General features: G+C 39.9%; 7 protein-coding genes across 12 annotated transcripts; 1 reads left to right on the top strand and 6 right to left on the bottom strand.

Annotated features, from left to right (window-relative positions):
• Positions 1-3,943: 3,943 nt before the first annotated feature.
• LOC133483545 (dual specificity calcium/calmodulin-dependent 3',5'-cyclic nucleotide phosphodiesterase 1B-like) lies at positions 3,944-21,590 on the top strand. The gene is made up of 14 exons (XM_061784922.1): positions 3,944-4,212; positions 9,727-9,840; positions 9,980-10,162; positions 10,705-10,771; positions 10,888-11,004; positions 11,953-12,093; positions 12,688-12,788; positions 14,428-14,553; positions 16,572-16,673; positions 16,744-16,864; positions 18,062-18,143; positions 18,244-18,361; positions 19,396-19,532; positions 21,278-21,590. Exons 1-14 carry the CDS (start codon positions 4,160-4,162, stop codon positions 21,373-21,375), a joined length of 1,560 nt encoding a protein of 519 aa, XP_061640906.1. The 5' UTR covers positions 3,944-4,159; the 3' UTR covers positions 21,376-21,590.
• Positions 21,591-22,696: 1,106 nt separating this feature from the next.
• LOC133483546 (protein phosphatase 1 regulatory subunit 1A-like) lies at positions 22,697-43,480 on the bottom strand. Of its 2 annotated transcripts, none has more exons than XM_061784923.1 (7): positions 43,094-43,480; positions 33,685-33,745; positions 29,805-29,842; positions 29,627-29,690; positions 28,595-28,777; positions 26,612-26,743; positions 22,697-25,568 (listed from the first exon to the last, which is right to left on the bottom strand). In XM_061784923.1, the coding sequence occupies exons 1-7, from the start codon at positions 43,172-43,174 to the stop codon at positions 25,489-25,491; spliced, it is 639 nt and encodes a 212-aa protein (XP_061640907.1). In that variant the 5' UTR covers positions 43,175-43,480; the 3' UTR covers positions 22,697-25,488. The 2 variants fall into 2 exon arrangements, with proteins under 2 accessions (XP_061640907.1, XP_061640908.1); XM_061784924.1 differs by having other exon boundaries at positions 26,612-26,740.
• Positions 43,481-45,149: 1,669 nt separating this feature from the next.
• Positions 45,150-52,684, bottom strand: npffl (neuropeptide FF-amide peptide precursor like). Its single transcript, XM_061784925.1, has 3 exons — positions 49,578-52,684; positions 47,642-47,757; positions 45,150-45,550 (listed from the first exon to the last, which is right to left on the bottom strand). The coding sequence occupies exons 1-3, from the start codon at positions 49,728-49,730 to the stop codon at positions 45,430-45,432; spliced, it is 390 nt and encodes a 129-aa protein (XP_061640909.1). The 5' UTR covers positions 49,731-52,684; the 3' UTR covers positions 45,150-45,429.
• Positions 52,685-53,302: 618 nt separating this feature from the next.
• hyal1 (hyaluronidase 1) lies at positions 53,303-59,733 on the bottom strand. Of its 2 annotated transcripts, none has more exons than XM_061785996.1 (4): positions 59,574-59,733; positions 55,983-56,872; positions 55,745-55,834; positions 53,303-54,315 (listed from the first exon to the last, which is right to left on the bottom strand). In XM_061785996.1, exons 2-4 carry the CDS (start codon positions 56,868-56,870, stop codon positions 53,989-53,991), a joined length of 1,305 nt encoding a protein of 434 aa, XP_061641980.1. In that variant the 5' UTR covers positions 56,871-56,872; positions 59,574-59,733; the 3' UTR covers positions 53,303-53,988. The 2 variants fall into 2 exon arrangements, with proteins under 2 accessions (XP_061641980.1, XP_061641981.1); XM_061785997.1 differs by having other exon boundaries at positions 59,578-59,733.
• Positions 59,734-61,350: 1,617 nt separating this feature from the next.
• On the bottom strand, positions 61,351-75,749 carry LOC133483776 (hyaluronidase-2-like). 2 transcript variants are annotated; one of them, XM_061785479.1, is made up of 6 exons: positions 75,557-75,749; positions 70,071-70,246; positions 69,704-69,919; positions 67,290-68,262; positions 64,513-64,602; positions 61,351-62,802 (listed from the first exon to the last, which is right to left on the bottom strand). In XM_061785479.1, the coding sequence occupies exons 1-6, from the start codon at positions 75,566-75,568 to the stop codon at positions 62,398-62,400; spliced, it is 1,872 nt and encodes a 623-aa protein (XP_061641463.1). In that variant the 5' UTR covers positions 75,569-75,749; the 3' UTR covers positions 61,351-62,397. The 2 variants fall into 2 exon arrangements, with proteins under 2 accessions (XP_061641463.1, XP_061641462.1); XM_061785478.1 differs by lacking the exon at positions 75,557-75,749 and adding an exon at positions 74,126-74,188.
• A 4,673-nt stretch (positions 75,750-80,422) lies between these two features.
• LOC133483346 (tumor suppressor candidate 2-like) lies at positions 80,423-86,444 on the bottom strand. Of its 2 annotated transcripts, none has more exons than XM_061784444.1 (4): positions 86,293-86,444; positions 84,388-84,626; positions 83,789-83,909; positions 80,423-82,331 (listed from the first exon to the last, which is right to left on the bottom strand). In XM_061784444.1, exons 2-4 carry the CDS (start codon positions 84,534-84,536, stop codon positions 82,266-82,268), a joined length of 336 nt encoding a protein of 111 aa, XP_061640428.1. In that variant the 5' UTR covers positions 84,537-84,626; positions 86,293-86,444; the 3' UTR covers positions 80,423-82,265. The 2 variants fall into 2 exon arrangements, with proteins under 2 accessions (XP_061640428.1, XP_061640429.1); XM_061784445.1 differs by lacking the exon at positions 86,293-86,444 and adding an exon at positions 86,169-86,261.
• A 1,774-nt stretch (positions 86,445-88,218) lies between these two features.
• LOC133483345 (ras association domain-containing protein 1-like) lies at positions 88,219-111,020 on the bottom strand. 2 transcript variants are annotated; one of them, XM_061784441.1, is made up of 7 exons: positions 110,872-111,020; positions 108,517-108,872; positions 103,972-104,096; positions 92,624-92,728; positions 92,054-92,351; positions 91,856-91,971; positions 88,219-89,234 (listed from the first exon to the last, which is right to left on the bottom strand). In XM_061784441.1, the coding sequence occupies exons 1-7, from the start codon at positions 110,910-110,912 to the stop codon at positions 89,088-89,090; spliced, it is 1,188 nt and encodes a 395-aa protein (XP_061640425.1). In that variant the 5' UTR covers positions 110,913-111,020; the 3' UTR covers positions 88,219-89,087. The 2 variants fall into 2 exon arrangements, with proteins under 2 accessions (XP_061640425.1, XP_061640427.1); XM_061784443.1 differs by lacking the exons at positions 103,972-104,096; positions 108,517-108,872; positions 110,872-111,020 and adding an exon at positions 98,670-99,139.
• Between the last annotated feature and the right edge of the window lie 1,887 nt (positions 111,021-112,907).

The raw sequence follows: 112,907 nt of genomic DNA, 5'->3' as shown, positions 1-112,907 counted from the left end.
CGCGCTCTTCAGGTGTGCTGTGGGAAATTATAAAATTTTACGTAATTGCTCCAAAAATTATTTCTTTACAAGAAATAGTGTATCTTTGATCGTGTATTTATGCCAGTGAGGCATAGTGACAGACAGAACAAATAAATGCTCTTCTGTTAGATGGCAGGAAGTACATACAGTAATTAATGTATCCACTTTTTATGATATTTTTGTTTGTTGGTGTGCCGTGAGATTTTTCAATTGTAAAATATGTGCCTTGGCTACATAAAGGTTGGAAATCGCTGGAATAGAGGGTTGGAATGGGGGGTTAAAGGGGTTAAAATAGGGTGGAGGAGTGTTAGGGGTAGGGTTAGAAGATTATGGGTCGGGTAGGGTTATAGGCATGTTAAAGGTTATGGATAGTGGAGTGTTAGAAGGTTGGCAATAGGGTTAAGGTTAGGTTAAGGGGCTTTCACACCACACTTGTTTTACGTGGCGTTCACCGCCGGATAGGGCACAGGGAGGAAGGCGGCCTGACTCAAGTTTGCCATTTTTCTCTCCTGTTGCTAAGCAACCAAACAGAGAGTAGCCCTCTTGTTTGGATGTGAAGTAGGCTGCAGCTCGACAATATGGATTTGTAACCGTTAAAAAAAAAAAAGCTTGACTTTTACTGAGGAGGAGGAGCAGATGACGAGCAGCAGCAAGAAAAAGGAAATGGGTTCATCTATTGATAAAGACATAGCAGTATCCCACGGAGTTCAGGCTCGTCCATGAGCTAGAGCTATTTGGGGACTACATTCAGGTGTATTTGAGCTTCTCCATGCTTATTCCACTGTAGCCTGCAACACTGGCAAACTATCTTGCACTTTTCACTCTGAAATCACTCTGTCACCATCTCTCCTATTGGATGCGCCATCTGACGTCACGGCGGTGCTGCACACGAATTGAAATTGGGCTGTGTTTGTACATTACATATGCATCCACAATGAACGGGTTCGTCGATGGGCTATGCTTTGCTATGTGCCGTGTGTAAAGGCCTTTGGGAGGTTAGTCGTAATGTAAAAAAAACTAGCGGTTGGGTCGGCCGGTTAGGGGTTGGGGTTAGGATTTAGATTGTGGTTAGCATAGGGGTGGGAAAAAGTTATGAGAGATTCAGATACAGTTCCAATTCTGATAGAACTGCTGTAATTCCCACATAATCCCTTTAGTGGACACCATAGCTCACACATTTACTTGTCACTTTACCTCACCCCGGTGACCACCTTTGTCTCCTTAAAGCTGATATCTCTGTTCTGCCACAACTGTACCAGCTTGAAATTTCACCAAGATGGACATTGGATATTGTGAAATGAAACTCTCACCAATTCAGCAACCTCACAGACTTTGTGTGGTTGCTGAATTGGTGAGAGTCTTTGTCTTTTTTCTCTCGCTTTGACATCACAGGTTGCTTTTTGTGAAAACAAAATCAGCTTCCAGTCATGTCGATGTGACTTTTCTTCATTTTCAGCAATATGTTGTGTCATGTCAAAGAGCATGGGAGCATGAGAGTGAGTCTGACCCAGCAGCCAAACCAGTACCAGCAATGAGGGTGTGTGGGGGGGTGATAGATTGAAGCAGGGGTTTTCCCGAGTCACATTGCTGCACAGTGTTGCTCTAACGCCATAAAAAGATTACACATGGGTATCAAACATAGGGGGAAAAAGTTAAGAACATGTTTAACAAACTTTACTGAGCTTATTTATTTGTGGTATAATCCTTTTAAAGCTTTCGCAAACTGGAACTTTCCTACTCTTCTAAAAATGAGCATCTGGCAAAAACTTTATCTTCAACTTGATCCATAGTTGCACTACAATTTAATGGCTTTGACCTATGCTCCAAGTCAATAAAATCCATTTGACTTATCGTGCTCTCAAACAATCAAACAGTGATGAAGGCCCAGGTGCATTTCCTGTGGTTATTTAGGGGCTCGGTTGCACTTTGTAGGGGCTCAAGTTCGTGGGGGATTTTTAGGGCGTCCAGTGCACCTCGTGGGGACTCATTTCATGAGAAGTTCTTGCCTCGTGAGGGCTTCTTAGGGGCATGCTTGCGCTACAGGGGACTTGGGTGCTCTTCGTGTGGGCTTCATGGGACCTTTCAAAGGGCTCGTGGGCACTTCATAGGGGCTGAGGATCTCCAGTATGCTTTAAGGGGGCTCGATTGTGCTTTGAGGGTGGTTGGGTTCTCTTTGTGGGGCTTATGGCACTGGTCCCCAACCACCGATCCAGGCCGCAGTCAATATGGTACTGGGCCACACCGGTAGACTGAAAAGGAAAAAAAATGTCGGCAAGTAGCTACAGATTAGGAAAGTGCTGGAGCTCTATTGTGATACGTGGGGGTTGTAATGTGCTTAATAGAAGCTTTTATGGGCTCAGGGCCATCCATCCATCCATCCATTTTTGGAGCCGCTTCTCCTCACTAGGGTCGCGGGCGTGCTGGAACCTATCCCAGCTATCATCGGGCAGGAGGCGGGGTACACCCTGAACTGGTTGCCACCCAATCGCAGGGCACATACAAACAAACAACCATGCGCACTCGCATTCACACCTACGGACAATTTAGAGTCTTCAATTAATGCATGTTTTTGGGATGTGGGAGGAAACCGGAGTGCCCGGAGAAAACCCACGCAGGCACGGGGAGAACATGCAAACTCCACACAGGCGGGGGCGGGGATTGAACCTGGGTCCTCAGAACTGTGAGGCTGACGCTCTAACCAGTCGTCCACCGTGCCGCCCGGCTCAGGGCCACTCCATGTTTATTTTTTATTTTTTTTGTGGCTCTAGTGTGGTTCATAAGGGCTTTTTAGGGTAAATGGTAAATGGAGTGCAGTTAGCGCTTTAGCTGTACCGACACAGTGCCACCAATGAATGGATGCTGCATCTAGGGCGCTGTCAGGCCTACTGGGACCAATTTAGGGTTCAGTGTCTTGCCCAAGGACACTTCAACAGCAGACAGTCGGACCCGGAATTTGTACCATTGACCCTTAGTACCACTGACCCTTCGGTCACTGGACGACCCACTCCACCAACTGAGCCACAGCTGCCCCTGGGCATTTAGGGGATCTCTTGCACTTTATGGGAACTGAGGTGACCCGCATGGGGAGGCTTTTTTGGGACTTGGCTGTGCTTCGTGAAGGTTGAGCTGTGGTTCAGCTGAGCTTTGTATGGGCTCTGATGCGCCTCTGGGTGTTTCAGAATACTTCAATCCCTGATATTGAGTCCCCTTTATATGTGATTACTGTAAATCATATCGATTCAATATCAATACAACAAGTGTACCATTATCTGACTCCTGGTAATACATCTCGAAAGACCTATGGCACTGTTGTGAGGCCAATGACGTTTTATTACTATGGCGTGGTGAAGCGCCATTGACTTTCAGAAACAGAATCAGAATCCCAATCATTAGAATCAGAATTATTTTTATTGTCCATCCATCCATCCAACCATTTTCTGAGCCGCTTATCCTCACAAGGGACGCGGGAGTGCTGGAGCCTATGCCAGCTATCATCGGGCAGGAGGTGGTGTACACCCTGAACTGATCGCCAGCCAATCGCAGTATTTTTATTGTTTATTATTTTTTATTTTTATATACTTTATTATAAACTGAAGCAGAAAAAAATGAATTCAAAACGTGAGCCCCCAGAGTGGCTGCTCTGTTGTGGGCGTCTCCAGAAGACAAGCTTTGTTTTATGAGTGTGAGTTGGGGCGACTCTGGTGAAAGACTGTCTCTGTGGCTCCCTGATTTGTGGCACCATTGGAAAAATTCTCATTTGGGATTTAAGTACACACGGCTTGAAAGGGTTGCAGTCAACACCTCATCAGTGAGGTCAGCGCACTCACACTTGTGCACACACGCGCACACATAAACTGACAAAGATGCTCATAGCACACTCGCACACACACACTGACACAGTCTGGGCTCGTCCAACCAATCAGAGTGAAATAGAGTAGGTCCCCCCAGAAGTGGGTGGGAGAGTTGTTGAAACACAAGTCTGTCTCAGGACACACAAGTTTTTGCGTTGGTGCTTTGGAGAACTTTTATTTTTTTTGTTGGGGGGGGGTCTCTAGAATAATCCTCTTTTTTCCTATACTTTTGCTTTGGTTTTTGGTAGAAAACTCTGGGTTCCATCAGGGCACAGCTTAAGCACGGAATGGCTGAACTGGTGCGAATCCGTAAGAAACGGCTGCAGATGCCCATCTCAAGGTAAGATCAGAGCACAGTTTGAGTCATTTGAATGGAAGATTTGAACGCCACCTAACCTAACTGAGGGGGCTCTACTGCTTGGTTGGGTGTGTCGTGCTGAAAAGAGTCACTAGAAGTCGCTGTGTCTTTGAAAGGAATGCCAAAATGATTGATTGGTGTTCAGGGGCATGCAACTGAAGTACACATCTTGTACATTTCTAGTCTGTAGACCAAAACTTGAACACTTGTACTAAACAGCTGATTGCATGGTTTGTATTCACCAACCTGACTATACTTAGCAGACACGACACTTGCCAGTTATTACAGGAACACTTGACTTTCTCGCGCCATGGCTTTGTGGGAGGGGAAATGAGCTGCACGGAAGATGGGTCATGTGGCTTTTGTTTTGGTTAGTGCGTTAATGACTTTGCATCCATTGATGACCACAACTCTGCACATTGCAATGTGAGTCTGAATGGTTGTTTTTCAACGTGTGCCTTGTGATTAACCGGCAACCAATCCAGAGTGTACCCTGCTGAGATAGGCTTCAGCTCACCTGCGATCCTAAAGAGGACAAACGGTATAAAAAATGGGAAGATGCATGGATAACCAGCTTAGCTAAGTTTAGCTGTAGTTAAGTCCCAAAGTTATTCCGGTGATTTTTTTAATTTTTTATTTGTTAAAAGGGTATTTTCTGGCTGGACATGAGATGAGATAAAGTCGTTGTAAAAACTGTATACATTGTGTTAAGTGATATGAATTAAAACAAATATTTGCTATTTTTGTCATTTGCTTTATTATTATTATTTTATTTCCTGAACACATGTTATAAATGTTTTAGTTTTTTTAATCAGAATGCTCGACATTAGCCAGTGGACTTGGGGGTAGGTGCAGCAGAGATATTTTTAGCCTGCTAAAATAACTTAAGCTACAGTTAGGCCCCAAATTATCCACACTCTGACCAAAGGTGTGGCAAAAAAAGGGTCAAAATATTTATTCAGTATTACATTTCATTAGCCTAATAGCATACAGTAGTTGCAAAAAAAGTCAGATTTGTCAATTTCTTTTTTTTTTGTTAGTTTAAGGAATTGTGCAGTACTTTTGCACTGTTCACTCGCTAGTAAAGTAGTAACAGCTTGTAGTCAAGTAGTAACAGTGACATGTCCACTGTGTACCACAAGACAAAAAAATATTTGTCCTTCATCTCTATAAACAAAAGTGCTCTTGACAAGTCATTTCCGGGAAAAAAACGCTTGTCAGACATCTCCCCGGCCGCTAAGACCCAAACGAAGGAGTTATCTGGAAAGATTATGAGCGCTGACATACGGGCGCTTGCTATTTTTATGGCTCAACAGCTTTCTGAAGATTGTGGCAGCGTGATAAACACTTAAAACGCTGCAAGTGTCGCCGGCAGCATCCCGAGCTGTTAGTTGGCCGCATGGCGTCGTCTGGCAGTGCTTCAGCATCGGTCACAGTGGGTCCAGGGTGTGGGTGGGGGGGAAGTCGTCCGTTATTTGAAAGTAACTCACGTCACGTCCAATATATCTGCGTGTGAGAATAAATCTGTTTCTGTAAACAGAGGATGAGATTTCTCATGGAGACCCGAGCAAACCTGTTGAAGCTTCGTTGAGTTATTAATTGCATGAATGCAGGCTACATGGCGCAATTTATTAACCCTTAAGAAGTCCTTTAAATCCAGGGCTCTCTAACTTTTTGTGTCCAGGGGAGGGGAGAAATTTTCCTAACAGCAATTAAACATTACTACCACATGGGCCCTTCAATACCAATGGAATTAAAAAGTTGCAAAGAAATTAAAAACGTAATATTATGACAACAAATGGATTTTTTATTTAGAGAGAAAAATGTGATTAGGGCTGAAACGATTATTTGAACAACTTGATTTAAAAAAAAAAGTACGAAATCACTGCCTCAACGCTTCACAGGGATCGTTTTTTCCAAAATAGGTTTGCGCGATAGCGACAAGCCAGAAACAAAAGGTCCATGGAAGACAGAGAATGTCCAAAGTGTGGCATCATTTTACACTTAAAAAAGAAGATAAAGTGTAATGTGTCTACTGGAAAGCAAAACCTGCGCACCACAACAGCATCACAATCGCCAACACACGGTAACGTATCGCTGTTTGTTAATAGCGTTTGTTAATACTATAGCCTACCACCGCTAGTTAGAATGTATTGTAAGGCCATGGGTCCACAACAACAAAAAGCTATAATAACATCCATCCATCCATTTTCGGAGCCGCTTCTCCTCACTAGGGTCGCGGGAGTGCTGGATCCTATCCCAGCTATCATCGGGCAGGAGGCGGGGTACACCCTGAACTGGTTGCCAGCCAATCGCAGGGCACATAGAAACAAACAATCATTCGCACTCACATTCACACCTACGGGCAATTTAGAGTCACCAATTAACCTACCATGCATGTTTTTGGGATGTGGGAGGAAACCGGAGTGCCCGGAGAAAACCCACGCAGGCACGGGGAGAACATGCAAACTCCACACAGGCGGGGCCGGGGATTGAACCCCGGTCCTCAGAACTGTGAGGCAGACGCTCTAACCAGTCATTCACCGTGCCGCTTATGATAACATTATATATCAATATAATTGTTTTCACTTTAAACGACTTAATCTACTTCAGTATGAAATACAGTATGCATAGCAAATATTAGTATTATATGTTTGGAATTTAAAGCCTTTATTACTGAATTACATAGTTCATAATACGGAGTGTGTGAAGAGAAAATACTTGTGAGGTTGGACATGAAAGACAGACATTTTCTTTTTACATACACACGATTAGCCAACATCAGTGACACATTTATCAGCTCAGTAGCAAGGCACCTTTACAGAAAATAGTAAAAGATGAGAAATGTTGCTGCATGCTTTGAATGGGGAAACGTAGCACCATATGCTGGACAAACATGATCATTTACAATTAAAAGTCATGTGTCCAAACTGAAATGTTAATATAAAATGATGGCAATAAATCATGCAAGATTTTTTTTTAAATGACATTTTAAATTTCTATAATTTTAACAAAGATGCCTTTTGCAAGCACGTCAGTTTTTGTTTGCCATTTTTGGTTAATTGAAGTAACAGAGATGAAAATTCTGAAATTGGGCCTATATTCAATCAATACATCCAGAACGGTTTGTAAATAAAAAACTGAATGGCAGAAAATGTATCTCTCTCTTTTTAATGACGTCCTCTTTTGTGCCCCAAACATAGATTGCGCGACAATATTCATTCTCAGAGGGCCAACTCTCAAGACATCACTTTCTCAAAGTGTGCCTTATGTAAGAGCCAAAGCATGTGAAGTTTTTCTCATGGAAAGATTGGCAGCCTCGATCTCCTTTTTGCCAAAGGCATTTTTTTTTTTCCTCCTTGGGACAATTTGGCATGAAATGACTTCCAAATGAACTCTCGCGAAGACCTCATTTCCCCCTGCGAACATCAACCTGCTAGCTCATGATTTAAACACGTGCTTTCAGGTTACTGTGCCAATGATCCTAGATTTATACTATAGGGGTTCAAGTCATACAATTCATATTGTTTTGCTCCCATTTGGCCTAATATGGACTGAGTTGTAGCAGAGAAAAAAATAACTGAAAAAAATGCATTGAAAACGCATTTCTTCTCGCGACTTCCCAATGTGGATACAAATCTATGCTGTCACTGACTCCATGTGTGCAAATATAGTCAATTTATATTTTGTCACAAATCAATACTATTTTTCTGTCCCCATGTGGTCTGTTATTTTTATGCATTATTAATTCATTGAAAGTGTTGAAAATAGCTTCAGAACAAATCTCGGATACTTGACCTGTCTGATATGTATTGTCATACTCCACCTCTTCCTCACTTCGCGGGAGCCGTGTTGCATTGTGTGGCCTCAAGATTAAAAGTCTGGATGTTGCTTAGACAATAACAAGTTAAAAAAAAAAAAAAAAAAGGATCGATATATTTGAGTAAACGTGTTTTGTTAAAATAGATAGCTGTAAAGCTTTGGTGCGGAAGGAACTGGTCAGCCGCAAAGGGAAGTTTGCGTGCAGATTCATTTCTGCCTATTAAACTGCTTTGTCAGATCATCATTTTATTTATTGCATCTCTAATGGCTCGTTTGGTGGAAACGTTACTAAAGTGGTATGGTTGCACGGAACACTTCCCTGCATAATTTACATCTGTACCAAAATGTACTTCTTGGCGGTAATTAGGCTAGGGCAGTGGTTCCCAAACTTTATTGAGCCAAGGCACATATTTTACATTCGAAAAATCTCACGGCACACCACCCAAAAAGAACATATATACAAGGAAATAATGATGATCTCATCTCAATTTACTCCTGAATGTACTTACTCACTATGAGATTTAAGCCTGTTTAGTTGAACACAAAGCTGTTGAATGGCAATAGGTCAAGATACCGGTCAATTGTACTTTCTTCCATCTAGTAAGAAAGCATTAAATTGTTCTGCCTGTCACTATACGTCACTGGCATAGATAGATGATTTGGAGTAAATAAATAATACTTTTTTTGTAAATGAAATGTGAATGAAGGGAAACTGGATAGTTTCCAGCAGCACGTTCGCACATCACTGATCTAGGAACTGGGGTCTGAGTCTCTGAGTCAGGACAGTCTATCGCAAAGAATATGAAACAAGAAAACCAAAAACACGCATGCATTTACGATACACCTTGTCCTCATTAGGGTCCCGGGTGAGCTGGAGCCTATCCCAGTTGACTTTGGACTGGTCGCCAGTCAATCGCTGCGCACATATTTACAAAGAGTCTCGAATGGAGCTAACATGCCTGTTTTGAACCCGGTGTATAAACAGGGGCAAATATGCAATATGCAAACACCACATATGAATGCTGCAGCCCAGACTGGAATCCAGTCTGATAAACACACGAACTACAACAAAGGCATAGCAGATCAGTGATTCCAAAAGCTGCACCGTGAGGGCCCTCCAGGCAGTGGCAATCCGCAAATCCGTTCAACCTAACAACAACAACCTAACTCAGGCCAAATCACGTCAAGTTAATGTATATACAGTAGCTCTTAACCACAAAAGGGCTTCACAGGTGCAGAGTTCACAAAAATCAAGGACCCCCTTCCAGGCAAGGGAAAAAAAACAGAGAAACCCCAATTAGAGGGCGTGGGGGGGGCGTAAGAAACCTTAAAAAGGATAACAGAGAAGGGGGTTGGGGATGGTTAGGGGAAGGAGCAGTAAAACAGGCCAAAATCCAGATGTGTAGGCATAAGGCAGGGCAAGAGACTAATTGCACAATAGGTTTGGTTTAACCAAATGCGAGAGTAAAGAAATAAGTCTTAAATCAAGACTTAAACATTTCTACCAAGGCAGCTATTCTAATTTCTGTGGGTAGGAAATTCCAGATTACTGGAGTCCAAACAGAGAATGCTCTTCAACCTGCTGACTTCTTCTCACCAACCAAGCTCACAAATGACATCTGCAATTTTTTTTGTCTTTGATCACAAATATGAACTCATTATGACTGCTTTTAGGCTCCGGAACATCTTGAAGCAGCTGGAGGACAAAGACATTGACTTTGAGGACATCAAAAAGAATCTGGATTTGACAGCATCGCTACTGGAGGCTGTTTATCTGGATGGAACCAGGTAGAAAAATACTAACAACGGTGGCATTGTAAGGTTATTGAAATATCTTTAGCATTGTGACATAGGAGCAAAAAGACCATTGAGAAACGTGAAATCAACAACGTGTGTGTTGGTGTGTGTGTGTGTGTGTGTGTGTCAGGCAGTGCTTGGAGTCCGAGGATGACCTCCAGCAGCTTCAGTCTGATGGTTTTCCTGCTGAGGTCACTGATTGGCTGGCGTCAACATTCACTCAGAGGGTACGACAGTCAGGGCGGCGGTCGGACGAAAAGCCCAAATTTCGTAGCATCGTGCACGCGGTACAGGCTGGGATATTTGTGGAGAGGTATGACTTTATTTTGTTTGTTTTGTTCACAATTTCATTGTCATATTGGGCAATGGATGAGTGGTTAGCACTAAAAACACTGATTCTAATTGGTCACCAGTCAATCACAAGGCAAATAGAGACAGACAACCATTCAGACTAACAGATTAACATCGGTCCCACGCTTGCTGCACAAAAGTCAGCTTTGCGAACCACTACTAAGGATTGATTGCAGGAGGAAGACCCTACCCCAGTTAATTTATTGCATTACAATATACATTTTGGACAGGTTGCCAATCAATCACCAAATGATTGTGAATGCATTTGAACACAACCATGGGGAAGTGGTAGTGTTTTTACTTGAATACAACCACTATGAGGCGATTCAGCACAGTAGGCCGCACAGGACAGTGAAACATTGGCCCCCTTTTCTCTGAAAACATCCTCATCCAAGTGTATGGGCACTTGGAGGATTTATATAAACACCCCCTGAGACGAGCTCGCTGCACAGTCTCAACACATGAACTTCAAGTGAACTCAATATCAACACTGAATTATTCCAGGATGTTCAAGAAAGCCTACACGGCCGCCATGCCAGACCAACCTGCTGCTGTTGTAAACTGTCTGAGGGTAAGCCACACAATGCAACCTGTTATATGATTTGTGCTTGTGCAACACGTTGGAACGTAGCACACGTATCAATAATCCCGTCACGCTAACCTCCCTCTCTCAATGTCTCTCCGGAGGACGTTGACCGCTGGAGTTTTGACGTGTTTGCCTTGAACGCAGCCAGCTCTGATCACGCACTGCAAACTCTCTTCTTCGAACTTGTTACCAGATATGAGCTCAACAGCCGCTTCAAGGTTCCATTTGCATTCAGTTTCATCATCCACAATATATGAAGCCACATTTCTACCAAGCGGTACAGTTTAGTTGGAACAATAAACCCTGATCTGGCAGTGTAGATGGGATATCGGTATCTGAATCAGCTACCTGTATGTAAGCATGTTATTTGCCAATGCATTATACAATGACGATTAAGGCGACAGTAAACTAAAACCACATAATCCAAAACTCATTCAAGACTTTGAGTTGTTAAGACCAATTAAAGACTCAAGACTTTTAGGGTTAAGATCAAGCCAAGACCAATGACTTTAAGGGCTTAAGACCAAGTCAAGACTTTGAGGAGTCAAAACTAAGGCTTTGAAGAATTAGATTCAGGTCATTACCAAGACGTTCAGGAGTGAAGATCAAGACTTTGAGGAGTTAAGACCAGGTAAAAGACAAGACTTACAAGCAAGTAAAGACGAGCACTATACGGATTCAAAACCAAGACCTTGACAACTTAAAACAAAGTGAAGGCTAAAACTTTTGAGGCGATAAGACCAAGACTTTGAGGATTTAACACAATGTTAAAACCACAAGTTTGAGGTATTAAGAACAAGTCAAGACCAAGGCATTGAGACCACATGACCGAATCACTGTGCCCATTTTCCAAAGTAACATGGCCAAATGTAGGACAGTAAACATGAATAATTTTGGTACCCTTCACACACTGACAAGGGAAACAGAAAAAATATATATAATTAAAATTAAACCGACCCTCACTGCCTGGTGGATAACAAAACATGACGCTTGGAAATCATTTGCAGGACAGTAATTCAATCAAACACATCGTGTTAGGTTTCTCTGTGATGTTTATTGAAACATTATTTTGCCACATTGCACAACTCAAGGGTTAATTTGATCGCAACAGATGTCATTTGCAAAGGGTTGAAAAGGGGGTCAAATGATTGATTGATTTGTTCCAGATCCCCATCTCAAGCCTGACACTGTTCCTGTCTGCTGTGGAGAGAGGATACTGCAAACACAACAACCCGTACCACAGCCATGTGCATGCCGCAGACGTCACACAGACCATGCACTGCCTGCTTCTGCGATCTGGCCTCGTGGTACAGTTTGATGAGTTAAAACCATGTCAATATTAAGACTTTGAGGCGTTAAGATCAAGGCAAAAGTTAAAAACTTGAAGAGATCAGAATAAGTCAAGACAAAGACTTTGAGGAGTTAACGACCAGTTCAAGAACAAGACGTTGAGGACTTCTGACCAAGTCAAGTAGGGCTGCAACTAATGATTATTTTAATAATTGATTAATCAGTTGATTATTTTTTTTCGATTCATCGAACTACACCGGAGACGAATTCCTTGTGTTTTAGACATACGAGGCAAATAAAGATGATTCTGATTCTGATCTGATCATTAAGAAGTCAAGACCAAGACTTAAGATCAAGACATAAGACTTTCAGTAGTTAAGACCAAGTGAACACTTAGACTTCAAGGAATTAAGACCAAGTCAAAACTTGAGATATTTAAGAGGTAGGACCAAATCAAGACTGAGCCTTTAAGGAGTCAAGACAAATAATTTGAGACAATAAGACCAAGTCAAGACCAAGACTTTGAGGGGTTAAGAGCAAGTCAAGGCTAAGACGATAAATGATGGCAATATGATTGTTTGATTGCTGTGTTCCCTGTGTGAACCAATCAGCACTGGCTAACAGAGTTGGAGGTGATGGCATCACTGTTCGCCGCAGCCATTCACGACTACGAACATACGGGGACCACCAACAACTTTCACATCCACACAAAGTGAGCTTTTTTTTCCTAGAACAACTCCACCCTCTGCCAAATTCTAACAAAAGCAGCTACTTGCGAGGATCCTGTTAAGATTTCGACATGTCAGGGAATATAAAATACATTATGTTGTTTTATAGAGGGCTAAATTCTAACACAAACACATCTTCACAGTGGGAGATCAGTATTTTTAGATGCCATAAAGCCATCCTCGCAGGAGAGAGAGACTCTTGGATTATTTGTGACTCATTGTTTATATGTCCAACTAAATACAGTGGAACCTACCAAGTGGAGCGCCTACAAAAGTGCTACAATTTGGAGATCACCCAAAATGATCTGGAACATTATCTCTCAAAAGTTCAAAACAAAACAAACCTTCTCAAAAAAAAAAAAAGTGTGATAACCATACAAAAGGAAATGGAAGTTGACGATGAAGACTGGGTTCTGGCTTTTCAGTTCAATAAGAGCAATACAATTGTTTGTCTAGCCAAAAGCCTCATGGCTAATGACAAACAGCACATACTGTATTAAATGTGCTGAAAACATGCATGTTATCTACTCTGTAAACATTAAATAACAATCAACAAAAAAAAACAAAAAAACTCAACAAAAAAACACCAATTTTACCATGCTTAAACTTTTATGACTGTTCATATTGTATTTAAAGAATTGCCTGGCCTGTGCAATTAATAAAGTTATTTTTGATTATGTCAGTTAATAGTTTGGAACTAATTCACTTTACATTACAGTGGTGCCTTGAGATACGAGTTTAATTTGTTCTGTTACTATGCTTGTAACTTAAAATACTCGTATCTGTAATCATCTTTCTCCAGTGAAATGAATGTAAATGCCATTAATGTATTTCAGCTTCCAAAAAAAGCCAGCAAAGATTTTTGTAGTTTTTTAAGAAGAAAAACAGCACTGTGTAGTGCTGTACTATATATATTTTTTTAAACATACAGAAATGACATCATTCAATAGAATGTAAAGAAATAGTTTTTGCCACATTATTGTACTGCTCCTTTTAGTGTGTGCACCTTGACCACTTAGGGGGCAATATAATACAGACATATGGAGATACTGTACATCGACCCCGTATTAGCTCCTCAGTAAGTTGCAGTAATATTGGTCATTTGTGAGTATTGTTATATTATCTGTCTACACGTGTTGCTCCACCATTTGTGTTCAAATGACTGTTGCTTCTCAAACCACAACTATCGATGTTAACCATTAGCTTGTTCAGGGCGTTTTACATTGTTTGTTAGCATTAAACTAAGCGAACTTTCGTAAGGCAAACTTACAGTATGTGGTTGTTTAAAAAAAAAAGTGCATTTTTCTTTGTTTTAGGATTAATTTGACAGTAAACTTCAACTGGCGCCCCTTTTTTTTTGAAGAATTGAGCACTATCTGCCAAATTGCTGCTTGATATAGTCTGAGTTGAGTTGTGTTCGGTGCCACTTATATCTAAACCTTTTTGCTCACAAGTCAAAGCAAAAAAGTCCGAACGACGGCTCGTATCTCCAAAACCTCTGAAGTCAGGTGACTCGTACTGCACTGTACAGTATTTTCAAAGGGAAAAATGGCCATCTCATTTAAACAGCGTAGATTATGCTAGTCAATGCAGCTACCTCCCATGTGTCTTTTGTCTGGTCAGGTCCGAGTTTGCACTGATCTACAACGACCGGTCGGTGCAGGAAAGTCATCATCTGAGCGCAGCGTTCCGCCTTCTGCAGGACGACCAAATGAATATCTTCATCCATTTGACTCGAGAAGAGTGGATGTAAGACATTTTCTACTTTCAAAAGGCCTTTGCTGCCCATGAAGAAGCATGTACAAGACTCACTAAATTTCCTTGGTTGACTAAAGGGAAAACTAATCATCAATTAACTTATTTTTTAAGTATATTTTTAAGGGGATGAATTTCAACTTCCCATAGCTTACGTCATGCTGTACTCGTTTACACAGCTAACTACCTGAGACTGAATCAACAACGCAGAAAAGTACATTACAACTTTTTTCCCGAAAAATTTCTGATCTAACATAAGATCACACACAAGATGTTTTTTTTCTTGACAACTTCATTGTCAAACAAATCCCCCCAACAAAAATGCTACCTTAGAAGGATTAACTTTACACAATTTTTGTCTGATAATATTACAGCTGTTCTTGTAACATTGTGACTTTATCCTTGTAAGATTGCGTTTTTTTCCCTGAAGAAAATAAAATGTTATTCTGATATTACGACTTTACTTTTTATTACATTATATTACTTTATAAGATTTTTTTTCTCGTAATATTATGACTTTTAGCTTGTGTCATTACGACTTTATGTACTGTACATAATCCAACTTTTTACTAGAAACATTGCATTTATTTCTTGTGAGATTTTTCTAAAACAATGTCTTTAGTCTTGTAAAAACTTCGTTTGATTTTATTTTGATTAACATTTTTCTCAGAGCATTGTGACTTTATTGTTGTAAGATTACAAAAAAAATCTCAAAATAAAATGTCACTTTTTTCTGATAACATTACTACTTTATTTTTGTAAATTCGGAGATTTTTTTTATCGTAATATTATGACTTGCCACATTATGACTTTAATTTGTAATGTTAGGACTTTGTAAGATTGCGGTTTTTTTTCCCTGAAAAAAATACAACTTCATTCTCATATTATGACTTTTTCTTTAAAATAACACTTCATTTTTATAAACTTTACAACTGAATTCTTGCAAAATTGCAATTTTTGTCCCCTAACTTTTTTTTTGTGGTCATATTATGACTTTATTTTTGTAAGATGTTTTTTTTCTTGTGATATTCTGACTAGTCTTGTAACATTACAACTTTATTTTTGTAATCCAACTTTTTACTCACATCATTGCAACTGCATTGTTGTGAGATCCTTTTTCGCACAGAAACAATAACATCTGAAATTGTGCTTTTGTACAATTTTTATGCAATATTGTTGATTCAAATCCTATTTCATGGTGATATCCACACACTTATCTTGAGAACGTTATAATGAAACCCAATAAAGGAACAGGAACAGAAAATACATCTTTTAAAAAGATGAACTGATACATCCACGAGAACAATGTTAGTAAATAAATACCTCTCTCACAGTGTCAATCAAAACTGGGCATCAAATCTCTTTGGAATAGCTTCTCCAATTGATCAAAATAATAATCAGATGGACTTCAACCCTGAAACTGCACATGTTAGTACTGAGTGTATGGTATAAATTCGGTGTACAGAATTTGAGACAGCAAAATGCTAAATGCTAAACGATTAGCAACCGCCATTAGCATTAGCGTGCTATCGATTAGCATTTTAGGTCAAAAAACGCTGCCATTCAGCTCACTCATATGTATCATGTTAGTGTAGTAGTGTAGTGAAGTGTGTTAGTGTGCCAGTGTCTTCAAGATCACTTACAGACGCTCCTTTTTGGCAAAGTTCATCATTGGCCCAACACTGCGTCCGTCTGCAATAAATGTCCGTGTGAAACAGAGGTTGCGGGGCGGAACATTTCTTTGAGGCAGAAGTTTTATGTCAACCTATTTTTGAAATCGACTTAACCGAGTTATTCGATCCCCCCGCCCCCAGGCATAATTCAGTAATATTAATACATTCTTTTTCTAATGTGAAATACAAACTACAATACTTGTTTTCAACTCTTGCATTGGCTCTAACTAGCGTTTGCCTATTGAAGCAACCCCTTTCATCACAGGAACAACAGCAGCTCCTGAAATCCCACTTTTGTACCGTTTTCACGCAGTTTTGTTATTTCAAATGCCCACACAGGGAGTTGCGTTCCCTCGTCATCGAGATGGTGCTATCCACAGACATGACCTCTCACCTCCTCCAAGTAAAAGCCATGAAATCCTGTCTGCAGCAACATGAACGGTAACACGGCGCACGTTCGGGACCTCATTAGGGGGCACCAAACCAACACTGTTTTATTTTTGTCCAATAGGATCGAGAAGTCCAAAGCTTTGTCACTGTTACTCCACACGGCCGACATCAGCCATCCGTCTAAACCCTGGTCTCTGCACTCCAGATGGACCAAAGCCCTGATGGAGGAGTTCTTCAGGCAGGTAGGAACATGTCAAAACCTGACAAAGTCTTCAATAGTAGTTTGTACAGGTCTTATTCCAAAGGTCAGTCATTCCATCCATCATCTACACTGCTGATCCTGTGCAAGGTCTCCTGAGACGGTCAGGGACTAAGAGCCAATCACGGCTGACATTGAGCAGGAGGCTGGGTATTAAAGTGATGTACATGTTTTGGGTCACACAGGAACAGGGGAAAATACATATTACATACTGTCTGCACGATGCCAGAAAATTCAGCCTTTTAAAGATACCAATGCTTTTATCGATTCATTCAATTTGATTTCTAATCATAATTTTACAATATTCATCACTTAATAATATTACAATTTTATCCTTGTAAGATCATTATTTGTGTATTTCAATTTTATTCTCCCACAATTACAACTATTTACTCCTAACATTATGAGTTTTGATCCTGTGAGATTTTTCCTGGCAAATTCTGACTATATTCTCAGAGCATTAAAATTATTTTGTAACATTGTGACGTTATTCCTGTGAAATAATTACCGTCAAACACTGTAATTATTTACGTTACAACTTTAATCTTAGATGTTTGTGAGACGCCTTTTTTTTTGAAAAATAATACTTTTTTTCTCATAACATTGCAATTCTCTTCTCATAATATTGTGATTTTTTTCTCATAAAAAAATTATTGTTGTGTAATTCAGACAGTTCCTCAAAAAATATGATTTCATTCTAGAATAAATATCACTTTTTTTCTCCTCAGACTGCGACATCATTCTTGTAAGATTATGACATTTCTTCACTTTCGCTTATTACTCCTTCTTGAAAAAATATTACTTAATTCCCCGAAAATGTTGACTTTTTGCTTGTAAAATTTGTATTTTATTAATTTAAGAATGTTTTTTTTTAAAGAAAATACCACTTTATTTTCATAGCTTTCGCCAACTGTCTTTCATCACATCTTTCGCTGTCAGCGTGCGCTTCTGTGCTGCTATTTTTTTTACCCCCAAAAAAAGAAGAGGAGGCCTACTGTTTCTCTTTAAGAATTATACAAGAAAAGCCTGTTCAGGGTTTTTTTCTGTTACTGTAAAAAAAAAAGAAAAAAAAGAAGAGGAAGAAGCACTTTAAATGTGTCACATCATCTTGGCGTAGTAATTTCGAGGCTTGAGATGCCTTTTAAGATATCTGCTCGTTCTCTCTTTCTACCTTGGGGAGGGTGATAGAGAGGCGGAGCTAGGTCTGCCCTTCTCGCCGCTGTGTGATCGAAAAAGCACCTTGGTGGCCGAGTCCCAGATCGGTATGTCGAACAAACATACACACCCAAAAAAAAAAAAAAAAAAAAAGCACTTTGACACTTTTCATTTACCTGGATAACAGGTTGAATTTCTTTTCTGTAGGTTTCATTGACTTTATCGTGTACCCGACGTTCTCCTTGTTGACGGACATGGCAGAGAAGATTGTGGTTCCTCTGGTGGAGGAGAACCCGGGACCACCGGACCCCTGCAACAGACACAGGTACAACATCAGCCTGCGTACGCTACTGGGAGGGGAGTCAGTTATTTTTTAAGAACATCCAAATAATGAGACCAGAATGTGGGCTTGTATTCAAATACAATCGAACCTTAAATCATTTTTTTTTTTTCTCTCATAAAATGTAATAGAAATACAGTCGTGCGTTGACTTTTAATTTGTTCCATGACCCCCGCAAATTAAATCAAAACTCAAATCATTTTTCCACATTGAAATGAATGGAAATGCCGTTCATCCGTTCCAATAGAAACACCACAATTTGTGTTACATTTTTAATAAAAGAAAAACAAATACCACTATATTGAACAATATATATTTTTTAAAAACCAAATAAAGGAGAATGTAAAGAACTAAACTAGTTTTATCAAGTGTAATTACGCCAAACATCACACACACGCAGGCTGTAATACAGGGATCCCCAACGTGGTGCCCGCGACATCTAAGTGTAGCTCACCAGTGAAGAGACATTGTGATTTTCTAGGAATCTTGTAGAAGTGATCATTTAAAAATGTAAACACTGGCAGAGATTACCTTGGGATGAATATTCTTCTTCTTCATCATCTGTTACCACCCCTCGCCAAGGTCACTCCTTCTTCTAGAGTCGGTGTTGCCAAAAACAAGCCAAAGAAAAATGAAAAATACGTTGTGGAAATAATCCTTTTAGGTTCGATTGGTTATACATCGTAAAGGATTTGTGCTCCTTAGAGGCCTTGTTTCATTCCTTTGAACATTCTTCCTTGTTCGTGAAAGTTGTAGTGTAAAAAGATTTTAACCAGTGTAAAATGACACAGAACATCCAATTGGCTCGGTGTCCAACAGTTGAAGAATTATTAGCTGTCTAGTGTGTTAGAATTAAGTCAAGTGGTAAATATAAAATATCCACTTATGAGAAATCTTCATATTTAAACTTTTGTGTGTTTTTTGTTTGAGTCACTTATTAGCGAGAGGAATATATAAAAAGTCACACTCGGACTAGATCAATTGGACTGCCTGGTGTATGGTCTTTGTTTGCATACTAGTAACGTGTGGAAGGAGAGCTCCAGAGGACTGCAGTGGAGTCTGGCTCACATCACGGCCGAGCTGGTGAGCTTCCGTTCGACGTGGACGCGTCACACCGACGACAACAGGCTCAAGTGGAAAGAAGGCGGATCCAACGGTATGTTCACCACCAATCACCATCCACAGGAAAGCGCGCTATACGCACACAGATAATTGGGCCTAACTTGAGCAATTTTCCCCTCTTCCGATCAAAAACCAGCAAAGGCCCGATAATCAAATATCTCTAGAAGATTGCCCGAAGGTTATCTTTTGGTTTGGGGTGTGTTAACAGTCATTTCTCCTCTTCCAATCTGCTCAGAAAACAGTCGGGGCAGACGATTGTAAATGTTTAAAGCGGGATACACACATTCCGACAATCAGGCCGAATTTGAGCCAGGTTCCCTTCTTTCGATGAAAGTCAGCAAAAGGCTTGATTATCGCATGTCTCTAAAAGATTGTACTGAGCTATTATCTTGTGGTGTTGGGTGTGCTAAAAGTGATCCGATGGGAAATCCAGTATTGTAAATGTTAGACCTGTTCAATATTTTCGCCGGCAAATCCTTGTGTGTGTGTAGTCCACACTGAGTTGGGACAAACCGCAAACTCTGTCATTGTGACGTGAAACAGAACGACGGCCAACCAGAAAGCTCGAGCTGTCGGTGGACGCAAACAGACGAGCAACTGCTTGTGTTGAGTGATAAGCTAGCAGTTAGCCTACTTCTACTTCTTCTTCTTCTAGTACTCTTCCTGTTTTTCGTATCGTCGGGCATTCTGGATGCCCTTTGGCAGCATGCTAAATAAGGAGTGTTTCTGAGAACTGCTTCACATTTATGTTGCATGGAGTCAAAACAAAACTGCACCGCTATTCCAGGCCAACCGAGACACGCAGAGGAATTGTGAAATGTCATCAACGTGATCATCCTGGGAGAAGTACTTGTTTATGGTTTGTGGACTCCATGCAACACAGATGTGAAGCACGTCTCAGAAACACTGCTAATGGAACGAGATATTAGCTCAGTAACAAATGATTAACAAATCAACACTGATTGTGTTAAAATAGTTTGAGCAAAATTAATTAATTAAAAAAACAAAATACACGACTTTAATTGTGCTAGTTTAGTGCTAACTCACCATGCAAAACGCCATAGACAGGCTAACGAAATTAGCGTTGAATCTTCGGTAGTTTAACCTTTATAGCTATGGATATTTTAACACAAACAGTGTAGAAATACATGTAGACAGACAATATAACAATACTCACAGGAATATAGTCTGTATCCTCTGCAAAAAACAACAAACGATATTCCTGCATCTTACTTAGTCACTTAGTTGTGAAACTCATCTTCGTGTTTTAGATGCCTTTATTATACTGCCTCCTGGTGGCCAAGGCGTGCACATCGGAAGGAGCCGCACAATATATTGAAGCATGAAATCATGATGCGCAAACTGTTTAATTCTTTACATTCTATTAAATTATGTTATTACTGTATGTTTCTATAAAGTACAAAACTGTAGCCTGCTTTAAAAAGAAAAACAAACATCTGGGCTGGAATGGATTAATGGCATTTCGATATATTGGGAGAAAGATGATTTGACATATGAGTGGTTTGAGTTACGAAACAAATTAAACTCGTAAGTCAAGGCACCACTTTATTAAACAGGTTTAACAGTTACGATTGTCAACTGCGATGGTTTTCCGAGCAGATCGGAGAGGACAAATCACTGTTTATACAATCCACATCATAGGATAATCACTCAGGATCATTTTTAAACAAAACAATCTATTTTACAGCGGCCCCATACAAAAAGATAAAGACATGGAGCTAATTTTATCCAGTGTTTTTTTTTTGTATAACCCTGCAGGAGTCTCAGAGGCCAAAGTGACAAAGGAGCAGCGAGGCGCACCAGAGGAGCAGTCGCACAAACCCCAGCAGGACGCCACCACACACACTAAACAATAGACTTTACTATTTTTTTTCTCTCTCTCTCTCTCTTTTATTTTATTGTTTTAACAATATATCTGTTTAGCTGAGAGTCACTGTTTGTAACAAAACCACAATGCTGATGTACTGTCTCATTTTCAATAACATAATTTAATTGTGTAAATTGTATGACATGCTGGACATGTTGTGCTATAACTAGACCATGTTATTAAATTAATTTACCAAACAGACAACTTGTCACAAGTATTTTTACCACCTTAATAGTATTATTATTATTATTATTATTATTAATAGTAGTGGTAGTAGTAGTAGTAGTAGTAGTAGTAGTAGTAGCAGTGCTATGTATGTACAGTATGTATTGTTTTAAGCAATAAAATGGACTACAAATTCCAATTTTCACAATAATTCACTTTAAATATCAAGTTTAAAAGGCAATTCTTAAACCATTAATTTTATTATGCCACTTAAAAAGTGTTGAAAATTATCTGGTTGCTTCCAATGAATCTTTTATTAATAACACTGTAACTATAAAAATGAAGACATTAGGAACTGAATAGAAATTATAATCATTAACTCGTTTATAATTTAAAATGCTTATATGTATTACCATAAAAATCCGATTTGATTAAAGCCATTTCCATTTTACATTAATAATAATCGATACATCAACAATAGATTGTTACTATTATCAATATTGAATACTGTTGCTGTTATTTACATTTTATTTAAACAATAAAAATGCACGAGAATACCAAATGAAATAATAATTCCATTTTTTTAATATTTCAAGAAAATTCTCATGTTGATTATACTATTATTGTTATTAGGAGTATTATTCAATGTTTTTGACCTGATTTGGTTCATATTATTTCCTTTTTACATTTATTATAACAATAATTACCAGTATCATTGTAAAACACAATAAATTCCATCAAACCTCTTAATGGACTAACCGTGTAGAACTTGGGTGGTGACTGATTGTTATTACAACTTCAATAGAGTTTAATACAGCTCTTGTCTCAGCTCTCGTTATATTGTGCAGGGGTACTTAATGTTGTGACTGGTGGGTTTGCGAAATGCCTCAACTGAGGTGGGCTTTTAAGGGTTAACCGGAAGTATCTGTATATAGATTTAAGTTGTTGCAATGATCCTCAATACAAGCAGCACATGTTTATGAAAAATGTATGCGTTTCGTGCTTCCGGCTCATAGTTCAATGAATTATTAATATGCGGGGGCCTATTTTTAGGGAGTCACCCTCAATGAACCGCATGTCCACTGTCACATGCTTGTGGAAACTTCAGTGTTCTCTTTGTTGTTGTAATAAACTACAACTCCTCATCAACTGAAACATTTTATTGTATCAAACACATTTTGATAACTCATGTAATCCCCAATTCAAGTAAGCTTGAATTAATTGAGATAAAGTACAATTTTAAAAAGGACGAATACGACAGAATCCATAAATACAAAAAAAAAAAAAAAAAAAAAGAGCGTTATGGATTTTTAAAATTTGTATTTTTCAGGTTCTGTCCCACACATGATGTACGATTTACATATAGCGTGAAGCGTATGGAAGGATTGTCACAATTTACATATTAATGCAACTTCTATCAGGAGGAATTTGAAAATGTCCTTGTTGTTTGGACAAAGGGAATATCAGCCTGGTATTCAAAATGTGTTGGTGCCTTGGAAAATGAAGCACAGTAGAGCTGGACTGAATCTATTGGCACCATGCAAGAAGGTGTTTTATGATATTAGAAAATAAAGATAGCACAGATGAGGAAAGAAAAAGTGTTACACAATCATAGTATATGAACTGGAACGTAGGTCTGGCTGCTTTTCAAAAGACGAGCAAAATAATAAATAAAATATCAATTCAAAACACAAATGTATTTCAATTTGAATACAGTAACCCCCCACATTTATTTAAGGGGCCAAACTTGACGGTGAATAGTGAAAAAGCGTGAGTTAAAATGTTTACAATTGCCTCTATCCCCCATAAGTTAAATTTCATTTCAAACTCATCTTGCATTACCCTCGAAAATAAACAGCTTACAGATGATTTTGATTTCAAAACAAGTGCACCTGAAGTGTGCGTGTACATGCACATTTGGCGAAGACGCTTCTAACTTCCACTAACAACTAAGCTTTACACGATCAGGATTTTTGGGGCCGATCACCTGATCGGCGAGTTTAAAAAAACGATAACCGATCACCGATCCGATCACAAGATGGAGGAATGTGTCTATTTAAATGACCTGTTCATTTACTGTATATACTTGTGTACTTAATTGCTCAAAAAATTATATTTACAATAAATAATGTATCTTTGTTCCTCTATTTATGCCAGTGAGGCATAGTGACAGACAGAACAAATGATAAATGGTCTTCTATTAGATGACAGAAGTACATACAGTAATGAATGTATCCACTTTTTGTGACATTGATGTTTGTTGGTGTGCCGTGAGATTTTTCAATTGTAAAATATGTTCCTTGGCTCCATAAAGGTTGGAAATCACTGCTCTAGTCAGATCGTGTATTCTAATCAGTCAGGTCAAAGCAACATTACATGACAGAAATAATGGGTGCTAACTTACTGTAATTACGTCCAACTGTTCGTGCTAGCACTAGCTTGCTAGGCTACATAACATTTTAAAAAGACACGCGACAAGGCTGAAAATAAACTAGCTTTTAGATTCAAATATACTGTGCACGCGGCGACACGGAGTAAATGTCTTTTGCGGAGCCGATCAATGACGTCATTGATCGGATCGGCGAATTATGACATTAAAGCCGATCAGCCGATCAGCGTAAAATGCTAAATATCGGCCGATACCGATCAGCCCGATAAAATCGGTGTAAAGTCTACTAACAACCCAGGCTAAACAAACTAAAGCTCCTCACCGACTTACACATCTTATTTGGTCAATGTCGGGATATCCAGCTTAAAGTCCATGCAGTAGTAGGGTCTTTATCCTTACTAATAAGACAATTCAGCGCACTAGTAAATCAACTATGGAGCACTAGTAGAATCGCTGTTTCTGACTAGTAACAGTTTACCACTTCTATGGTATGTCGTTTATGCACACTAGTATGATATCTTTGACATACTGATAGAACGAATACGTTACTAATGAAGCAAAGCTGTGCACAAGTTGACAACTGCAGGCTACTAGTACTACTAGTGAAGGGCCAGATATTAACTACTAGAACCTTTTGTCATTATGAGTACTAGTAGCAAGTAGTTGTCAACTAGTACACAGTTTTGCCGCACATGTAATTGTGCTATTAGTATTCCAAAGTCATCCTATTCGTAGGGACAAAGAACCTACTAGTACATAGCCCTTAAGCTTGATATCAAGGATATTGAATAGATGCTCAAACGGCTTTCCATAAAAGCTTCTCTCTCACTAGAGAGCATACTTCCTTGAGACCAATTGCTATTTAGACAGCGGTTTGGTGCCATCTTGTGGCATCTAAGAGAATTATAGAATGAGCAAAAAAAAACAAAAAAAAAAACATGATTTAACAAATAGCGATCCTCGAATAAATGGGGATTACTGCACACTTAATTCTACCAATACTGTAACTATAAAACAAAACTGTCATTGTGCAAACACCATGTATGTACCCTTTACAATTACATGTCTATCAGGTGTCTTCAAAGGGTGAGCTGTTTGACTTTATTTTACTGTTAAATTGATAACTGTACTATTGCTACTAGCGACTGCGTTTAAAGTCATACGTTTCCTGTAGTAAAAACGGTGTTATTGCTTTGATGGCACAATCGCAGACGTCATGGCACATATGATCGATCGTGTTGTGTGTGATTAAATTAAATGCTGACATGAGAGTAGACGTGTGATACAGTATGTGAGTGTTTTAAATGGGGTAATTGGGAATTATAGAAGCAAAACGTAAGGATCCCTTTGGACATGTATGGCTGTGTATAAATGTTGTTTTGCGGCTGGTAACTGAGGCCCTGAAGGACTGCCCTGATGTTGCTAGAAAGTGAGTCTGCACACACTTCTGTCATTGCGTGGGCGCTGGCTGAGGAGAAGGAGCAGCATTTGTGATGTAGGCCTACACACGAGCGCTTTAATTCTTTCTTTTCATCTTCTTTTCGACATTTATTTTTCTGTCTCTGGGCTGAGTTTCTTTGTCTTCTCGTCAGCTGGCTGACTGGTGCCGCACGTCGCCGCTTTTGTGTCTGTAACATAAAGCCAGGCATGACAGTCAATCGGTGGCCATTTTAAGGAATTCTTCTCCCTGTATATACGGTGTATAGTAGTTTATAGTATTCTATTATAGTATGGTTAGAACATTGCTAGTTACTAAAATTAGGGGTGGGAAGTACAAAGCTACTAACTATTGGCCAAAAAAAAAAAAAAAAAAGCCGATAGCATCACAATAAGTCAGAATATGATATCGTATTATTTTTCCACTAATAGAGATCGTATCACTGTATCGATTCAGTACTCACGTTACGATAACACGTTTCGCTAATCGCGATAGTATCGTGATACAGTACTCACAATACGATACCACAATATTTTGCCAACGCCAATCATGATACAGTACGATAATATCATTTTTATTATGGTTTTTACAGGTTGACCAGGTCATTCGTAGTGTGGGTATGATGTAAAATATTTATAAATACATTTTTTAAATTTTAAATGCTCATGTGAAATATGTGAACAAGTTTATTTTTATCATAAAATAATAGATACATTTTCATTAACAAATGTGATGACTAAATTAATGTAACAAATGTTACAGGACTCTTGATAATGTAAATGCTTGGTGGGCCAGATTAAAGAACAGAGTAGGGCGTATGCCTACCGCTAATTTAGTATATACTATATATTAATTGTTTATTCACTGATTTAATAATTCATCCATTGAAGCATTTTGGCAAATGGCTGGAAAGGGATTAGATATTTCTAAATTTCTTTGAAGAAAGAAAATGATTATGATGATAAATGATATGCACCTCAATGTAATATTTACAATAGAGGTCTTAAATGCAGGGTGAGCGTACCTTTACAGACTACCGCACTTGATACAACAACCTCGGCTTGAAAAATATTTGTGGTAAACAAAGCTTATAAAAAAGAAAGGCTGACTGTACAGTAGCTTCTACTGGGCAAAACAAACTAAACACACTTTGCATATTGATGCGATAAAAGAGCGCCCCCCTGGGAAAACCTTCTCAACTGCATAATATGGTGTTACTTCCCCGTTATTTACCTGCTTGTGCGTTGTTGAGCTGCGACGACGCATCTGACGAAGCAACCCTGGAGCAACTGTCTTCCTCCTTAGGGAGGGGGCGCTCCAATCCGCCGACGGCCGCCTCTGACAGACTCCCCCTGGAGAACTCTGCTGCAAACGCAAAATAATGGGAGTCAGGATAATTGACCGACGAGGCTACGCTCATTAGACGCGCATTATATGCCCGCTCAATGCCACCTGACATTTACGTGTTCCTGTACTTAATCATGCTGAGTCTATTCAAAAGGGCCCGGCTATCTCATCATGGAATCCCACAGTACCGCACTGTGCAAAAAAAATACACAGTATTTGTCGGCTTCGCAATCTCCATTCAAGTCAATAGTCTTGATCCAAAGTCAATATTATGCCAACGATACAGAGAGTATATCAATATAGTACTCAGAAATGATACAGTATTCACAATACAATATTGTGAGTATATTTCCCAATACCGATGGCACCATGATAGAGTACTCACAAAACGATATCACAATATTTTTACAGTATCTATAGAATCATGATAGAATCACAATATTTTTCGGATATTGACACTATCACAATACATTTTGCCAAACCTGATACTAACATGATACACTACTCACCATATAACATTTTCACGATAGTTCTCAGATAGCATTATGAAACTGTTCTCACAATTCAATATTATCACAATAGTTCTCCGACAATTATCGTATCTTGATACTGTACTTTATTCACAATAAAGTATTGTGTGCATATTTCCCGATGCCATGACACACTACTTACGGTATGATAGTCACAATATTTTTACAACACCGATAGAATCTTGATACAAGAGTCACAATACAACTTTATCAAGATATTTTTCCGATATTGATATTTCACAAAACAGTACTCGCTATAAGATATCGCAAACTTTTGCCAATACCGATGGTATCATGATACAGTACTCACAATAACATATGATCATGAGATTTTTTTTCAGATACTCTTAATATTATGATCCAGTACTCACGAAACAATATTAGGGTAATATACAGGATTCAGGTTAGTATTCCAAACAATATCCCAGTAAAATATTATACGTAGCGACCCCAAAAAAATATGTACAGTATATGTTGGCTCCAGATATTGCCCATGTGATGCATTATAGGCCAGTGCAATTAGTGGGGGTGTGTGCAGGCTATGTGCTGCACTCTGTGACCATCTGGTGACCTGCTATTAAATTGAATTAGTGGGCCTGAGATGGCGCTCCAATGTGCACTCGTTGTCACTAAAGCAAGGACACAGGGTCTGTTGAGGTAACAGGAGATACCAGCACACATACTCTATGAGTAAGCTCATCGTGCATTTACACAGTCCATTTCCCACACGAATTCATCAAACTGTCGCCGTCAAAAACATAAATAAATCCTTCACTTGACAAAAAAAAATAATGGACAACACTGATGAAATGAGACTGCCGGTGCGCATCACTGTTCCCTCAGAATAACACGCAATGTTGTCTAAAAAAAAAAAAAAAGTGAGTACACCACCAAGTGAAAATGTCCAATTAGGCCCCCATTAGCTATTTTTTTCCTGCCTGTCATGTGACTCGTGAATGTTAACCAGTCACAGGTGTGTTAAATTTGGGTATAGAAAATTACAAACACCCTGAAACGGAGCTGCAACATGGTGGCCAAGACCATTTAGCGGTTTAATTGGCAATGTTATTCCCTTTTTACTGTAATTTTCTTCTTCTTGTTTAGTCATTTGTTTGTGAATTTCTTGACATGACGCTTTATGGGGTGCATAGTTTCATATTACTGTGACAACTTGTCATAACTTTTACCCACCTCTGTTCTATCATTGTTACTCCAAGTGTGACTGTAGCATTAACACTTATCGCACGATGACACTGTTTTATTTGTACATTTGTGAATAATATCCAAAATCATGAAGCCGAATTTGCTAAAATGTTGTTTTCTATGACTCCGGACGTACCCTCCATTTGGCAGCGCAGCATCTCGAAGGCCTCGGCGGTGGCCTCGTCGTCCCGCGGCAGCTCCTCTCCCGGGGCCGCCGAGTCGGGGCTGGGCCTGTCCGACAGGCAACTCTCGGAGGAGCACTCGTCGGCGCCTCCTTGCTGCTGCCTGTACAGGTGATGCTCCACCAGAAACTGCAGCTCTGGGACCAGGCAAAGGATAACACAGTGGGAAAAGGATGCTGAGTGAATATTTAATATTTGTATTTTAATATTCGCCTAATGTTAAAGGAAGAGGCCTTTGGGGAGAAGAGTGGGGTGAGATGAAGGCAACCAGTGAGGAAGAAGAGAAGGGATTACCACAGGGAGATGGAGAGGTGGTAAGACACCCAGCACATCATAAATAATATTATAAGCTTTTTAAATCCATTTTAAAGAACATTAACACCCAGTCATGTGTCATGAGTGAGGGGGATGCTTGAAACTTGATACTATTACGCTTAATCACCTCGGAGGGGGAACTAAAGTAGGCTGACTCATTGCTCTAAAGGTTGCCTAAGTGAGGAAACTAAATAAAGAAAAACATCCAAGCATCGGCAATTATCTACTTAATTAGGCTCTGTGTAATCAGCGTATAACCAAAATCCTCAAATTAAGTCTAATACCTTTTAATATATTTTGAATACGTTCAAACCAAGGCAACTGGCTGCTACTTTGATAGTTGTAAAACTACACACTAATGACTAATACGACCAACTACAAACTTTAACGACACATTGAATCATACGTTTTAATACACTCACGCAGCGGCGAACTTAAACAGAAACCTTTTAACACCAGTAGAAAATTAAAACTCTCAAACGTAATACCCTGAAAAATTCAATTTAATGCCTTTGAGTTGCTCTGTGGAGATTTATGTCAGTAATTCTTATATGCGGAGGTACTGTGCAAAAAGTAATGAGATTTATCACCATGCATACCACACACACACACACACACACACACACGCGCGCACAAAAAAAACTTCACAATCAATTGCTGACATCACTCACCTTTCATCGTAGGTGTTCCCTTTTGTCCTTTTCGCCGTTGTCGAGGGGAATTCAACAACGCAGCCTTGAAAATTAAACAGATATATATATTTGTTTTAAATCAAACAGCGATCAATAAAACAAAAACAAATATTTTTTGGGTTGTTTGTTTCTTGATGGATAGCATGAATGAAAGTACCTTGTACAGCTGGTTAGGCAGACGGTCTTCATCTATTTCTATGAGAGGGAACCAAACAAGATCAATTAAGAAAGAGGAAACATTTCGATATGGGTACAAAAAGTCTACACACCCCAATTCAAATGCCAGGCTTTTGTGGTATTAAAAAATGTGTTGTTGTTTTTTTCCCCCCACCATTAAAGTGATCTATAACCTGTACAACTCACTTGGGAAAAAAAAAAATATTTTTTGGAGAAATAAATAAAGTAAAAATAAACAAATGAGATAATGTGGTTGCGCAAGTGTCCACACCCTCTTATAAATGGGGATGTGGCTGTGTTCAGTATTAACCAATCACATTCAAATTCATGTTAGCTGGGAGTCAGCACACAACTGCCATCATTTAAAGTACCTTTAATTAACTAATTAAGTCATGTTAAGCAGTTCTAGGGGGCTTTCCCTGACATTTTGTCGCTCCTAGCAAAAGCCTGAAAGTTTTGTTTTGCTATTTGGAACTGTTCATAATTTCTTCCACCTTGTCTAAGGCCCCAGGTCTAGCTGAAAAACAAAACAGATCCAAAACATAATGCTTCCACCACCATGCTTTACTATAGGTCCTCTTTAGGTGATAAGCAGTCTTGTGTAAGCGCCAAATATATCTTTTGGAATTATGGCCCAAGACTTCAACCTTGGTTTTATCAGACCATAACACGTTTTCACATATCCATGGGGGAAGGGATGGGTGTGTGTGTGTGTTTGTGATGCGGGGGGCTCGCCTCACCAAACACCCAAACCCCAAATTACTAGCTACAGTGGTGCATTGCGATACGAGCTGAATTCATTCTGTGACCACGCTCGTAATGTAAAACACTCATATTTCAAATCCTCTTTCAAGATTGAAATAATTGGAAATTCCTTTCATCCGTTTCAGTGTCTCAAAAGAAAACAACAGAAAATCTTGCAATATTTTTTTAATAAGAAAAATAGCACTCCATATTGTACTTTGTAAAAACATACAGTAAATAAGTTTCTGCCAGATTTATTGCTTCAATTCAATGTACAATGTGCTGCTCTTTCTGGTGTGTGCACCTTGGCCACCTGGCGACAGTAACATACAGTTATACAGATCAAGTTACTCTATCGCAGTCATATTAATCGTTATTTGTCACAAAATATGTAGCACCTGTACAAAAGAATTACATTTTTAAATATTTCTATTTTGGTGTATTTTAGGTTACTTTGGAAAGGTAGTGGTCAAATATCAAAATGGGTCAAATCTGACCCAAACAGGTTATGAAGCTTAAGTTCAGTTTTTGCAGGATGGTCATGTTTTGCCTTCTTTTAGACGCCAAAGTAGTTCAGACTGGATCAAAAGCACGTGATAGTTCAAATCTTTGAGGGCGTACAATTTGGTGACAATCCAAATTAAGATTTTTTTTATTTTTTTTATTTTGCATAACTATTTTTAAGTGTAAATTTTCAAAAAAGGAATTTCAGATTGAAAAATTAGATTGTGCTCACAATGATCATTCGCAATCTGAGCTCTCAAAGCATCACATCACCTACGGGAAGAGTGAGCGGCCGCGGCAGTAATACGAGATGTGCAGATTACTAGTTGGGTTAAGAAACATGAAATATGGCTTTTGTATTGATGTCTTTTTTAATTGCCTTCTCTATGTGTCTCCAAGCCTATCTGCGCCCCCAATAACTCGAGATAACAGCAGTAATGAAAAGCCTTTTCTGGCTGACTGGAGACTGCCATCTGACTGAATGGCGGACACAAAGTCAGATGAGAACACCAACAACGCTTCTGTGTGCTCTGCATTCAACATGGACGCTCTACTTAGCGGCCGAATGTTGCTCCAGCTCAAGTTGCTCATGGATGAGTAAAGGCAGTGCAAAGCAGAGCGCGAGTAGAGACGTGCTTTATATTACTAGTATTTGTAGTATGTACTATTAATTTGTCCCGTATTTTTCACTCGTTGTCTTTCATCCGTTGCATTCGGCCTTGAAATACACTATCTCACAAAGGTGAGTGCACCCTTCATATTTTTGTAAATATTCTATCACAACTTTCCATGGGACAACACTGTAGAAATGACACTTTACCACGATGTAATCTAGTCAGTGTGCAGCTTGGATAACAGCATAAATGTATTGTGCTCTTAAAATAACTCAACACACAGCCATTCATGTCTAAACCGCTGGAAACAAAAACGATTACCAGCACACCCCGAAGTGCAAATGTCCAAATTGTGTCCAAAGTGTCGAGATTTTGTGTGGCCAACAATATTTTCCGGCACTGCCTTGACAGCAGTTTCGGGGTGTTGTCTTGTTTCAGCCCAGGCCATCATTATTTGATCTCTTTATTGATTTATTTGATATGGATCACAAAAACATTGGATGAACCAGATGCATTGCTTTAAGTTTTAGCATGAGTGCTAATTCTCAATGTACCTGTACCTATACCTGAGACCTTGTAACTTTTGTGATTTGGGACTGTATAAATTAACTTGACTTGACTAATACTGAGGAGTCACATGAGACAGAGTAGGGAGGGATCATTTGAGTCCAGTTCGGATATTTTCACATAGGAATGTACTCACTTTTGTTGCCAGCGGTTGTGACATTAACGGTTGTGTGCTGGAATATTTTGAGGGGACATTCAATTTACACAAGCTGTACACTGGCTACTTTGCAAAAGTGTCATTTCTTGAGCGTTGTCTCGTAAAAAATATATATATATTTACAGAAATGAAAAGGGTGTACTCACGTTTGTGAGACAATGTACAGTATTACAGAAAACTATTTGTTTCCCTCCTGTGGAGTCCATTTTGAAAACCCATTTAAAATACTGAATACGGTTCATTGGCTAATAACAGATGAAAGCATCTCAGCAGGAAACTCAATCTTTTTTTTTTTTTTAAAGCTTCGGGTTTTATGTTGCCACATTTATTTTACTAACATCTCATTGTCATGAGGTTAAAAATCGAGTGCCATCTTGACACACTTTCGGCATTCTCATTTAGGCTAAATGTCGCTTGTGTGCACTCTGATGGGTGTTTTTTTGGGGGGCGGTTCACAGGGCGTGCATGAGGCAGCCTAATAAATAATGCAGGGCTTGTATATGATTTGGGGCACACATGAACAGCTCGTCTCCCCCTCATCATGGTATCAGTTCCTCCCCCATCCCCCCAGCAGCATCGTCCGCCTGCCTCACGCTGGATCAATGCATCTGTTCCAGCCTGTGAACAATATATCACGTTGTATTTCAATCTCCTGTCTGTGTCTTCGGGTTTAATTTGCAATACGTAGCTTCTGCACTATAGGTTCCGCTCCGAGTGTTAAAGTCATTGGTGAGACCTTAATTAACATTTATTACCTTTTATCTTTAACAAAAATTTTAGCTCACAGATCCCATTAAAGGGGAGGGTAGCAATTTAGCAAAATCACTTTTTCTCAGTATGGCCTGACAGTAGTACATGAATAACATTCGACTTGTGAAACATTCCTCTAATTTGAGTCGCGAGACACTACCACATCCGAGTAAAAACAACCAATCAGAGTCAGAGTCAATGTATGATGAAGTGTAATATGGCCTAATTCCATATGTATTCATTAATTCAAAACACAAGAGTGCCGCCCAGTTTCACCAAAACGAACATCCCCGCTATCACTCTAACCCTTGGTACACACACGCACACACACACACACACAAGGTGCTACAACAACAGAAGCGGCAACAAGCAGGTCAGGGCTGACTCGTGTACGACAAGAGAACTCTCCAGAGGAGCGCTGCTGTCTTTGATCGGTGTATTCCCTCGAGAGAACGCTTGGATGTTCTTGTTGCTTTGATGCGGCGCCAAAGAGATCCAAAATACAAAATAAGATGTTTTATTACCTGGCGATGACTGATCGCTTGATGCCACTAAAGTTGCAGGTGTTGGTCGACGTCTCCTAATCTGAAAGAGTAAAAGAGAGTCATTTAAACTTAGATGCAAAGTTAATGCAATTAACGAAAAACATTTTTTATTGAGCCTCCTCCAAAATGTTTCTGAGTGTCTATTATATTAGTTTAAACTGTAAATGTACCACAAAGTATGATCCTAAAACACTTTCATAACATTTCAAACTCATCCTACAACCTTATCCTAATAAAAAATGTCTTACACAAGCATGTGCACATGGGGCGAAGACTCGCCGTAATTTCCACTAACAACCCAGACTTAATTTAGCTCTTCCACAGCATACTACGCTTGTCTCTCAATCAAGATGTGTCACTTCAACATCAAGTGGTGTCTTGAGATACATGTTTCATTCGTTCTCTGACGACGCTTGTAACGAAAAAATACTGGTATCTCAAATCATCGTTCCCCACTGAAATGTTCCAGCATCACATATAAAGCGAACACAAATTTGTCAGCGTTTTTAATCGGAAAAAAAATAGCTCTTAAAATTGTACTTTAGAAACAAATGCAGTAATGATATAATTAAATGTATTGTAAAGAATGAAAACGTTTTTGACACATTTTTTGTTTCAATTCAATGAACATTGTGATGCTCCTTCTGGTGTGCGCATCACACATCATACAAGGAGAGTGTGTTCACAACTCAGTAAGCTTAGTAATTCTTTGCATAGGATAAAGAATATATGCCTGTCAGTATTGCTATATTTTCTGTCTACATGTGTTGCGCCACCGTTTGTGCCCAAATATTGATTGCTTTAAGGGTTAAAACACTGCGACACCAATGCTATTTGTTAGCCCGTTTATGGCATTTTGCATTGTTTGCTAGCATTAAGCTAAATGGATTTTTTTTCAATATGAAATATATGCCTTGGCTCCATAGGTTGGGAAATACTGTTATAGACTGCTGCCTGATTGATTAACTAATCGAGGTGTATTTCAACATTTCTGGTGGCAAGATCATTGCATTATCTTAGAGCCACCATGCACCTTGTGACCCACATTTCCCAAGTAGTTATCTCCCACTTTGAAGATGTCTGAATCTGAATCCTGACATCAGCCGAGCTCCCACCGTCACGCTTCCAGACGACCCCCGCGTTTAATTCCAAGTTGTTGACAGGCTGACACAATGGCGTTGACATACTTAATGATCGCTTCAAAAGGCCATAATAGTAAAGCTACATTAGCATGCTTTACATGGCGTAGACGTGAGTGACGGATGTTCAGCCAGTGGTAGAAATAATGTGCATAATGGCAGTGAAGAGAGTACTACGACAGCGGCACAGTGCAAATGGGAGTTGAAGAAGCTTCATTAGCATTGGAGCCGTATCAGTGGAGTACAGGAAGATTGTGTGAATAAGCGTGTGTGCTCTGTGCCTCTTCTGTACTCAGAGATGTGCGCCTGCTGCTGCTGCTGCTGCCAACTTCACATCCTGATTGCATATTGACCCATTCAGCACTTTGGTCTCACTGTTCTATTTTTAGTCATGATAACCAAAAAAATAAAAATAATCCACATACAGTAGTTGTTTTTTTGCATGACAGCAAGCAAACTCAGCTTCTTCCCTAAAAAGTGTGTTTTTAAATTCAACTTCTCGTCGAGAGCAGCGGTCCTCAAACTTCCTACACCAAGTGCCACCTAAAAAAAAACTTTACTCTCCAAGTACTACCATGCATTTGAGTAATTTCTGTACATGGTGACGATTGGTATTGGCCTCTCCCAAAGCAGTTTTCCGGGTGTGCTGTCCCAAGTTCTAAGCTCAATGTTACCCGGGATGAGCATTTAGGATGACTTAAATCAAACAAAGCACGGCTTTTATGCGGTTGCTGGCTTCCCCAAAATTATTGGAGCTATCGAATTGCCCTCTGTATCTCAATAATATGTTTGTACGCCTCTTCCATTAACACTTCCAATTCCATCACTTTAAACAGAATTTTGCTCTCGCAGTGCTCTCCCTAAGGTTCTACGGTGAAAACCATCAGAACTACCTAATTCGCCACTTTTATACTTGTTGCCAACAGCGCGCACAATTTGTTACAGTGAGTGAACAGGCACTTTAATAAATCAGTCCCCAGGAGTCTTGTCATGACTAAACAAAGCTGTGGTTGGTGGTAGAAACAACTACCTGTTAAGCGTGAACAACGGATGAATGGAGCAAGTGAATGAATGACTACAGTTTGATGGTCGATGGCGTAAATTATAGTGCAGGGTGAATGTGTCAAAGGCTTATTGTGTGATCAGTCAAAAGGTTTACCACTGTCATAAAACAGCTGAAAGGGCACGCATCATTTTGCTGACAGGTGCAGTCGCGATTGGAGCCTCAAAGTGAGCCTGACATTCAGGGGGAAAAATATTGCACCCTTTGGCATCTCGTCTTGCTGCAGTTTCACTGATGGACAACTCAAACTGAAGGGTCTGTGTCAGGCCTGCAGAGCCTTTCATTGTTTGACAGAAGGACGTTTTGGCCTGGAGCACACTATCGTGTCTTCTCTTTAAAGTAGCCCAGGCCTATCTATGATTAGATTGAAAATTATCATTTTAGTGGCATAAACAAATGCATGCCTTCACTCTGTAAGCTGTAAGTACAAGAGAAAGAGTGCCTAAAAGGATGGTATGCTACATGGATGGATGGATGGATGGATGGATGGATGGATGGATGGTAGTTGTACTACACATTGAAATTTGAGAGGAATTGCCTCCAAAGGTGCTGCTGTTTTAGTTAGCAACAGAGTTGAAGCAGTTAACTCTTTACTGTCCCCGTGTCACCATCTATTTGAGTGAAGGCATGTATTTGTATAAAATTTGATGAGGCATTGAATTCATTGCTTAAACTGTGCATAATGTTACAGTGGTTTAAACATTGATTTAAAGCAGTAAATTTGTTAAGTACAGTTCAGTTATATTTAACTTTTAAATTAGTTACATTTGCATTTAATCTTTTAGAACTTTGTTTTTTGAAACACTTTGTGCAATACATTTGAATTGATCATTATTCACAGTAAGTCCAGTTTTATTCTTATATTCATGTGCAGTTATTTTTTAAACTGCATAATGTTACAGTGGTTTAGACGAATATTTAATATACATTTTGACCTTTGCGGTTGATCAATATTGTGGTACTTGGTGAGATAAGTACTGTTTATTTTTTGAGGTGATACTTGATATAAAAAGTTTGAGAACCACCGAACATGGCAATGTATTAGTGTGACAACCACTATTTGCAGTAATGTAGTAAAAGTGAGACTCTTTATATTCATTGTGCAAATTGTGACTTGTGCATTCAACACTACACTATAGTAAGAATCCAAGCCCACACAGTGAGTGAATCACTCATCCACATAATACAGGAAATAGCCTAATACACAAAGCAGCATGCCTAGTCCCACAAAAGCAAAAGGAAATGGATCAATTGGGTCACCATAGCAGGAATTTAATGTATTCAAATGTTCTTGGAAAATAAGCTTCCCTGAGGGAATCTATCTGCATTATATTATTCAGCTCAAGGACAAAGATGGCAGAATGTGAAGGGAGCTCTCGCTCTGCCCGGGAGGTCTGCAATAAAACAACATTTGGAAGCACATCATTTTTGTCAGTGCTGGTTTTCCTAAATAAGTGACCCTCATCTAAATGATTATGATCTTCCAGATGTGATGAGCTACATCAATCTAGACTGTAAAAGAGTCCAACAAGACTTAAAAACTGTGAGGTAGACCAGTTTTATTTAGTGTGAGGATATACAGTATGATATGCTCCAATTACCAGGTTGAAAGGAGAAAATACCCATAAAGCAATGTGATTCTACTTGTATGCCGAAAATGAATCACACGAGTGATTCCCCACACGTTGGATGGCATTTTGCATCACATTTGCATAAACATAAGCTGCGCAGAGAACAATAATAGCAACAAATGTCGCGAGCATGGCGCAGGTTGAACATACTGGACAAGCGAGGGATCATTTAAGCGATTTCCTGGCATCTCAAAACGTATTTGCAGTGAGCTCTTGTTGATTGACAAATCACCATTTGCCAACTCACAATTGCAACATTCACAACAGCAGTTGAGCGTTTTTCTTCAAAAAAGAGGCTTCAAGCTGTTTACTGCCACTTCCATTTGACGTTTACAGTCAAATGAAACACAAAACAGAAAATTACACATTTTGTATTTAAAACAACCACATAACTTTGACCTATAGTCAGTCCTCTAGCTTAATGCTGAACCTCAGGGCTCTATTTTCATTCCTAGCTGCACTTGGTGTAACTCAGCAAGGAGGCGTGCTTGACCTGGTTTTAGTAATTTCATGGACCAGCGTACCCCCAGTGCATTTAAATGTGGGACGTCTGCACTGGTCTGAGCGGCACCCCACTCGACTTCAATCCTGTCCAATCCAAGCGGCTTCTCTCATTCCCTTTAAAAGCGGCGCGATAGTCTCGCATGTGGATGTCTCTATATGCGGAAGATGCCCGCTATCATCCACCGCGCATGTCCGAGGAGCGTGCGTGTTTTCGTCTGTATGTTCAAATTCCCGCAAATCACGTTAGATCACCTGCGCCAAAACTGAGATGGAGTCCCGGTAGGTGCAAGTTTAGACGAACCTTTGGACAAAGAAAATAATAATAAATCGCACTCCGTCAAGCGCATCTCGAAGGGGACAGACTTGCTGGACATGTGCTTGCAAAAACATCAAGATGCAGAAGTTTTTACAACGCAGCGCAGCTGTGCTGTCTACAAAAAATAGAGCCCTTAATGGGAAAGGCCAATACGCTCACTCACACGCATAAATTATTTAGGCTCTGCGAAAAACGACAAATATTACAGCAGCATACTGCGTCACTTAGACTAGTTGTGAAACTCTTCATTTGTGTCTGCATGACTGTATTATGTTGCCTCCCGGTGGCCAAGTTATACACAATCAGGATGCACAAACCTTTTTAATTCTTTACACTTTATTTACGTGTGTTATTATTATATAATTGTGAAAAGTAGAACGTAATGCAGTGCCATTGCTCTTAATAAAAACCAAACATTTTTTATATTTTTTTGGGGGGGGGTGGACCTGATTAACCCGCACGGATAGGGAAGAGTGCAGAACGTGTGTGTGTGCGTGTGTGCCCACAGTGCGTGTCCGTGTGTGTGGATAAGAGGGATGGTGTTGTTGTGCTGAGGGTTACACACCTTAGGGAGGCTTCTTTCATTGACATGTGCCTCACCACATAAGCTGATTCACCACCTGAGAGGTGTCAGCTTGCAGGAGGGCAGTGAACCGTGGCACGCACGCACACACACACACACACACACACACACACATTTCCATTGTGTCTTTTGTCAATTCATCTCTATCTATAACACTTACAAACAGCAGCATAGGGTACAATACAAGCTTAGCGACCACTCACATATGAATCCATTAAAAATATTCTATTAAGAAAATCCTTGAAAAATAGCACCCTACTGTTGTACTTCCTAAAAACATACTGTGATAACATAATTCAATAAAATGTAAAGAACTAAACAGCTTCTGCATCATGATTTGATGCGTTAATGCCCATTGCCATTGTGCTCCGTCTGGTGTGTGCACCTTGGCCACTAGGGGGTAGTATAATACAGATGTGCATATTACACAAAGAAGATTTTCACAACTAAATGACTCAGTAAGCTGCAGTAATATCAGTTGCTTTTTGCAGAGGATGAAAAATATATAAACGTGAGTATTGTCTAATTGTCTGTTTTTGTGTTGCTGCACAGTTTGTGTTAAATATCTATTGCTTAAAGGGTTATAACTACCGCAACATCGATACTAGTTTCGTAAGTACTTGTATGGCATTTTGCATTGTGTGTTAGCATAAAGCTAGGGGACTTTGTTAAGTTATGTGGATTGATTAAACACACAATGTGTAAAAACTCCTTGTTTTATGTTTAAACTTCAACTGTGTATGACAATAAACGTCCTGGCCTCTTTTTTTTGGAAGAATTGTTTACCACTTTCTGCTCGTTATGAAGTTCACTGCCACAATTCTAGTGACCTACTTTTTTGCTTGCAACTCCCCGCAAAAAAATGGCCAAGCGACAGCTCATATCTGGAAAATTTGTGTCACTTTTAAGTCGAGGTATAAACAAAATCAATTAATCAACGTTGTCAAAATAAATCTACAGAATGCTTGGTCACAAATAGGCACATGTGGCTGCAGTATATCTTGAGGCCAATTATTCTTATTAACCACCACACTACAACTACAAACAAAGCATTAAGAAATAATCCACAGTCACTCAGAGTCAATCATGAGCAGAATTCTTGGTCACGCGCAGGCACGAGTCCTATAATTATTGCAATTGCCCCTCTCGTCAGTTACTCATTATAACTGCCACCTTGCGCAATAGAAATAAACAATAAACGACTATAAATATATCTCCTACAGATAGTTTATTAAATCTACAGTATGTTATCTCACCCAAATTTAGGATGTGATCATGAAAATCCTTTTATTAACTTAGAAATAGATTATTTTCGGCTAAGTATAAGGCCAAACAATTCTTTATATATATATATATATATATATATGTTGTTGAGCCATAAAATTGTACAAAATGCAACTAAATCATTCAAAAGAACAGGCTCACTGAAGCGGATGCACCCAGTTGAAAAGGTATATACAAGATTAATGGGACGTGTACTAATCACAAATGCAATACAGGCAGAGTATTACCGATGTATCCTCTTTGTACAAGAATCTAAATAATGAGCAAAGCTCCAATGCTCGGCCTAAATTTTAATTAGCTTTATGCCCATTTGCTGACACACCCTCTGTCATTACGCATTCATTAGTCGTGGCTGTTGAATTATAATGATTGCCACTTACTGGGGTAAGAATAATAATAATAGCACTGACAAAACCTCCTCGACCAACAAAAAGAAACAAATATGCAGGTGATGTTCCATTGGAGGAAAACAAATAAGTAGACTTTTCTCTCATTTTGAACAACAAGTAAACAAAGACATACATTAGATTTTTTTTTACTAAAACATTTTGGGGGGAGAAATGAGAGAAGAAAATTAGTTTTACATATGGGAGCATTTTTTTCTCTAGAAAATATACGACTTGTCTCGAAGCTATAAAACTTCATACTTTTATATATGTTTTTAAAACTTTAAAAGATTTTGAGTTTTTTCCTCGGAAATTATAAAACTTTTTGTAGAAAATGTACCACTTTTTCCTGGAAAATACACAACTTTTCTAGAGAATATACAGCTTTTCTGAAAACCCCATTTTTCATGGATGTATGCAAAAAAATCTCTAAAATATATCACTTTTTACCAGAAAATATCCAACGTTTTTCAAGTTACAATAGGATTATCAGCATATTCTTAAAAGAATATGACTTTGTCTCAAAAATGTACTTTCTACAAAAACAAATTTTTCTCAAAATATGTGTTTTTCGAAAAAATGTCTTTTTTTTTTAAATATACCAAATAAAAAAAACCTCAACACAATAGGACTATTCCGATATGATTACTTTTGAAAAATTATCCCAAAAACTAATTTTCAAAAGCATCCAACAGTTCCTTAAAAATCATGACTTTTTCCTGAAATTATAAATATTTTTTTCTTGAAACTACTTTATCCTCCTAATATTAAGACTTTTTCTCCAAAATCTACTATTTTTTTCTTGAAATTGTATGACGTTTTTCTTGAAAGTATACAATCTTATTCCTCTAAATAAATCTTAAAAATATATATTTCTTTTCTCGACAATGTCCATCAATTTTCCTCATAAGATTTCAATTTACAATCTCAAGCTGTAATAATGGTTTTCTTTTCTGTGTGGCCCCTTACGCCTTCATAGTACACTGCACACTAATTCATAACCCCCCCAAAATGCCTCCTCTAACTTTATCTGTCCAAGTTTGAGTCATGCAGGAGGGAAAAGAGCGGACGTACGTCAGAAGCAGCGAATGAGACACACACTCATAAATCTCTGCTATTTATACACAAGGTTCATTCAATATGAATGGGCCGTCTTGTTCATGTTCTATTTATCAAATATCTGTTCGGTGTGGTCTCGAGCGGCTCTTAACATGCACCCATTATCAGCTTTCCACTCCCGCGTCCTCTACTTCCATAGGAACAATGTCTTGAAATACCGTACATTACAGACAAGCAACTTTTGGACATTCCTGGATGCTGAGGCGTCTCATTATTAGCTTGCGTGCTTGTGAGCAGAGGTGGAAGACACTTCATTCTGCTCACACTGGTGATATAATTGGCTGCGCGGGAGTCGTAAAAAAAAGCGGAAATATGTGCTTTTTTGGGCTCACATAAGGCACAGGAAGGAAATAAGATAATATATCAAATGTTTTAGCAAAAACGTGAGCTTAAATCTCCTGTTTGTTTCCACGGTACACCAAAAAGGTTCATGCTTGTCTAATGTGAACACATGAATACTGGAGGATTCCAGAAATAAAATTCAATTTAAAAAAAAAAAACTTCTTTGTTTCAATATTTTGGATTTGGACTATGTACGCTTCTTTTTCCAAATTTTTCTTGAGAAATATTTTTCTTCAAACTATGCAACTTTATTCGTGTAAGAGTTCTCAAAAATAAACAACTTTTTCAAGAAAATATTTTTTTCTAGAAAATGTACAGCTTTAATCTCGTATGGTTACATTTTTTTCAAAAATAATTCAATATATTTTTAATAACTTTTTTCCCATAAGATGACTTTTTCACAGTAAATGTCTGTCCTAAAATATATATATATATGACATTTTCTAGAAAATGCATTACCTTTTACAAAATATACTACTTTTTTTCTTAAAAGTAGACCACTTTTTGTTCTGTTTTGTTTTTTTACAAACAAATGTAAGACACATTTTGGAAACCACGCAACTTCATCGTTTTTCCCTCCAAATTTTTTTTTTTCCCTGAAAATATACATTTAGTTTTCCTTTGAAAAAAAAACTATATATATTTTTCAAAAAGAATAACAAAAGACTTTTTCTAGATAATATACAACTGTTTTTGTGAAACTTATTCAACTTTTTCCTTAAAAATATACGACTTAAATATACGACTATTTTCTCTAGGAAATTCTGGAAAACATCCCAAAAAAAATTTAAAGATACAACAACTAACTGTCCAATTGTTTTGTAGAAAATCACTACTACAATACAGCTTTGTTCTCCTAAGATTTGGATTTCTTTTTTCCAGAAAATGGGTTTAGAGATAAAGTTCTACTTTTTGTTACAAAACTTTTTTTCTCCCAACTATTTGACTTTATTCTACGATTAAGTTTTCCGGAAATATATACATTTTTCTTTTTCAAATATCCAACTTTTTGGGGCGTTACCTGTTCAGCTGCCTCCGGGTCAAGGTGGGTGTCCAGCAGAGGCACTGTGAACTGTATCTTCCTGGGGCTCCCGGTTTCCATGGCGGCTGTACTTCTGTAGATGTGTGCGTGCGCGCGTGAGTGTCAGCAGTCCTTGAAAAGCGCAAGGAGGAAAAAGGAGGACGAATGAGGAGGCTGGGAAAGAAAGTGAAGAGAAAGAAGAAATGGACAAAACTGTAAAAAAAAAAAAACAAGATTGGTGTCACTGTTTCACGATATGTCCTCAAAAACTGCACTTTTCCGTCATTCGCTTGCTTGTTGGCATTCTTTTAATCAATATTCCCAATGTGACCTATTTCCAAGCACCTGCCAGCCCTTCCTTGCGTCCTCTCTGGATCCCAATGCTGAGACGACAAGGGCACTCCGGGCTGGAAGCGCCTCTCCTTCGCCCCCATTGGCCGAGCTGGCAAGAAGACCCGCCCTATTTCAAAACCTCCTAGCGTCTGTATTGGCGCGCTCTGAGCTCTGCGGCAGGGAGAGTGAGCAAGACAAAAACATTCTCTTTCTCGCTCTCTCTCTCTCTCTCTCTCTCGAGTGTGTAGGAGGGAGAGAGAGGAGAATCATCCTCATCATCATCATCATCCCACCCTTACCAGCTGGCCTAAATGTACAGTAAATTCCCCTACATAATATTTTACATGCAAACTGGAGAAAAGAATGCTGTGGTGCATAAGATTTTACCACAGCATTGTGACGATTTGAAAAAAAATATAATCCTCCATTTTTTTTTTAAGGAAAAATCATGTAATATTCATCATCGCTCATGTACTATTTACGGCTAAAGTCAATTATTTTGGGGAGGCAGTCGGCGACAGAGGTGCCTTGAGTTTAATTCGTTCCACAACCACGCTCATAACATTTGTGTTTCAAATCATCTTTTCCCATTGAAATGAATGGAAATGCTATTAATCCGTTCTAGCCTTACCCCCGTAAAAATAACAATTTTGCCATGTGTATTTTCATGAGGAAAATTAACACTCCATAATATTGTGCTTCATAAAAACATACAGTACAGTAATGACATAATTAAATAGAATTAAAAATAATTAAATCGTTTTTTTCTCACACTCATCAATTGAATCTTGTTCCTTATGGTGTGCCCGCCTTTTTCCACCTGGGGGCAGTATAAGTATACTTTCATTGAGGGATTATTACAAATCCCAGTTGAGTAATAGGCAGTCCTTGCTTGGATGCAGCAGCCAATCATATGGCAGCGGGGCGTGTTCTGCCAAAAACCCGAGCGGGATTCAGAATAAGGTGTAACTCCTCTGCCAGATCATCAGTACGGTATTAATATTAGTCATTCTACACAGAGGATAAAGAATATACTGTGGGAGGAAAAAGTATGTGAATCCTTTGGAATGTGTTCTGATCTTCATCTAAAGAGAATAAAGAATAGAATAAACAGTCTGCTTTAACTAATACCACACAAACGATTGAGTTATCATATGTTTAATCAAAATAACGTTCATAGGACAGGGAGGAAAAAGTAAGTGAACCTCGAGGGGACGGTTTCTCCAAGCACTAATCAGTCAGGTGTGAGTCAACCTGGAGTCCATTCAATGAGACAAGATTGGAGGTGTGCCTTAAAGCTGCTCTGGTCACTTGAAAACACACAGCGGTTTAGAACAAAAAAGTGAACTGCAAAATGGCACAGGATGTCTGTACTTTATTGATTAATTCATGTATTGCATTACATTGATCCTTTTTACTGTATTTTTATTACTTTATTTTTACTACTTAGTTTACTTTGTTTTTTACTGCATTTTAAATATTTAATTGATGGAATTTTCATTATTTTTACTGTATTTTAACACAAATTTCTGGATCAATGTATATTTTAATAATTGTTTACTATATTTTAATAATTAATAAATGAATCACGGTTTTTGTCTGAACATCTCTACTGTTTATTTCGATATGATACGGATAGGAGGGGAAAAAACTTTAAATATATATATTGTACGTATTGTACGTACAATTTGGTGGTTTTGTAGTACATCAATGAAATGAGCACACGTATGAATGAAACTCCTCCGGGTTCAAAGCTCCTTTATTATTATTTGAAGAGAAAACAAATTAAATGTTTCATTCAATAAAAAGTTCAACTTTTTGGCCCTCAGTCAGAGAGCATTTAGTCCAATCAGTATCATTTATGTTGGTAAAAATAAAAAATAAAAAAAGGTTTGTTTTTTAGCTAAATACATTTATGATTTCAAGGACAAAACAACAGATTTTCCATTTCAGTTTCATTTCTCATAGACAGCGGTCGCCCTCGTCATCCGTGCAGCAGGCTATTATTTCTTGCCAAACCTCTGGGGCACCGCCATACTCCAGATCTGGCCAGGAGCCTCCTCCCACTCGGGCGAGTTGATGTGATCTTCCAACAGGAGCGGCCCTCGGGACGAGCGGCCGAATCTGCCGAGGTGGAGGTGGGAGGAGGATTAGAGACACACGGGAATTGGGCGGAGAGGTGGGTTGGGGGGGTTTAACATTTCAATGAAAAGATGCTTTCATCTCTTTATGGATGGTGACAAGTGTAGAAAAAATTGCTTTTGATGAGGGATGAGTAGATTCCATAGAGTCCTGCAGGTCCATATTGGCTGAATTTTCAAAATGTATGTTTACAGTGGAACATGTACACCAGGGGAAGACATACTTTTATACCTAGCAACCTATTGGGCTACATTTTTGTTCCGTGTCCTCGCTCGTAACGCAAAACAGTCGTATCGTAAATCTTTTTTTTCCCCCATTGAAATACCAATAATTAATTAATGTGCACGACTTGGCCATCTGGGGGCAGTACAATACAGTCTCAAAGGCACAAATGAAGAGGAGTTTCACGCCTACTGTAAGTGACTCAGTAAGTTGCAGCAATAAGAGTCCTTTTTTGTGGAGGATAAAGGATGTATGCCTGTAAGTCCAGTGCACTCCTGCATATTTGTGGCTTGGCGTTTGCAAATTTTTTGGGGAAGATCCCCCGCTGATTAGCTTTTTTTTTTTTTTTTTTTCCCCAATCCCCAGCTTATTCATGATTTTGTTTTCTTTTTTTAATTTCCATGGCAATTATAATGCATGACAATTATTCAAAGACTTTTGCTATTCGCGGTCATGCCCGGTCCCTATCCCCTGCGAATAGTTGGGGTCCACTTTATTGTTATGTTGGCTGCACTGTCTGTGTTCAAATAGCATTACAGTATAACAGCGCTAGATTCATTAGCCTGTCTATAGTTTGTCGTTATCTGTTGAACATAGTTGAGTAGTAACAAGCTACATTTATTCCATTACATTTACTCAAGTAACTTCTTGGACAAATAGTACTAGTTTGAATGCAACAAACGTTTGACTTTTGTTAAGAAGAAATGCTATTTTAACTATGTTACATTGAGCTACATTCCACTCGCTACTTGTATTTTTATCCACAGGTATTTATTATTTCTCGCGTGATCCATATTTGTTCGTCAGAAAGACTTGTGTCACATGACAATCCAAAGTGACTACCTTTGTACCTTTGATTTGACCAATCAAATGGAGCCAGCCAGTCACACAGCCACACACAGAAGCAAGCTTTTGAAGGTGACTTATTTACTCAGAAATCTATATTTACCTTCTAGATTGGCTCTAGCTCACCCGCGACCAGGGTGAGGGTAGGCATATAGAAAATGGATGGACAATGAAAAAGAACGGCTCTGCCACGCGCTGTCATCAGTGGCTGCCTAAAAATGCCCACATTACAGCCTACAAGACCTCCACTAGGAACGTGACAAACATACAAGAGGCCGTCTCGGTTGGCTTTGGCAAAATGTAATGCGCCGTGGAATAAAAGCAGCAGGTCAAACACAGCATGTGATGAAACACAATTTGTGCAAAGCGATGACGATAAAGATGTAAGTTGGCAGAACTCAAATTATTTTTTGCGTAATGAAACAGATAAATGTGGGTGTTGGAGTTGAATATAATCAAATCTTTGCCTGGTGAGCCTGTTGTTCTGTTGAATGTGTGTACACAAAAAGTAATTTTAAGACTATTTATTGTTGCTGAATTTTCCCTAAATTATGTTGTTTTATTTATTTTTTTAAATGATATTGTTAGGTGATATTTTTAATTTCATATTATATATTTTTGTCGATTAGACATTCATGCGTTTTTTTTTTTTTTTTTTTTAAATCAATAAATCAGAAGTTACTCACCAGTTATTCATTATTTGAGTACATTTTTCACTGAATACTCCGACTCTAGTACTTATTTGGAGGACTCATTTTTACTTGAGTCATTTTACAGTACTCTTTACTTGAGTACAATTTCTGGCTAATCTACCCACCTCTTGTCTCGACAATTATTTTGTGAACAATGCATTTTCCTTGGAGCAGGGATATCAAAAGCTTAGCTGAGTTTGTACATTGGAAGTGCATGGCATATAGTCAGTTAACCTTATTTTTTTTCGATGAAAATGTGCAAAATGTGAAAGACGCCTATGTAATTTGCACCGCCTATGTAATTTGCACCAACCTCTGTGGCTGATGGAGGACAGAGTTCCGGACTTCTCTGCGAGAGCCTAGCAACAGAGCTCTGAGCAGCGCAGTCAGCAGACGATTGTCTACGCTGCTGTCCACTTTGACGCTCTCCTGGTGCAGAAAAAAAAACACAAGAAATGGGAAACATGATATCAGGAATAGCAGATGTAAAGAAAACTGGAGAAGCCACATGACTATCCCTGTGTAAAGTATGCGTGGATATTATACCGCCTTGCACACCCTTAGTGTTGCATGTGGAGTCATTTAACTGCAGAGTAGCTCATGTATTTTTTTTAATCATGCCTTGCGGGACACGAGATGGTCCACTTTATTCATCAGACAAGAAACCTTTTTTTTTTTTCCACAAAAGTAAATGTTGAATTATTCATTAAAATATTTAATATGCATTATTTTATTTTATTCCTAATTTTCCAGGGTTGAAAATGAAATCAGAAAAACAAATAAATAATAAGTAGACCTTTATATGGCAATGAATCATATATTTTGCAACTTAACCTTTCAGGAAAGCAAATTAGGTGTTTTTTTTTTTTCTGTTTGTTAGGACTTTTTTCTTTTACTGTATTTACCAAATAATCAATTTATTGTATTTTAACTATTATGTTAATTAATGTAGTGGTTTCATTATTTTTGTTGGGTTTAAAATCATCAATTAAATACTATATAGCGGCACGGTGGACGACTGGTTAGAGGGTCAGCCTCACAGTTCTGAGGACCCGGGTTCAATCCCCAGCCCCGCCTGTGTGGAGTTTGCATGTTCTCCCCGTGCCTGCGTGGGTTTTCTCCGGGCACTCCGGTTTCCTCCCACATCCCAAAAACATGCATTAATTGGAGACTCTAAATTGCCCGTAGGCATGACTGTGAGCGCGAATGTTTGTTTGTTTCTATGTGCCCTGCGATTGGCTGGCAACCAGTTCAGGGTGTACCCCGCCTCCTGCCCGATGACAGCTGGGATAGGCTCCAGCACGCCCGCGACCCTAGTGAGGAGAAGCGGCTCAGAAAATGGATGGATGGATGGATGGATGGATAAATACTATATTTCAAATATTTGTATTGTACTTTAACAATTATTGATTAATTACTGTATTCTAGTAATTTCACTAATTTACTGTATTATTTTTTTTCCATTCAACAGTTTAATATATATTATCTGAATTATGTTTAGTGTTCTTGAACAATTATTTATAAGTTACAATATTTCTATTATTTTGTGATTGTATTTCCATAATTTACTGATTTACTAGAAATGTACTGTAGCTTGATACCTATATGTATTAGCCAATCGCAGGGCACATATAAACAAACAATCATTCGCACTCACAGTCACACCTACGGGCAATTTAGAGTCTCCAATTTATGCATGATTTTGGGACGTGGGAGGAAACCGGAGTGCCCGGAGAAAACCCACGCAGGCACGGGGAGAACATGCAAACTCCACACAGGCGGGGCCGGGGATTAAACCCGGGTCCTCAGAACTGTGAGGCTGACGCTCTAACCAGTCGTCCACTGTCCCGCCTTAATTAATTTACTGTATTAGAATTATTTTTACTGTAGTTTAATGATTAATTATTAATGAATGTAATTCATTCATTTTTTTATTATAACTGCACATTTTATATGTTCTTATTTTTTGTGCTATTTTTTGACCGTACGTGTCCTTAAAAATGTCTTTGAATGATTGGATAATGATTGAAAAGCACAATACGCTGGCGTATCAGTTTTAACTAAAATGTTCAGGATTAAAATAAAGTATTAATTTCAAGTAAATTATTCAAATGGAATCTTGTATTTTTTTAATGATTGAATGTATATAGAATATTGCTTTCCACAAAAAAAAACTTTTTGGATGAGTTGGATAACAGATAGAGGCAGTGTGTATACAGAAGATGGATGTTTTTGATTGGCTGTCTCACCATCTCCAGCAAATGGTTGTCCATGTTGTCCTCTGAGCTGCCCGGCGCCGTATCTTCACGGTCCTCCGAACCGCCTCCGACGTGAATCCCGTGGCTGACGCCCGCCAGCGTTATCAGCAATACTAGAATGGTCACTGCTGCACCCGTGTCCATGTTTGTCAGTCAGGGAAGGAAGAAGAAGACTTTCCAGAAGCTCTGAAGAACTAACAGGTGTCGTGCTTCCTCTTTAGTACACGATGAAAGGTAGTGACCTGGCCTAGTGTCTTTTATACACCATGTGCCGAAACGCTGTCGACCCTCGGGAGACCTGGAGCAAGATACCACGGTGCTAATGGGAGCGAGGGACGGGATGGAGGCTGGACGCGAGGCCATTTAGGCTCAGCATCGGGGTATTTAGTGACGACAGGAGACGGTCATTATGTGGCCCAGAGGACAGCGTGCAGCACAATAGTCAACACTTATTAAACAGATAAATCCCCACAAATGGGCCGTGATCCAGTAGCCCCCCCTGAGGCCGGACTACAAGACAGGAACTGCTTGAGGAAACGTTCATCTGCCTCTTAATCAGCACACAAGCAGAGATACCGTACAGGAGTATGGCCAACAAGACTGTCTGAACATTTCTGAACTTTTCATTTTAATGAGGCCTACTTGGAATGGATTATCCTTTTGGAGGCCTTGGGGGGGAATTTATAAAAAAAAATAATAATAATATAAAAATAAAAAATAATAATCAGCCCCTCACATGTGGGTGGACACGTCGTTCAAAACAGAACGCATGAAAAAATCTCAAGAACCCGTGCACGATTTAACTAGTAGTCGGCTCTTTTGTTTTGAAACAACTTCTACTAGGGAAGTGAGTGAGTGTGGTTAATTGATGGGTCGGTCGGTCGTTTAGTCAGAGTTTTGGTAGTGGGTTGGTGTGTCAGTGGGTCAGTTATTCGGTCTGTGGGTCAGTCTCTGAGTCAGCGGGCGTGTCGGTCGCTCGGTCAGTCAATGGGTCGGTCGATAGGGGTCAGTCGGGCAGATGGTCGTTCAGTCAATTGGTCAGTCGGTGAGTCAGTGGGTGGATGGGTGAGTCGGTGGATCAGAGGGTCAGTTGGTCAGCGGTTCAGTCGGTGGGTCGGTCGTTGGCTCAGTCAGTGGGTCGGTCTGTGGGGTCGGTTAGGGGTGTCGGTGGGTGGGTTTGTCGGTCAGTTGGGTTCAATTTTACAATTTCCTTATTTCTAAAGTTGGTAGAGTCCCATACACACTAAATTGAGTCACTTCACGTAACGTTGTGGAGCTTCTTGCAGGAAGAAGCAAATTATCAATTGTGATTAGATTTTGGTCAGGAGCTGTATAAAAAGCTGAGGATAGATTCATTTTTTGTTGCACCATTTCAAATTTTAGTATATGGTCATGTGCGTCACTCCCTAGAGTTGGTGGTATCCCCCTTACAAACTACTGAGCACACTGTAGAGTATGAACTCAAATGAGTTGGGTTTAGCGCTGTATGGTGGCAGGTAACTCAAGTGACTTCACAAGAAGCAGCGGTTTGGCAGACGACATTAGTAAATATTCTTCAAAAAAGCTTCAAGCTCTTTATTGCCACTCTCCGCTGAAGGTTATGTTGAACCATACATAAAACAAAGATAATTACACGTCGTGGATTTAAAGCAACCACATAGACTCTGCTACCTTAATGCTAGCATATAATGGGAAACTCCATAGGCACACAGACTAACAATTAGCATCTATGTGGTGCTGTTGCTACACTGGTCTGAACACAAGCAGAGCTGCAACACATATAGACGAACCATATACCAATACCAATGGGAATATATTCTTTATCCTCTGCAAAGAACGACTAATATTACGGCTGTACTGAGAAGGCGAGAGATGAGCGATTCTCAAGTGCAGTATATCTGCATGTCTGTCTGATACTGCCTCGAGGTGGCCAAGGTGCACACACCAGAATGAGCATTACTGTATGTTTTTATAAAGTATATTATTAAAGATTACATATACATTACAACATTTTGTTGGAGGCTGGAACGGATGGCATTAACAATTCATTTCAACGGGGAAAGATTTGAGATGAGTGTTTTCAGTTAAGAGCATGGCAAAGGAACAAATTACACAGTATAGTTTTTAGAATAGGATATATTGCATTGTTTACATTCTGGGCACATATTTCCAGTGCTTTACATACTGTATGCATTTGAATGTGTTACCTAACACAAAATATGGAAAGAAACTGTGTTTAATAAGCACTGTCATATTTGTGGGATTTATTGTGTTTATTGTGTGTGCAGTAATTAATAATCCCCACAGTGTACATGCTTGACGCCAACACATCTAATGGGTGACAATCGGCTTAAAGTGAACACACTCACACACACGGATTGTCAATGTTTAACTGCCATGGCAACCAGCGTGTCATCACGAGTTTGTGATTTCAAATACATCTCATAAACCGTTGCGTGAGATAGTGTTCTAATTTTCCCAGACACAATATTAAAAATGAGAGATCCATTTGTATTCTTTTCACTGGAAGTACAAATACTTCCAGTAGCCGCTAATAAGTCCTCATAATAACACATCAATGCTGACTCACCGGAGGAAACGATAAAACATAAGAGCGTTTGTACATTTTGGTGGACAAATGTGTAACACGGCACATTTGTTCACCTTGGATAAAGTTTTCTTTTTCCATAATTGCTGAAATCTCCCTTTTACTTAGGCATTTAAAGGGAATCCCTCTGAGTTGTTTGGACTTCCTCTACTGGTCACTGATTGCAATGAAATACTTCATTATTGTAACATGGCAAAGGAAGCTGCATTTGGTATGGGGGGGTTGTTTGTGCTGAAATTAAATAAACAGTAATCAATTCAACACACAGTTAAAAGATGAATTCATTATTTAAATTGTGGGGGAAAAAACAAATTCAATTATCCATTAATTTTTGACCACTTTTATATATGTGATGATTTAATATGATGATGTTTTAATATTTTTTTTAGTTTAATGGTATTTTTAATTAGTAATTACATTTTCAACTATATAGTATAACAATATTCAGTATTTAAATATGTATTATTTAATGGAATTTTATTAATCAATAGAATTTTTATCCTTTACTGAAATTTGTATGTATTTGATGACCTTTTAACTATTATTTAATGGCATTTTATTCATTCAATTTTATTTTTAATTATTAATATAATAGTTAAACATTTAACAGCATTTTTATTTAAGCATATTTTATTCATTTTGTTATTTATTAACTATTCAATGGAATTTTTATTTCATGACATTTGTATTATTCAATTGCATTTTTATTAATTTTAGAGTATTTTCATTTGATCATTACATTTTTCATTCTTTAATTGATTCTCAAAATTTAGTTCATGCCTTTTTGAATTACTGGCATATAACAGTATATTTATTTATTTATTGAATTAGTAATTACTTAATAGACTTTTTCGTTTACTATTGTGACTTTTGTGACATTTTTAAAAATTATTGAAGGACATTTATTTAAAGACCTTTGTATACGAGATGCCTTGCCTTTACCAAACAGTTTGCTCTATTTCTCAGATGAATTTGAGAAATACTTTTTGGGGGGTCTAATACAGTGAACCCCAGATTTTTTTGTTTGCCAGACCATACTGTTATTTTTTTTTATTTACAAAGTTACAACAGCGCAACCAAACAAAAATAAATAAGACTGAGAGAGGAATAATAAGACTGGGGTCTTTATTATGCCACGAGTACAAGCTTGCCCAGCGACCTACAAACATGCAAGTGTCATGCTTTGTGTTGCTGATGCTGACGCACGCCCAGCGTGATGTCCCAGCAACGCCTCTGGCAGCAACCAACTAAGCTCCACATGTGCCACTGCTTGGATGTTTAGGGACACGATAGATATTTGCACGCCGTCAATGTCCGGATGAGAAACACAACCAGCTTGATACAACACTGATGCCAATATTTTAACCACCGTGCCGCCTCTTTAGACTAGTGTGCCAGCTAATACCATTGGTGAGTCTCATGTGAAGGTGGTTTGTTTGTTCATGAATAATTAATTACTAACTATGGTCGTTTAAGTGACATGGCTTCATGTTGTGTACATGTTGGATGCATGGCGTTGGAGCTTTATGTTCCTTTCGGTTGTGTTTTGCCACCAACTTGTGGCATCTGTACATAATTACAAATTATTTGCAGATTTGCGTTTTTGCGGCAGGGCTCAGCCCCTATAATTAAAACAGGTCATAATTTTTGTTGATCCAAAAGCAATTAAGCTCTATGCATTATAAACTACTGACATATTAAAACCTCATATACATTAGAGAACACTGTAGTAAGAGACCACGCACATACTGTATGGTGGTGAACTTCTGTCAGCATCACTTATTGGATTGGCATTTATACGTGCCGGGGCGTGGAGCAGCTGTCGCCGCCCCACCCCGGGTAACACTTACACTCAAACCGGGACCTCATGAGCATCACCTCTTGCGTGCTGAGACGTCCCAGGACCGTGTAATGGCGCCTACGTGGCGCCCTCTCTTCGGGCACCACCTTCCACCGGGCGGGGTCGAGGTGGAGGTAGGTCCGCGACTCGGGGTCCCTCCTGGCGCACCTTCCCCTGGACGAGCACACGGCCTGGCTGCAGAGGACGGCCGCCGACGTCACGTTGACCAAATAAGGACCCAGGGTCTCGTCTATGTACCACTTGACGGCATCGCAAGAGGCCTGAGGGGAAAGAATAATCTTAACCATCTTAATGGGGGCTTTCTATGAAGGTGTACAATTTGGATGGTCATAGTAATCCATTAGTCAGTGAGTAAGAATCTTGTTCCTCGTGGGTGTGAGTGTTGATTAATTGTGTATTGAAATAATCAAGGCAAAAATTCACTCCTTCGCTATTTATTCAAGAAATAACACCTTTTCTTTTGTTAGTTACCATTTCGTATGTCATTATAATATTAATATTGAAATAAAGCTAATCTAAAATGAATCATTTCAAATATTTTCATATCATACAGTATATCCATCCATCCATCCATTTTCTGAGCCACGGGGAGAACATGCAAACCCCACACAGGCGGGACCGGGGATTGAACCCGGGTCCCCAGAACTGTGAGGCTGACGCTCTAACCAGTCGTCCACCGTGCCGCCATACAGTATATCGATGTGGATTAATTCTCGCGGTCTGTCCCAGTCCCTATCCCCTGCAAATAGCGGGGGTGCACTGTAAATCATAATTCCTAATAGAAATACTATATATATATATATATTCTAATATTTTATGTACAGGTATTTGTATTTTGTTTTATTTTCAAACTATATTGCATAATATTTATAAATATTTTTAAAAGATAGTTTTTAAAAAAATTAATAGGATACGAATTTTATTTATTAAATTATAATTCTAATTTTTATATCTATTGTATAAACATTGTGTAATATTTACTTCGTAAAATATGTATTATTTTATATTCATAATATATTTAAAATATCTTTTTCTAAAAAATATATGAAGAATTTTTTTTTTTTAATTTATTGTTCATTTCAGTCTAGTCGAGCAAGGACATTTAGTGGCCATCCCTTAACTTGGCAGCGTCTACTTGGGGCGGATGTATTTCGGTTTTGGGTGGTTGTTGTTGTTTTACTTATGTTTTAGGTTAATTTTGTGGTTTTGTGTTTGTTTTCTCAATGAATAACACAGTATTGACATCAATTCAGCCAAATGCAAAAAGCAGGATAATCTATGAAGGTTTACAATTTTCTGCTTACTTTGTCTGTTTATCCAGGAAACCCATCAAAGCCTCAACTACAATTAAAAAATAAATGAATTAATTTAAAATAAATAAATTTTAAAAATCACAACCACTCCTGCACAAACTCTCCAAAAATGTATATATTTATTGTGCATCATAATATACACATTACTGATAAAGGTACAAGTATGTCAATTATGTTAGGTTTGTGACACTTTTATTGACCACAGGACATTTACCCAGGAATTTTTTGAAAGAATTTTTTAAAGAAGCAGGTTCTAGTTTCAAAATACATGCGAGTGTAAAAGTTTGTTTGTCTACATGTGCCCTGCAATTGACTGGCGACCAGTATAGGTTATGTTATAGAAAATGGATGGATGGATAGATACAAGTACTAGTACCTTCGATTTGGAGAAAGCGTTGTCACCCCAGAGCACTAACCCTGCAGATCCCAAGGCAGCGCTCTCACCGACAGTGTAGACCAGATGCTCCTGCATGAGGCAAACAAAAGGATGATATGTGTTGGAAAAAAATATTTCTTTGCATTTATAAAATGTGTTCTATGTCAATTTCAACCTCATATACTTGGTGAAATAGTTAAAAAATCATTACAGTATTTGTGCATCCCACTTAACTCACCTGGGAGAGAAACTGGAGTGAGTAGGTGTAGACGATGGTGGCGTAGGGAATGACGGGCCGAGGGGTCGGCGCCACTCTGAAGGCCTCCAGGATGCGGTGGCGAGCGTAGACTGACACTTCCTTGCCGAGGCCACGCAGCTCGAGGCTGAGGTAGATGTCGGGAAGGAGAGCTGACGAGACGTTCCACAGCCACGTCAGCTCGTCGTTCCTCTTGGACTCCGCTGTGGCACACTGGCCCGTGTAGTTGGTGCTTGTGTAGTAGTTGTAGCAATTGGGGAACCCGTAGAACCCCCACAGTCCACCGGGCCGCTCCTTCTGGCCTAGTTTCAGCGTCTCCTCCATGAACTTCCTGCCCGCCGCCTCAAACTCGGCACGGGCTAAAGCGTCTACCTGCGCAGGTTTCCAGTCCGAATGCCTGGACCGGACCAGTGCTCGTGATGCTTCCCAGTACACCTGCTTAGCGTCCCAGTTCCTCTCCCACACGGGCCTCCAGCTCTCCCAGTCCACCACAGCTAGGCCCCGGAAGTCCCCATCTGGGATGTACTTGCGGATATCGTCTCTTGCCGCCCTCAGGTGCTCTCCGAGGCTGGCGTTTTGCGGCACGCCGCCGTTTACCGCCTTGCCTTGGCTGTAGTTCGGATACATACCCAGCTTTTGCGTGTAGAAGATGGTTATGTCGTTACCCATGAAAGTCTGGTTTTGGTTCTGGGCGATGCCGAACGTGCCCAGGTCAAGATCCACATTGTATTGGGAGAGGCAGGTGGCCGAGGGCGCATTCCACACACTCATGAAGGGCAGCTGGGAGAAGGATGGGTGCGACGTAGTGGCGCCCGGGAGGTGACTCAGTACGCTGAAGAAGAGCAGCGGGATAGGATGAAGGCAACTCATGGCTATGAGGAAGAGAAACGCAACATAATATTAATGGAATGAATATTTTTTAATATCACCACATAGTTGATATGCCTTGTGTAACAGGCTACACGTCATCACAATTGGAAAACGTAATGGGATTATCAAGTATTACTTGCTTTCGGCGAGTACTCTAATACTCTAATGTAGGAAATTGTACTCGTACTCTATCTGAAAAAAGTGGGTTTGTTGCATCACTAATAGTATGCTTACTTACCTCTGCCAATGATCTTCTTAATTAGTTTGTGGACACCTAGTCAAAAATCGATTTCACCCATAAGAGATCCTTTTTTTGTGCCCTTTATTTGTTTAATTTCAAGACAGAATAAAGGCCAGTGGTGGCTTTGGGCAGACGCCACTCATTTACAGTCTGGACATGGAGGTGTTAACAACTCCCACTCGTCTCCAATAACACTGCAAAAATGTTGCTAGATTTGTTGCTCGGCGCTTTTGGGGCAAAAACTGTCATAGTGGGTCTGAAAAGTCGAGATTGGCACCCCCGAAAAAAAATTGTAAAACAGTTTCTCAGTTGAAATGTGTCACCAAAAGTCCTTGGCACCAAGACAGGGCTTTTGCTGCCATCTTGTGGTATCTTTGAACCATTACGCAGGACTTTGGCACCAAATTCTGACAAAAAAATATTTTTTTTAACAAAAGAACAGAGGAAAGGTTCCTTAAGAACATCTACAAATAGGTGGGGGGACACTGTGAATTAATTTTTATATGTGTTTTTGTCACATTCTCGCCAGTTTCTTAATAATGTGCTCTGCAATGCACTCACTCGTGTAATATAAGTACAGGGTGTCCTTGGTTTACGACTCGCCCAACAAGATGGCACCCTCGGTTACCTACCGTTTTTAATTTGATCGTTTTCTTTTAAATCATCTTCTTTTCCTCTCGGCTTGTCCCTTTAGGGGTCGCCACAGCGCGTCATCCTATTCCAGGTAAGCCTATCTCCTGCATCCTCCTCTCGAACACCAACTGCACTCAAGTCTTCCCTCACGACATCCATCAACCTTCTCTTTGGTCTTCCTCTAGCTCTCTTGGCTGGCAGCTCCATCCTCATCATCCTTCTACCAATATACTCAATCTCTCTCCTCTGGATGTGTCCAAACCATCGAAGTCTGCTCTCTCTAACTTTGTCTCCAAAACATCAAACCTTGGCTGTCCCTCTGATGAGCTCATTTCTAATTTTATCCAACCTGGTCACTCAGAGAGCGAACCTCAACATCTTCATTTCCGCCACCTCCAGCTCTGCTTCCTGTTGTCTCTTCAGTGCCTCCACTACTCTTTCCCATAACTTCATTGTGTGGCTCATCAACTTTATTCCTCTGTAGTTCCCGAAGCTCTGCACATCCCCCTTGTTCTTAAAAATGGGCACCACCACACTTTTCCTCCATTCCTCACGCGCGCTATAATTCTATTGAACAAGCTGGTCAAAAACTCCATAGCCACCTCTCCTAGATGCTTCCCTACCTCCACAGGAATGTCATCAGGACCAACTGCCTTTTCATTTTTCATCCTCTGTAATGCCTTTCCAACTTCCCCCTTACTAATCATTGCCACTTCCTGGTCCACCACAATTGCCTCTTCTACTCTCCCTTCTCTCTCATTTTCCTCAATCATCAACTCCTCGAAGTATTCTTTCCATCTATCTGGCACACTACTGGCACCAGTCAACATATTTCCATCTCTATCCTTAATCACCCTAACCTGCTTCCCCTCTGTCTCGCCAACCTGTATAGATCCTTTTCTCTTTCTTTAGTGTCTAACCTGGCATACATGTCATCATATGCCTCTTGTTTGACCTTTTCCACCTCTACCTTTACCTTACGTCGCATCTCAATGTATTCCTTTCGCCTCTCCTCAGTCCTCTCAGTGTCCCATTTCTTCTTCGCTAACGTTTTTCCTTGTATGATTTCCTGTACTGTGAGGTTCCACCACCAAGTCTCCTTCTCTCCTTTCCTGCCAGAAGATACACCAAGTACTCTCCTGCCTGCCTCTCTGATCACCTTGGTGCAGTGGTCCAGTCTTCTGGAAGCTCCTCCTGTCCCACCGAGAGCCTGTCTCACCTCTTCCCGAAAACCTGCACAACACTCGTCCTGTCTCAGCTTCCACCACATGGTTTTAAGCCGGATGCCCTTGCTGACGCATTTATCCGAGCTTGGGACCGGCTTACAGTTTGCACTGGCTTGTGCCTCCCTATAGGGCTGCATTGATCGTTTTCTTATAAATAAGTACTGCAAATCTCGGGTTTACTACTGCGTTAGCACAAGTTAGTGAAACAGGGCGTTGCGAACTTCCGACTTACGTACGCATTCGGGTTAAGTCGCTGCCGTAGAAACAGAGCTCCGTCGTAAGTTTAAAAGTCACATCACGACAACAGCTGTGTCAAAGTTCATCACATGAGGTTGCCATTTGTTGTGGCGGTGGAACCACAAAGTCTTCCGCAAGAGGACTTTGCTACACTACGGCATGTTGGAACCTTGTTTCTAGTTCTAAACTCAATTTTAAGAGACAGAAACTAACAAAGCATCCATTCATAGTGTTTTACTTTTCGTTATTAATTAGAATCAGCTTTTGTAGTGGAGCTAAATGTTAAGCATACAGCTCATGTCAAACAAGCAACGATGACCGAGTGCAAAGCGATCTATTAGGCATTTTCTTAAATGTCACACTTACCTGCCTTAAATAGGACGTATTTGAGTGGATAAAATAATAGCTTAGGCACAGGACATGCTGGGGGGGAGCAAGTCTCGTGACTGGAATAATAAACGCGTGAAAGGGGAAGATGTATAAATACAGATGTGAATTTGTGGGATTTATCACAACCAATCAGAATCGTTCTCGGGGGTTTTTCCTGTGAATTCTTTTCCCTTCGCCACAGCCAACACGAACAGCCTATTGGATATCAAATAGCCAATCAGAAGGAGCACATAAACTTATTTTTTTAAAGTAACAGGCAACTAAAAAAAAAAAAAATCGAGTCACGTAATTTTATATAGTTAGGTAGGTAGTTACTTAGTTAAATAATAGTTTAATTTAACTTTGTTAATTTAATAATGTCTCTTGCAATACTTTTGCCCATTTGAAAAGTGGGTGGCTTCAAAAGGTGCTCTGTCCTGAGGTGTTTCACACATCTGAATGTAAATACCATGAATGCTGAACTTTTGTGTCATATTCATCTTTTGATCTGAAACAAAAACAAAAGAATTTACCTTGCCGTTCCAATACTTTTGGGGGTACTTTATTTAGATATATATATATATATATATATCGGGGGGCTCTGGTTTTATTTGCTATATAAATAAATGTAGGGTATTCCACATTTTTAAATATAAACTCTAGTACCCAAAGTATAAATACAAGAAACTGTTTAATTATAATAGTGTATATGCTATATATATATATGTGTGTGTGTGTGTGTGTGTGTGTGAGAAATGTTTTTTTTTTTTTTGTTTTTTTTATAAATTGGGAAGTGAACAGGATTCTTAATCAGGAATCAATAGTCCCCTGTGAAAAGAAACACGAGAAGTCTCCCTCGAATAAATGTTCCTCTTAACTGCAAGTACAAAAAAATAGCTTTTGGTTTAAAGGCAACCTGCAATTACTAGACGGGAGGGGGGATAAGGGGGACAGAGGTTGGAGCCAGTCAAAAATTAAACATGGCCCGGCCCATGTATCGTGTACAATCATCATCATCATCATCATATAATTGTTTTGTCAATTTTATTAATACAAATATATTTTAAAATAGAACTATAAAATAAGTTAAAAAGGAAGAGGGATATCAGTAAATACATTTAGATTTATATAAAAATAATACATCTAATCAATATATTTAATTGGATCTAATTTGAATTCGTCTAAATATGTTTTTAAAACAATCACCATTATGATAATACAAGGGAGCCAGTTGTAAATTAATAGATAATTAAATTTATATAATGAATCAAATAAGAAGAATGCAGTTGTCAGTGAATATTTATATAGTATTAATAATAGCAAATCCCAAAAATGTATAGGAAAAATAAAATGGCAGCAGTTTTGTAAGAGGATACATATTTAGATTCACAATACGAATTATGATAATTTAAAAATAATTCTAACTTATTTATGTTACTATACAGCAATTATATACAATTCCACTATAATTAAGATTCATATTAACAATAAATCACATTTTGATACAGAATTAATTAAAAAATATACAGTGTATAATGAAAATATTCAATGGTGGGAATCATGTCAGTGATTACATATTTAGATGTAATATAAGCGATCAGATATATATATATATATATATATATATAAATTTAAAAATAAAATAAAAGGGAGGGATTTTTCAGTGAATATATTTACAGTGTATATACAAATTTTGAAAGCTAATATCTAATTAATTCATGTAATTTGTTTTTAAAAATGTAAAAAAGTAAAGGATAAAAAAATTAAGAGGCAGTTCCATCAGTGAATGTATTTATTCAATTGTTCTTGAATTTAATCTCTCTTTTTTTTTTTACAATAAATGTGTTATTTCACTCTGAAGTAGTAAATTAGTAGTCGTCGTGGCATTTAAGGCACAGAATTTTCACGTGGTAATAGCTAAAGTACATTCAAATAAATATTGCAATGGCCTCCGTCAAACTCATAATAGCCTTGAGTCAGCTCAGCTACTGACGTCCGTGCACTGACCGGTCACATTTCCCTCAGCAAACATCCTCATCCACTGTGAGAAACGTGGAATCTGACACCTTTGGGAGACACGGCGAGGGCCAGGAAACTGGGACCAAAACGTAAACACCGTCGTTCCAGCAAGCCCTCACTTGGTGAAAAAGTTACAAAAAGATTTGTTTTCCCCCTCCTCTACTTGTAACAGTGTTTCTCAACAACAAAAATACACTTTGTGTCATCCGTGTTTTACAGCATTTGAAAGGCACCAGACAGGTGTGTGTGTGTGTCTACAGCAGTAGTTCTCAAACTGGGGTCCGCGAGCTATAGCTTGGGGGTCCACAAAATGACTTGCAATAAATTATGACAGCCTATCATTTACAATGTACATAACGACCTGTACATATGGAGCCCGGCTGCCAATAAAACAAACAATAAACAAATTCCTCCCCTTTACCTCAGCTTTAGGGCACTGATATGATTTTGACGCATCATCACATAAATCTGATATCCCTGCATGAATAGTATTTTGTCTTGTTTTAGGCGGGGTTTTTTTTTTTAGAACAATAGCCATATTATTACAGGAATAATGTCCCATTTTTTGTAGATGTTTTTGTTGTTGCATTTATGATTGAATATGATTTGCATGAAATTATCATAAACTCCCATGATTCACTTGGAAAGTTTCCAATTGAGAATATTTCCTAAATTCCCCATCTTAACTTCCCATAGACATTTACTGTAAACTTTCCAGAGACTTTCTCCCTTTAGCAATTTCCCTCCCTTTGCAACCCAGGTAAGAGTTTCCAGGGACCCAAAAAGTTTGAGACCCCCTGGTCTACAGTATGTGTTGGACGCCGACATAAAAAAGCAGTAAGATCACACGCTGCAGTGTCAATGCTGAGATTGTATACGCCGCTCCTTTCTGGTACAGAGGGTCCATCTTCTCGCAGCGCTCCCCTTCAAAGCCGCTGTAGCACTGGCACAGGAACCCGGCGCCGAAGCCCGCCCGGTCCGCCTGGCCCGGCTCGCCTACCACCTCCAGCTTGCCGCCGAGACCGGCCCGCACGCTGTGTGTGTCGGGGTTCAGGTGCAAGTAAACTTCGGCGTCAGGGTCCTGCCGGAGACAGCGGCCGTGGGAAGAGCACAGAGCCTGGCTGCATACCTCGGCTGCCGTGGAGACGTTGAGGAGGTATTTTCCCAATGGACCCCGGAGATAAGCATCCAGCTCCGAGCAGGTGGTCTGGAAAAGAGCAAGGACATGAGAGACAAGAGTTGTGGCTTGTGGACAGGGGGCCGGATTTATGCACTGGGAAATAAACGCTGGCACTGGAGAAAAATAAGATGAAGAGATTAATACATTTTATTTGGATATTTTACATGAGATTTTTCAACAAAAAAACAAAGAAATCTGGCAAGATGTTTTTCAGTGTTGTTGTTTTTCAGCGTCAAGTTGACTGGTTTTCACATTCAAGCTTCTTTTTCATGTTAAATTCACAAATATAAATAAATAAATAGGGGCCAGATTTATGCACGGGGAAATAAATCATAGCATTGGAGAAAAATAAGGACACTTAGAAATACATTTTATCTGTATGTTTTAAATGAGAATTTATTATTATAAATCATTAGACAAGATTTTTTTTTCCAGTGTTGCCAAATTACTGCTTTTAGTATTCAAAGTTTTTCACGTTAGATTTTTTTTCGGTGAAAACATGCCTGTGAAGTAACTGAGTACAGTGTTTGCCTGCTATTCACGGGTAACAGACGCCCCCCGCCCCAAAAAAAAGATTTATAATTGCCGGAAGATGCTACAAGATAGCAGCAAAACACTACCTTTGTCTAAATGAAACACTTCAACTCAATTTGACGTAGTTCTTTGGCACCAAGATGCCACAAGATGGCAGTAAAGCACTACTTTTGTCTAAATGAAACTGCTCAATTCACTTCAACATAGGTCCTTGGCAGCAAGATGCCACAAGATGGAGCCAAAGTAATACTTTATATCTTTCGGCCTGAGCACAAAAACAGCAAATAAAGGATGATACTGTATGTTTCCCCCCCAAAAAAATCTGTGAATATGTGAATTTGCAAATAATATGCAGGGTTTTACTGTACTAACATATGCTGCATGTAAACTTCATTTATGGAACTAGAACAGTGGTGTTGCTTTTCAATTTCAACATTTTGTTTTTCACATGCAAGTATCTTTTTTTCACATAATTTTTTTTGTGGGAAATTATGCCTCTAAAGTCACATGAGTAACTTGCTGCGTGCAAACAATTTCATGGAGCGAGAACAGCATCGCTCGATGTTTGTCTATATGTGCCCTGTGATTGACTGGGGACCAGTCCAGGGTGTGCCTCGCTTCTCTTGTCAAAAGTCAGCAGGAGAAACCAGTCCAATGCTGTCAATCAAATATCTAATCAAATCAAATCAAAAAGTCAGTGGGGGAAACTAGTCTATGGTGCGCCCCGCTTCTCTCACCAGAACTCATGTGGGGTAAACAGTCCAGGATGTACCCCACATCGCTCATCGAACATCAACCGGGATAACTAAAATGAGGTGTACCGTACTTATCTTGCCAAAACTCAGCTGGAGCAACCAGGGTGTACCCCACCTCTCTCACCAAAATTCAGCTGGGATTGGCTCATGCATGCCATTACACCGACAGATCAAAGCACAATTGGTGTAGCTGCGTCAGAAGTGAGATTCATTTTATTTGAGTCCTCCTACGTTTAAAGTGTCCTGCCAAGATTGAAATGAACATTGGTTTTACTCAAAGACATGTTCAGTGTTACCATGTGACTCGTGCCTTTGAAGTGGTGCCCCGAGGAAGAAGAAGAAAGCCCTCTGACAAGAGCAGCTGCTTGAAAGTGATTCACATCACATGCAAATGTTGCATTTACACAGTACACACGCGTCATGGTTAGCGTGGCAGAGGCCAACTCACTTTGTTGCTGGCATAGGCTGCGTCTCCCCACAGGATGATGCCCGCTGCTCCCAAAGCCACGCTCTCCCCGATGGTTGACACCAGGTCCGTCTGGAACACATGCAGATGCTCTCAGTAAATGGAACAAGCTCAATTCTGTTGTTGCTGTTATTGCTCTCTCTGTTGCCTCTCACACGACAGTACATACTAGCAGACGTTATTGCTATTGATTTTTTATTATTTTTTTGGTACGGGTTTGATCACATGGGGGCGGGAGGGGGTGACATTAATTTTCCCAAGATGGTTGCGTACGTCACATGACCAAACCCGGAAGCATGTTTCGGTTGGTGACATGATAGTTTGAACAACGTTTTAGCAAGTTCGGGTTCAAACTATCATGTCAGCAACCCATAGCATATACAGTCTGCCAACCTGTTTTCCAGGTTTGGTCACGTGACGTACGTAACCATCGCTGCGGTAGTTGGTGACGTTCATTTCGGTCGTCAGCAGAGGGTGCGCTTGCCTAAAATGGCAGCGCCGTGAATTCGCTGGAGATTGATTAATTATTCGGCTTAATTCTTATCCCACAAACGCAATATTCACCAGAATAGCATCTTTTGATTAGTGGAGGCACATACAACGTATTCCTGCAAAAAAAAAAATATTTTTTTTTTTAAATGTGGGTACCCTAACACACAATGCAAAATGCCATAGACATGCTTTTGTTGGCTCTTTTCTGTCTGCCCCTCCTCTTTAAAATTACATACTAGGTGTTATTATTATTGTTGTCTTTTCTTTGTCTCAAATTAAGTATCAGGCAGTGTTGTTTGTGCGATTGTTGTTGTTGTTTTTATTCCCATATGTTGTCTCTCTTCTCTTCATCAGTCCCCTCTCAAACTACATACTAGCAGTTTTTGTATTAGTTATTGCTGTCCATGCGCGTAACTCAAAACAGTGGTATCTCAAACCATCTTTCTTCATAGAAATAAATGGAAATGCCATTATTCTGTTCAAGTCTTCCCCCAAAAAATGTGTAGTGTTTTTAATGAAAAAAATAGCACTCTATCATATTATACTTTTTGAAAACATACAGGAATGACATAATTAAATAGAGTTAAATTTGAATTATTATAATTATAATATAATTATGATAATTATTGAAATAGAATTGGCCTGGGAACGCATCGGGATCCCCCCGCAGAGCCGGATGAAGTACTGTTCCGGACCCGACCTTGGATAAGCAGAAGAAAATGGATGAATGCATGGATGGATAAAAGTAATTAAACACTTTCTCCTTCAATGCACATTTTGCGACTCACTCTGGTGTGTGCACCTTGGCCATCTGGGGGCAGTATAAGACAGAATATTCTGTGCAAGGAGACTCAGCCTCTCTGTATAGTACTAATATTAGTCATTCTTTGCAGAGGATAAGGAATATATGCCTGTGAGTATTGTTATAGTGTCCCATCTCAACCATGTGCTGGACAAACTACAACGGGGGGAGTATACCAGAATTAAATCTTCTGATTTACACTGTCGGTTTTAGCTCTTTGGGTTCAGTTCGGTACGTATTTTTTGCCATTTCCATTATCCAGTATCTGACCTGTCACTCCTTAATTTTCAGCACGCTTTCATGGGGGCGCCATTCACAGTTGTACAGTACATTATGGTAGTGTAGGGTGAAGCTAAACCCGCTGTTGTCTATTGATTGGCCAACATTAGAACTGTTCCTTGTGTTACGAAAGAGAATGGAATTTACACAGATTGTGATTCGAAAAGCGTTGGACATTTGACTCGGTTTCATTGATGGATAATTATTTTTTAAAGGGTTGGAGGATCGCTCTCTGAATGTTAACTCCTGTCACCTAGAAAGTGTGTTATTAAGCAGAATAATGCTGCCTGGAGGTCCCAGTAAATGCAACTTCGCATAGATGATGACATCATGCTGTCGTCTTTAGACAGCCAACTCGTCGAGACTGAATTGACCTCACTCACTTAGTATGCCCATCCCTAAAGCGTGTCTTCTTTCTTCCGCTACCACATGTGACGTTCTCATATTTGTTCTATGATAAGGCAGCCGTCAACAGGGTGTTAGCGAGCTCTTAAAATGGACCAACACCCATCCGCACACAAATATGTTGTATCAGCACAGGAAAGGACTGCGCTCGCTGATAAGGTATGACTCTGTGAAGCTGCTGCGGATCAAAGTGCTGAGATTTAGATTGGTAGCAGAAAATCTGAGTAAGAGAAACCCCACTTTTGTTTGTCCAAAAGGTCAGAAAGAGCTAACCCGCATGACATCTCGGAATTAATGAGAAAGCCAAGAGGAAGGAGCAGCACGGTGGGCCGAGTGGTTAGCACGTCTGCCTCAGTTCTAAGGTTCGGGGTTCCAATCTCAGCTCAAGCCTTTCTGTGTGGCGTTTGTAGGTTCAACCACAGGTACTTGGGCTTCCTCTCACATTCCCAAAACATGCATGTTAGTTTCATTGAAGACTCTAAATTATCCATAAGTGTAAATCTCAGTGTTTATGTTTGTTTATCTACATATATGTGTCCAGCAATTGGCGGGCAACCAATTTGGGATGTATCCGTTTCTCTTGCCAAAATTCACCTGGGATGGGCTTCAGTTCACCCGTGACCCTAATGAGGACACGCGCTATATGTAATGGATGGATGGATGTGCCCTGCATTTGACTAGCACCAAAACTTAGCTGGGATATACTCCAGCTCACCCATGACTCTAATGAGGGTAAGTGCTATCGAAAACAAATGGATGGATGGTACATGGAAGGTCTCACCTCTGTCAACTGCTCCAGAGAGTTCATGTACGTGGGTCGAGTGTACACGAAGACGGGACGCGCCAGCCCGTCACCCGACGACGCCAAGCGCATGCCCTCCTTCACACGGTTCCTCACGAACTGGCGTCCGGAGGCGGAAGAGCGCAGCACCTTGCCCATGTAGATGGACGGGAAGAGCGCGGTGCTCTCAGTCCACAGCCAATTGAGCTGCTCGTTGCGCGCCACCTCAACGTCGGGACAGCGGCCCGTGTAGCTCTCCAGGGTGCGCCTGTAGTCGTGGTTGTAGCAGTCCGGGAACAGGTAGAAGCCCCAAAGCTGGTTGGGCCTCAGGTGCTTGGCCAGCTTCAACGTCTCCAGCATGAACTTCTTGGCGGACATCTCAAACTCCTGCAGGGCCACTTTGGACACCCGCTCGGGCGGCCAGGTGGGGTTTTTCTGTCGCACCAGCTCGCGAGAATGCCTGCGGTAAATGTCCTTAGCCTCCCAGTTGCGTATCCAAAGGGGGCGCCATTCTTCCCAGTCAATAACCGCCAGGCCTTTGGCGCTGGGCTCACGTATGTACTTCTTCACCCCCTCTGGCATCTTGTCCAGGTGATGCGCCAGACTGGCGACCTGCGGCAGACCACCGTTAACAGGCGTTCCGTCCGGCTCGAAGTGGGGGTACAGGCCCAGGCGGTCATTGTAAAAGATGGTAAGGTTCTGCTTCACAAAGCCCTCGTTGGGGGAGGCCACGATCTGGAACTGGTCAAGCTGAAGGGAGACGCGGTGCCGTGGGAAGCAGTCCTCCGTCGGGGCGTTCCACGCCAGCAGCAGGGGCTTCTGAGAATAAAGCGGCCATCCTGTGGCTTTCAGTCCAAAGGCTCCAGTTCCATCCCACAGTAGAACAATCAGCAGCAGCAGAGCTTTGCAATCAGCCACCGTCCAGTGCATGTCTCCAGATGGGAACGGACAGAATTGACTGTCACTCTCTGCTCTGTAATTAGCACAAGACAGCAACATGAGGCTTTTTTTAACTTTACTTTTCCATCTACATCACAATGATTTATATGAACTCTACTCTATAACCACACCATTAGGTACACCTGGACAACTTAATGAGATCCAGTGCCACCAAATGCTGTCAGAGAGGTTTATTATTGAGGTTTTTAGCGGTTTAGTGCTTTTTCTAACATAGTACAGGGGGCCTTGGTTTACAACAGGATTCCCTGCCTAGCAGTTTTTTACTAAAGTATGCTAAACTCATAATTACAGTACATATTTGCATGAAAACCACTTCTCGGCCATAAATATAAAATACAAGGTGTATAGAAAAAGGTCCAAGACCGGTGTCACAAAAGATATATTACCTTTTGTGACACCAGTCCTGGGACTTTTCTGTTCTAAAAATAGAAAACAAGCTAGAGAAGTTGAGCTAATGATTGTGCTAAGCATTAACTAAATTAACTTGAGCTCGTTTGGAGTGTATGCAACACATGAGTTGTCCTCGCTGGTCTAGCATTACATGTAAGTGTTGGATCACGCAGTAGTCTATCACTAAACTGCGCTAACACTCTAGTAGTCATAATTACCCTAAATATTTCCATGAAACAAAATCTAATAAAAACATGTAAGTACGGTTGGAACTGAGTGTGCCTTACTGTGCATTGAATGTGTCTTTTTCGGGTTTATTGCTCAGTATAATTGTTTTTCTGCAGTCGAGATGAAGTGGCGATGGCACGTTTGACGCTTTTTGTCATCACAAATATATGAGTATTAAAGCAGTCGAAATAGTAAACTATATCAAATGTTGATTCGTGTTCTTACCAATTGCAGAAAAAGAATTGGGATGAAGTACATTATAGAGTGCCGTTTTTCTCATTAAAAAACATTTCAAAAATCTTTTGTTGTTTTTTGAGGAGGCTGAGACAGATTAATGGCATTTCCATTCATTTCAATAGGGAAAGATTATGTCCGATGGTTTGAGTTACGAGCGTGGTCATATAACATCCCAACCTCGTATATCAAGACACCACTTTTAAACTCATTCCCTGCCATTGACGCCTGTTGAATTGAAATATTCATGTTAAAATAGGGGACTGGCAGCGATTGACCAAAAATCGGTGCATTTTCACCAGTTTGAAAGACTCATTACTTTATCAAATATTTATCAGAGCAAAATGGTACTTCTATAACTGGAATCGTCTTTAAAACATGTGTCTGGTCTCACATACAGAAATTAATATTAAATATTTTACACACATATCTACATTAGCTCTGTAAAGTCATCATTCTGATACTGCGCTTGAATTTTACCTTTTATATATATAAAAGACTTTCACTGAAGTTATTGTACTATTGCATTTGTATTGTCGGTTCATACACGAAAATCTTCTTTGACTCCATGAATCAATTCCAAATCGCCGGGGCTCACTTACCTTTCCCGACGGTGTGGACAAGCATGCCCCCCAAAAGTCCCCAACGACAAGTCAAGCCGCCGTTTCTTTTTCCTTCGTCGCCTCAAAGCGAAAAAGAACAAAAACCGAACATCGCTGCTGTTTCTTTTGTATGTTAAGAAGCTGTGGAAAGTCCAGATACAGAGGGGGATCAGATGGCCTCCCAGCGGGTTGAAGACACGAGCGGCAGCTGCCCCCCTGCGAAGACACAAGAACCACCGCTGGAAGATTCCATTCGGCTACAAAAAAAAGGGGGTGCGCCCTAGCTCACTGGACAGTTTAGAATCCTGTAAAAGCATCTCTTGTGTCGAAAATCAACATCATTTATCACTTGCTTCGCGCTACTCACATTCTTGGGGTATTAGAGTGATTCTGCTCCAGAATTCGATTGCATTGACTTAAAATAATTCTGCAGCAAAGCCCGTCGAGTAGCTGTGGAGTGAGCCGCTCCAAAAAGTTTGTCACAGTCCATGTGAAGCAGATACAGTTTGACTCACGCAAGGTCACAGCCACACTGTCTCTTCCCTAAAAATAAAAAAAGGAGCGACACAAATGAGCACTTACTTTTGTGGCTTTTAAGTATAATCATTTACAGTCAGATAAATACATGGCCATTTGGTTGAAACCTCCCTCAAAGACCTCTGGACAATTCATTCATGCTTTCCCCATTAGTTTGGGGATAAGAACAAGCATCCAAATATGATTTAAATGAATTCATAAAGTGATTTGATTTAAAATAAATACAAGCCAAACGGTTGCAATCTGTTCCAATTTCACAGCAGATTTTCTTAAGGGAAATTGAAATGATCCTTTACAGGAGGGATATCGAGCTGGAGGGCCTTAACATTTTTTGATTTATTAAAACAAGATAGGCCAGGTCATTCGTAGATGAGGTGAGGTAAAAAAAAAAATTAAATTAAAAAAAGAAAAAAAATGGATATCATCGCTGTTGGGTGAAATTCTCTCGCAAAGCACTACTTTTCAGGAAATCAAAAAATGCCTTCTTGCTTTGAGTTACCAAACATTGCAACATCAAAGTTGGTATTATAACGATGCCTTAAACTGCCATTATAGTAACGCTGCCAGGTCGAAACCCCATATAAATTATGGTCAATTTGATTGGTTTGTCCCCACGTCATCTGTTACAATATATTTACACATGATTAACCAAATGAAAGTGTTGAAAATACTTTGCGAACAAAAAAAAATCCCTCTCTTGGACCCTTAAACTCACAGAGGTTTTGTAAAACTCTGCGTCTTCATCACTTTGGTGGAGCTGTGCAGCATTATGTCACCTCAAAATTGAAAGGTTGGCTGTTTCTGAGATAACAAGTGAAAAGAGTTAGGTTAAATACTTTTAAAGTGGCACAAAGCAGGCCCAAAAAAATGGGATCTAAATTCGACACACCACAGGGAAGAGTAATGTTAACAAGCCTGCCAAATTTGAATGCATAAAACAAATCGCTACGTATATAAAATCAGGTTTCAAAACTTGATAATAAGGGCCACCTCTCAGCTTTCATACGCTGTGGGTGTGTTGAATGGATGCGGCAAAAGCATCCAAACCAAGGTTTGCAAAACTATCCATTGTAAAATGCGCACTGCAGAGTCAGGCGATGGTTATGAAAGCTAAGCACAGCTAACTCACAACTGAGCAGCCAAATGAAATGAGGTCACTTTGCACTTATATAGTGGGGAAGGGAACTCGCGCTATCAAATATACATCCCAGCCCCGTGATGGCACGTGCTTATGCTTAAGCTATATCTCAACAATTCAGCACTATATTGTTATGTCTTTGCATATGTTTTCAGCACTTATCTTCAAACATATTTAATGTGTTTAGAAACAATACACGGATATCTGCTTGGAGTCCCTTTAAGTAAGCCTGTTTTGTTAAAAATGGATAGCTGTAATGTGTCAGAGCAGAAGGAAGCGTGTCAGCCACAAAGGTAGTAAGTGTGTAAAGATTCATTTCCACCTATTGCACTGCTAAGTCAGATCATGGTTTTATTTATTTATTGCATGCTTTGAGGCGGACGGCTGGCACCAGTGATACATCCTACCATTTTAATCATACCGACCAAACGGTAAATGTACATGTAGCATGGTTTATTTTACATATATTTTAATTTTATTTACAATGTCACTCGAAAAGATTGTAGGAGAAATTATGGCAAGAAATATTTTTGCCATTATGGGAGTATGGGGTCGTGCAGTCCTCAGACGGGCTTCGACTTCAAAGTTTGTATTAAGCTTCGGTAGGGGTTTGAAGAGAGAGGTCAAAAAGGAGCAAACCTTCTTTGATTTGACCTACCATTTGCCAAAGATTCTGCTAGTAGTCTTGGTAGAAACTGCCTCACTAAGCATCCTACGTCACACATGTAAATATAGATGGAGCAAGAACTTCTACTGTACCTCTATTGCTGGTCGACAAGGAGAACTAAAATACAGAAGTTGTCGATTTAAGTAGAGGTGTGGTATTTGGGCCTTTTTGGGGTCAACCCTCTTGACTTTGTTCTGGAGTAATAAAAAGTGGGATACAAGTGGGGTGGTATCGCAAAGGCCAGGGAGAGGTTAACCATAGGGTCAATTAAGTAATGCAATGAATCGAGGCCTGGGCTGTAGTGGTAGAAGGTGACTTGATTTTGATAATTTGCCAGGTGTAATATTGGGAATTATGGGATTTAGGCAAACAGTTAGTTATGGCATATTAGCGAAAGCGATGAAGGACACCTGTAGATTTGTAAAGGTGCCTGAGGGAAATTATGCGCAGTGACGTGTGGTTAGTTGAGCAACATGTAAGCGAGCCGCTTCTTTTACACTTGGATAGTGATAAAAAGGAATCATTATGTGCCAGAGCTATTTTTAAATAATCAATCTAGCAGGGATATCGCTTTACCGAGGAGGAAGACTTAGTGTAGTGATTGTAAGATTTATTTCAAACCTATCAACTTTCAAATACAAGTTACGTGGTTGCAGGGGATGAGTCAACTGTTTGCCCAAACAGGAACAAGGGAAGTTGGATATTAATTGCGTTAAAGAAGCCTCAGGTGGCTGTACAAGTTTCATAACTCTCAAATTACAGATTGAGATCCGCTAATTGGGTAAGAACGCAAATGCTTCAAAATGGGTTGGTTGGGAGTTACGTTTCAACCAATAAGTATTCTGTGTTCAGTTTTGACTGTGTGGTGTGTAAGTGGGAATGGACATCGACTCCTGGGTCCACGTCAATGTTATTGTCTGAGAAGTCTCGCTTGTCATGTCGTGTTAAATGTTTATGTTTTATGTTAAATGTTTATGTTTACTGTTTGTGTCGTGTTAATTACAAGCAGAAATGGAGCACCAATGGAGTGATTGTGGGGATGTGATCACATGCAGGAGGAAGTCTCACCCATATCAAATATAGCATCCCAAGATGTTGGGAGCCTGAGTTCAAATTAAGTACTCTTGTGCCATGACCCTTTATTAGGAATTCAAACCTTTAGTTCATGCGTGATTTGAAGCACCACTGGGTCAAATTCACCCAAATGGAGAAGGCTTCTATGTACTTTGTGGGGTCACCTGAGATGACGTGGTCATCAGATGCGTTTATGACGACCAAGGACAGTGTGACTGACAAGAGAGTACGGTCTACACAGACTGTTGAATGACTGACCTTTGCGACTGTGTACATGATGAAGGAAGACTCTGATTTGTGGAAATAACATTATTTTTCAGGACGCCCAGGACGACAGTGCTGTGTTATTGCAGGTTGTTGGAGTGCTGACTTTACATTGACACTTTTGTGAAACATGTTAACAATGATTTATCATTGTTAACATATGATTTATTTATTTATGGAAATAATATCAATGTTTGGCGACAATTGCCGACTTGTCCCATGTCTGGATTATGTATACAGGAATTATGTAGTCCACCTCCTTGGCAGGAGCATCTTTTGCAGAGGTGTGATTAATTTATGAAAGGGCTTGTTTGCAGGACTTGTCAGCTGGGCCTCTGTGACGGTGATGACAACCTGTTTAAATGTGGATGGCGTTTTGTATTCCTGTTGTTGTGTATTTGCTGGGCTAGTAGCCTTTAGGAACTTTGCTGTACTTACTAGATTAGCTAAATTTAGCAAAGTTTCTTCCATTTCTTCTTTGTATTTTCGGGTCAGTCCGGTTGCCTGTGGCACCATGCTGCCTCTCACAGGTCAGTCTTGGTACTACAACAGACAACTTGTTTGTGCAAAGAGACTCAAAGTTGTCTTTGGAGATACATGTGTGGTGTTGGTCATCTGGAGTATGGTGATTTTTTTCCTCGTGTGGAGTCTCACATTTTAAACATTGGTTAAACTGTTCAAAATGCTTGCGTGTACTATATGCACTTTAAGCAATCCAAGCATCTTAATATCAAACACGTACATGCGGGATGCGAAAAGAGTCAAAATCTTGATTGCTGCTGCGCTGCATGCTTGGTCGAGCGTCTTATGGCCATCTACAATTAGTGGCGGAAGAAGCATTCGGAGGGCCTCACTTAAGCGCAGCGACGTGAGGTAAGAGAGTGGACTCTATTGACCAACAAGAGGCACAAAGGAAAAGTGGCGTTAAAAACACAACTGCTTCCCTCCAAAACCCCGACAGAAATACAGTCAATAAATGAGAAAACGGGCTTCAGAATGGCTCCTTTTTTTAGATTTCCTACCAGTGTTTTATTGCTCTATAATTAGGTTTCTTTTTCACTTTTCATGGACTTATTTTCCACACTTGCGACTTAAGTGTTTACCGTTTTGCCACCTCTGCTTTGTGACAGCAGGCATGTGTTATGCACATTCTCAATGCCTGGAGGCCGGTGATGACAGCAGATGAGCAAGTGTGTGTATACTGTGTCTGTGGGGAAGTTCAAATGAAGCGAACATAATGTAAACTTTTCTAATGCCTTGACAAAAAGCTGGTTTCCCAATTTATGTCGCTCGAGGGGCGAGAAAAACAATGAATCGTTAATTAGAATGGGAAATGAGTTTGAATTGAATGATCAATTAGTTAATGGATTTTTTTTAGACATTTTTATCATTATTTTGTTTTGTCGCAATTTATTTTTTATTAGGTGTTTATTTATTTATTCCTTATCGGTCTTGTAACTTTACCAATGTTTTTTGCACTCCTGGGCACTTTGTATGATACGATGCGCAATTGCGAATATTTACTGTATGTCTGTCATTAGGTTGTATGTTCTGTATTGTGGCTGCACCATGCATGGGCAAATGGCCCAGAAGAAATTTCTCTGTGGCACAGTAAAGTTAATATTGAATATTTTATTTAATAGATTTTCAAACATTTTTGTATTTGATTTTGTTATTTAATGGTTTTAATTATCTGACAAATTTTATTGGTTGATGTCAATTTGTCTATTGAATGGAATATTTCATTATTTAAAGATTTTTATTTTTATTTGATGGCATTTTCATTTAATTTCTTTAATGGAGTTTTCATTAATTTCGTGATTTTTCTTCATTATTTAATACAATTATCTTTAAGGGATTTTTTAAATATTTTGAGTCATTTTGTTTTATTTAATACATTTTCAAATTCATTTTGTATTTCATTTTATTTCCAATTATTTCATAGATTGTATTTATTACCTGACATTTCATTTTTAATGACATTTTTAATTTGAGTTTCTTCATTTAATGGAAGTTCTGTATTTATACGGGAAGCAGTTATTGTTCGACGATGTTCTCAGCCATCACTTAAGAAATCGCAAAGAAAAGCTGCATCAAGAGGACTTTGGGATTGCACATGAGAATGAAGTGAAATGTTTTCCGCCATTTGTTTCATAAACCTTTGCTGACTCACCATCATCATCATCAGGGTCACTCCCGCCGAGAGTGTGCGTTAGGAAAGTATCCGTATGAATGGAATAGGGCTGGGAAAAGGAACAAAGCAATGGTTGCTCGCTTCCCCTCGGGGGGCTCAGCCTCCTCTTTTGACCTCCGCTTCCCGAACTTTACATCAGCAAAAGGCAGGAAGTCAAAACAATAGCGGGGAAACGGGGCACACACCCCGCCACCTTCGCTTTGTAGCCCCACCACTCTGATTGCGATGGAATGCCTTTGTGTGAGGGAATCAGGCCCAAACTGTAAAAAAAAAATCTAGGAACAGTCTCTTCTCCATTCAGGCTTTTCCTCAGGAGTCGAGGGAAACTGCTCAAACTGTGCTGTGATGAACACATCACATGAGCAAGACCTGCTAACAGTGGGAGAGAACGAGGGTTTCTGTTATGTACTTTTTGACATAGGGCTCAGACAAAATGTTATAAAGGAGGAGACTGAAAACAGAGTCCCAAAGCGAAGTGGAGACTGCGGTGTAGAATACTGATCTGCTAAATCCGGTACACACATAACGATAATCAGGGGTAGACTTACCATTAGGCAAACACAGGCAATTTCCCGGGACCCCAAAATTTGCTGGGGCCCTAAAACGTCGCATAAAACCTGCTAAAGTTTTCTTCAATTTAAAGCAAGCATTTTTCCTGTGTCTTTATTCACATGCTTAAAAACACCAAAACGCATGTGATGACCATTTCGAGTGCCCCCTGCCCCCTTCTCATGCAATAGACTACTCCCTCTTTTTACTGCAAATGGCCAGACTTGATTTAGGAAGAGGGCAGCATTAGCACAACAAACTTGTTGGCGCATTGTGAGGAAAAGGAAGCAGAGTTACTCCATTGGAGTGAAGAAGAAAAGGCAAGAGGAAAACAAAACCAATTTATCAAAACTACCAAAGGTTAAACTTTTTCACTGTGACACCAAATGGCTGTAACTGACAACAGCAAGAGCCATATGCTCTTGCCAGTTGCTGTAGCACTGCTGTCAGTGTCAGCTACGGAGGATGCGGTAGAGCTAAAACACAGCGACACGAGTAATGCTTTTCAACACAATGTGAGTAGTAAAATGGGCGAAATGGTGAACTACATTAAATGTACAATAGTGTCTTCTTTAAAAATGTAATGTACTTGAAAAGAAAATATATATCTATATTGTGCATTCCTCTCATATTACCATAAAAGAGTCTGGGTTCTCTGGGGCGGGCTCTCCTATCTCTGGGGTTGAGGTCACCGAGGTGGTTAAAAAGCTCCTCGGTGGCAAGGCCCCGGTGGTGGATGAGATTCGCCCGGAGTTCCTCAAGGCTCTGGATGTTGTGGGGCTGTCCTGGTTGACACGCCTCTGCAACATCGCGTGGACATCGGGGACAGTGCCTCTGGATTGGCAGACTGGGGTGGTGGTCCCCCTTTTTAAGAAGGGGGAATGGAGGGTGTGTTCAAACTACAGGGGGATCACACTCCTCAGCCTCCCTGGTAAGGTCTATTCAGGGGTGCTGGAGAGGAGGGTCCTTCGGGAAGTTGAATCTCAGATTCAGGAGGAGCAGTGTGGTTTTCGTCCTGGCCGTGGAACAGTGGACCAGCTCTACACCCTTGGCAGGGTCCTCGAGGGTGCATGGGAGTCCGCCCAACCAGTCTACATGTGTTTTGTGGACTTGGAGAAGGCGTTCAACCGTGTCACGCACTTGTTTACAAAGAGGTGAACCTTACCCCATCTTTGCTTGTGAATGACCTTTTATACCCAATCATGGCACCCACCTGTTCCCAATTAGCCTGTTCACCTGTGGGATGTTCCAAACAGGTGTTTGATGAGCATTCCTCAACTTTCTCAGTCTTTTTTGCAACGTGTTGCAGCCATAAAATTCTAAGTTAATGATTATTTGCTAAAAAACAATCAAGTTTATCAGTTTGAACATTAAATATCTTGTCTTTGTATTCAATTAAATATAGGCTGAACATGATTTTCAAATCATTGTATTCTGTTTTTATTTATGTTTAATTGAATGTCCCAACTTCATTGGTATTGGGGTTGTATTTAGAAACAAATCACTGGAGTAATTTTACAGAATCTTTGATTAAAATATGCATTAATTCAATAGGGAAATAAAGCTCTATATAATTAAATAAGAATAATACATTCCAACACCTTTTTTAACAGAATATTTGTCCACTTAATTGAATATTTATCTATTTGATGCATTCATTTATATAATATGAATTTACCTTATTGCGCTATTAGTAATGGATTTCTGTATTTTTAAAATTATTTTAATGAATGGCCTTTAGTTAAAAATGTTTTAATTATTAGATTTTTCTTAATGATATTTGTATATATTCACTGGAATTTTTATTAAATTACATTAAATTAATAGCATTTTACCTAAAAACTGTAAATTATTTTTATTTGACAGTAAGTATATATTTTCTATTCATTTGTTACTAATTTAAATTATTTAATTGCCATCATTGTTCTTCAATGACTGATTTATTTAAAATTGGATTTATTGAATTAAAGTATTAATTTTAATGGGTTTTCTGTTTACTTGATGACATTATAATAGCCTTTTATCTAATTAAAAATATTTATTTAATAACTATTCATTGAATGGATTTTTTTAATAACATTTTTAATTAATCGCAATTTATACAACTTTCAAAATATTCATATTTATATTGAATAAACTACTCTTTTTGTTGAATTTTATTTGGTATAATTTTTCATTATATGATTGTTTTATGTAATCACATTTTAAATGACTTAACAGCATTTGTATTTAATTGAATACTTAATTATTTTTACATGAATACCCTGCTTAATTAGTTTAATTTTTTATTATTTCTTGGATTTTAAAAAAAATGTATTCAGTGACTTTTTGAAGTCGGCATTAAAGCACACCATTAATCCACAGCAAATTTCCCCATCGTGGCACGATCCGATCTTATTATTCTAGATGCTCTCTTCTCGTTTTTGGACAAAATAGCCTGAGGGGAAAAATGTTGCAGTTCGGTTACATTGCATGACAACACTGGTGACATAATTTACCTCCAACATTACAATCAACTTTTTTTCCTTTTTCAGTTTTTCTCAGTTGGCATGTGTCACCCCCACAAGCAGTTCCTCCAGTAATGCTGTCACACATGATTTACAAGAACCCTTATTCAAAGCGATAAAGCTGGGTGGCCCAAAAGAAGAGGGGTTTATCTTCCCCAAATCTCACTGGGCTCCCAGCATGACATGAAAAGAGAAACAGAGGAAGCGCATTAAAGTGAGGGACCTCTGGCACCGGAACACACCCAACCGCATTCCACACAATTACAGACAGCACGCGAGGACTGGAAAAGAACACCAGGCCATTTATTGTCCACAAAAGAGGCCTCCGAATATGTTTACATTGCTATTAAGCATTGGTGCGCTGCCAAAGCGGTGACGGGAAGGCCACAAATTGTCATGGTTGAAGTCTTAATGTGTGAGTTGGGCCCTATAATTATACAGGAGGCACAATAGCAGAGGATTGTTATTAAGAGAGGAAGCAACCACCTCAGTCTAGAGGTTTGTTGAAATGGGATTGCTGCTGCCATCTACAGTAGAGGTGGGGAAACATACCTCATTCATCGAAACTCGCTGGACACTTTATGAGAATGGCAAATTTAAGACTTTTTAGGATCTTTTTTTGAGGCCATGTTGATCCAATTAAAGACAATTTAAGAATGTGACCATAACCAAGTAATTATTCAGGGTAATGCTAAAAATAAAAACAAAAAAAGATTTACAAATTTGTTAAACATCCATTTCTATTCACCTACAAATAGGGCTGCCCATCACAGTTGGACTTTTGGCGAGAGAAGTGCAGTACACCCTGGACTTGTGGCTTCAGCTGATGTTAGTTGAGTGAAGTGGGGTACATCCTGGATTGGTCACCCTTGCTGACTTTCGCACAGAGATGCAGATCCTTACCCTGGACTAATTGTCCCAACTAACTTTTGGCAAGAGAAGTGAGATGCACCCTGGACTGGTTGCCTCAACTGATGTTTGGTGAAAGAAGTGGTGTACACCCTAGGCTGGTTGCCGCAGCTGACTTTGGGCGTGAGAAGTACACCCAGGACTTGTTGCTCCAGCCGACTTCTGGTGAGAGAAGTAGGCTACACCCTGGACTGGTTGCCTCGGCTGATGTTGGTAAGAGAAGCGAGGTGCACTCCGGACTGGTTGCCCCAGCTGGCTTTTGGCGAGAGAAGCAGTGTTGCCCTTGTTGATTTCAGTTGAGGGAAGTGGGGTACACCATGAACTGGTTGCCCAAGCTGACCTTTGGCCAGAGAAGCGAGGTACACCTTGGACCAGTTGCCCCAACTGAATTTTAGCTCAAAGCAAGGGTTTGGTGAGAGAATCTGGGTAGATCCTGTATTGGTTGCCTTAGCTAACTATGGGTGATGACTTCTGGTGAGAGACGCAGGGGAACACCCTTGGCCAAATGACAACTGGGGCAACCAGTCCAGGGTGCACTCCGCTTCTTTTGCCACAAGAGAAGCAGACCAGGATGTACCCCGTTTTTCTCGCCAAAATTCAGCTGGCATACCCACAACTCTAATGAGGACAATTGCTACAGAAAATGGACATTTCGCATCAATAAGAGTTAAAACGTGTATGAAACATATTACTTTGTTTTTTAATTCCAGAGCGCCAGGAGATGAAAGCACAATTAAAAAGTAGGTGCACTAGCTAGTGGCGAAGTTGGTAAATTACAGTTTCTTCAAAAACAAATTTTAAAAATAAATAAATCACAAAGCTTCCATTTATCTCACATTGAGATACGCTATAGACACAAAGTCTGTCCCGACTCAAGAAGTTCAGTTAAGTAAACTATTTATTCAAGTATTTCCAACTAATACATCGGAATTATTTACAGTGCATCGTGTTCACTAGTGCAGGTCTGAGCTCACGTGACTGAGAAAGGCTCACATACGGAACGTTTATTACGATAAAACATCGCTCGCTGTCCTGCTGATAAACTCCGTGTGCATACACATTCATTCATTCAAAGATAAACTGCGCGTGCGCACACACACGTACGCACACCAAGACACTTGCTACCTCTGTACGTCTCACTAAAGGCAGACACTAACTTCCTCTGCTGTTTCGTATAAGCGACTATGGAGCCACACTGAAAAGAAGAAAAAAAGTCGGAATATTCCAAGCAGAAAGATGTACTATGACAAGTCAAAATATTCAGAGAAAGGAATATTATAATCTTTTGAGAATTACATCATAAACGACAAGAAAAAAATTTCATAAAAATAACTTTTGTGAGGAGTCCTAATAGAACAGTTTTTAAAACAAAAATAATCTTGTGAAAATAAATGTGTACTATTACCACAAATTTTGGCATGAGAAAACAATTTAAAAATTCAATTTAAAAGGAAAACATTTTAATAATTTTCATTATAAACAACTAGACAAATGTAAATAACATGGTATGTTAATTACGATAAGTTCCAATATTACAAAATTAAAGATGCAATACAAGAATAAAATGGTATTTTTACTTTATTTAAAAGTTGCCATTTTATGAAATAAAGTCAAACTACAATGGTGCCTTGAGATACGAGTTTAATTTGTTCTATGACCTTGCCTGTAACTCAAAACACTCGTATCTCAGTTTATCTTTCCCCATTGATATAAATAGAAATGTAATTAATCCATTCCAGCCTTTACTTCACTGCTTTTTTCTCGTAATTTGACTTATTTCTTTCCTATTTTCAGTGTGGCCCGAACACTCCTTTGTATTTTTTTTCATAAATAACACCTCATGTGAGAAGTACGTCATAGTTTGAGGTGTTGTTTTCAAAGGAAAGATATGCCTTTTTCCGCAGTGGTCTTAATAAGATGTTTGTGACAAGCTTTTGTCAAAATACCCAAAGAATCAACAAATTACAGCATAACTTTCAGCCACTTTTTGATCCCCTGAAATTAGCTTGTTTTGATAGGGTGGTCCTGTCCCATGCAAATGAGCAAGTGCTTCTACTGAATGCAGAGTACGGCTTTCGTCATGATGAAGAAGAGTGAGGAGCTTGGGGGTTGCAAATAAAACAAATCGAGCACTCATAAAAATTCAGTATTTTCACTTTTGGGGGTAGCACTTCGCCATCAACAAGCCAAATTACACGCTGGTAACGCGGCAGCTCTGCTTAGCTTTTGGCTTTGACATGATAGTGCTTCTATCGGAACTGCTTGGACATCGCAGAGCTTCACATAATATAACTGCCTAATCATGGGCAGAGAAACTCAGCGTGGGGGTGGTATTAAGTAAATTAGCCAGCTTGTGACATCACAATCTGCCAAATTTCAGAACACTTATGCTTACAGAAACAGGCATCTCACAAATACATTGACTTGGTTGAGTAAATTTCACACTTCATCGGGGGCAGGTACTTCAGACTTGTAAACAAGCCATTAAAACGTCAATTTACCATAATATGTCCTCTTTAAAGTCTGTTTACATATCGGCTAGGCAGTGAACATCTGTATTACCTGTATGTGAATGACAAAACACTGATATGTCTCTTTGTATTGGCCTTTTTCTTTCTCCAGACCACAGTTCATGTTTTAACCGGCACACTCAGTCGGGTCTGACCTCTTTTCGGTCAAAAGGAGGAGTTAGCGTCAGTTCTTCATAGGAAAATAAAAACCCTTCACACCTCACAGAGGACGATGGGGAAGTCTACGTGAATACAGGGATGCTGCAGTTTCACGATCCCCTAAAAAAGAAGAGAAAACATCATTTGAAACAACTGCTATCGTGGTAGCATTTCACCAGTTCGCATTAGAAATAGTAAATGAATCCATGGCAATATTTTTAAAATCCTTATTAAATGGCCTTAGTACTTTCACTACTCAGGTCGCTATCTTGCTATATGTTATCATTTCATCATTTTTTATTAAACAAAGTAATTGAATACGGAGCAAAAGTAGGTTGGGTATGTAGATCGATAGAATGCCATGAAAAAGTACTGGCCCCCTTCTCTAACATTTTTGCATAGATTTAGTATTTTAGTACTTTACTTTAGTATTACAGCGAACCATAGGGAGAGCCATTAGCCTCACATGGAGAAAATATGGAACAGTGGTGAACCTTCCTAGTTGTGGCTGGCCTACTAAGATTACCCCAAGAGAACAGCAATGACTCATCCAGGAGGCCATAAAGGAACTCAGGACAACTTCTAAAGAAGTGCAGGCCTCCCTTCCCTCAGTTAAGGTCAGTGTTCATGACAACAATAAGGAAGAGACTGGGCAAAAATGACACCCATGGCAGAGTTCCAAGGCGAAAACCACTGCTGAGCAAAAAGAACATAAAGGCTTGTTTTACTTTTCCAAAAAAAAAAAAAAAAAACACATCTGAATGATTCCCAAGACTTTTGGGAGAATATTATATGGAATGACGAGATCAAAGCTGAGCTTTTTAGAATTTGTGCGTCTCGTTACAGCTGGTCTAAGTGTCACACAGGATTTCAGAAAAAGGACATCATATCAACAGTTAGATATGGTGGAAGTAGTGTGATGGACTTGGGCTGCTTTGCTCTTGCAGGACATGGATAACTTGCTGTGATTGATGGAACCATGAATTCTGATCTTTAACAGAAAATCCTGAAGGAGAATGTTCAGCGGCGGCACGGTGGGCGACTGGTTAGAGCGTCAGCCTCACAGTTCTGAGGACCCGGGTTCAATCCCCGGCCCCGCCTGTGTGGAGTTTGCATGTTCTCCCCGTGCCTACGTGGGTTTTCTCCGGGCACTCCGGTTTCTTCCCACATCCCAAAAACATGCATTAATTGGAGACTCTAAATTGCCCGTAGGCATGACTGTGAGCTTGAATGTTTGTTTGTTTCTATGTGCCCTGCGATTGGCTGGCAACCAGTTCAGGGTGTACCCCGCCTCCTGCCCGATGACAGCTGGGATAGGCTCCAGCACGCCCGCGACCCTAGTGAGGAGAAGCGGCTCAGAAAATGGATGGATGAGAATGTTCAGCCATCAGTTTGTGACCTCAAACCGAAGCGCACTTGGGTTCATACTATACAGTTCAACATTTCAATTAACTCCATAGCGTTTTAATAGTGCTTCAGATCCACACATTCAGGCGCAATCGCTACAGAAATTATATTCTCTTGTTTAAATTAGTGTTGAATATCACTTCTCATGCCAACACTTGTTTTGAGCTCACCTGTGGGATAAGATTCTTTTGAATCCTCTTCAACTTGGACTTTTTCCGCCCGTTTTTTGTCACCACTGTCTCCTCGTAGAATTCGTGGGCAAGGTCGCCGTCCTCGTCGTAGTACAGCGAGCTGCCAAACACAACAGTTACATTCAACAAAATGCGAAACTGCAACTCATTAAAAAAGTTAAATCAAATATGAACTCAATCATTTGCATACACATTTTAATATCCCAGGAGCAGAATACAGCTGCATCAATCCAATCCAAATTTATATCTAACGCACATTTAAAACATGACAGAATACAAAACATAGTAAGAAAGAAAGAAAGAAACAAAGAGAACTAATAAAATTGGACATTAATTCTCAAGTCAGCCATTTCTGGTTCTATGGTTATTCTCACATTTTCCTTCATTGCCACTACTTCCCTTCAGTGAAGGCATCACAAAAAAAGAAATAAAATTAATCCTCTCTCACAAAGTCTCACTAAGCATCGTGCAAAGTACTCGGTTGAACTATTCTGGGTTTTAAAACTTTGGAGGTTCCACTGTAACCAATAAGAACTTATTATCAATTTACAACAAAGAGTTATCAGCGTTGTGTTTACCTCCTCCTGGTAAAAACAAAGGGTGTTGCGTTCCTGGGACATTTGAGGCGGGCCACCGACTGCTCGTTGCCATTACTGGCAGAGTCACCTCCTGCCCCACTCCCCGAGAAAGGCCAGGCGCCTTTGGCTTTGGATCCACTTCCTCCCATTCTCTTCACACATAAGGCATCGTTAGGTCTTCAGGTGAAGCTCTAATCTGGTTCTCTGCCATCTTGCCAATTCCTTAATGACGGCAGGATCTGAATAAGTAGTAAGACGACACAAATCAAACCTCATTGTTCTGGCCACAATTCAACAACTCACCATATTAAGTGGGGTACACACGTATTGATAATCGGGCTGAATTTGAGCATTATACCATCCCAATCAAAGTCATCTATCCATCCATTTTCTGAGCCGCTTATCCTCACAAGGGTCACAGGAGTGCGAAAGCCTATCCCAGCTCTCATCGGGCAGGAGGCGGGGTACACCCTGAACTGGTTGCCAGCCAATCGCAGGGCACATAGAAACAAACAACCATTCGCACTCACAGTCACACCTACGGGCAATTTAGAGTCTTCAATAAACCTACCATGCATGTTTTTGGGATGTGGGGCGAAACCGGAGTGCCCGGAGAAAACCCACGCAGGCACGGGGAGAACATGCAAACTCCACACAAGCGGGGCCAGGAATTGAACCATGAGGCAGACGCTCTAACCAGTCGTCCACCATGCCGCCCAATCAAAGTCAGCAAAGACCATTTGTCAGGTGTCTCAAAAATATGATCCTGAGCAATTATCCTATTGTGTGGGGTGTGTTCACAGTGTTTTTTCCTCCCCGATCTGCTTGGAAAACGGTTGGGGTGGACAACGGTAAATGTTAAAGCTGTTCAATATTTATGATTCACAAATAATTATGTACACCGAGAGGGGCCGAGGCACAGTCTCTGTGACTGTGACGTGTAATGGAAACGAAAGTCAATTGGGAAGCGACCTGAAGCTCACGCCTTGCTTGTATAACGTCTCACACAAGTCATTCACCTAAATAAAAATGACAAGGAGAAGAGTTTTCCACTACAATGTAGTGAATAAGAGCAGTAAGAACATACTTTTTTTTTGTCCTGTGTTAGTTCTCTTACATTCAAGCTGGTAAATTATATATATATATGTGTGTAGGTATACTCTGCACAATATGCAAGAACTCTTACAAAATTAATACGGTTGATTCATTAATTATTGCTGTATTAGTTTGAGGCGGTGTAATGTGTTGTATATTATATGTAGGCCTATTATCTTAATAACGGCAACAGTGCAGTTTTCTTTATACAAGCACAAACCACAATAATAAACATATTAAAGGAATATCGCTGTGAGTGTCAATGTGAGCATCGTTATTTTTCTAAGGCCAGACAGAATAATTAATACAGCTCTTGTTGTCAATGAAATGCCCAGTGAGAGGATGCTCGTGCACATATAATTAGCAGTATCAATAAAAAAACTCTTTACTACTGACACTCAAGAGGGTCTAATCACCTAACAAATAATTCAAAGTGGAGGAAAAACAACTACTAGTACTAAGAAGTCGTTCCATGTTCAGCCATAGGTTAATTAGGTTACCAACCAACAGGGCCATACAACACGATTCTGACCTCATAATTACTAGCCATGCTTCCATGGCTTAATCGATCACCCCACGCGTTTCCTACTACAACATACACGATACAATGTTCGTACAGTACTTCAGAAGACCTGTTTAGCTGATTAGCAATGTGGCTATCTTGACAACTAGCTCGCTAGCGGTACCTGCTAGGTGAACCATGCTAGCCCTTTAGCCTCTTCTGACGCAGCTTAGCAACAGGAGCTAAACTGTACGAGGCACCTGTCGCCATTTAAAACCTAGTAACCGGACAAACCGTTTGACACCAACCTTCTTTTACACCTTTGAATCTCCATGATTGTAAGCGTTCGTTGGTAGGACGGTTGCGGAGGGTGACGGGATCAGTCAGATACACACCCCCAACGGCTCAACTCCTCTATTTGTGCTTCGTATTAAAATGATAAGTGACGTCACAGGTAAAAAAAAATAAAATACAAAAATACAATCATTCTGATAAGACACTTGCTTTATTGAAAGTAGTGCACATTTCTCACATTTGAAAGGATGTGATAAAGCTACTTGAATGTCCACTCAATTAGGCACTGGTTTAGACAACAGTCCTGCTATTGTTCTCCAATAAAATATACTTTATATAATCATCTCACAGCCTAAACACAGCCATCCATTTTCTATAGCGTTTATTATCCTCACTTGGGAGGCAGATGAGCTTGTGCCTATGCCAGCTGACTTTTGGGCAAAAGAAGTTGGGTACAACCTGCACTCGTATCTCCAACTGACATTTTGACTGGTCGCCATTCAATCACAGGGAGGACAGCGCTTCTCTCACTAAATGTCACCGAGGATAGGTTCCAGCTCATGCGCGGTCATTATGAGTACAAGCACTATACACTACTGCCGAACGTATTCACTCGCCTGCCTTGACTCACATATGAATTTTAAGCGACATCCCAGCCCTAATTCATACAGTTCAATATGACTTCGGTCCATCATTTGCAGTTATAACAGCTTCCACTATTCTGGGAAGGCTGCCTACAGTGTTAAGTCGTGTGTTTATGGGAATTTTTGACTATTCTTCCAGAAGCGCATTTCCAAGGTCACACACTGACGTTGAGAAGGCCAGGCTCTCTATCTCCGCTCTAATTTATCCCAAAGGTGTTCCATCGTGTTAAGAGCAGGACACTGCAGGCCAGTCAAGTTCATCTACACCAGACTCTGTCATTCATGTCTTTATGGACCTTGCTTTGTGCACTGGCGAACAGTCATGTTGAAGAGGAAGGGGAAAAGCTCCAAACTGGTTCCAGTTGGGAATATGGAATTGTCCAAATTCTCTTGATATGCTGAATTAAGAATTCAGAGCTCCTTTCACAGGAACTAAGGGGCCAAGCACAGCTCCTGAAAAACAAACCCCACACCATACTCCTTCCTCCAACAAACTTCACAATTGGCACAATGCAGTCAAACATGTACCATTCTCCTGGCAACCGCCAAACCGAGACTCGTCCATCAAATTGCCAGATGGAGAAGTGATTCGTCACTCCAGAGAATGCGTCTCCACTGCTCACGGATTACAGTGGGAGCATGCATTACACCACCGCATCCGATGCTTCGCATTGCACTTGGTGATGCACAGCTTGGGTGTAGCTGCTCGGCCATAGAAACTCATTCATTCCATGAGGCTCTCTGCGCACAGGTCTTGAGCTAATCTGAAGGCCACATGAAGTTTGGAGGTCTGTAGCGATTGACCAAGCAGAAAGTTGGTGACTTCCTCGCTCTATGCGCCCAAGCTGTCAGTTTACATGGTCTACCGCTTTCGTGGCTGAGTTGCTGTTGTTCCCAAACACTTACGCCTTCTTATAATACAGCTGACTGTGGAATATTTAGGACTGAGGAAATTTTACAATTGGACTTGATGCACAGGTGGCTTCCTATCACAGTTCCAACGCTGGAATTCCGTGAGTTCCTGAGAGACCCATTCTTTGACAAATGTTTGTAAAACAAGTCTGCATGCCGAGGTGCTTGATTTTATACACCTGTGGCCATTGAAGTGATTGAAACACCTGATTCCAATAATTTGGATGGGTGAGCGAATACTTTTGGGGATATAGTACATGTATGTATGCATATTATGATTAGCTGGTGACCAATCCATGGGGTACCCTCACTTCTCTTGCCAAATGCCTTGCCCGCTAAATTGTAGTTGTGGGTGACTGGTACAATTTTGCAATAGAAAATGGATGGACTCGATAAATACGTATTTATTTGCAGGACTGTTGCATTATTCTTTGTGATTCTAACACAGTATTGGCCAACAAGTGCTCGAGTGCATTCAACAAATACAATCAAAGTGAAAAGAGCTTAAAGGACAGGGGGAAAAAAAGTCAAAACCATGAACTTAAGAACAGCTTAAATGAACTTGTATTCAGTAATAAAAATTCATTCACAATCACAGACGATCAGAGTGACAGACACTTGTCCTGGTCACTGACATTGAGAACAACACAAACAATGTCCATGCAACCACCTCACTCATAAATTGACAGGGGGGGGGGGGGGGGGGGGGGAGAGAATAAAACAAATTCCATTGCACCCATGGGAGGTGTAGAGGACATGACAAGACAGAGTGGCTACTTCCTATGAACACCTACTGATCCTTAAGGATTTAACATTTAACTTTTGGCTTGTGTGTGCGGTAATAGTTCAGATGTTTCTAATTTAGCTTTAACATAGCAATAACATAATGTGCAATTACAGTGGCACAAGTGAGGTCCAAAAAAGAAAAATCATGTAGGGCTCATCAGGCAGTAGGCAACCACATCTACCAAGTAGTCATTGGTCTCAACTCATTCTCTCAGGCACATCAGACTCTCCAGGTGTCAGGCACTGCTTCTCGCATCATCTCACATGCACATTCGCATCAGCGTTCTCTCTCTCGCACGCTCTCATCGTCTCGCGCCCCTTTCACACTCTCGTTCACCGAAGAGGTGTTTTTTGTTTTCGTTCATTTACGGGAGCTTCACGTGCATCAGCAACTGGTCGTTTTAAAGGCAACGGTCCAGCCAAAAGAGGTGCTACGCTCAAGGTCTACCCGTCACACGGGGGTCTGTTCAGCCCGGGGTGGAGCCACGCAAGGCCTCCTGCATCTTGGCTCGAGCCACTTCGTAGCGCTGCACGATCTGCTTGATGTGCTCCTCTTCCTCGCGCTGGAGAATGAGCAGGAAGTTCTTCAGTTCTGGCGTGGAGAAGGCATCCCACTGCAAAGGAAAGAGAAGGAACATGGGTTTTCAAACAGTGGTTTTCAAACATTTTGTACCAAGTTAACCCCTCATAAAATACTTACCTACTTAAAGATTAAAAAGCAAATAAAAACTGAATAGTACACAGGAAGTGATTCTTTCGCATACCACTAGAAGGAGCCCACATACTACTACTAACGAGAGAGAGACGAATATGTTTTTTGAGGGCTGATATCGATCGGGGAGTTCCATTCCAGACCACCCCTGAACAGACGAAATCTGTGAAGTTGCAGAATACCAGTACTGTATATGCATGTCAAGTGCAGGTATTATTTTTGTCCATTTGGGGTCGCCATCTTCCTATTCTAAATTGTACTATTTGGGATGTTGAATGTGTGTGAGCCTTTAAAAGGTAGGCCTTGCCTGTTGAGTCACATGATAGTCAGCGAATGCTAATGTATAGTTGGCCGGCTGTTAACTGGCTAAGCGTTAGGCACTCTGGTGTTCAGTGACGTCATCAGTTGACGCCATCAGCAGGTCGTCTAAGTATGTGCGTGTGTTTACCTTATTTTATTGTTTGTTCAATAAAGTAATTGAAAGTGCTCCAGCTGCTGTGCCTTTATTCGCTCTATCCTAACCACCCGTGGAGGGATTACAATTCTTTCCAACGAGGGGTGGTAGGCTATATTAAATTATCTAACAATGTGTACTTTACGGTAGACATGCAACTTTAGCCAGTTGTACTTTGCAATAGGAATATTGCACTTTAGCTTCTTTAATTAAGTGTGAAATGTTCCCAAACCTGGCTCGTGCTTATTGCTCTGCAGTGACAGTCCGTGTGGAAAAATAATCACCGCTAACTAACAAATACTCCATGATATAAATGCGAGAAAAAAATAAAATAAAGAACTCTGCAATGCAATGAACTTGCAAAAGGAGAACCGTGATACAGCGAGGGACAGACAGTACATGGTTGTGGAGCACAAGAAGGCATGCGCAGTTATTGCTGTACTTAAGGAATTTCATTGTACAGTGGAACCTCGATAAAATAAGACCCCGATAAAACAGCTATCGGATAAAACGGACCGTCGGGACTGAACATTGTGTCCAAAAATAGCTTCCATCTGAAAACCGACTCGCCTATGAGTACTGTACGTCAACAATGTCACCATGACCAAACCACACCGGCATGGTAAGTTTGAAGAAAATGTGCAACTTTCAAACATTTTCAAGCTTTTTTTTCTTATATATTTATTTACAATAACTTTTCACTGTCTTGGGCATTTTAGGCCATGAAAAAAACCTACAAAACAATATTTTTGTATTGTACAGTAATATGTGTGCCTATGGCCTAAAAAAAATAAAATAAAAAATAAGTGCTTCAATGTAACAGACAATCGGCTATATCGGACGACACCCCTGCCCCCATTAGTCCGTTTTATCGAGGTTCAACTGTATTGTCTTAAATATATATATGGCATACAAGTGTTTTTCAAACATTTACTGTAATTCTGACTTTACTACTACATTAGTGCAGGTTGGTGACAGACTATGGTCAGATCTGCACACAAATTCGGGTTACGTCCTGGTTTTGATAATTCTACAAAGATGTTTTATGATACCTATTATTCCAAGGACACACCCACTAAGAATTGCTGATGGAACTTTAAAATGTACCAATTTCCTCAACAGAATCATCTTTATTTGCCAAGTATGTCCAAAAAACACAAGGAATTTGTCTCCGGTAGTTGGAGCCGCTCTAGTACAACAACAGACAGTCAATTGACAGAACACTTTTGAGACAAAGACATTGACAAAAAAAAAAAACAGTCACTGTCATATTCAGTAACGACCGAGCGTGATTATTTACTAAAGTGGTGACAATACCTCAACTCTGTAGAGGAAAGGTCTTTATTTTTACAACGACATTAACATTTATATCATGGTAGGTGCTGCTGTTATTGTTAGCAACAGAGGTAGAAATACAACATGATGGTAAAATAAAGGTCAGTCCATCCGTCCATCTTCTATAGCACTTGTCCTGTTTGGCGAGATGAGCGAGATAAACCCTGGACTGATCGCCAGTCAATGGAAGGGCACATATAGACAAACAACCATTCACATCCTCTTTGGTGAACCCAACAGGCATGGTTTAGCATGTGGGAGGAAGCCTCAGTGCATGCAGAAAAACACTAAAAGCACAGGGAGAACATGAGCCTGAGCCAAGATTCAAAACTATAACCTCTCAACTGTGAGGTATACATGCTGTCTGTCCCACGAGCCTACTATGCAGCCTGATGGTCAGTCATATGAAGGCAATTACAACCATCTAGTGGCACCACCAGGTACTTTTTTTGCTTCAGTTAAAAATAAAAAAATAAAAAAAAGTGGTCCATTTTGGACAAAAGCGCATTATTTCACATCGTTGCTCTAAATAATTTCAAAACAAGCACAAAAGTCCCTAAATGTCTGTGTATGCAGGGTAATAACCTGTACTTTCAAACCACTCGTCATCCGACTCCCATCAAGATTGTGCCTTTTGGCAGCAATACAAGTTATTGTCAACCAGTTTAATCAGCACTGGTTCAAAGAGGGATCACGCATATCAAAGGCCTTAAAGTAATAAATGAACCGCTTACATTGACTTCTCCTGTCTCATTCTCCTTTAGAACAAAGCTGAGCACTTTCTCATTGGGTCCAGCGCACAGTCGCAGAGGTAGGGGGCGCTCATTGTCAGACAGCTTACGAATGTAAACTGCAGGAAGAAACAAGCTCAGTTAGAAAGAATTTGAAGAACTAAAGAGATGCTACCACAAAGCACTGTGTGTGTGTGATACCTTGTTCGTGTCGTTCGCTGCGCTCAAACAGAGCGAACTTGCCGGGGTTGTCGACTACGGTGAACTTTTTCAACAGGGCCTCGATGACTTCGCGTGCAGACGTGCGGGAGCTAATGTGAAGGTGCTTGGAAGCGTCCTTGGGCAGGTAGAAGGAGGTACGGCGCTTCACACTGGCACCCTTCCTAGAGCCGGGGTTCTGCGCACCGCCGCCTCCTGCTTTCTTTGGGTGCATGACCGACACGGGCCGCGCCAGCTTGAACTGCACTTTAATGAAGCCGGTGTAGGAACTGTCCTTGTTCTGTGCACAGGGAAAAATCATTACAACTGTGGCACTAACTGTGGGACTGACTTTAACACAGTGAATGTAAAAAAGGTCTATACACTTCTGTTTAAATGCCAGTGAATTATAAACAGTTTGAAATAACAACCAGTGTTAGCAGAAAAAGTTCAGGTTTCTGCTAAAAAGAAAAAAAAAAATTTAATCATTGATCTTGGTGTCATTCTTTTTTGAAACAGCATTTGAACAAGCGTGTGTAGACTTTTTATATCTATTGTAACCTTAACACTCACCATGTTCATGAACAAATTGCTATTGATCTGAGCGTTGTACTCCTTGACCTTCTTCTGAGTATCAGCAGTGGTCAACACCTGTTTGCCACAATCACTCGGTTCATCCTGAAGAGAAAGGGGGTGAGGATCGGGGGTTAGTGGTTACACCACTGGACTTCAAGTGTCCCCAAACAAGCAGCTCAGTACCTCCACTTGAGCAGGAGTAAGAATCAACGCTTAACACCAGTTAGGTTGCGAGCCAATTTGACCAGCCAAAGAATTTACATTTTAGAAAAGTAGAATTAAACTTCTGCTACCCTAGTTTTTCTATTTTCAAAAAAAAAACAAAAAAAAAAACACATTTTGTGAACAAAATATAAATGTTTAAGAAAAATAACATTTGTATCTTCCATACAGCCCCCCCCCCCCCCCCCCCCCCCCTCCTCTAAAAGTATTGGAACGGAAAGGTCAATTCCTTTGTTTTTGTTGTATACTGAGGACATTTGGGTTTCAGATCAAAAGATGAATATGAGAAAAGTTCAGAATTCCAGCTTTCATTTCATGGTATTTACATCTACACATGTTAAACAACTCAGGACACACCACTTTTTGTTTGAAGCCACTCACTTTTCAAGTGACCAAAAGTATTGGAACAGACATTATGAAATGAACTTAAAGTGATTAACATTTAATATTTGGTAGCATAACCCTAACTTGCAATAACTGCATCAAGCCTGTGACCCATTGATTTTACCAGACAGTTGCATTATTCATTTTTTGATATTGTTTTCCAGGCCTTTACTGCAGCCTCTTTCAGTTCTTGTTTGTTTCCGGGGGTTTCTCCCTGCAGTCTCCTCTTCAGGAGGTAAAATGCATGCTCTATTTGGTTAAGGTCCGGTGATTGACTTGGCCAGTCAAAGATCTTCCACTTTTCCCCCCTGATGAAGTCTTTTGTTGTGGTGGCCATGTGTTTTGGGTCACTGTCACTTTTGTTGCATGATAAAGCTTCTCCCGATTAGTTTGGATTCATTTTTCTGTAAACTGCCAGACAAAAAATCGTTTTGTAGACTTCAGATTTCATTCTGTTGCTACCATCATGAGATACATCATCAATAAAGACTAGTGAGCCCATTCCAAAAGCAGCCATGTAACCCCAAACCATGACATTACCTCCACCTTGCTTCACAAATGAGCTTGCATGTTTTGGATCATAAGCAGATCCTTTCTTTCTCCATACTTTGGCCTTTCCGTCACTTTGGTAGTCCATAAAACTTTGTTCTAAAACCTTTGTGGCTCATCTCTGTACTTGTTTGCAAAATCCAATCTGGCCTTACGATTCTTTTTGCTGATGAGTGGTTTGCATCTTGGGCTGTAAATTTCTTCTCTCAAAGTGTTCTTATAACAGTGCATCGTGATACCTTCACCCCTGCGCTGTGGAGGTTGGCAAACCATTTTGTCTGGCAAATTAAAGAAAAATGCACCGACACTAATCGGCAGAAGTTCATCATGCAACAAGACAATGACCCAAAACACACTGTCAAACAAAAATAAGGACTGCATCAGGGGGAAAAAGTGGAAGGTCACTGGCCAAGTTGATCACCGGACTTTAACCCAATAGAGCATGCATTTTACCTACTGAAGAGGAGACTGCAGTGAGACACCCCCAGAAACAAACAAGAACTGAAAGACACTGCAGTAAAGGCCTGGAAAAGCATTTCAAATGAAGAATGCAACAGTCCGGTGAAGTCAATGGGTCGCAGGCTTGATGCAGGTATTGCAAGTAAGGTTTATGCCACGAAATATTAAATGCTATTCACTTTAAGTTAATTTACTCATGTTTGTTCCAATACTGCTGCTAACTTGAAAAGTGGGTGGCTTCAAATAAAAGGTGCTCTGTCCTGAGTTGTTTTAACAGACCGAGATGTAAATCCCATGACAAAAAAAATAAAATGCACTGTGACATTTTCTTTGATTGATTACACTTACCCAAGTCACAATTTTAAAGGGGAATGCCAAATATTGTTTCCTAATTTTTAAAATTATTTTATTGTAATATTGTGAAATTATGAAATTCTTATAAATTAAAACTTAATACAAGTATTCCACTTTATTCTGATGACATTACGAGGTCTCTCGCAGTATGTTGGCTTCGTTTTCATAATTACTTTATTCTTGTCTTTTTCTTTTACATGTGGTCCAAATACTCCCGAATTTTTGGACAATACATGACATAAAATTAAACACTGAGGAACCAATAGCATCCTATAACGTTTGTTTTTAAATTACATATTAAAGCACACGACTGGAAAATAGTGGATGAAAGCTAGTTGTCAGCATTTAGAGAATGTAATGTTCTGTTTGTAGGTGAAATTGGAGTAACATCAAGGCTTGAAAGGGCTTTTTGTTTGATCTGGCAAGCACTAGTTGCATCAGACCCACTTCCTGCCAACGCAGGCAAAAGTGACGCAATCCAATCTTGTTCCGCGCCTGCGCCTTGCAGCTGTGGGAGGGCTGATTGGAAGATGAGGGAAGGGTGGTGGGGGTGCCGTGGAGTGCTTTGGATGGGGCCTGTACAACTTGCAGCTGTTTGCAATGACTGCTTTTGCTCAACGGTGCATTCCTTCAGCGAGTGTTCATGTAAAAATAGCCCCCGCTGGTGGGAGATACAATGCCCTCTCTTGTATAGCAGACATCTAGTGTGGTCAGCTGACTCTTCGGCCAGTCACGTTCCACTCATCATAGCACCGGCAGTATCATGAGCATGAAATGGGCCTTTTCCTGTGTGCACACACCGACAGGCATTTCCTGCATCGGAATACACCGGAGCAGCACATTTCACTTCCACACAAGTCACTTTTTAATGCTGAGCATTAAAACCCAAAAGATCACCACCACTCCCTGTTAATGTCGCCAAGCGTCAGCATTTCATTCAATTTGGAAAATGTATCCTAAATATGAAATATTGAGCCCTACACTAGGAAAACCACAAACATCCAGTGGGCAGGAAGTACAATATCAACACTCCTTATAGAATGAATTATGTTTAAATTACGCTGCAAACCAAAAAAATAAAACTCAATAAGGGGCCTAGGTGGAGCTTTCCAACAACTCTGACGAGAAAAAAACAAACCATGAAAGCAAGGGGTGGGTGTGCGCTACTAAAATACAAATTCCACAACATCCTATGAATCACCTATGATGCAAGAATGAGTGTTTAAAAAAAAGTCCTAAAAGTCAAGTCAATGGTGGGTGTATACTTGGAAAAATGGGAGGAGCTCATGCGTCACCAAACATGACATTCTAGTGGAAGCTGTGTAGTGGTTGCATTTTAAAATGTATACTATTGATAGTTTGATGTATACTATTGATAGTTTGATTTGTACTTGCTGTTGCACTTCGTATACAGCATTACGTAGCCAAATGTTTAAAAACTTACTTTCAACTAGAGCTGGGGCATATATTGAATATAGCCGATATATCGCGGGTTGTTTCATGTGAGATAAATATCTATATCGCGACGATCAAGTACAAATTCTTACGTAATGTTTTCTTATTTCACCCTCTGCTGGTAAGCCTCGCACAGTAACCAACACACTCAATCGCTCATCCAGAAAACTCCTGTGAGCACGTTTTTTTTTTATCATCTTAAAACTAAGAAACTAACAACTGTAGTGTCTGCTTCATTAATTACACTGGTGTCATTTTATGAATCAAAGGGTTAATTTTAACATTTATATAGTGATTTACGGGAGAAATCAGAATATCAAGATATATATCATGTATTGCGATATAGCCTAAAAATATTGAGATATTGGTTTTGGGCCATATCGATAAATTACGCTTATCTGCTTTGAGGGCAGCTTCATTTGCCTAGCATATGTCAAAACTTTATATTTTAAAATATATTTTATATATTTTAATATGGCGGCACGGTGGGCGACTGGTTAGAGCATCAGCCTCACAGTTCTGAGGACCCGGGTTCAATCCCTGGCCCCGCCTGTGTGGAGTTTGCATGTTCTCCCCGTGCCTGCGTGGGTTTTCTCCGGGCACTCCGGTTTCCTCCCACATCCCAAAAACATGCATTAATTGGAGACTCTAAATTGCCCGTAGGCATGACTGTGAGTGCGAATGGTTGTTTGTTTCTATGTGCCCTGCGATTGGCTGGCAACCAGTTCAGGGTGTAGCTCGCCTCCTGCCCGATGACAGCTGGGATAGGCTCCAGCACGCCCGCGACCCTAGTGAGGAGAAGCGGCTCAGAAAATGGATGGATGGATCTTTTAATATATTTAATATTTTCTTCTTTATCAACTTGTGTTTACTTAAAATGCTTTTTACCTACATTTCAGGCACAGCGATCCATTTTTTACCAAAACAGGCTTACTCAAATATATCCATTACAACCCAAGTATTTTTACTCTTAAAAACATCCGGACTCTCAATCTTGAGGCAACAATTATGCTGCATGCACAGATCCCAAAGTGAGGGAAGTGACATAGTTCTACAACACTTCTCAGACAGTAGAGTGTTCAAGAGTGTTAACAGATTTATTCAAGCTATTTTCAACACTTCAAAATAGTTAACACATTGCCATTGACGGCTTTAGAAGTCAAATATCCATGTTAACAGGGAAGGCTGGCGGTGAATGATTTAATAAAAGGTAAGAAATAACAGATGACATGGGGGCAGATCAATAGTATAGAACCTGCAAAATCCATCACTCTGTGCAACCTGTCAACCGACAAAAGGTTTGTGTAAAAAGTTTGATAACCACTCATGTATACAGTATTTAACTAAATCACAACCACAACCACAAAACAGAACAGGTCAAATAAATCTGTTTTAACTAAAACATGATCCAAAACAATCAAAGGCAGTTTTTAACTACCTGGGAAAAAAAACATGAAATGCCAATTACTATACTCATAATAACAGTCAATTTTAAACAAAATCACAACCACAAAAAAAAAAAACAAGTTTTAAAAAACACCACCAACCAAAAAAGGCCTGTTTTTTTTTTTTTTACCTAAAACACCACCAAAAAAGGTCAAAGGTCACTAATAACACAAAATAATAAATTTCCCTAACACAAAATAGTCAATTTCAAACAAAAATACAACTATAAAATCCAAAGAGTGGTCCCGCATATCAGTGGTTCCAGCATTCACAATTTTATTTTACAAGAAATCCTAAAACTCAACTATTTGCAATTGCAATTTGGATACTGTAATTGTGGCACCCATGTCTGCTTTGACACACTAGAACTAAATATGGCATCAAAACCAATAAACTGTCTCAAAAGCTCAGCAAAACAGCACTAAACCTATATATGACTACCAGTTAGTGTTGTCAAAGAATGGATGGTTTTGGGTGAGGAAACGCACACAAAGGTCTAAAGTCTATTCCAAACTAAAACGACACTAAAAAGGGTCCTCATCAATGGCTCACTGACAGCCCATTAAAAGAAGGCTTCAGGGACAAATTGGGACGTTTGAATACTCTGTAGACAACAAAGGGGAAGGAAAGCATAACTTCCACATTTTTACCATTGTTTTTCTTTGATTTTTGTTGTTGCTGACTCATTATACACCAATTTAAAAAGGTAAAACGACTCTGCTTTTAAGCAAACCACCATGAAAAAAAGGTCAAATCCCAACTACCACACAAAGTCTTATTTAAAACACCACCATAAAAGTTCAAATAAAACAGTAGTTACCTCAAATCACCACCAAAAAGAGTTAAAATAAGTATTTTTAATAAGACTGCACCCAAAAAGTTCAAATTCCAATTAACACACTAAAATAAACAGAATAGTCTTTTAAAAAATAAAATTACAATTAGACCACATATAGGCCAATAAAATCAGCTTGAACTAAAACACCACCAAAAATGTGAACTCCTCAAGCCGTGTAACTGACGGCCGTTTAAAAACGCATTCATGGACAACTGGGAATTTTGAGAACAGACATTTTTGGCAGTCAAAGGGAAGACGAAACGAAGCATAAATTCCACATTTAACTGCCATCCTTTTGCCATATTTTTTATTATCCGTTTATTTATTGTCTCTCACCTTCTTGACGTGTGTGACCGCTTTGCGGCCTTTAGGGAAGAAGGAGGTGCGTGCGGTGAAGTACTGCTCGAACTCGGCGTCGGAATCCGCCGCCTCGTCGCTGCAGTATCCGCTGCTGGTGGAGCTACCCCACGTCTTCTCGAAGGAGGGCAACTTGTCCGAGCTACTGGCCGTGCTTGACATGTTGACGATGGGCTGAGAATCGGAAAACTACTTGCGAACGTTCCGGCTAATAAGCAGTTACTCAAATTGAGAGCTTGTTGGGAGAATGTTAACTTCGACGGCGAGTCAATGTAACACACAGGCGACGAAATACCTCAAACAACTTGATAGATAAAGTTATGATGAAAGAATTACTGTTTGCTAAGCTCACTTGTAAACGTTTTCTAACCGGCCACGTTTCCGCTCGACAAAACTGACACTGTGTGAAACAGGATGTGCTTATGCTTGGGTGGAGACGCCGCCCGGCCAGTGGCCTCGCCCATTAGGCCGTTGGCTTTGGAAAATACACAAATCCAACGCATCGCTTCCTGATTGGACGAGCGACAACCGGAAGCAACACCAGAGTCTTCCAAGATTCCTGATTGGACGAGCCACATGGGAAAAGGGAAGGGGGGCATTCTGCGCCTGCGCATTGACAAGCTGAGCCCCTTCACGTGCTCCACGCAGACCGCTCCGCCAAAGTGGTCACGTGACGGTGACACCAAAGACAATGGCGTCAGCCGTCTTTTTGGCCACTTTCCAATTTAAGTGAATATTTTGCAGGTAAATTCCATTTTTGTCCTGTCAAGATTATTAAAAAAGTTGATCCAATAAGAAACCACTTTTGGAATTGATGCAACATCTTTTTGAAACCATGTGCTTAAATGAGGATTATTATTGTGTCCTGAGAAGAAACAAATCTCACTGATTTCAATTTTGGTTGGACCTAGATAATACATTTTGATTTGGTTTCTGTCCTACCAAACCTTTAAATATCATAACAACTCTAGCAGGGATTGCTTTTATAACATTATTAAATTAACGGAAATAACAATGCTGTATTTCAAAATATATTATTGATATGTCAAAGTGAACTATTTGTGTTAAACAACTGGCCAACAAAAAGAATAACATTAGGAAACCATTGAGGGTAAAATATGGATTTGTGTCTGTATATAATGTCTTCCCCACTTTCCAACTTCTGATTTGAATCACTTTTTGACACCAGAAGTGACTGCAGAGTCTAAGCACGCTTTCCAATTGGACAAGCAACACCAGGGGAGCAAAACAGTAGATTCTATTGAGCCTGCGCATTGTCAAGCCACGTCCTGCTCTCATGCTCCTCACAGACCCCCGCCAAAGTGGTCACGTGACGGGACCATCAAACACAAATGACGACGGGCGTCATTTCCTGCCCACTTTCCAAATGATTTGCTTAGCTGCAGCCATCACATGGAGTTATGATGTTATTAAATTGTCACGATGTGTGGCTTTATTGTAATTCCACTGGGAAAATGTTTACATTTATAATAGCACTTTAGGTTTCAGCATGGGCCTACTCACTCAGTTCCTGGTAATGTTTTCAAATATTTGATAATATCCCACTACAGTATATCATGAGCAACATCACTGTGTGGGTCACTATCGCTCTAGTTTTTTTATTTGTCATGTTTAATTGTTTTCACGGGTAGGTATTTTTAGTACCACAGTATTTGTTTGTTTTTGTTTTCACAGCTAATAATTTATTGAGCCTTCTATTATCGTGTTTTTCTTAAGACCTTGAGTGTTTACAAAGGCCTCAAAACAGTATTATTTTTCTGACGATTGCCCCTACTGAACCAATACATCGAGGTGCCTGTGAATATTCTCATTCATCCAGGTCATTTCATCCTGAATCGATCGCATCAATCAATGACAGGAGTAAGGTGGATGAGAAAGAAAAGAGTATTAAACCCAACAATATTGTAATTCCATCTGTAGCAGGTCTGTCTGAGAAACTCAGAAGGATTTTCAACCATAACAATATTCCGGTATGCTTCAAACCTGGTAACACCCTGAGAAAAAGGCTGGTACACGCCAAAGACCTGACACCACAAGGGCAGAAAAGCAATCTGATGTGTGCGGTCAAGTGCAGTGAGGAATGCACAGATACATATATTGGGGGAAACAAGCAATCATTGAGCAGACGCATGGCACAAAACAGATGGGCAAACTCCTCAGGTCAAGACTCAGTTGTCTACCTGCACCTCCACGAGACACAACACTCTTTTGAGGACAAAAATGTGTATATTCTGGACAGGGAAGACAGATGGTTTGAAAGAGGGGTGAGAGAGGCCATATACACAAAGGTGGAAAAAAACATTGCTTAACAGAGGAGGGGGCTTACGAAATCACCCACCTCCTACTTACAATGCCATCCTTTTGTCCATTCCAAAGAAACTCAATAATTCTGCCTCCAACAAACACGGCCTCCTTGACTGTTGGGTAACTCCACGACCACTGTACAACTGAATAGAATATCAATGAGGGTGTTTCCACCCTAAGACTCTGGCGGACGGTCAATGGCCTAAATGGTTTATATAAAGGGTGTCCAAATTATGAACATCCATTTTCTTAGCAGCCTGCAGCATTAACTAAAATGAACATTTGACTCTTGTTTTTTTATAACCAGTATCAATATCAAACCTATGAACTAAAAGGCAATGTGTGTGGAACTAACCCGACTTAATACTCATTAATTACTGTTTCGGGTAAAAGTTAAATATAGCATTGTTAAAATAAATATTTGTGACTGTTTTATCACATCAAATGGTTTATATGTGGAAGTTTTAACTTGACTTCCTCTTTTAAGCCATGTAGCCTTTTATTTTGAAGGGTACGCACCAGAACTCAGCGTTTTAGCACGAAAAATAACTTCATACGACACCGGTAAAAAGGAAAGTAAAACGAGACGCAAGAAAAAGAGTAATGAATGGATCTAAATGCTCTGTAAAACGTTGATTCCTTTAGCTACCCACCAATGAGACATAACGTTAGTGGTTGTGATACTGTGAGACAACGTTTTTGTGTATTTTGTCCCAATTCATTGTGATGTAAAGTTGATAGTTTGACCTTTGGTGAAGTTTTAGCTCAATGTTAAGCTTGTAATTCCACTGTTTCTACTATCTTTCCAGTATGGTAATTTATATTTTATTGTCTGATTACAGACACATTTTATATGTGTCTGTAATCAGCTCTTACGTTGGTTTGAAGACTAAAATAAAACAATAAAAACCATCAGTGCAAGAGTGCAGCCCACCGTTTAACTTGTTAGCTGGCTCAATGTTGGCATGGGCGTATTTTACTGTTTCATTCACCCAATTGACTTGATTGAAGTTCCGTGCGGTGTAGGCAGAGGCTTGGAGCGGGAGGGTGTGCATCAAACTTCTACACATTGTGAATGCGTTTTTTGCACAATATAATTTTAATCCAAGTGTTGCACTGAGGTGACTGTTCGTTTATTTTAACATACACTTTTGGTCGCCGCTGCCGTTGGGCACAAGCATGTCTTCGTGTGCGTTCTTCTTCGTTGGTTTTCGCCACTTTCTTCTTCGGGGTCGGTGGACTATAGGCATCGTAACTGGGAACCGAATTTGTTTTAAATTTGAACAATTCCGGGAGAACCGGAATGTTAGTCCCTGTTCCAATCGGTTCTCGATTCTAGATGCCCAACCCTAATAATAATGAGGCACTTGTAGTTGATTGAAATCCCTTAAATTAGCTTTGAAAGCGCCAGAAAATATATAAGCCATGCCGCACGGAGGAAGGTCACAAGCAAGCCAGCGGCGATCTGTGTAACTCTGATCATTTTTAACGGTCGTTTGTCAACTGTAAATTTCGGGAAATGTAAATTGAGCTTTGTACCGTGCATGTGTACACAAAATGCGATACAAAAACTCTGATATACATACAGCCAGTATTGTACCTTAAGTAACTGAACTAGTTCATTTTTGGAACGGTGAACTGACCTTTGAGCTAATTCGCGTAGAAAATTAACTTTCCCAACACTGCATACAGCACTTACAAGCACTTGAACAGAACCAGGGTAAAAGTGATGAGAAATGTCCTTTTTTTCACTGTTATTTAGGATAGTAGTGAACCCATTAGCAAATTCCCTATTTAAGTTATTATCATTCAAATTATTATTATTGTTTTTACGAAAGACTAGGATAAGCTGTTCGGATGGATGGATGGTAGTGTCAATACGTTGTGCATACTGGTGTGTTGTGTTTTCAAAAGCTCCTTCATTATTTGTGCGTATGCATGGTCTGAGGATGCTCTAAATTTGTTCACAGAGTACGCCCATATTCAAGTACGAACATATCATACGAACTTGCTTTTGGAACTTTGGTGCTCCTTGTCAACGCCACTACCAAGTCATAACATGGATGACCGAATTGCAGTACATGACAAAAAGCGAGATCTGACACAGAACGTAATGTACATGTCATATATAATGTACGAATCACAGATTTGTGCGTCAAACGGGTACGCGCGATTTAAGCACAAATGTGTGCGTACACACGGTAAGTGAATAAGGTCTATTGTGTCTAATTGTATCTGGTGCACACATGATAGCATTGAGGAAGTCCACAGGGGCCGTATTACATTTCTGAAAACATTTGATGTAGATATTATTGTATATTACCGGTATTTGTGGATTATTATTATTATTTTTTAATGACAGTTTCTCTAAGGTTTCACTTGTTTTTAGGACTGCCTTAGAGCATGTCAATGAGGATGAGAGTGCACGAATATATGTATTAGGAAAACCTTACACAAGGTGTTACTTGTCTGTTTCTCAACATTAACGTATTTCCCCTATTGCCTGCAACAGTATCTTTGTAAACACATCGGGCAGTTGTTTTTCTGCTTTGTATTTGCACATTTGGAGGACGCTCTTTAATAGAAAATATTACAGAAAATATTTATTTCACCGGCCGTTATCACAGAATTTCCTGCTTTAGCTGGAAAAGATTCATTTCGAAATGACTAATTACTTTATACATGCAAGACAATGTGACATCCAAATCAGAGTCCTGTAAAAGTAATCAGTCTACAATGAGCTGACTTGTTTTTCATCGCATTGTAGTAATAGAAGTGTTATTGTCGTCAGCGATAACGATGATGAAATGATTTCGTTAATGCCCCTTTTTTCATGACGATAACATGACAGTGTGGAGCTAAACAATAACCTCCTTGGTGGATTTCATGAATTAGACAACTTCTGTACTATATTAGTTAAACAGAAATTTCATGTTTTGCGACACAAGTTTCTTACCACATTGGTGTCCGTTTCAATGGTGTGCTCCACAACCAACGTGTGGTCGGTGGAAGAGCTGTGGTCCCAGCTGCAGTCTAAGCAGATCAGGGGACGACAGCGGTAGTGGCATGTGAACTTGCAATCTGGAAGAACGGAATGTTTCAGACACACAAGTAGAATTATGTGAATACACAAGTCATTGCATTGCTCTATCCATTCCATTCCATCCATTTTTTTCCACCGCTTATCCTCACTAGCCTATCCCCGCTAACTGCGGGCGGGAGGCAAGGTACACCCTGAACTGGTCGCCAGACAATCGCAGGGCACATACAGGTATAAACAAACAACCATTCGCACTCACATTCACACTTACGGGCAATTTAGAGTCTTCAATTAACCTACCATGCAAGTTTTTGGGTTGTCGGAGTACCCGGAGAGAACCCATGCAGGCACGGGGAGAGCATGCAAACTCCACACCGGCGAGGCCGGATTTGAACCCGGGTCCTCAGAACTGTGATGCAGATGTGCTAACCAGTCAACTACCGTGCCGCCCATTGCTCTATCATGTTCCCAAAATTCCACTAATGGCCATTATGGCTATAGCAGTGGAATAGAACTGCTGAGAGTTGTTTCTAATAATTTGGTGACACAGTACACGGCTAGAAACTATGACTCTACTTAGGGATAAAGTAGTTTACAGTTTAGCTGTAAAGCATCATCAAATTGTTAGTATACTAGTCACAGCTAGTATTACCATTTCGATTTTTAATTATTGTTAATACCCTATTTATACTGTATATCCACCCTCAATAGGTGAAAATCTGCAATATAGCGAGACAATTTAAAAACCTTTTTTAATAGTTTTACCCCTCCTGTAAAACACACTTTTTAAACACATTATAGCCTACATGTATTTGAACACGCAGAAAAAAATTACAAACGTAATATGTATAGACAAATACTGTACGCATTGCCAAACTATCTGCCAAACTGCTGCTTGATGTGAAGTGAGTCTGTTAAAGAGATGCATGTGTATCTTTAAGAGGCGGGGCCCGACATGTGACGGCGGCCAGTCTGGATATGAGTGTCTGGACGTGAGCTGTGGTTTACAGCAGCTTCTGCATAAGTTTCCTAATTGTATATATGTGTTTTATTGTCTTCAAGGCATTCAATAAGTGCATTAGCGACTGTGGCTCTCCTTTCCCACGTGTGAGAGTATTAGAGTAAGTAAGTACAGTGGACTCCCACATACTTGCGGTTCTGCACACAAAGATTCACCTATTCGTGGATTATTTATCAATTTTTTTTATTTTTTTTCCTTTTTTTTTTTACATTTAATTCCAATTTTTTTTTTCATTTCTGTGTTTTGAGGGGGGACTCAACCCCCAAAACGCTTAATGGGAGTGTATTCCCGCTTAATTCAAGCTGTTTTTGGGTTCAAAAAATAAATAAATTCAATGCAATTAAAATGGGTGTCAATGGCTATTCGCGGTCTGACCCACTGTATACTGTTATGTTGGGGGTGGACCAGTATTGTCGTCGTGGCTGTCATTATTGGACTATTACTGTTGTTGATATCACTGCTCAACCCCTTATCCTGTTTTCTCTGGCCATCTACCTTCTGTCCCTGTACTCAGTCTCTACATCTCATTTTAAATGAATTTTGTTGTTATGTTCACATATTTGTCTATTCGGCAACTAAAATCCATTTTAATTGAAAAACTTTACTTTGTCAAATGTTTGTATTTAATTAATAATTAACTAGATTCATGATTATGATAGACACATCATCACTATTAACTACAGTGGTGCCTTGAGATACAAGATTGTTTTGTTCCGTGGCCACGCTCATAACTCAAAACACTTGTACCTAAAATAATCTTTCCCTGTTGAAATGAATGGAAATGACATTTATCTGTTCTAGCCTCCTCCCCCAAAAAAGAACATTTTGTAATGTATTCTAATAAGGAAAATATGTATAATATTGCAACATTTGTGTTCAACTATCCTTTGCTAAAAGCGTTATAACACCACCACCTAGATGCTGTTCGTTAGTCCATCTGTGGAGTTTTGCATTGTTTGATAGCATGAACCTCACAGACTTTCCTAATGTGGTTGTTTTAAATACACAATGTGCAATTCTCTTCTTTGTTTAGTTTGACAGTGAACTGCAACTGGGAGTGACAATCCACAGCTCGAAGTCATTTTTATGAATTGTTCATTATCTGCCCAACTCCTGCTTGTTGTGAAGTGAGTTGAGTTCACTGCCACCTTACAGTGCTCATATCTAACATTTTTGCTCACAAGTCAAAGCTCAAAAATCTGCCATACAACAAATTGTACTGTTAAGAGTATCTCGAAAAACTTGTCGTATTGTTACCTTTTCATCATTTTAAGGGAACTTTTGTGGGGTCTTAAATGCATGAAAATTCATTTTGGTCACTGTTGTTTATAATTTATAATGTTAAAAATTATCGAATGTTGCTGCTATAAAATTTTTAGTATTCAAAATCAACTGTGTTGCAAAGCTTTAGGTGCATGTATCTGTTTTTTGTTTAATATGGTGATAATACTGATAATTGTGATAATTTTGGTCATGGTAATCCATCCGTCCATTTTCTGTACCGCTTATCCTCACTAGCATCGCGGGCGTGCTGGAGCCTAACACAGCTGACACTGGGCGGGAGGCGGGGTACACCCTGAACTCGTCACCGGCCAATCGCAGGACACATATAAGCAAAGAACCATTCGCACTCACATTCACACCTACTGTATGGGCAATTTAGAATTTTCAATTAACCTACCATGCATGTTTTTGGGATGTGGGAGGAAACCGGAGTACCCGGAGAAAACCGGGTCTTCAGAACTGTGAGGCACATGTGGTAACCTGTCATCCACCATGCCGCATCCTGATAATGATGATCATAATATGAAATGTTTGCTCTCTAATCACAATTAAAAATGAATGGCTTTTTCAAGATCATGTGACGCATACAGTACTTTCACTAATGTTACGTTTGACTCTCTCAAGAAAAAACAAGAACAAAAATGTTAGGTTGCTGTTTTTATTATCATCAAATGTGTTGTTAGAGTGAAGGCACGTGATTGCACTTTATGTAACATAACATAAACCACAGGCGTATCTTTGTGTGGGTTTGTACTGAAGAACAGGAAGTTCAAGATTTTGTATCATCCTGACAGTAGTCTTAAGCAAAAGAAACATACAGACAATGGTGCCAAGTTTGGCACTCCCATACATTTCTTCCAAAAGGCTGAATTAAGCAATTCGACTTCCAACTGAGCGGCACGGTGGACGACTGGTTAGAGCGTCAGCCTCACAGTTCTGAGGACCGGGGTTCAATCCCCGGCCTCACCTGTGTGGAGTTTGCATGTTCTCCCCGTGCCTGCGTGGGTTTTCTCCGGGCACTCCGGTTTCCTCCCACATCCCAAAAACATGCATTAATTGGAGACTCTAAATTGCCCGGAGGCATGACTGTGAGTGCGAATGGTTGTTTGTTTCTATGTGCCCTGCGATTGGCTGGCAACCAGTTCAGGGTGTACCCCGCCTCCTGCCCGATGACAGCTGGGATAGGCTCCAGCACACCCGCGACCCTAGTGAGGAGAACCGGCTCAGAAAATGGATGGATGGAACTTCCAACTGACATTTTTATATCATTATCATTCATTATACATCAGTGCCTTAAGATATGAGTGACCCTACTCAGGACTTTTTCGAGATACCAGCCGTCGATCGGATAATTTTTTTGCTTTGACTTGCGAGCGCAAACTTGTGATACGAGAGCTGTATGGTGGCAGCTGGCTCAACTCACTTCACATCAAGTGGCAGTTTGCCAGATAACATTAGTAAAAAAAGAGGCTTCAAGCTGTTTATTCCCACTCTCATCTGAAGGTTACTGTCAAACTAAATATAAAATCAAGAGAATTGCATGTTGTGTATTTAAAACAACTACATAGCCTTCACTAGCTTAATGCTAACATCCAGTGGGAAACACTATGGTAACATGGACTAACAATTAGCATCAATGTGGCGGTTATGTGGCGCATATGTGGAAACAAACATTGAAGCAACATATGTAGACAGATAATATAACAATACACAAAGGCATATATTCTTTATCCTCTGCAAAATTATCTAATCTGATAAAACCTAATCTAATCCTGCTGTAGTGAGAAGCCGAGAGAAGCGCTGAGGCTCCAATACAGTATATCCGTATGTCTGTGTTATACTGCCCCTAGGTGGCCATGGCGCACCCACTGGAATGAGCAGCACAATGTGCATTGTAGGAAAAAGTGTGACAAAAACTGTTTAATTATTTTTAACTGTATTTAATAATGTCATTACTCTTGTGTCGTTGTGCTGTTGTGTACCTGTTATGTTTTGATAAAGTATAATATTATAGAGTGCTATTTTTCTAATTAAAAACATTTTGGGAGGCTCAAATGGATTGATGGCATTTCCATTCATGGTCACAGGACGAATTAAACTCGCACCTCAAGCCACCACTGTTTTCTCTCCACACAGACACATAATGGTGGACTCACTGGCACAGCGCAAGCTCTGTTTGTAGAGGCCCCAGATGAAGTCCCCACAAAGGTCGCACCATGTGGGCTGAGTGTGGCTGCAGGGTTGGAAGTCATGGCCCTCCCCAGTCTCCTCTGCCAGGTGCCGGTCCAACTCCCAGCTGCTCAGGACCCGGATGATGCCCATCCGGCTCAGCAGATCCGGCACCTTTCCCGGGCTGATCCTCAGGGCATTGGCTCTCTCCAAACGCGGAGGGGAGCGGGGCGAACACGCTCCATTCAGCTGGATCTGTTCACCGCCGGGCCTCAGGTCACGGAGCTCTATGAACTCCCCCATGGACATTGTGTCGCTCCCGACCTCTACGCCTCCATGGTCACTAAAAGACAGAAAACCGCACTTTAAAATGCTGAAAGATTAAGTAATGCTGTTTAGAAACTGCCTTCACCAACATGTTAATGCTGAGTTAAGATTTACAGTACAATTTCTCTGTTGCTTGCTTCACACCATAGCATAGACATTCCATTAGCAGTGTAAACTGTCTACAAACTGCCGTATTATGTTATTTATTTTGCGTTTTTTGTATAGTATTAGTGGTTTCTATAATTGCTATGTGATAGCGGTGGTATTAAAAGTTGGATTAAGTCAGGTAAATCCCCACTTAAAGCCCAAGTTCCAAATGCACGGCAGAAGAATTCAAGAGCAAAAACCGACATCTCCATGTTTTTGCGTATTGAGTAACATGTTTTTTTTCTGGATCTAGGTTAAAGCTAAACAATTTTATTTAGGGTATTTTAAGTTAACATGTATTAGGTAAGCGGCACGGTGGATGACTGGTTAGAGTGTCAGCCGCACAGTTCTGAGGACCCGGGTTCAATCCCCGGCCCCGCCTGTGTGGAGTTTGCATGTTCTCCCCGTGCCTGCGTTGGTTTTCTCCCACATCCCAAAAACATGCATTAATTGGGGACTCTAAATTGCCTGTAGGTGTGAATGTGAGTGCGAATGTTGTTTGTTTGTATGTGCCCTGCGATTGGCTGGCAACCAGTTCAGGGTGTACCCCGCCTCCTGCCCGATGATAGCTGGGATAGGCTCCAGCACGCCTGCGACCCTAGTGAGGAGAAGCGGCTCAGAAAATGGATGGATGCATGTATTAGGTAATTGAGAGGCTCATTTTGAAGAAAAATCTAACTTTAATTTAAAAAATCTGTTTCAAAGAGGTCTTTGATGTCATTTCATTGCAAACCTAGACAACTCCAAGAAAATAATTGAGTTCAAAAACAGGCGGTCAGTTACTGCCAAACTTACAGATTTTTACGTGATTGTTTTATATGTGTGGACTAGAAATGTTTTCTATATAAGTATTTATATATTTATATATATATTTTCAAGATATGAGCTGTCGTTCGGGCGATTTTTTTGCTCTGACATGTGAGCGCAGACTTGAGATATAGCACTGTGTGGTAGCAGTGAACTCAACTCAATTCACAACAAGCAGCCCTTTGGCAAATAATAAACAATTCTTCAAAAAAAAGAGGCTTCAAGCTATTTATTGCCACTCCCAGTTGAAGTTTGTCAATTTAAAAATAAAACAAAGAATACAGCTCGTGTATTTAAATCAACCACCAAGCTTAGCCTTCCAGATCATTAGCTTAATGCAAACACTAACATCGACTGTGCAGCAACACATGTAGACAGACGATACTATTTATCCTCTGCAAAGAACAAGTAATATTAGTGCAGCACTGATGAGCTGAGTGGATTTGAGACATCTTAATAAACAGTATATCCGGCTATCTGTGTTATACTACCCCTAGGTGGCGAAGTTGGGAACGCCAGGAAGAACAGCGGAGCAGCATTAGAGTATCTTTGTATAACTATCTATGCCAGCGATGTATAGTGACAGGAAGAACAATTGAATGCTCTGCCACTAGATGGGATAAGGTACATAATTAACCTCTGTATCCACTTTTGGTTTGGGTAATGTACAACATGTATGTTGTGTGCCTTGGCTAGAAAATGGTTGCTAATGTAATGTAATGTGTTGATTGTCATTTTATGTTAATGTGACAAAACAAAATGCTTAAAGGAAACTACAGAAGGACTCGCACATGTATAAGCTCAAAATGTGCGTTTTAAACTTTGAAACCAATGTTTTGTACAGGACACGAAGTGTACATGAGGAGCTTTGGTAAGTCGGTAAGTCAGCAGACTGTGTGAAAAGTACCTCACCGCAACTGAGCTCGTGAATAAAGAGTTACGTTTTAACTAGGCTATTATCCACATTTGATTCATCCAAAATTGACCCATTCCTTTGTCAAGCTCTAAACTCTATTCTCAAAAATGAACTGTTCTCTGTGTTTTCGTGGAGTCCGACTCACCCAATCAGATGTGAAAGATAAGCGCTTTGTTTGAAAAACATCTTCCATCCGAAGAAGAAAACTTTCCGCGGCAGACATCTCTGACTGGGGTCAGGCCAGCCTCCACTCGAAGAAGACAAAAGTCACGCCGCCAAGACGCACATAGGAACACTTTCAAAATAAAAGCGTCGCCAAATAATACAAGGACATCAATGCTTTGGATCTTAAAATAATTACTCTCTCTGTTATCACGGAACCAGTCTACTTCCTGAAGAAAGTCGATTGTCAGGAAGGTTAATTAGGATCTGAAGTTGCATTAAAAAAAAATACTTGAAATCTGCATCTATGACTGAAATTGCATTTCAAAGTAAAAGTTTTCTGAAATCGTCGTATTTCACTGTCATTACACCAGATTGAAAATAATAATAATATTAATAATAAAAATAATAATTCCTTAGTTATCACAAGACCAGTCAACTTCTGAGGTACTTGACCCTTCTGTAATGCACAAAGATATAGAGGGAAAGCTGAACATGAGACGGACAAAATCTTTCGTACAAATTGCTTAGGTTTTTAAATGACTGCGGTACCGTGGGAGGGACAACTAGATCGTTCTGTGGTATAATGTGATGTTCGAACGTCTGTCATCAGCAACGTTTGCTCATGATCTTGCGAGCGTGAGTGCGATCCCGGCCCGGTTAGCTTTCTTTTCTGTTGGCTTCTTAAAATTGTTTAAATGCGTTCAAATGTCATGTAATCATTTAAATGAAACTCAACTCAACTTTTATTGACATTGTTCTCTCCTCACGAGACGTAGTGCTCTATCCAGTTTAAAAGGTTAACAGACGAGATCTTTGTTCATGGCTTTTAAAGAACATTTATTATCTCTCTTGTGAATAATTCAATTTTCTTTTGTTAAAATGAATGTGGGCCAAGACTACACTTGATATGTTATGTTGTTCTTCAGGCATGTCATTGAACATTGAACTCAAGGCAAACTGACGTATAACACAGATTTCACCACTAGAGGGTACAAAGGGTCAAGATAAACCAAATGCAAATGAAAATGTACTACAACTACAAAACCATTAGATACATCTCATGGGTTTTCTTCGTGACCGAAGATCTAAAGAAAAACTGAAATATCACACAGCCATAAGTATTCAGACCCTTTGCTGTGACACTCATATTTAACTCGGGTGCTGTCCAATTCTTCTGATCATCCTTGAGATGGTTCTACACCTTCATTGGAGTCCAGCTGTGTTTGATTATACGGATTCGACTTGATTAGGAAAGCCACACACCTGTCTATACAAGACCTTACAGCTCACAGTGCATGTCAGAGCAAATGAGAATCATGAGGTCAAAGGAACTGCCTGAAGAGCTCAGAGACAGAATTGCGGCAAGGCACCGATCTGGCCAAGGTTAGAAAACAATTATGCTGCATTTAAGGTTCCTAAGAGCACAGTGGCCCCCATAATCCTTAAATGGAAGGCGTTTGGGTCGACCAGAACCCTTCCAAGAGCTGACCGTCCGGCCAAACCGAGCAATCGGCGGAGAAGAGCCTTGGTGAGAGAGGTAAAGAAGAACCCAAAGATCACTGTGGCTGAGCTCCAGAGATGCAGTCGGAAGATGGGAGAAAGTTCTAGAAAGTCAACCATCGCTGCAGCCCTCCACCAGTCGTGGTTTTATGGCAGAGTGGCCCGACGGAAGCCTCTCCTCTGTGCAAGACACATGAAAGCCCGGATGGAGTTTGCTAAAAAAAACACCTGAAGGACTCCAAGATGGTGAGAAACAAGATTCTCTGGTCTGATGAGACCAAGATAGAAATTGTTGGCCTTAATTCTAAGTGGCATCTGTGGGAAAACCAGACACTGCTTATCACCTGTCCAATACAGTCCCAAGTATGAAGCATGGTGGTGGCAGCATCATGCTGTGGGTGTGTTTTTCAGCTGCAGGGACAGGGAGACTGGTTGCAATAGAAGAAAAGATGAATGCGGCCAAGTACAGGGATATCCTGGACGAAAACCTTCTCCAGAGTGCTCAGGACCTCAGAC

The sequence above is a fragment of the Phyllopteryx taeniolatus genome, chromosome 9, assembly GCF_024500385.1.
Source record: "Phyllopteryx taeniolatus isolate TA_2022b chromosome 9, UOR_Ptae_1.2, whole genome shotgun sequence".
Taxonomy (NCBI): domain Eukaryota; kingdom Metazoa; phylum Chordata; class Actinopteri; order Syngnathiformes; family Syngnathidae; genus Phyllopteryx; species Phyllopteryx taeniolatus.
Note: the sequence above shows the minus strand (reverse complement) of the source record. Positions and strands in the feature narration are given on the sequence as shown.

Bases quoted from the DNA above. Each gene is read 5' to 3' on its own strand.
- LOC133483546 (XM_061784923.1), bottom strand. From the start codon at position 43,174: ATGGAAACCGGGAGCCCCAGGAAGATACAGTTCACAGTGCCTCTGCTG. The intron at 29,691-29,804 runs GTACTTTCATTC...TTAATTTTCAAG, and splicing joins TGCCTAACCAGCTGTACAAG to GCTGCGTTGTTGAATTCCCC. The intron at 28,778-29,626 runs GTGAGTGATGTC...GCCTGGTCCCAG, and splicing joins GGGAACACCTACGATGAAAG to AGCTGCAGTTTCTGGTGGAG.
- hyal1 (XM_061785996.1), bottom strand. From the start codon at position 56,870: ATGAGTTGCCTTCATCCTATCCCGCTGCTCTTCTTCAGCGTACTGAGT. The intron at 55,835-55,982 runs GTGAGTTAAGTG...TGCCTCATGCAG, and splicing joins CACTCCAGTTTCTCTCCCAG to GAGCATCTGGTCTACACTGT. The intron at 54,316-55,744 runs GTACTAGTACTT...CTTTCCCCTCAG, and splicing joins ACGCTTTCTCCAAATCGAAG to GCCTCTTGCGATGCCGTCAA.
- LOC133483346 (XM_061784444.1), bottom strand. From the start codon at position 84,536: ATGGGAGGAAGTGGATCCAAAGCCAAAGGCGCCTGGCCTTTCTCGGGG. The intron at 83,910-84,387 runs GTAAACACAACG...TGTGTTTGGCAG, and splicing joins TTTGTTTTTACCAGGAGGAG to CTCGCTGTACTACGACGAGG. The intron at 82,332-83,788 runs GTGAGCTCAAAA...CTTCTTTTTTAG, and splicing joins AAAAGAATCTTATCCCACAG to GGGATCGTGAAACTGCAGCA.
- npffl (XM_061784925.1), bottom strand. From the start codon at position 49,730: ATGGACACGGGTGCAGCAGTGACCATTCTAGTATTGCTGATAACGCTG. The intron at 47,758-49,577 runs GTGAGACAGCCA...TTTCTGCACCAG, and splicing joins ACAACCATTTGCTGGAGATG to GAGAGCGTCAAAGTGGACAG. The intron at 45,551-47,641 runs GTTGGTGCAAAT...CCACCTCGGCAG, and splicing joins GTCCTCCATCAGCCACAGAG to ATTCGGCCGCTCGTCCCGAG.
- LOC133483545 (XM_061784922.1), top strand. From the start codon at position 4,160: ATGGCTGAACTGGTGCGAATCCGTAAGAAACGGCTGCAGATGCCCATC. The intron at 9,841-9,979 runs GTAGAAAAATAC...TGTGTGTGTCAG, and splicing joins GTTTATCTGGATGGAACCAG to GCAGTGCTTGGAGTCCGAGG. The intron at 16,865-18,061 runs GTAGGAACATGT...TACCTTGGGGAG, and splicing joins TGGAGGAGTTCTTCAGGCAG to GGTGATAGAGAGGCGGAGCT.
- LOC133483345 (XM_061784441.1), bottom strand. From the start codon at position 110,912: ATGTTTTTCAAACAAAGCGCTTATCTTTCACATCTGATTGG. The intron at 92,729-103,971 runs GTAAGAAACTTG...CTTTCTCTTCAG, and splicing joins TTGAAACGGACACCAATGTG to GATGAACCGAGTGATTGTGG. The intron at 92,352-92,623 runs GTGAGTGTTAAG...CCCTGTGCACAG, and splicing joins GCAATTTGTTCATGAACATG to AACAAGGACAGTTCCTACAC.
- LOC133483776 (XM_061785478.1), bottom strand. From the start codon at position 74,173: ATGCAGCGCAGCAGCAATCAAGATTTTGACTCTTTTCGCATCCCGCAT. The intron at 70,247-74,125 runs GTACGTGTTTGA...TTTTATTTTTAG, and splicing joins ACTCTTTTCGCATCCCGCAT to GGAAGAGACAGTGTGGCTGT. The intron at 64,603-67,289 runs GTGAGACCTTCC...CATGTGTTCCAG, and splicing joins CTCTGGAGCAGTTGACAGAG to ACGGACCTGGTGTCAACCAT.